This window comes from Erinaceus europaeus, chromosome 22, assembly GCF_950295315.1.
Source record: "Erinaceus europaeus chromosome 22, mEriEur2.1, whole genome shotgun sequence".
Taxonomy (NCBI): Eukaryota; Metazoa; Chordata; class Mammalia; order Eulipotyphla; family Erinaceidae; genus Erinaceus; species Erinaceus europaeus.
Window position 1 is genome coordinate 13,488,716 of NC_080183.1, and position 144,179 is coordinate 13,632,894.

At 41.9% G+C, this 144,179-nt stretch overlaps 1 long non-coding RNA gene and 1 other non-coding gene across 2 annotated transcripts; both read right to left on the reverse strand.

The window, feature by feature from the left end:
* Positions 1–3,890: 3,890 nt before the first annotated feature.
* Positions 3,891–110,264, reverse strand: LOC132535404 (uncharacterized). The gene is made up of 4 exons (XR_009547182.1): positions 110,091–110,264; positions 42,672–42,801; positions 23,226–23,331; positions 3,891–4,081 (listed from the first exon to the last, which is right to left on the reverse strand). It is a non-coding gene; the product is annotated as an uncharacterized LOC132535404 (long non-coding RNA).
* LOC132535472 (U6 spliceosomal RNA) lies at positions 32,739–32,845 on the reverse strand. Its single transcript, XR_009547276.1, has one exon. It is a non-coding gene; the product is annotated as a U6 spliceosomal RNA (small nuclear RNA).
* Positions 110,265–144,179: the final 33,915 nt, after the last annotated feature.

The following is a 144,179-nucleotide window of genomic DNA, read 5'->3' on the forward strand; positions in this document are numbered from 1 at the left end:
CAAGGAACAATACTGGGGGAGGGGCATGACAAGAGGTTGATCCAAGCAACCAGGAACACAGTTCTTAAAATTTATGGATGTTGCTACAGACAGACATGTGGTAGGTTAAGGTCAATAAAAGTAACAGTGCAATACTTTAAGGGAAAAAAAAAGAAAAGAAAACGGCATTAATTTAATCAAATCACCCCTTCCTCTCAATCCAGATAAACTCTCGTATGAAGTTGTGCTAAGTATCCATTAAGCCCATTTTGTTTATTCAAGGTCAAAAGTTCACAAGGCCTCAAGGAACAGTCACCGGTTTTCCTGTTGACTTGCAGAGCCATCTCAGTCACAATGGATCCTCCTGGAACCCAACACTGGTCTAACCCCACTCCACTCACTACACTGCCTGCCTTCAGCACTCCAACACGTTTTCTACCAGAGAGGAGGTGATGTAACGCATTCTCCCCACACTTCATCAAGGCTTAAACATTTTCTGTTCTTTCTTATTAAGAAACCAAAGCTGTTCATCATACAACATTTAGAAATGATTATTGAGCGAAGGGGAGAAAATTACACTCATCCGTAATCCCAGCAGACCCAGCCAAACTATTAACTGCAAAGTATATGCTTCTCAGGCTTTTCTTCTATGCCCATATATTAGTACGCAAATGAGACTATATGCTCCCTATTACAGCCAGTCCCTTCTCTCTTGTGTTGAAATATATGACATTTCTATAATTATTCATTTATCTTTCAAAAGCTCAGACCTCCCTCCTCTCCTTTTAAAAGGAAAAAATGAGTTGTCACATTTCTAAATGACAAGAGTTACACACAGATTCATTTTCTGCTCTGACGCCCAAGAGGCTCCCTTTGTACTTGTGGATTTTTTCCTTATATACTAGCAGGTAACTTTTTTTTTTTTTAACATCGCTTGCTGCATCTTTAATTGCCTTAGAAAGGACACGATCTGGGGCCAAGTGGTGGCCCACGCACCTGGTTAAGCACACACATTACAGTGCACAAAGATGCAGGTTCAAGCCCCCGGGCCCCACCTGTAGTGGGGAAACTGGAGGAGTGGTGAAGCAGGGCTGTAGGTGTTTGCCTCTTTCCCTCTCCATTTTCCTGCACCCCTCTCAATTTCTCTGACTGTATCCAATAAATAAATAAATGAAATAGACTAAAATAAACGGATTTAAGTAATTGAAAAATAAATCACACAATCCAACCACTTGTCCCCCTCAAACATACACCAACAACGTGCACGTGTACACGTCACGGTCAGAAAACTCTCCTGCTTCACATTTAAAATACTTAAAATACTTCAGTAGAGTTGCAAAGGCAGAAAGAACCTCTACCTCACTGTAAAATCATTTAAAGAGCATAGCAGGGGGCTGGGCAACAGGTTAAGTGTTTATGGCGCAAAGCGCAAGGACCGGCGTAAGGATCCCAGTTCGAGCCCCCGGCTCCCCACCTGCAGGGGGGGGTCGCTTCACAGGTGGTGAAGCAGGTTTGCAGGTGTCTTTCTCTCCCTCTCTGTCTTCCCCTCCTCACTCCATCTCTCTGTCCTACCTAACAACAACCACCACCACCACCAACATAACTAGGGCAACAAAATGGGGAAAATGGCCTCCAGGAGCAGTGGATTCATACTGCAGCCAACAAAAAGTAAATAGGAAGCTGTTAAAAGAGACAGCTCAGGACAGGAGCCGTGTGGCCTGGAAAAACAGGAGCACAGGCGTGTAATTGGTACTTAACCACACAGAATCACTCTTAGAGAAACAAAATCATAAGGTTGGAAATTTATAATTTTGTGAATTGATATTATGTTCCAAAATATTTTGCATGAACTCACCCGGGAAGATTATTACTGCGAAGACTGTGGCAGCTCTGCTAAGGTCACCAGGCCAAGGAGAAGCACAGGGTCCTCTTATCTAAATGACACTAATGAGTTTACAGCCCCTGTGTTAGGGCCAACCAGAGGACTTGGGCGTGTTCCCAAAGGAAGCTCACTGACTTGTGTTACCTCAGTGGGATTTCTCCAGCTTGAGTCTAGCAGCTAGACTGCTAGCAAAGGCTTGGGAGTCATTACTGAATCATTTTCTCTTCCTTTAAAAGATCAACATCTAGCTCCTTCCATGTCCCCTCAGCTCAATGCTGTGATTGGTCCAGAGAAGTTTAGTCAAGTGGAACAAACCCTGGCTTATACATCATGGCTGGTATGAAAAAAAGACAAGAGAGCACGCTGGGATATCATCTCTTCCATACAGGACCAAAGTTCTCATCTCCTGGCCCTAAATGCAGGACACATTGATTTCAAAAGTATCCTTAGTGGACTAGGGAGATAACCTAAAGTCATGCAAAAAGATTTTCATGCCTGAGGCTCCTAGGTCCAATCCCCAGCTCCTGGCCATGAGCCAGAGCTGAGCAGTGCTCTGGTCTTTGTGTCTCTATCACTCTCTTCCTCCTCCCCTCCGTCTCTCTGTCTCTCTCTCTCTCATTGGGCTGGTTAGTGGTGCACCTGGTTGAGTACACATTAATATGCAAGAACCTGGGTTCAAGCCCACAGACCTCACCCATAGGGAGCAAGCTTTGCCAGTGTTGTGAAGCAGGGCTGCCAGTGTCTCTCCCTAGCTCCCTTTCCCCTCTTGATTTCTGGTTCTCTTTTTACAATACATAAATGCAGATAACTAAAAAAGTAAAATGTCAGGGACCAGGTGGTAGAGCACTGAGTTCAACAGACATTTCTGCAGGTAAGAACCGGGGTTCCAGCCCTGCTCCCCACCTGGAGCAGGGATGTCGTACTAACAGCGAAGGAGGTCTGTAGCTGCCTTTTCTAAATATTTTTTTATTATTGGAGAGAGAGAAAGAAATCGAATGGGCAAGAGGACATGAGGGAGAGCGCGCGACACCTGCAGCCCTACTTAACCACTTTTGAAGCGCCCCCGGCTTGAACACGGGTCCTTCGGGGCATTGTAATGTGAGCTCACTTAGCCAGGTGTGCGACCTCCTCCCTGCTCGCAATTTCTCTCAATCCCATCAAATAACAAGTTAAAAAACAGGAGGGGGGCAGGCGATGGCACACCTGGCTGAGCGCACAGGTTGCAATGTTCAAGGACCCAGGTTTGAGCCCCAGGTCCCCACCTGCAGAGGGAAAGCTTTGCGAGTGGTGAAGCAGGGCTACAGGTGTCTCTCTGTCTCTCGCCCTCTCTATCTCCCCCTTCCTTCTCAATCTCTGGCTGTCTCTATCCAATAAATAAATAAATTTAAAAAAAAGAAAAAATGGCCACTAGCAGTGAATTTAGTGTCAGCACCAAGTCTCAGTGATAAGCCTGTAGGTAAATAAATAATAAGATATTTTAAAAAGAAAAGCCGGTGGTCTCTAACCTATTATCCTAGTCTTCAATACTTTTATTTTTAATGTATGGAAGCTATTAAATATTTTACAGCTCTGAGTTGCAGATACATTATTTAATTTATTTATTGGATAGAGACAGCCAGAAATCAAGAGGCAAGGGGGTGATAGGGAGAGAGAGAGACAGATACTTATAGCACCGCTTCATCACTTGCAAAGCTTTCCCCCTGCAGGTGGAGACTGAGGGCTCAAACCTGGATCCTTGCATGTTGTAAAATGTGCCCTTAACCAGGTGTGCCACCACCCATCCCCGAGAGAACTGATTTATGGGTGGGGGGGAATAGCTATGGAAAAGGTGGCCTTGGCACTTGGGTGAAAAGGATTCCACAGGCTGCCACGGCCCAAGCCCCAAGAGAATTTACGAACACTCAGGTGAGCTGCGTTCATCCACCATTGCTGGGCAAATCAGGTGCAGCTCCATTCTGATGGGGGACACCTGGAAGCACATACCTGCTTTCTTAGGCGCCACGGGCCTTTTCCTTCTGTGGCTGTTCGGAGTTTCTCTGTTGTCACCCACGGCCCCAAGAGGAAGGACTGAAGGCCAGTGAATCTTCTGGCAAGTCACTGAGTTTGAGTGCAATTCAGAAACTCAGCATTGCCTTTCGTTTCCACAGGCTTCTCAAAGATCCTTCAGAAGCATGCCTGTTCTCTGGAACCGCCATCGCTTCTAATTTCCTAGTAAGTGAACTGAATGAGGAAAAAATAGCCTATTTTAAATCTACAACATGGTTTTTACCTTAAAAAAAAAAGTCAGGTGTGTGGAGGCTGCAGAATTGTTATGTAAGACTTTCATGCTTGAAGCCACACAGTCCCACGTTCAATCCCCAGCACTAACAGGAAGCAGGGCTGAGCAGCGCTCTGGTACTTATCAGGCACTCTCCTTAGAATTAAATAAATTTAGGGGGCCAGGTGGTGGCACACCTGGTTGAGCGCACATCTTATAATGCACAAGGACCCAGGTTCAAACCCCTGGTCCCCACCTGCAGGGGGAAGCTTTGTGAGTGGAGAAGTGGGGCTGCAGGAGTCTTTCTCCCTCTCTATCTTCCCCTACCTTCTCAATTTCTGGCTGCCTCTATCTAATAAAGAATACATTTTTTTAAATTTTTTTAAAAAAAATAAAGTACATTTAAAGAATTTTCACAAATACTCATGAAATCTGGTAATTTTCTAAATTACTAATTTACTTCACACTGCTAATACCCAAATAAATTCTTAAGGTAAATTTCCTATGGAAAATAAAACCACAGTGTTATGAAGAATAGAGCCAACTTGGAACGCCCGTCCTCATTTCATTTCCATTAAGTATGTCTTGTTTTCCTTATCCATTTATTAAACAAGTATTTCTCAACCATCACTCAAAAGCATCTACTATTATGAATAGAATGGTGGTAAGGTGTGTGATTTACAGATGATTAAGGAGTGGCCTCTTCAAATGGTAAAGGGAGAAAATTAACTTGACCATCTTCACACGATATCCTTACACAGCTGTAGTTCCCCCCCACTCTCCTATCTCCTTAAAAATATAAGATTTGATGTATACATATGCTGACATTTTTACACTAGCCTTAAACTCAAGAAGGAACTCGAGACTTAATTTTATTTTATTCATATGCACTTTCATTTCTGGGGCTTAACCACTCACACCTGACTTTTTTTAGGGATAGTGAAAAACAGACAGATGAAAAGAAGGAGACAACAAAGCTTCCTTCAGTATGCTGGTTCAAACCTGAGTCATGGGACTTTTTTAAATGTAAGTGTATAAAGTTGTCCATTATGAGTATCCCCAGCAATGTTTTGAAAGTCATCTTTATGTACTAAAAAATCAATCTCAAAGATACCCCCTAAACAAACAGCACAGTTCTCATTCGAAGTATATTTTAAAACTGTTAGTCTTGAGAAGTACTCGAATTGAGGAGTCAGCCATGAAGAGGTACCAGTAATACACAGGAGAAGCCAAAAGACCACTGAACATACCTAGAGAGTTCATCGGATATCCCTGCGCTGAGAGTAAGGCAGGGGTAGGGAATATTCCTTCCTGGGGGAGAATGCACTGCCTTGAATTCCAGTTTGTCTTATTTCCTTCACAGTCTCCACAGACATGCATCCTCCTACTTCACTAACTTTTCTTCTGCCTCCTTGTACTTTTAAAACTCACCTTAAGTAAAATAGATCCACCTGGCTAACCCAAGCTTTCTTTCATTAGCTCGGAGTTTACTGATTGGAATGATTCCACCTGAGGCTTGTTTTTTTTTTAAATTTATTAATGAGAAAGATATGGGAGAGAGAGACAGAGACATCACTCTGGCTCATGTGCTGCCTGGGATTGAACTCATGTTTGCAATATACAAAACTTCTTTGAAGAAACTGAATTCTAAACTACAAAGGAAACCTCAAAGTTTAATGAATACTTCTTTGGATTGAATGAAAGACAATCAGACAGACGGGCAGAGGTGCAGGTGTCTTTCTCTCTACCTATCTCCACCTCCCTTCTCAATTTCTCTCAGTCCTATCAAATAAAAACAAATAGAAGACTTTTAAAAAGAAACCACTGAAATTTAAATTTAAAAAAATTAGCGAGCAAATTGAAATTAGTGGTCAGTCAGTAAGCTGAAGAAAACACAGACTACCAGTTTTGGGATGTGTGAGATGGTTATTATACAGAATATTAGCTGACCCTTCAATTTATGTAAAAAGTGCAAGTAAGCTCTTTGAAGGCAGGAATTCCCTGATAGGCATTACACATTAAAAGCTTTTCTACACCGTAAATCCTAATGCATTAATAAACACAGGGGTTTTAAGTCAGTTAACTTTCAATTAACCTTTCACACATGAATGACTAGAAATGAAATGAGAATGAACTGGAAATGTTATCTTTGTCAGTCAGACACAGTTTGGAAAGACACCACACCTGTCCTAGCAGCATGGAAACAACATACCAACAAATCAATTCATTATTAAAAAAAAAAAAAATCTTGCTCCTGATAGACATGACCGGTAACAATGGAGAGAGAGATTTATTTGAGGTCTAGGCCCATCATATCTGTTTGGGAATCTCAGGACTCCCCAACTAGGATTCCAGCTGATGGGGCAGATTTCAGGTTCAGGGGGAAAAAAAAAACTAGTATAGCCACAGGCCCTTTGAAATGTAACTAAAATATGCCTACTAGCTAGCTACAAAACGGAGACCCCTGACCCCACTCTTCATCTGCACTATTCCAGCCTTTAGGTTCATGACTAGTTAACAATTAGTTTGGCTTTATATGTTAACTCTCTTTTCAGCCACCAGGTTCCAGATACTAGTATGATGCCAACCAGACTTCTCTGGACAGACAACCTAACCAGTGTATCCTGGAGCTCTGATTCCCCAGAATCCTGCCCCACTAGGGAAAGAGAGAGACAGGCTGGGAGTATGGATCCACCTGTCAATGCCCATGTTCAGTGGGGAAGCAATTACAGAAGCCAGACCTTCCACCTTCTGCACCCCATAATGACCCTGGGTCCATGCTCGCAGAGGGTTAAAGAATAGGAAAAACTATTATAATATAGCCTGTGGCTACAGTAGTTTTCTTCTTTTTTTTTCTTTTTTCCCCCAGAGCCTGAAATCTGCCCCATCAGCTGGAGTCCTAGTCAGGGGAGGGGATGGGATACGGAGTTCTGGTGGTGGGAATTGTGTGGAATTGTACCCCTCTTATCCTATGGTTTTTTCCAGTTTCCTTTTTATAAATAAATTTTAAAAAAACAGTGAGGAGAGTAAAGGTTAATAGTAAGCTTTCTAAGTTATATAGCATAAAGGAATCGAAAGAGCTTAACAGTGACACGGGATATTAGAATCCAATCTGAGTCTGAATAAAACTAAAAAAGAATAAAACCACCAAGCTGGATAAATAATGATATCAAGAGAATGAACAGTGCTTTATTTCCTGAAGATCCTTGTATTTTTTAATGGACAATAAAGAGTTTTCTTCTTATAGTAACTTCCTGTAGTCTATGGTGGAAGGCTTATATATATATATATATATATATATATATATATATATATATATACTTACAGATGCAGATATTATGCTTTTGACAATTCAGCTTCAACTGGCCTTGTGGTAAGATCTACTGTCATTAAAAAAGTGACTGGTTGTGAATATAAGTCTTCATTTCAATGGGAGAATTTATTGCTCCAATAAATGGAAAGGCCCCCAAGGTTCACCAGCTCCCCTTTGCTGGAGAAAGAAAGTAAAGCTTCGGGATTTTTCTGTATTATATGGCTAAGTCATTGCAGCAAATGTGAGCAGAGGTGGTGAACAGATATTAAAGGAAGTTCAGCCTAAGGGGAAAAATAGGAGATGGGCATTTGGGTTGTTGAAATAAAAATGAACCTTGTTTGATAAGGTGCAAGCCAAGTAATTTAAGTCTATTTTACACCATAGAATCTAAGCTGAATCTTTATTTTGCTCCAGTAAATCACTTATGAAACTGCCTCTTCAGGCACTATGTTAGTTTCCTGTTGCTGCTGAAACAAATTACCACAAACTTAAGGGCTTAAAACAATACAGATTTATCTTATAGTCCCAGATGTCAGTAGCCCCAACAGGGTTTTATGGGGCTGAAATCCAGGGACTAGCCAGGGCACGTTACTTCTGAGACAGAAAGGGACAGCCCCATGCTCTGTCCTTGCTAGTTTTTAGAGAATTCCATAGCACAAGACTCCGTTCTTCCTCCTTTCAAGTCAGCAGCATCTTTTTCCACAGCAATAACACCACTGCCCCGGACTCCCTAGTTCCTAGTTTTTTTAATGCGCTGTGATGAGACCCCAGGAGGTGGCATCCAGGTGAAAGCCTTGGCAGGGGTCTCAATTTCAAGGTCCAGAAAATTCAATCGCCAGCATCCAGAGTGAGGCTCCAGTTCTCCCTTCTCAATCCCTTCACATCTCATCTCAGCTCATCTCTCTCTCAAACAAATAAATGTGATTTTTAAAAATCATTTTGATCACGATAGACTAGCCTAGGTAACGTGGGACCACCACAAGATCCTTAACTTACTGGCATCCGCAGGTCCCTTTGGTCATTCAAGGTGACCTGAGTTAGAGCACAGGCAAGTTTGAAGGGCACTGCTGTGATACTACAGAAAGGCATCTTTATTTATTCATTCATTCATTCATTCATTCATTCATTCCCTTGTTGTTTTATTGTTGTAGCTATTATTATTGTAGTTACTGATGTCATTGTTGTTGGATAGGACAGAGAGAAATGGAGAGAGGAGGGGAAGACAGAGAGGGGGAGAGAAAGACAGACACCTGCAGACCTGCTTCACAGCTTGTGAAGTGACTCCACCTGCAGGTGGGAAGCCAGGGGGCTCGAACCAGTATCCTTACTCAGGTCCTTGCGCTTTGCTCCACCTGTGCTTAAATGCTGAGCTACAGCCTGCCCCCAGAGAGGTATCTTAATATGAGAAAAGGAACAAGAGAAGCATTCTGACACACATCATGCTGGGAACTGAATACAAATGCAAAGTTCTAACCGGAGCCACCTCCTTGGCGTCCACAGAAGTATTATTATTAGTAGTAGTAGCAGTATTACTATTATTAGGATTTGAATATGTTCCATAGTACACAGGTTCATAAGGAGTTAGGCATGAGATATTGCAGGTAAGAATGTTGGTATTCTTTCTGGTGTTTCATCACCAGTAATAAAAATGGCCATTAGAATTTAGGTTATTGATATTTTATTTTCACTTATTCAAAGGGCAAGAGACATATCATTATCATATCTGCTTCAAGACTATTGACGAGTCATCAAGATTAAGACCTTATTAAGTCCAGATATATGGTGTAAATATGTACAAAGAGAAACACAGGGGAAAGCAACATTTCATCTGAGATGATTTTTTACTCTCATTGTTCTGTGTGATGAGAAGGGGACAAACCCCAGAGAAAAAGAACTACAACTGTCAAAAGAGAGACAGAAGGAACCCGCCCACCGCGCTGAGAGGTGAGGGAAGACTGGCGAGATCCTGGAAGCATCGTCAGCATGGAGAGAGGAGCTGGGGACAATGATTTAATGAGTGGCAGGGTGCACGGCCTACTGCAACAAGTGTCCAAGGGGTAAACTGGGTGAGGAGATAGCAGAGAGTTGCCTTCCTGGGGAAGAGACTGACAGGAGGGGACACTGAAATAGGAGAGAGAGAGAATTGTGAGTAGGACACACACAACAGAATGCCAAGCACAGTGTCAGTCCCTCAGCAGTTGTTAAATTAACAGATAAAAACTATTGAATATGTGCTGATCAGGTTTTTTTTTTTCCTACCATAGTACCTGCAAAATGAATCCATCACTCCTAGTGGAATTTTTTCTTCTCCCCCCCTTTTCTTTGATAGAGAGAGAGAGAAATGAAGAGGGGAGGGGGAGATTAGAGAGAAAGAGAGACGCCTGCAGCAACACTGCTTCACTGCTTGCAAAGCTTTCCTCCTGCAGATGGAGACCCAAGGCTTAAAACCAGATCCGTGCACACCGTAACATGTGCACTCTACTCGTGCCCAGTCCCTGATCACTGAAAATGTTTAGGCTCCTGACTTGCAGAGCACACCCACAGAATCAGAGGAGAATCAGATGGCCTCATGACAGGGACAGACATAGTGAGAAAGGGGGAAAGGGACTCAAAATAAGGGCAGCGTCCACTCTGTAAATCTGGGACCTGAGAGAACAGACTCAGCACAAAGGAAACACAATTACAAGATGAAAAGAATGGTTAATAATGTCTTGAAGGAAAATCACAGCAGACGCGTTAGTGTTGCAAGAGGCACCCGGAAAAGGAGGCCTCAGGTCTTCACACAGAGGGCTGCTGCTAGTGCAGAAGGTTCAGCTGGTAATCCCACTGCAGCATCAGAGTGGGCCACAGAAGGAAGAGCAAAGAAAGGCGAGGGAAATGGAGATAATAGAAGCATTATCTGACAAAAGACAAAACAAAAGAAAAAAAAAAAAGTCTTATCTAATCAAAGCTCTATTAGCAGCCGAGGAAAGTGGAATAACGGGGGAGAATATCGTTGTGTGTCTGTAATTGCAGAGACTTTCATCTGAGAAGCCATGTTAGTGGAGTAACCGAAATGTGACCCATCTTACCTTTCACAAAGCCAACCAAGGAGGAAATACAGGCAACCCAGTCGGAATCAAAACGGTGTGAAGCAGAAGGAACAAATTCTAGATTTGGGAAGTGCTCACGATAAAGTGGGTCAGATTTCAATTTATACTGGTGTAAACCTGAAAAGTCTATACTGGTATGAACCAATGTTACTTCAGTAAGAAGTTAAAGCAAGCAAGCAAACAACAACAACCAAAAACAAACAAACAAACCAGCAATAACCCTAGGAGCTGAATCAATCGGGAATCAGAGTTGCATTTCATCACTGTAACCAGTGGTGTTTCAGCTGAATTGCATACTCTTTTTGGGTTTTAGTTTCTGTGTGCTTAATTCTGTAAGCTGCTAGACTTAAAACTTCTGCAATAAATATTTCTATGTAAGCTCATCCAAACAAAATTTTATATAATACAAAAAAAAAAAAAAAAGGCTTTAGTGCACAAGGATCCACTAAGGCACGCGGTGTTATAATCAGGAGCATGGAAAGCTTTATAGGAAGTCATGAAGCTACCCTAACCACTGCTATCCTACTCTCCTTCCTACTCTCAGATGACAACCTGATTCTCTTTACATAGTCCCTGCTGCAACCCGGATACTGAAATATCTGCTATCAATTTATATTTCACAGTCCCAAGAACATGAAATGCTACCGAATCTTCCCACGAAATGCAACATAAACATTTTATAGACTGAAGTAATCCAATTAAGGTTCCTGTAATTTTGTCCATAAAATTACAATGAGGAGAATTCCTACCCACGTTTCCCTTAGTCCAAATGCCATTTCCTTGTTATTATGCACTCACATGGCAGAGAACATAGGTAAGATATACACTTCTATATTCTAGGTGTTTTAAGTATCTTCTCAAATAAAAAATTAAAAACAAAACAGGATTCTATTTACTGAGATTTTGTTTAACCAAAAAATTAATTGCATGAAAATGGGTTAAAATATTATTTGAGTAGAAACTCAAGCAAAAGAATAGGGGAATTATAATGATAATGATTGTTGCTACTAATGCAAGACTGAAATTATCTATAGAATTGATTATCTCATTAAAAAAAAATGTGACAAGAACTTTGAGGCTTTCTTGACATTACCAGGAACTTTATAGAACTTTAACACATATATTACCACCACCTCAGTGATCATGCTTATGCAGTAAGAATTGTGTTTTGTAAGGGAGTTTAGGTGAATATTTTATCTAAGAAGGCAAGACAATAGCCACATTTCTAAACACTGGTATGAAATCCTAAAGATTTAATGCCTTCAGAACAGCTACAACTTCGTTTCGCAAAGCTTTTTTTCATACATAGTCTAAAAGCTCTGAACAATAACAATACATTTTCAAGCAAGACAAGTACAATAAAACCTTAAAAAAAAAAAAAAAAGAAGAAGCTGCAGTAAGCAAGACTGGTTTCAGATGTGACTCAAGGATGACTTGCATTGCTCGCAAAAGGTGTGCGTGTGGGGGTATATTTGATGCTCAGACCAAAGGCAGGGCAAACTACAAACAGCTTGTATTGGTGACTATCCAGTTTAGACAACCTGGTGTCGCCACAGCTTTTAATGGCCAGGTGTGGAATTTTCCAATCCTGTGTCCTGTCCCCTATCCCCACAGGCCTTCACAGGTGTAAAAGGGCACACGGAGAAGAGGTGTATCTATGAGACACATCTGCTGAGAGTCTAAAGTGAGAGACCATCAAAGTAGAAGCAATCTGCAGATGGAAGTAATTAAAAACTAATGTCCCTTTGCACTGACAGCCACAGAGAGAAGCAACCAATATAACAGCTTCTACTTTTTAACTAGAGTGAAGTTTGCCGACAGGAGAACTGCTAAAACATTTATATCTTTTAAGTGAATGTAGACATTTCTTCTTCTTCTTTTGCAACCTAGAGGAAAGAAAGGAAGAAAAGGAAGGAAGGAAGGAAGGAAGGAAGGAAGGAAGGAAGGAAGAAAAGAATATTCTGGAAGCATGCAAGTATAGAGGATCTTAATTTCCAAAGGTTATTCTAGAACAGCATGGTGGGATGAGACGATTAAGTCATTCCTCCCTCCTCCACCTTAAAAAAGAGATTTTTCTGTGGTTCTTGACAGAGAAAGCTTTATTTGCCTGCTTTATTTTATCCTGCTAATGTCATCAGAAAGTATCTCATAAATAAGGCTATTTTGCCATTCTCTGGCACTAAAAATATGATTTAGTTGGTCTTCTGAGCTTCAAATTAAATTGCAAATGCATATTGCTTTTTTAACAGAGTTCAAGACGATAAGACTGTCCATCAAAGCATTTTACTAATATGTTGATTAGCCACTGTTTTAAGTAGAATAACTTAAGTGCCTGTTTTTAGAGTTATAGCACATGTGAATTTCATTTTTCTAAAACATTACTGTTTTTTTCCACATCCCTAGAAGAAAAAAATATTAATTTCTCAACCAGAAGACCTATAAGGAGAGTTTTGTCCCACTGCTCCAGAATACTGATGGTGTGTACATGAGAGAAAGAGGATCCTGTAGGAAAAACTAAAATCGGATTCAAGTCCAGTTGCCAGGCTCTTCTCCACATTAACAAGTCTTTCTGTTGAAGCCACCTGCAGACAAGCAGCTATTTCTAGTACAGCAAGTTTCCAGCTTAATTTAACAAGCCCAGAGGAGGCAGAACAGGGCCACTAAAGGTTCATGGGTAGGTAGAGTACCATTTACTTGTGCTGTATTTCAAAGGCTTAGCAAAGTCAACTATGCACTCTTTTTCTTTTAGATATTTTTTATTGAATTATTATTGGGTAGACACGGAGGGCAATTGAGAGGGAAGGGAGATAGAGAGGATAGAGGGAGACAGACAGAGAGAAACCTGCAGCTCTGCTTCATCATTTGTGAATGCAAGTGGGGACTAGGGGCTTGAACCTGGGTCCTTGTGCTCTACAATTTGAGCACTTAACCAGGTGAGTCACTGCCTGGCCCCCAGCCTTGCATTCTTATGATAAGTGGTTCCTTGTCCCTATTTGCTATTGTCTAATGATTTTTTTTTTTCCTGATAATCTTTCCCTAATTCCAAGAAATCCCACAGATGGATTTTTCTAATGGTGACCCACCCACTTCTTTTGTTCTTTTTAAATATCCTCTTAATAAGAAAGAGAGAGAGACGAGACAAAGAGAGAACAGATCTCATCTCTGACTTGTAGTGCTGGGGATTGAACCTGGGGCCTCAGAGCTTCAGACACAAGAGCTTTTGCATAGACATTATGTACCCCCAATTCTCCTTCGTCCTTGAACGTTGTAAAAAGCATGTGGCTGAGAATAGGTATTATGTAGCTGTTCTGGTTTCTCTTTTTTTTTTAAGTACTAGACATCAGTTATGTCTTTTTTTTAAGAAAAAAAACTTTAAAAATTAATTTATTTATTCCCTTTTGTTGCCCTTGTTGTTGTAGCCTCGTTGTGGTTACTATTATTGCCATTGTTGATGTTGTTTGTTGTTGGATAGGACAGAGAGAAATGGAGAAAGGAGGGGAAGACAGAGGGGGAGAGAAAGACAGACACCTGCAGACCTGCTTCACCGCCTGTGTCCCCCCCCCCCATAGGTGGGGAGCCGGGGCTCAAACCGGGATCCTTATGTCAGAGGTCTTTTGGTTACTATACACTCAGATTGCATTTTCATGTTTTGTTTTGCAGTTTTCACACTCATATTAAATTCTTTTAATTATTTATTTATTAGAGACAGTGAAATTGAGGAGGGGGAGATAGGCTCAGAGACAGGGGACACCTGCAGCCCTGCCTCACCACCCGAGAAACTTCCCCCTGCAGGTGGGGACCGGGGGCCTGAACCTGGGTCCTTGTGCACTGTGATGTGTGCACTTACCACATGTGCCACCACCTGGCCCCTTAAATTCTCTATAATGAATAATCCCTGAATTTCCAGTCTCTTTGTATCTGTTCTTTTCCCCTTCCCTGCATCAGTGCTTTGTCTACTCACATTGACTGGTTTAAGCAGATGCATAAACCTTTACTGGAGGCTTAGGAAACCAGAGTTTTTAAAGACTTTTAAGAAGAAGCTAAGAAGTCCTTGAAAATAGAAGAAACTACGAAGTTCTTGAAAATAGAGGAGACATTACGTCCACTTAGAAATGATGGGGGAGTCGGGCTGTAGCGCAGCAGGTTAAGCGCAGGTGGCACAAAGCACAAAGACCGGCATAAGGATCCCGGTTCGAGCCCTGGCTCCCCACCTGCAGGGGAGTCGCTTCACAGGCGGTGAAGCAGGTCTGCAGGTGTCTGTCTTTCTCTCCCCCTCTCTGTCTTCCCCTCCTCTCTCCATTTCTCTCTGTCCTATCCAACAACGACAACAACAATAATAACTACAACAATAAAACAAGGGCAACAAAAGGGAATAAATAAATAAAATAAATATTTAAAAAAAAAAGAAAAAGAAATGATGGGATAGCTCTCACTCCACGCCACTGTTCAAACTAAAAACTTGTAACATGAGAATGAAAACCCATACCAGAGCCTCCAGCTTGGTTAAGGAGGGGCAGGATCCTAAGGGTGTGAGGCAGGCTAACTAGATAAATCTGGGAGCAGAAGGAGAGAAGGGTCACAGTATTATTAAAAGATGAAGGAACAAGTTGATACTCAAGAGAATCTTTTACAGAGTATCTTTTCAAAGCTTCGCTTTGCATTGCTCTTGGGTATGCAGCGTGTATAAACAGATTTTTTTTTTTCCCTTTAACCAGAGCACTACTCAGCACTGGTTTATGGTGATGCTGGGGATTGAAAATGGGAATGTGGAGCCTCAGGCATGAGAGTCTCTTTGCATAACCATTATGCTATCTACCAAAAGATTACTTCTCTAGGCTAAAGAAATGTAAAGAGGAATTAGTGAAGTAGCTCCCTTAGAAGCTGTGGTGCTTGGTCCTAGGCAAGACCCCTAGTTCAAGCTCCGCCCACACCACTATGAAGGAAGCCAGTGCTGTGCTGTGCTCTCTTTAATTCTCTGCCTTCTCTGGGGGGGAGGGGAGGGGGACAGGTGTAAACAAGTTAGGAATCACCTCTCTTCACCTTCCTCAAATTTATCCATGCCCAGAGGCAGCAGTCTGAATTCATTGTCTTGTGTGTTTATCCCACAACATACAAAATAGCAGAGATCATGAGCTTTTGCAGTGAATCAGTATGAGGAGAAACCATGGCTGTATGCCAGACCACTGTTAGAACCGGGCCATGGAGGCCAGGCCGGGTGGTGGCTGCACCTGGGTGAGTGCACATGTTAGAATGCACAAGGACCTGGGTTTAAGCCCTCAGCCCCCAACTGTAAGAGGAAAGCTTCATAAGTGGTGAAGCAGTGCTGCAGGTATCTCTCTTTCTCCCTCTCTATATCCCCCTACCCTCTCAATTCCTGGTTGTCTCTAGCCAATAAATCAAGATTAAAATAATAATAATAATAATAATAATAATAATAATAATAATAATAAAAACTGAACCATCTGTCAAAACAAAGAAGCTTACAGGTGAGCTATCAGTCAGTAAGGCCTGTCACATTTTACAAAAGGCTATCCGCACCCATCAAAAATTCAGCACCTTGGCCACATGGATGCATAGTCTATGATGTTCTTGATCCCTAATGCAAATCTGAAAACTGCCTCATGTCTGCCTCTCATGGATAGTTTTGAGTTCACAATCTTAACCTGGTCGACTAGACGATGAAGTGAAAGGTGGCAAGTGTGTGTGTGTCAGGGGTGGGGCGCTACACTTCAACATGTACAGGGAGACAGGTAGGGAGTTCTGCATTCTTGTTCTGAGAGTAAGTGCCCGTCACTGTGGTTCATATGAAGAGACCTCAAGGGGTTACTATTTGATAGGATATCACGAGCAAGGAATTAGAGCAAGGACTCACTCGGAGAGTGTGTCGGGGTTAAGCAGTAATTATATATATATATATATTTCCCTTTTGTTGCCCTTGTTGTTTTTCATTGTTGTTGTAGTTATTATTGTTGTTGTTATTGATGTTGTCATTGTTGGATAGGACAGAGAGAAATGGAGACAGGAGGGAAAGACAGAGGGGGAGAGAAAGACAGACACCTGCAGACCTGCTTCACCGCCTGTGAAGCGACTCCCCTGCAGGTGGGGAGCTGGGGGCTCGAACAGGATCATTATGCTGGTCCTTGGGCTTTGTGTCACATGTGCTTAACCCGCTGCATTGGATCGACCTTCCCGTGGTGCATCCCGTGAGCACCCATTCATTGGGGAAACTGACGATCCTTCCTAGCCGACTGAATCCACATGGATCCCAGTCACTTTCAAAGCCAGCAACAAGCAGCTCCTGATAGCTTTCAAGCTATTGTCCTGCTCTTCGAGTCCTCCAACTTAATGTTGAGGGGCTGGCCTTCGCCAAATGTGTCATCTTTGCCCACCCTGTTCAGCGCTTGACGTCTCGTCATCCAATCTGGTCTTCTGCGCCTGCACTGAACTTCTCTGTTCCAGACTCTTGGAAACAGAGCTGGCAGTCAGCTGAGGTCAAGAACAAACACCTCATCACAGACCCCTGCAAGCGTCAACCCGGCTTTGACCTTGCACGTTATGATCGGGCCCTCCTCAATCGCTATGGAACAGGCCATGGCCGGTGCGCCGCTATGTTCCATCGCTGGGGAGCCAGAGACGACCGAACTGCCCCTGCGGCTACAGACAGACTATGACCCACATAGTCAACGACTGCCACCTCTCCAGATTCAAAGGAGGTCTCGAAACTTTACATCAGGCGCAACCTGACACTGTTGACTGGCTATGGAAGAAGGGCAAATGCTAGAAGAAGAACTGCCCAACTCCCAATAATTTATTATTATTTTTTTACTTATTTTAGATGCCAGGGAAAGGTCACACAATTCACACAACACACAGTCAACCTGATACCTTCTCCTTACTTAATAGCTGTTCACAGGTAAGGCTCAGGAAGTAGTCACCACCCACTGTGTTGCCTGACTGGGGGTCCTTTGTCTGCTGGTGCAACTAGATGAGGGAGGGTCCCTGGAAGCTAGGGAAATGGCTACTTAGCCTACTGCCTGTGCTTTAAGTTTTTAGCAGCACTAGCAGCATCCTGTTCAGCAAAGGTGGCAGTGCTTCATGCAGCTGGTTTCTGAGCCTTTACTTCTACTAGCTTGCCTCTGGTTTTATTATTACGATTCCATTGGCCAATCAGGTTCGGGCTGACGTCTTATCCTATGTATATACATATGTCTCTGTCTTTCTCACACTATGCAGGTGCACGGTGGTTACTATAGTTACTAGAGTCACCTGCTCACTACATAGGGATAATGACGTGACTATCCCTCACAACTATCTGTAACCCAGTGCAGTCCTACACAATGCAAACTCACCTTTGTCTGCACAAAGCACAAGGGCTGAGCTAGTCAATGCAAATAGATCAGAAACGAAGGATTTTTTTCACAGATGAAGTAGGTGCAAGATGGTCAGGGACTGAGAGTCCCACTGGTGCAGACATGAGAACAAGCTGTGTGTCAAATCATGATTGATTAAAATCCCAATCTCTAGCAATTCCAAATGGGAGTTTTCAAGCACTGAGTCTAGCTTTTTATTTTTTTAATTACTTATCAATCCAGAAAGTGAGGAGTAAATTTAGACTCAGTGTCTTTCAGGAGGCAGACTGGATATTCCTAAAGTTTGATTCTCAACAGTTTCCATATTATATCTTAGTTGCCCTTTTTCTTTTTTTAAAAAAAAATTTCTATTATTGATTGACAAAAATTACAAAATAACAGGGATCCAACTCTGCACTGTCCCCCCCCCCCCCAACGTTCCTCCATTGTGAGCTATAGCAGTTCTCTTAAGGTTGCAGATATTGGTTAACGATATTGCTACAACTATCCATCTAAATTGGTATATATTTGCCCCCCCCCCTTTATCCTATGGTTCCATCTCTCTTTCCAAGTTACATATACACCTATTACCACATCCAAATGTCCCTCCCTTTCTCCTCTTCTCTCTCCGGGTCCTGATGGAGTTGGATTTCAGAGCCCTCTGGTCATCTTCTTCTGATCACTTCTCCTCCGTGGGGAGTATGGATCAAGATTATTTGGCGGTACAGAAGGTGGGGAGTCCTGGTTTCAGTAACTGCCTCTTCACTGGACATGAGTTGCCCTTATTCCAATGATTTTACTTATTTATCTACTGCCAATCCCTTAAAAAAAATTTAAATGTTTAAATTTCTTCATTCATAGGACTATTTCCAAACTAGAACAGTAGTAAAATGCACAGATCACTCAGCTATGTAAAACTGTTATTATGAAATAATAAATCAAGCGGAAAAAAAAAGTGCTATTTGCAGAAGCTTCTGTGTGATAATTATGTATACAAACAATCTCTTCTTTGTGAGTTGCTTTTAGACAATTCTCGGTAAGTTTATTCGGGTAGGAAAACAACGGAAATGATTCTGTCTCCAATTTGGTCATCATCCCATTTTCTGACATGAAAAAAGGGGGGGGGCTTAAAGTCAAACAAGAGTCCTGAGTCACAGACTGTTCAGGAGAAAAACAACTGTTATGGGTGGGGATTGTTCTGTTTACATTATGCAAATGAGGTATCATGGAACAACCAATTTCTATTGGCAGAGCACAGGGCCCAATAGCAGAAGGGCCTGGCCTGCTCCCATTAAGATCAACAACAGGGAGTCCCGTGGTAGCACAGTGGGTTAAGCACAGGCTGCACAAAGCACAAGGAAGGACCAGCCATAAGAATCCCGGTTTGAGCCCCCTGCTTGCCACCTACAAGGGAGTTGCTTCACAGGCAGTGAAGCAGGTCTGCAGGTGTCTATCTTTCTCTCCCCCTCTCTGTCTTCCCCTCCTCTCTCCATTTCTCTCTTTCCTATTCAACAAGGACGACATCAATAACAACAACAATAATAACTACAACAACAATAAAAACAAGGGCATCAAAAAGGAAATAAATAAATATTAAAAAAAGATTCAACAACAACCTATAAAGTCCTTTGACTGTGAAGCCAGGATCACTCGCGGTTGTGTTCTGGATAGCTGTGCATTCTCCCCTGCTTTTTGTTTTTCTTCTGAGAATGAAGATCATCAAGTCTAACTCACAGGATTCCATTGATTCTTTGTGGTGGAACCAGCTTGGAGAAGCCTACTGGGAGTTTTGCCAACACTGGCATATTATTCTGAATGAATTCTATCAGCGACTCCTACCCTAGTTTTCTGGACAATAAAGTGTGCATCCGCGCAGCAGGACACAATGAGGGTCGCCTGCCTCAGAGAGTGCTCAGACTCTGACACAATTAGGGCTGTCGGGCTCAGATTCTGGCTCCATGATCCACTGCATGGTTGTGGTTTTAGGCCAGGCATCTCCTCTGAGCGCCACGTAACTCTTCTGCAAAGCTGTAGCAGCAGTACACGCAGTGGCGTTTTGCAGATTTGGAAAAGTTAAATGAGAGAAAAAGATGATAAAGCATCAAGAAAAAAAGCACTACATATGGTAGTTATTTAATAATAGTTTTAATTTTTGCTCACTGATGCATAATCATAATGTTTTTATTTTATTTATTTTTGCCCTCAGGGTTATTACTGGGGCTCGGTGCCTGATTGATAATCCACTGCTTCTGTGGCCATTTATTAATTTATGTTTTGATAGGAAAGAGATAAATTAAAAGGGGAGGGGGAATACAGAGAGAGAGAGCAAGACAGACACACCTACAGAACTGCTTCACCGCTTGTGAAGTGAAAAGCGCAGGTGGGGAGCCATGGACTTGATCTGGGATCTTTGCGTGCGTGAGTACTTGTGCTTTGTACTATGTGAGCTTAAGCCCGTATGCTACTGCCAGCTGCGGAATTGCTTTATTTCGTACAGGCACAGCAGTGCTGCTGGCCAGATTAAGTTAAAGTGTGTACTAACACATAGCTTTAAAGTCAAAGGACGAGGCCCCAGGTGGTAGTGCACTGGGTTAAGTGCACATAGTACAAAGCACAAGGACTGGCAGGCCAGAATCCGGGTTCCAGCCCTGGGCTCCTCACCTGCAGAGGGGTCGCTTCACAGGCAGTGAGGCATGTCCTCATGTGTCTTATCTTTCTCTCCACCACTTTGTCTCCTCTGTTCCCTAAACTTCTCTCTGCCCTATCCAAAATAAATAAATAAAATAAATAAATAAATAAATAAAAGAGTCATAGGAGCAGTGGATTCATAGTGCAGGCACGATCCCCAGCGATAAATCTGGAGGCAAAAAAAAAAGACAAAAAAAAAATCAAAGGACAAATCTATTTTGCAAATGTAAAAATCATGAAAGAAGGCATCAGTAATAAAAGTGTTTATAAAATCAATTAAAATATCACTTCATAAAGCAAGCATCCGATGTACATGTGAACTATTATGATCGACTTTATGAAATTGTATATTGACTACTCTGATAATTAAAGAGACCTTACATAAACAAAAGGATTTATTTGTGATATATATATATATATATATATATATATATATATATATGTATATGTAAGTATGCATTCTCAAAAATAATTCATTCAAAATCATTTGCTCTGTGCTGCTGAAACGTTGACCGGGAATGGTACTCTTCTTTGCTAGCCCAGATTCATATCCAGCCATCACTCCTTTGGAGAAAACTTTGGTGTTGGGGTGTCTTTCTCTATCTGTCCCTGTCTTTGACTGTGAAAAAGTTAGCCCTGAGTGATGAAGCTCTTGCAGAGATTAGTAATAATAACATATTCGGCTTCCACTGACTTCAATTTCTATTGCATAGAAGTAGAAAATAGGGAGTCGGGCCGTAGCGCAGCGGGTTAAGCGCAGGTGGCGCAGAGCACAAGGACCGGCATAAGGATCCCGGTTCGAACCCCGGCTCCCCACCTGCAGGGGAGTCGCTTCACAGGCGGTGAAGCAGGTCTGCAGGTGTCTGTCTTTCTCTCCTCCTCTCTGTCTGCCCCTCCTCTCTCCATTTCTCTCTGTCCTATCCAACAACGACAACAACAGTAATAACTACAATAAAACAACAAGGGCAACAAAAGGGAATAAATAAATAAAATAAATATTAAAAAAATACTTTATAAAAAAAAAGATTTCATTTTAAAAAAAAAAGAAGTAGAAAATATAGTTTACATCCTTACCACCTTGAATGTATATGATTTCGTCCAAAGTAGAAAGGAAAAAAGAAAAATTATATATATATATATATATATATATATATATATATGAAATAGAACATCTGCTTCTTTAGATCATTAAAAAAATAAATATCTTCATTTCATAGTCAAGACACAAGATGTAATTAACTCCCTGATTTGAAGTTAGCAATGAGCTCATTGTAAGGTGCCACTAGTAAGAAGAATTCTAGATGATCAATTCTTTTTGTGCAACCATGTAGTAAAGACAAATGAAACAAAGGGGGTGGGGGGGGGGCTTGGGAGGGAACTGCAATCAATCAGAACACTTTACAAATGCAAGCTGGTGGTGCTCTGAAGAACGCACTTACCCACTTCAGAGCAGTAACAACAGACAGTCGACGCAAAGAAGACCCTCTGACCGCCTGCTCTTTTTCCTGTCTACTTTCCAGGTGCTGCTGTTTAACTGTCCCCACGACTAGGCAATTATACCCAGTGAATAGTGTGGTTAGTCAGCTAACCATCTGCTTGCCAAGAGTAGTCATATGCCATGTTCATAATGTTCTTGACTGAAACCGTGAGGACAACTCAGGTGCGAGGTTTAAGGCAATTTCTTATTCTAGAAAAACAAGACAAAGATTCCGGTTCATCTCCCTTGCTTTGCTTGTGACGTTCACAGGAGAACGAGGTAGGGAAGGCAAGGAGAGAGAAGATAAGGACTCCATAATATGTGGATAAATAAATATATGGCTGTTCTAATTTTTTATTGATTGTACCTTTCCCTCACACCCCAAATTATGAACAGGCTGCATATGCCTGCTTCCAGACACCCAGACAAAAGCAGCAATCTTAATTAGCCAAATTAAAACAGTAAGACACATCCGATGATTCCCTTTTTAGCCTAAACCAGCTTCTAAAATGACAACTGATGTGAAAATAATTAAAACAAGACAGACTGGAAAAAGAGGAGAAATAATGTATTTAGATCTTGAAGAGAAGTAATTAGTTTTGGCAGGTTATTTATTTATGTAAATTGAAAAATTAGCTCTAGTAGGCAGAGGCGATGCATTCAAGTGTCTGCATTTCTGGCACAACACAAGAAAAGAAAAAGTTATAATGAAGAGCAACAAGATGCATTTCAAGGAAGGAAACACTCTTTAAACTGTTACTAAAAAAAAAAAGTAATAATAATAATAATAATAATAATAATAGAGTTTCCCCAAGAAAGCAAAATCCATAAACTCAGCCTCCACAGTTCAGCATTGCTGTGCAGAGAACAACAATCTTGCTAATTTTAATTGTCAAAGCTTGCTTTTCCCCAATACAGATAATTGATTTTCTTTTGATGTAAACAGCTGTCTTGGCTTTTGTCATCCCCTTCCACACCCATAAATTAGCCTTCTTGCAGTTGTCACTTTTTTCTAGAGCTGAGCTTCTCCATTTCAATGGTTTCATCTCCACTAGAACTCAAGGCCAGTTTGCACTCTACTCTGAACCTGCTCTACGGGCTCTGTGGGTTTATCTCTGACCTGATTTCAGCCTTCACTATTCAATGACTCCAAGACCAGTAAGTCAGGCAATGTGCCCGGACACTCACCTCTTCCTGCCTGCTCTAATTCCTCCTTTGCTCTTGCAGAGACTAAGCAGTTTCTCTTGACAGACGGTTATCTCCCATCTTCCTGTGCTTCAAGGACCCCACCTACCTTATGGGAAAAGGAAATTATTTTAGACAAATGAGAATAGATATTTTCTTTCTTTTTTTCAAATATTTATTTATTTATTCCCTTTTTGTTGCCCTTGCTGTTTTATTGTTGTAGTTGATGTCGTTGTTGTTGGATAGGACAGAGAGAAAATGGAGAGAGGAGGGGAAGACAGAGGGGGGAGAGAAAGATAGACACCTGCAGACCTGCTTCACCGCCTGTGAAGCGACTCCCCTGCAGGTGGGGAGACGGGGGCTCAAACCCGGATCCTGATGACAGCCCTTGCGCTTAACTCGCTGTGCTACTGCCCCACTCCCATGAGAATAGATTTTCTTTTTTTTTTTAAATTATCTTTATTTTTTATTTACTGGATAGAGACAGCCAGAAATTGAGAGGGAAGGGGGTGATAGAGAAGGAGAGACAGAGAGTCACTTACAGAGAGACTACTTCACCTCTTGCAAAGCATTCCCCCTGCAGGCGGGGACTGGGGGCTTGAACCTGGGTCCTTGTGCACTGTAACATGTAAGCTCAACCAGGTGTTCCACTACCCGGTCCCGGAGAATAGATATTTTCATTGCCAGTTTCAACTAATCACATTATCAAGACAACATACATAAAGTAAGTAAGTAAAAAAAAAAAAAAAACCTTAAATTTGTTTTATTTTACATATTATGAGAGAGAGAGAGAGAGAGATGAGAGACACAGACACAGGAAGAGAAATTAGGTCATCACTGTGGTCTATGTTTTGTCTGGGATTGAACTGAGGACCCTGAAGCATGAAAGGCCCACAGGCTAGTGCTACTAGTTGAACCATTCCCCTGAGTGGCAAATAGTTCTCTCTCTTAACTATTTGCTTAGTTAAGAGAGAGAAGGAGGAGAAAGAGCAATGCTTCAGCATATGCGGTGCCAGTTACTGGTGTGGAAAGTCAAAGTAGAAGCCGCCCACAGGCAAACCCCATATGCTCTCCCACTAGACTCGCCTTCCCGGCTGTAAGAGACACACACACACACCTGCATGCGCATATGCACACACACTTATTTAGTTAATTAATTCATGTCAAAGACATGCACAGGCATTTCCATAGAGCTGATATTACTGAGAATCCTCGGCTTTCTATTACTTACATACACCAGTTGGTATGGTTGAGACAGAGGTCAAGAAATCCAGGGGGTCTGGGGCCAGGTGGCGGTGCACCTGGTTAAGCACACATGTTACCACACACAAGGACCCAGATTCAAGCCCGCGGGGGGAAGCATTCACTAGTGGTAAAGCAGTGCTGTGGGTGGATGTCTCCCTTTCTCTCTCTCTCTCAAATGTTTTAAAAATTATCTTTATGAATAGAGACCACCAGAAATTGAGGGTGAAGAGGGTGATAGGGAGAGAGACAGAGAGACACCTGCAGCACTAATTCACCACTCACAAAGCTTTACCCTTGATGGTGGGAACTGGGGGTTCAAACCTGGGCCCTTGTGCATTGTAACATGTGCGCTCAACCAGGTATGCCACCACCAGCCTCATCCCTATCTAGCCATCTATCTATCTACCTCACTCTTTCCTCCCCATTTCTCTCTGTTTATGAAAAAGAAGAAGGAGAAGGATTAGGAGGAAGAGGAGGAGGAGAAGGAGAAGGAGAAGGAGAAGGAGAAGGAGAAGAAGAAATAAAAATAAAATAAAGGAATGGCCAGGATTAGATCTGTCAAACAGGCACCAAGCCCCAGCAATAATGCTGGTTATAAGAGCAAATCGAGTCAGGTAAGTGAAAATAGAAAGTGTGCCCTTATCTTGAATACTGCTATTATGAATATAAAGAAGGCAGAGAGTCATGTTTACGAACTAGGGCTTCAAGGGCATAGGGCTGTGTACAAACTCATATTGGGAGGATAATCCTGATCTCTGTGTGTCTCAGTACCCTCACCTCTAAAATCAGGCTGGCATCACAATCCACTTCATATCCCATCACACATTCTCAGCGAAACAACCCATTCAAAGAACCTATCAGGGGCAGGGCAGTGGTGCAGTGGGTTAAGCACACATAGTAGGAAGTTCAAAGACCTGCACAAGGATCCCAGCTGAAGCCCCCAGCTCCCCACCTGCAGGGGAGTCACTTCACAGGCAGTGGAGCAGGTCTGCAGGTGTCTATCTCTCTTTCCTTCTCTCTATCTTCCCCTCCCCTTTCTCAATTCCACTTTGTTTCTATTTAAATTTTATTGTCTTTACTTATTGATAGAGAGAGCCAGAAACTGAGAGGAAGGGGGAGATAGAGAGAGACAGAGAGACACTGGCAGCACTGCTTCACCACTTGTGAAGCTTTATCTCTGCAGGTGGGGACTGAGGGCTTGAACCTAGGTCCTTAGACATTCAATGTGTGTGCTCATCCAGATGCACTGCTACCCGGCCCTCTCTCAATTTCTCTTTGTCCTATCCAAAGGAAAAAAAAAAGATGAAGGAGAAGGAGAAGGAGGAAGAGGAGGAGGAGGAGGAGGAGGAGGAGGAGAAGGAAGAGGAGGAGGAGAAAGAGGAGGAGAAGGAGAAGGAGAAGAAGAAGAAGAAGAAGAAGAAGAAGAAGAAGAAGAAGAAGAAGAAGAAGAAGAAGAAGAAGGGGAAAAAGTGGCCTCCAGGAGCAGTGGATTTGTAGTGCAGGCACTGAGTGCCAGTGATAACACTGGAGGCAAAACAAAAGGACCTATCATAGTCCCTAGCACATCCTAACCCCCTGTCCTTGTCCTATCTACATTTAGATAGGCCACTTACACAGTTCTGAAGGATCATGCCTTTCAAAAGTAAATTACTATAAATATAATCACCTCAGGTATTTTGTTTCCTTCACTACAGTTTCTATGCAGGTTAACTATGATGTTGAGTTGAGTCCTGTGACAAGAGAGGGCTGTTTCTTTTCCTGAGTCCTGAATCTTCTTGACATCAGCCCAATGACGCAGCTGCTGAGACCTTAGCTGGGCAGTCATGCAGTGCTCGAGATAAACGGTGAGACCTCTCAGCTGCCAGAGAGGGTTTATGGACAGAGGCAATGTCTATTTACAACCTCAGTAAACCAGTTTACAATTCTGCCGCTGCTTCTTAATTTGTGCATTTGTGTCAATGGAATAGCTCCCAATGACAGGGAAGGGCAAAAAGAAGCAATTTAAGTTGCCACAAGGCTAATCTAATAAGAGCTTATGAATAGAACGTGTTTTGAGTTCTATGCTGCCTTGCATGTAATTACGCTCATATGCAAAAGAGATGGAGCTTGACTTCGAGCAGGATCACTGAGCGAGTTTATACAAATAATTGCACCTATGTACTAAAAAAGAGTTAGATAGTCAAATCTCTGGATTTGCAGATAACAGTTATCAAGCACTTCATCATATATCTAAGATACTATGCACAAGTACCTAGGTCCAAAGCCCCACACCCCATCTGCAAGGGAGGAAGTTTCAGGAGCAGTGCTGCAGGTGTCTCTCCTTCTCTCCCTCTGTGTCTACCCATGCCTTCTCAGTTTATCTCTTTCTATGTAAAAAGAGAGGGGGAAAAAGGGTTGAGAAGGAAGCAGATTGACTGCCGGGAGCAGTGTACACACTTTACAGGCATCACGTCCCAGTGCGAACACTGGTAGCAAAATAAATAAATAAATAAGTAAACTGCTGGCAAGAGAATCAAGTCCAGGGATACTAGGTCTTACCTTAGCAGAAAGAAACATTTAATTACTTTATTAGTGATTTAATAATGATCGACCAGATTGTGGGTTAAGGGGTACGAGTCCATAAAAGTCCCACCACTAGAGTCCCATACCCCATGCCATTCACTGGAAGCTTCCCTATTCTTTATCGTTCTGGGAGTCTGGACCAAAGATCTTTATGGGGAGTGGAAGGTCTGGCTTCTGTAATTGCTTCTCTGCTGGAAATGGATGTTGGCAGGTCAATCCATACCCCCAGACTGTTTCTATCTATCCTTAGTGAGGCAGGGCTCTGGGGAGGTGAAGTTCTAGGACACATTGGTGAGGTTGTTAAATTTCCTTTTAGGCAAGCTGAACTGACTTTCCTATTTTTTAAAATATTTATTCATTTATTTATTCTCTTTTGTTTCTCTTGTTGCTATTATTGTTGTTGTTATAGCTTTTATTGTTGGATAGGACCGAGAGAAATGGAGAAAAGAGGAGGGGAAGACAGAAAGGGGGAGAGAAAGACAGACACCTGCAGACCTGCTTCACCGCCTGTGAAGCGACTCCCCTGCAGGTGGGGAGCCGGGGGCTCAAACCCGGATCCTTATGCAGGTCCTTGCGCTTTGCGCCACCTGAGCTTAAGTCACCGGGCTACTGCCCACCTCCCTTCGTATTTGTTTTTATTTGTACCTGGATACCCTCCCCATAATACAGCAGTGCTAACCCTGGAAGGAAAACAAAATGATCTCAAGGAGAGCGTTCACCCTCTGGTGGCGTGAACACTTCACCATGAGCAAGAACCTGGTTCGAGACCCTGGCCACCACACAGGCTCACCTGTATCAGAGGCTTTTGAAATACTGTTATTATCTTTTATTTATTTGATAGAGACAGCCAGATGTCAAGAGGGAATGGGGAGAGAGACAGAGACAGACAGAGAGACACCTGCAGACCTGTTTTACCCACATCGTGACATGTGTGCTCAGTCAGGTGTGCCACCCTCCAGCCTCTGTATCAGAAACTCTTTACAAATACTTCAGAGTGCTACGGTAACCTTCCTCTTTCTCTGCATTTCTCTATCTTTAAAAAAAAAAATGTCCACATGGGAGTGGAGGAATCATGTGATACTGGAGGCCCCAGTGGTAACACAAGTGGCAAAAACAAATAAACTAAAATTTAAACTAATACTGAAACAAAAAAATAGCATTCAATAATAAAACAAAATCTTTTTCCTGTACCACCTATCCCCAGATACTATTAGATGGTGGGGCAATGAAGTCGACATAAGCATGCAATAGTTTTTTAGAAATGAATAGCGAGCTAGTCTTCTTTATCTGTGAAAATTAAGTTGGAATATTGGCTCTTAAAACTGGTTACATCAAGACTATTGAGTCTAAGAAATCAGGTTCTAGAGAAGTGAGATCTTTTAATAACTACAGTGGCTCTCAGTTCACCCCCATGGATACTGTAATGACGGTCACTGGACTACAGCTTCCATTCAAAGTCCTCTGACACTAGTGGCCCATGGGTGTTGGGTTCACAATGGGTTTCATGGTATTATAAGGAAAGAGGAAGGGAGACTTGAAGGATCCTTATAAGTCACTTAGCAGTGTTGCTATAAAGTCCCTCTTGCTTGATGAAAAATGTCTGGCATTTCATTGTTGGAGACAAGAATTTTGTGTTTTAATATTCTTTTGTATTTCTGGTATGATATACTTATCTTTTCTTTCGTTTTTCTTTTTTTCTTTTTTTGCCTCCAGGGTTATTGCTGGGGCTTGGTGACCACTATGAATCCACTGCTCCTGGGACCATTTTTTTTCCTGTTTTGTGGCCCTTGTTGTTGTTGTTGTTATTATTGTTGTTGCCATTGATGTTGTTGTTGGGCAGGACAGAAAGAAATCGAGAGAGAAGGGGGAGACAGAGAGGTGGAGAGAAAGATAGACACCAGCAGACCTGCTTCACTGTTTGTGAAGCAACTCCCCTGCAGGTGGGGAGCTGGGGGCTTGAACCCGTATCCTTAACTCCGGTCCTTGCGCTTTGCGTCATGTGTGCTCAACCCACCACACTACCGCCCAACCCCTACACTTACCTTTTAAAACCCAGTGCCTTTTTATTTATTAAGTGCTAAGCTACACCCATACCCTTCCTCTATCATGATAGTGTTTAACAATGCTGATTAAGGATGTATCAGGGGAGGGAGTCGGGCGGTGGCGCAGTGGGTTAAGCGCAGGTGGCGCAAAGCACAAGGACCGGCATAAGGATCCCGGTTCGAACCCCGGCTCCCCACCTGCAGGGGAGTCGCTTCACAAGCGGTAAAGCAGGTCTGCAGGTGTCTGTCTTTCTCTCCTCCTCTCTGTCTTCCCCTCCTCTCTCCATTTCTCTCTGTCCTATCCAACAACAACAACAACAACAACAATAATAACTACAACAATAAAACAACAAGGGCAACAAAAGGGAATAAATAAATAAAATAAAAAAATAAAATAAAAAAAATAAAAGGATGTATCAGAATAGCAAGGGTGCATGAACACGGATAATCATGTCAGCCCGGCAAGAACAGCATACACACTTGCGCACATGCGCACACACCCCTCATTACGACTTCCACAACCTCACTGCCAGCTGTGCCACTTGACTGTACTTGATTGTCAGAATAATAATTCCACACCTCCTCTTACCAACATGGATCATTACCCATAAAACCGGGATAAATTTCACTCCATTATCATTGACCTGTACATGATTGAGCACAGTAATGCACAGGAAAGTGTTTTGTGAAGGAAAGGCATCGCAGAACATACGTTGCTCTTTTCTTTAATTAATATGCATTAAAAATTTATGGCTTGAGCATAGCTTTATAATTTTGAAGCTTTAATGCTCTGGGGGAAACAATCATAAAGGTTCTTGTATAGAGGAGAACTGTGTTTTTCAGAATACTTGTAGAGTAGGCAGTATTGAAAGATATACCCATCCAGTGTAAAAATATAGATGTTTTCTCTTTCTTTCTTTCTTTTAAATAAATGTTCTTTCTTTTTTAAATTTATATATATATATATATATATTTTATATATATAGGTAGATGTCTTTTCTCTCTCTCTCCTGGGGAAAACAAAAAAGCAGATGTACTTGCAGTATCTCAGAAAACTTTTGTTTCATGAAGCTGAAGATTTTTCACCTGGTGACCTGCATGAAAGCCATGACTCAGGACCCTGGAGTGGCCAGGACACATCACCCACATTACAGGGAGGACACACTATCTGACGCACCACAGGAAAGAAACCCTTTTCTCTCTGGCCTAGGAATCGGTGCTTCCCATCAGCTTCCATGAAACTGACAGAAAAAACTCGTAGTTTGGATATGAAATATACAAACTAATCTTTTCTTCTCTTTTGGATAGAGATAGCTTGAAATTGAGAAGGAAGGGGAGAGGTAAACATGGAGAGAGAAAGAGAGACACCTGTAGCAGTGTTTCACAGTCCATCAGGTGCGCCCTGGCCCTGCAAGAGGGACCCAGGGCTTGAACCAGCGTCCGTGTGTGTTGTAAATGTACAACACAGTTCCCAAATATATAATCCAGTTCCCAAATATATAATCGTTAACACTTTCTGATGTCTTTGAATATAGATCATTCTTACAGGCCAGGTATGGGTATCAGGCAGAAATAAAACTCACACAATTAGTCATAAAGGTTGACTTCCTAAAACTATCATTCAAAACATAAGTATGAAAAAAATTTTCTTTTTCTTTATTTATTTGCCTACAGGATTATTGCTGGGGCTCGGTGTCTGCACTATGAATCCATTGCTCCTGGAGGCCATTTTCCCCCCATATTTTTACTGGATAGGACAAAGAGAATTTGAGAGAAGGGGAAGAGAGAGAGGGGGAAAGAAAGGTAGATACCTGCAGACCTGCTTCACTGCTTGTGAAATAACACTCCCTCCACCCCTGGAGGGGAGCCGGGGGCTTGAATCAGGATCTTTGCGCCGGTCTTTGCTTTGTACTATGTGCTATTATCCTGGTGCACTACCACCCAGCCCTCTGAACATGTTTCTCTCTCATTTTCCCTCTTCTTCTCCTCCTCCTCCCCCTCCTTTGCCTTCTATTTCCATCTGATAGGCCACAGAGAAATTGAGAAGGACAAGGAAGACAGAGAGGGAGAAAGAGACGCCTGCAACACCACGTCACCACTAGTGAAGCTTCTCCCCTTCAGATGGGGACCAGGGGCTTGGGCCTGGGTACTTGCACAGTATACAGCCAACCAGGAAAGCTACTGCCGGGTCTCCTCACCTTTCATCTCAACCTTCTCCCTTGCTTTCCTTTCCTTTCTCTCTCCTCCTCTCCATTTGGTCCCCCCTCCCCACCCCTCCCCCTCCCCCTCCCCCAGGGTGCACTATGTAGTCTATGCTATTTAAAGTTTGTTCTAAAGTTCTGATACCTGTCTGCATTAGCATGTCCGCTGTTCCGGGAACAGAATGTCCCTGAAAGTATCTGCTGGATATAAAACTTCCAGGCATAACTAATATGACAGCGAAATGAATTTCAGTGAAATGAGCACTACATTTCTTGGCCATCATGGTTCAAGGTTACGTGGGAGGGAGGGAACTGCCTTTGTTTATAATCATCTGTCATCCAGCCACAAGAACCTAGTTAGTTAACCTGAAATCCCTGTGCATACACAGGATGACTTTTTCTTTCACAAGACACTGTGTTCAGAAAACAAACCAGAAAATTGCAAAGGGATAACAACGTATAGTTCAGATCTACTGTCTCAGTTTATTACTATAAACAGAAATCACAGTGAAGTGACAACTAATCATTTTTTAAAGTTTTTTAAAAATATTTATTTCTTTTAATTTTCCCCTTTGTTGCCCTTTTTTACTGTTGTTATAGTTATTGTTGCTGTTACTGCTGTCGTCGTTGTTGAATAGGACAGAGAGAAATGGAGAGAGGAGGGGAAGACAGAGAAGGGGAGAGAAAGATAGACACCTGCAGACCTGCTTCACCGCTTGTGAAGCGACTCCCCTGCAGGTGGGGAGCCAGGGGTTCAAACCGGGATCCTTATGCCAATCCTTGCATTTTGCGCCATGTGTGCTTAATCCACTGTGCTGCCACCCGACTCCCCACAATCTACATTTTATATTATGTATTCATTAAAAACTTTGTAGGAGGGGCAGAGTGGGCAGGAATATGGGAGAGGTAGAGAGAGAGAGACAGACAGACACCTGCAGTCCTATTTCGCCACTCAGAAAGCTTTCCCCCTGCAGGTGGGACTGGGGGCTAGAACCTAGATTCTTGAGCATTGTAGCATGTCCACTCAACCAGGTGCACCACCACCCAGCCCCTGTGGACATATTTTTACAAGAGTAAAAATGTTCATGGACACTAGAGAGAACAGAATGGATAAGTCTTCATACCCTAATGGAAGAAACTGGAACTTAATTTGAAAGCAACTGGAAATTAATAAGTTTTCTGTTCCATGAGCCTGTTTATTTATTAGAAAAAATTTCTAGAGACAGGACTGGAGTTTGGGGAGAAATCAGAAAGACATCAGTGCAGATACCCCAAAGGTGGGCCAGCAGCAATGGGAATGCCGCATCTGAGCGGTGCTGTGAGGGAGGTAGGATGCTGTGAGGGAGGTAGGATGCTTGACGTTTAGTCTGCAGCAGGAGAACAGAGACTCAGAATTGCCCTCTTGTGTGTCGAGAAGCATGTGCATGCATGACTTCTGATTTTGTTTTTGTTTTTGTTTTTGTTTTAAAAAATAGGAACGCTTCACGAATTTGCGTGTCATCCTTGCGCAGGGGCCATGCTAATCTACTCTGTATCGTTCCAATTTTAGTATATGTGCTGCCGAAGCGAGCACCTGATTTTTAAAATTATTTTTTTATCTTTACTTATTGGATAGAGACAGCTAGAGATCAAGAGGGGAAGGAGGGAGAGAGAGGGAGAGAGACAGAGACAGAGACACCTGCAGCACTGCTTCACCACTCACAAAGCTTTCCTCCTGCAGGTGGGGACTGGGGGCTTGAACCTGAGTCCTTGCGCATTGTAACATGTGTGTTTAACCAGGTGCACCATTGACCAGCCCCGACTTCTAGTTTTGTGTGCATCTGTTAGTCAAACATTTACTAAGTTTGCAATATTCCAGGGGAGGAAAAAAAAAAAACTCAGTAGACACAGCTAGTTGCATATATAATTCCAGAGATCAGGAGAAAACTGGACTTGGGTGATGTCAGTTAGACTGGTGTATTGTGTGAAGGTGTGGTACCCACTCGTCAGGGCATAAACAAAGATAAACAGGGAAGAATATGAGATCGTGGTTATGTGAAGTAAACTGATGCTGAAGGGGTGGGGGAGGGCTAGCATCCTGGTTATGCAAACAAACTCCCATATTATAAGCAGAGATGAATAGTATTCTGGTAAGAAAACATGGGCTCTTTGGATCGTAACTAAAATAGGCCTACTAGCTAGCTACAAAACAGAGACTCCCAAATCTTCATCTGCACTATTCAGCCTTTAGGTTCATTATTAGTTAACCATTTGCTTGGCTTTATATGTTAACTCTTCTGTCAGCCACCAGGTTCCAGATGCTACCATGATGCCAACCGGACTTCCCTGGGCAGATGACACCACCAATGTGTCCTGGAGCTCCGCTCCCCCAGATCCCTTCCCCACTAGGGAAAGAGAGAGGCAGACTGGGAGTATGGATCAACCTGTCAACACCCATCTTCAGCAGGGAAGCAATTATAGAAGCCAGACCGTCCACCTTCTGCAACCCACAATGACCCTGGGTCCATACTCCCAGAGAGATAGAGAATGGGAAAGCTGTCAGGGGAGGGGGTGGGATACGGAGCTCTTGTGGTGAGAACTGGGTGGAGTTATACCCCTCTTATCCTATGGTTTTTGTCAAGTGTCTCCTTTTTATAAATAATTTTAAATGTAATTAATTAGTTAGATGGGGAATTCTTTCACAATGTATATTTAGAACAAAGCACTATTATGCATTATAATAATATAGCAAATAACTATTATGCATTATAGAAACCTCACAATTTTAAATATGCTGGCTACATTTTTGATCATCTGAAGTAAGAGAAGTAACGATGGGTCTGTCACCTTGGCTTTAAGTCATGTACCTTAAGGAAATAGAGATTTGGAATAATGTGGGGTCCAGTATGAATGAGAGGATTTTCAATGAGAGGAATGTAGGGGCTTCGAGAAAGAGCATAGGAGAAGAGAAAACACTTGAGATAGTTCAGTGTGCATGAGTACAGAAGGGCATGCAGGAAGTTGGGGGGGGCAGGAAAATGCAGAATTAAATGCTCAAGCAGTATATGCTACTGATTTGCCCACTAAAGGGTCACTCGTGATTTCAATGAAAAGAGTTTCAGGAGTGCAGTGGGGTAGGAGTCAGTGCTAGATGGAAAAGAAAATAGGAGGCCAGGGAGAGGAGATATTAAACACTCAATATATCACAGGGAACCAGATGTGAGACATGAGACGGAACAGGCTGACGTTGCTCCTGGATGAAATTAATGCACTGTGTCCATGACTTGAGTTTACTCTCACATCTGCTATGGCACCAGAGTCCAGACCCACGTCTGTGAGTCTGTGTTGGGAGGGGGGGATAGAGATAGACAGACAGACAGACAGACAGAGAGGAAGGAGGTCCATTCCGTGTGTGTTTTATGGTTATAAGGGGCTTCCAAGATGGACTTTTGATGTTATCTATAAATGAAGAGACATTAGAGTCAGAGAGAGGCACTTAGGTGGGACTTAAGGAATGTCAGACTTTGGGACTGCTTTCCAGACTACATCTCCAATTGTCGTTGTAAACGATTAATTTGTATGAAATTCAGTACTACCCTGCATACAAATTACACTGTGGATACCAGAGTTGTATTACAGTATTATTCACTGGTTAAAATATTATTTGCGATCTCTGACTTTTGAAACTGCTTTGGCATTCAAAGAATTTTGTGGATGACTAAGAATCACAAAGAGAACTTCTGAGAGGTTCTGACCCCAATTTTCTGGCAATTTCCTCCTTACTGGGCGTGTCTGTGCACCTTCTGGGGCTGTTCTCACTGCTTGTGCTTTTTCTCTCCTTCAGTGAGGTTCCTTGGGCATTTTCGCCACTTCTTCTGAACAACGGCAATCACCACTTCCACTGAAACGTCTACCAGATACACAGCTGCAATTTGTTGCAGCCCATTTTCTCCCTGGGAGCCACAGTGTGGCTCAGAAGTGTTGGGAGTATAGGGTGGAAGTGAATGTCTATCTTTTGTCTGATGGGTTTCAGGTTTAAAACCACTGTTATTGACATCTGGGTTATCTCTGGGGTTCAGTGCCAACACTAGGAATCCACTAGGTTATTTGATAGGATAGAAATAAATTGAGGGCCAGGCGGCAGTGCAGCGGGTTAAGTGCACATGGTATCAAGTGCAAAGACCCGTGTAGGGTTTCAGGTTCGAACCACCTGTTCCCCACTTGCAGGGGTGGGGGGCTCGGGGGGTTGCCTCGTATGTGGTGAAGCAGGTCTGCAGGTGTTTATCTTTCTCCCCCTCTCTGTCTTCCCCTCCTCTCTCAATTTCTCTCTGTCCTATCCAACAACAATGGCAGCAATAACAACAATAATAACAACAATGATAAACAACAAGGGCAACAAAAGGGAAAATGTAACGGAGTCGGCCGGTAGTGCAGCGGGTTAAGCACACGTAGAGCGAAGTGCAAGGATCCTGGTTCTAGCCTTCAGTTTGAGCCCCTGGCTCCCCAACTCTGGGGGGGGGTCACTTCACAAGCGGTGAAGCAGGTCTGCAGGTGTCTTTCTGTCCCCCTCTGTCTTCCCCTCCTTTCTCCATTTCTTTCTGTCCTATCCAACAAGGGCATCAATAAGAACTACAATAATAACTACAACAATAAAAACAACAAGGGCAACAAAAGGGAAAAATAAATAAATAAATATTAGAAAAAAATAACTTTAAAAAAAAAAAGGAAAAATGGCCTCCAGGAGCAGTGGATTCATTGTGCAGGCACCCAGCCCCAGCAGTAACCCTGGAGGTGGAAAAGAAAAGAAAAGAAAAGAATAGAAAAGAAAGAAAGAAAGAAAGAAAGTAGCTGAGAGGGGAGGCAGACAGGAAGATAGACATCAATAGACTTGCTTCAAAGTTCATGAATCCTGAGAGATAGAGAATGGGAAGGCTATCAGAGGAGGGGGTGGGATGTGGAGATCGGGTTATGGGAATTGTGCGGAATTGTACCCCTCTTATCCTATGGCTTTGTTAATGTCTCCTTTCTTAAGTAAAAAATAAAAAAAGGTGAAAGCTATGAATGTCACAGGGCTTGAATTAAAACTTTCAGGAATTGTCTTCTTGCTTAGCGACTGTAGATTATTACTAGATCAGTTCACTTGGCTTAATATTCCCACTAGAAACAAAAAAATACAAATGCAAAAAAAAAACATTTATTCTCATGTTTACCTCATTAAAGAGAAAGAAGTAAAAAAAAAAAAAACCAAAGTTCATGAATCCTTATCCCTCTGAAGACGGGGTGTGGGTGTTTGAACCTAGGACCCTATGCACAATAATGTGTGGAGTCAACCGGGTGTGCTACTACCCCCACCATGAGTTTCCTTCTAATTAAGACCTTGAAAGCATCCTTCCTCCATATTCTTTCAACCGCAGGCAACATAGGACTCACACACAGGGCTGAGAAGGCTGGGCTGACAGGCAAACCCCAGGGAAGAAGACGCCGTCCTAGTCAAGACCACCTTGCACTCTGACACTCCGAAGCGTTCTCGTTGGGTCAAGAAGTCTTGCATGTCACTTCAGCTGCTACCGGCTCTCTTCAGTGGACTTCTCAGACTTGAAATTACTCCACCCTGAGGCCGGCGTCACTCTACCAGCATCACCAGGGTCCTTGTCTGTCTCTCCCTCTCCCTCTAGAGCTTATTCTAGCAGCCATGCCCGTGGATATTTATTGATCTCTTGCTGTGTACCTAGCGATGTCAGAAATGGTTCATTTGGCTTGTTTCCTTTAATTCTCATCAAAAATTATAAAATAAGCCTGTTTCCACTTTTACACATGAGAAAGCTACATTTTAAAAAGTTACATAATTTGACATCATTGCCCCAGACCAGGCAGATCTTCCTCCAAGACCCACATATGTGACAGACACTCTGAAGTCCGCACCCTTAACACCCCACCACCCTTTGAGGGCCTTCAAAGCAAAAGCTCCGCCCACAGCATTCTGCACTGTGCTGGCAACTCCCCAGTGAGAAGCAGCACAGAGCAGGCAGCAGGCGGGGGTGTCAATTAAGAGTTGTTGAAGGAATGAATAATGATGAGAAATAAATCTTTCCCTGCAGCACCATTTTTAACTGACTTTGGAATTTGCTTTGGGGTGCAGACTATCTATGTACCACTAGCCAATCAGTTATTCAGTACTTGTACTCCCTGGTCCATATACATAAATAGAGAGAGAGAGAGGTCAGACTCCTAGGACACAGAGCAAGACATGGGTTTGCTGGAATGAGTCTGGGGAGGCAGAGAGGGGAAGGATCTCCAAAAGCAAGGAGGAAACTACCATGAAAGAACATTCGGGTCAATGACCAAAGAACTGGAGTTCAAATTCTTAGCTCTTCTTTACTTTTTTGGTCACCACAGGGTCTCCATCACGCCAGATAATTTTTTTTCATATAGAAAGAGATAAATCGGGAGTCGGGCTGTAGCACAGCGGGTTAAGCACAGGTAGAGCAAAGCGCAAGGACCGGAGTAAGGATCCCGGTTCGAGCCCCCGGCTCCCCCCCCCCTGCAGGGGAGTCGCTTCACAGGCAGTGAAGCAGGTCTGTAGGTGTCTGTCTTTTTCTCCCCCTCTCTGTCTTCCCCTCCTCTCTCCATTTCTCTCTGTCCTATCCAAGAACAACGACATCAATAACAACAACGATAAAACAACAAGGGCAACAAAAGGAAATAAATAAATAAAATAAAGATATATTTTTTAAAAAGAGAGATAAATGGATAGACAGAAAGATACCAGGGGCCTGAGCAGCAGTGCACCTGTGTGAGGATCTGGGTTCGAGCCCCCTCCCCACCTGTGAGGGGCACTTCATCAGTGATGAAACAGATCTATAAGAGTCAGTCTTTCTCCTCTCTATCTCCTCCTCTCCTCTCAACTTCTCTCTGTCCTATCAAATAAACTAGAAAGAAAAAAACAAAAATGAGAAATGGCAATCAGGACCAGTGGATTCTTAGGGCCAGCACCAAGCCCCCAAAATAACCTTAGTGTCAGTTGAAAGGGAGGGAGGGAGAGGGGAGGGGGAGAGAGAGAGAGAGAGAGAAAGAAAGAGAGAGAGAGAGATTAAGACAGCACCGAAGCTCTCCTCAGTAAGCTGGGAGTCAGGCTAAGCCTGGGTTGTGCCCATGAGGAAGCAAATATACCATCCAGTGACATCTTGCCAATCCTGAACTCTTGCCTTTTCTTTCTGACTTTAGAGATCAGTCTACCCATGTCAGATCATCAACTTTGGGAGTACCGGTGGTTGCGCGATGAGCTGGTAATAATGATCTTCTGCTTGCTTACAAGACTGTCTTGATATCTATGGGCTGTGGAGAGCCAAACACACTCACCCAGTGCATTAGGATGCCTTCAGCTGAGCCCTTCCGTGCTGCTCTCTGCACTTCCTCTTGCTCTCTCCTGGGAAGAGGGTCCTCGTGGGCCACATACCTGGCGCACTAGCCTCTGACTGATTCGGCTGAGAGGCAGCTCCTGTAGGAGTTGGAGGGTGAAAGGGTGGACAGTAAATTCTGGACACACATTGCCCTGGCTTCTCCCTTTCTGACATTTTCTTTTTTATATATAGATTTCTTTATTTATTTTCCCTTTTGTTGCCCCTTTTTTTTTGTTTTGTTATTGATGTCCTCGTTGTTAGATAGGACAGAGAGAGAAATGGAGAGAGGAGGGGAAGACAGAGGGGGGAGAGACAGACAGACACCTGCAGACCTGCTTCACCGCCTGTGAAGCGACCCCCCTGCGGATGGGGAGTCGGGGGCTCGAACCGGGATCCTCACGCGGGTCCTTGAGCTTTGCGCCACGGCACTTATCCCGCTGCGCCACCGCCCGACTCCCCCTTTCTGAAAATTTCTTAACCTGAATCTCTTTCCTTTGCAGAAAGTGCTATTTCCTTCTTCCTTCTCTCTTTCCCTCACTTCCTCCCTTTCTTGTAGCTGGCAGCTACGTTCCAGGTTGGTCAGCAGTGTGTTCACTGCCCTATCCCACATTACTTTCCCAAACTCTGCTCACATTTTTCTTTTCTTTCTTGGTAAATAAACTGCCTTAGTAAACATTCAGCAAAGACACAATTTAGGATCGATTATCCTGACACAGCTCTACCTCGATGCCAAGTCAGAGCTCCAGAGTCAGGCTTCACTGAGATAAGGGGAAACACTTAGCCCACAGGAGAAGAATCGGGCTTGTCGAGTCCCATGGAGGCGTTATTTCGGAAGCTACAGAATCTGCCTATACTCTAAAGTCCTAGGAAGGGTTGGGCTGCAGATAAGTCTTCCTGAGTAGGTTGTATCACGTGCGGAACTGAGACAAAGTTCTCAGGCATCCTGTTCTTCCTTCTAAGTTTCTGAAACGGGGGTAGAGGGTGAGCCTTTACTCTGGTGTCCCCACAATCATGCAGTGAAAGGACTAATCAAAGTTTATGTGTGTGCTGATGGACGATCTCCTAAGACTATTTAATGGAAATCACATGCTGTTCGTTTCAGGAAGGCGCTCTCGTAAGAGCACTCCGGAGAGTTAGTCAGAGGAATGCTGTGGCCAGAAAGTGAAGCTTACAACAGCTCATTGAGGTGCAGGTTGGAATGTGTAAGATGTGCAATCTAGGGGGAGCAAAAATATGGGAACTAGGGGATTGCCCTAGTAAATCATCGAGAAGTCAAGGAAATTCTATAAAAATGATGCCTGCAACAAGGGCTATTCACTATCCTCCAGGGTGAAGGCTTTACATTTTGCTCTGCAAATTCAGCAGTTCTAAATGTACTCCTTGATACGATTATGATTATAATTATTTCTCTATTACACAACCCATACATTGGACCAGATGTTTCCCCTTGCAGACAGACCACTATCTTCTTCCTCACCCGTTGTTTCCCTCCTATGACTCAGTGGAATCCAGCCTAGTGAGCAAGGAAACATTTGTACTCTCACCCATACAGGGTCATGCTCCCCACACCATAATCAAGAGCTTAGACACTCACTAACCTGCTGTTTCCGCATCATCACTGAAGCAGCTCTGTCTGGAGAATTTTAAAGAAAAATGCACCACAGGCGACAGGTGTGTAAACACAGACTGCTTTGGGTGACCAGCGATCTTCACGAGTGGTGGGCCTGGGTGGGAAGGGGGCAGAGAGGATGTCTGGGGATGTTTTGTTTGAACCGGCATACACGCAATTTACGGATTGCAATCTGTGTTGATAATGAGCTCTGGGCTAAGCTATCTCTGGAGAGTTTCCGAAAGCATTTTAACAGTTCAAAGCTCTTTTTTTTAATGTAAATAAATCATCTTGGGCTGATGGGTGGGAAATGAGTGTCTCCTGAATTTCATTATGATTGTTTTATCAACAATTCTTTATTACGTTGTTACCGAAACCAAGACAAGGTTCTCATGGACTACAGTCATTTAATACCTTGTGTCACTCAGAATATGTCACACGGTTAGGGAAACGCAACAAATAAGTGTTGGAGACAAAAAAAATCTCCATCAAGCATTTCAGATCTGAATTGTGCTCCATTTTTACTATTTAAGAAATGATTTTTTTTCTGTCAAAAATGCTTAACTTCTTAATCTGCACTTTGAAGAAGTCATGTCAAGAATCCAATGAAGTTTTACACAGTTATAGGCAGAGAAGAACTTCTAGAATGCAGCTCAAATGGGTTGTTTAAGAGTGAAATCCAACAGGAAAGAACTGTCCTTTCATTCTTGGGTTTCCTCTGCTCATTTTTTTTCCCACTCAAGTCAAAGTTATTTTGGCCTCCGCCTAACTCTATTATGTGAAACACACATCTGTTCTGCAATGTAATCATGGGTGGTATAATAACATAAGAATTTGGAATATAAAGTTCCGATGCAGGGACGTCAAGGGCTTCAAATATTCAGCTGGTCCTTAGCTCCTGGCCTTAACAGACTGAAACACCTTCTTAGAGATACACGGCTGGTCCTGAAGGGACCCATTAGCTGCTCTGGCTTATCACTCTAATTCCCCTGGATAAAATGCGTTCTCCAAGTGCGCTTTCCCTGCAACTTCTGCCTAGCAAATGTGTAGGTAGGTAGTTTTATCTGTCCGCTTCATGCTAGAGTATGTCTACATTCGACAACCTCAAGGTACATGGAGAATACAGAAGTCCTAACATTGAAGCAGGCATTATGCCAGGATTGGAAAAAAAAAAAAAAGGTAGTTGAGATATGTACGGAATGAGACCTGGCAGGAAGAAGCTTGGTAACGTTCAATTGATATCCAGGCCTCCGGTGTTCCAATAGGGGGGGGTGTTTGCTTACTGGTTTTAAATAAGAATTTTCTTTTTCAATTTGAATTTTATGTATTTGATAGGGCAAAGAGAAACTGAGAGTGGGAGGGGAGACAGAGAGGGAGTTTCACTTTTAGTTTCATTCTTAGTGAACGGGGGGCGGGGTAGGTGCTGGGCTATGGTGCACATAGTACCAAGCACAAGGACCCAGTCGAGGACCCGGTTGGAGCCCCGGGACCCCCAGCTGCGGGGGGGGGGGGGTTCACTTCACACACAGTGAAGCAGGTCTGCAAATGTCTGTCTTTCTCTCTACTTCTGTATCTTCTCCTCCCCTCTCAATTTCTCTCTGTCCTATCCAATAAAAATAAAAAATGGCCACTAGGAAAAGTGGATTCATAGTGCAGGCACCAGTAATAATTCTAGAGGAAAACAAACAAACAACAACAAACATTTTTAGTGAACTCCCACGACTCCTGCAGATGGAGACCGGGGCTTGAACCGGGGTCCTCATGCATGGCGACGTGTACATTCAATCAGGTGTACCGCTACTCAGCCCCTTATAATAGGGACTACACTTAGTGTACAACAGTCCTTCCTCTGGCCACTTTCCAGAAATGAGAAATAAACAAGGGGGGGGTTGGGTCTCTTATAATGAAAGGAAAATGATAATAACAGTTGAAAACAAATTGTAGGGAGAATATGATTATTACGATCCAGTTAGCTGCTCAATCTTTAAGTTTTTAGTAACTCAAATTTGAAGCAGTCTCAAGAGAAAGAATTACTTAGCGATAAGATCACAATGAGGGAAAAGGATAAACAAAAGTCAGATATAGATTTCTTTTTTTTTTAATTTTCTTAAAATTATCTGTATTGGATAGAGACAGCCAGAAATTGAGAGGAGGAGGGGAGATAGATAGATAGAGACCTGCAGCACTGCTTCACCACTTGCAAAGCTTCCCCCCTGTAGGTGGGGACCGGGGGCTCGAACCTGGGTCCTTGTGCACTGTAATATGTGCGCTCAACCAGGTGCACCACCACCCGACCCCCACAGATAGATTTCTAACAAAGACCAAGACTCTCAAACTCTCTAATGAAGATACAGGTGCACAAATAAGCAGTGAAAAGGACACTCAGGGAACCCTATAGCACAGAAACTTACCTCAGTCAGCTGTTGGATTTTTTTTTTCTTCCTGCCTGAAGTTATGTTTGGACAGCAAGCAATGCGCTTTCACCTCCAGTGCGAAGAGTTCTTATTAATTCTCAGGGCTTTGGAAAATGAACAATTCAACCTAAATGCAAGGAAGATGGAAAAGTGACATAAAGTTTAAAATGCTTTAGGACATCATTGACAAGTCACACTTCAAATATACACATGCATTTATATTTGCTCTAAATACTGACGGGCACCGAAACTGGCATCAGACTTGCAGGTCTGCGTACATATGTAGACGGAGTGCTGACATGAAAAGTGAAAAATAAATCAATGTGGATACTGTCCAAGAAACCTTGTGAGTCTCGTCTCTTCTGGCGGTTTTCCCTGCGTCCGAAGCATTTCTGAAACTTTGAAAATTACGAGTCAAGAAGCACAAAGGGCTACTACTGACTCCTATTCTCACATTTAGTTTGTGTCAGTGGGCCATCACAATAAACAGAACCCTTTCTCGACTTCAGTGTCTTTCTGATTACAGTAAGGTTTGGCGGTTGCTTTTTAGGTGAATATAATTTAGGATGTGCAATCCAAGTGTAGAGATCCAAGGGGACGAAAAAAAAAAAAACACACCATACCTCTATCTGAAACAGAATCCACATATATAATATAGTCATAGAGCTCTATTTTTCCAGCTGATAGGACTATCAAAGTCAGCTCAAAGGGAAAATGTTTTATGACTGCTTCCTGAGACACTTGCAACTGTTCTTTATGGAACACTTACTATACTTGTACTATACTTTTTCCTGTTTTAAAAGTAATTCATGTTTACTTCCTAATGGAAAATCCTATAGAATCTAAAAATCAAAACAAAACTATTTCATCTATAATTATATAATTTGTTGACTATGACTATGGATGTCTGCTATGCTTCCTTCTAGTATGTTTCACAACACACACACACACACACACACACACACACACACACACACACAGCCTCCAGTATACAGTGCTTTGCCAGCTTGAAAGTTCACAACTGTCCTTATGCAGCACCAGGAATGAACTCAGGGCATCACGTATACACAGCTGCATTTTAACACCAGTGATCAGTCTGCTGGACCCGCTTATTTCTTTGGAGAGAGGAGGAAGACGAAAATGACAGAAAGGCATGGACTGATCCGTCAGTCATCACACTGAGACGAGACGAACTCCCAGATGCTTACATGTGAAAAGTGTGTGTTCTACCGGGTGAGCTATGTGCTAATCAGGGTCACACACACACTGTATATATATAATTTAATATATATAATATATATATTAAACATGATGACATCATCCAACCAACAAAACTAGAGATTGGAAACTCATACTGGTTTCCTCAACTCTTTTTCAGACATCTCACATTTAATGTCATGAAACAGTGGGCCGATTCTACCTTTGTGCTAGTCACTTGCTTTATAACATGTCACCAGTGGACCGAAGAGACAGCGCAGTGACCTTTGTACCAGGTTTCCATAGATCATGTGCCAGATGCTTTAGATTCAATCTCTACAACTACCATAATCTAGAGCCAAGCCATGCTGTGGTGTCCCTCCCTTTTTCCTCTCTCCTGTCCTCCCTCCCTCCCTCCTCCCCTCTTTCTGTCTCATTAAAATTAATTTAAAAAATTCTTAAAAAAACATTTCGGGGGTCGGGCGGTAGCGCAGTGGGTTCAGCACACATGGCGCAAAGTGCAAGGATCAGCATAAGGATCCTGATTCGAGCCCCCCGGCTCCCCACTTGCAGGGGGAGTCATTTCACAGATGCTGAAGCAAGTCTGCAGGTGTCTGTCTTCCCCTCTCTGTCTTTCCCTCCTCTCTCCATTTCTCTCTGTTCTATCAAAAACAACAATAATAATCACAACAAGGCTACAATAACAAGGGCAACTAAAGGGAAAAAAAATGGCCTCCAGGAGCAGTGGATTCACGGTGCAGGCACTGAGCCCAGCAATAACCCTGGAGGCAAAAACAAAACAAAAAAATGTTTCAACGGTTTTCTATTTTCCTCTGAAATATGAAACTTCAGAAAATATTTATTATATATAGAAAGGGTAACAGAATAGGATGTGTAGTTCTAATACAGCAGTGATGTATGGGAGTTGAACCCATGTCCTTGGAAGCCTCAGGATAACAGTTTTGTGCTCTAGCATACTGAGCTCTCTCTCTGTTGCTCTCAAGCTTCTTTTTTAAAAAAATCAATATTTTAAAATTTCTTTTATTATCTTTATTTATTGGATAGAATAACCAGAGATGGAGAGGAACAGGGAGAGCAGAGAAGGAAAGAAACGGAGAGACGCCTGCAACATTGCTTCACCACTCACGAAATTTTCCCTCTGCAGGTGGGGACTGGAGACTTGAACCTGGGCCCTTGTGCATTATAACATGTGTGTTCAAGCAGGTGCACCACCACCTACCTGGCCCCGAATCACCTGTTTCTAGTGTGACTGCTGTTCCTTCAGTTTCTCTTCCTCTTATGACCTGATTTTTTTTGAGCTGCCCCCTTTTCCTCAAACCAGCACCGTCTCCACCTCACTGAGCACTCCTCTGGAGTCCATCCTTCTCTCAGAAATACCCTCCCTGGCATTATTTTCTGTAAACTACTATTGCTCTCCCTATCACTTGCTTTTTTCTTTTTCTTTCTTCCTTTTTTTTTTTTTTTGCCTCAGGGTTGTTGTTGCTGGTGCTGGGTGCCAGTGCCTGCATTACAAATCCATTTCCCCCATTTTGTAGCTCTTGCTGCTATTGTTGTTGTTGTTATTGGATGGGACAGAGAGAAATGGAGAGAGGAGGGGAAGACAGAGGGGGAGAGAAAGACAGACACCTGCAGAGCTGCTTCACTGCCTGTGAAGCCGCCCCCCTACAGGTGGGGAGCCGGGGGCTCGAACTGGGATCCTTGCACTGGTCCTTGTGTGCTTAACCCACTGTGCTACCACCTGCCCCCCTCTTCCTATCACATTTAAGGGAACTAGTCCCCACCACAGCTGTGCTCCACATGCCTTGGAACTTCCTAGTCTATTTACTCTGCTTTTGCCTTTTAGATGTTCCTCACCTCCTAAAACTACTCTCTGTGAAAGGCTTTGTTTCTACATTTTAAACCTGAATACAAAAGAAATGCCCTCAACATTCTGAAAATCAACGAACGACCCGGGTAAGTTGTGCTGTTTTGTTTGTTTTGATGAATGCGCCCAAAATCTATTAAATAGCATTTGAATGAGCAAACACACTCTTCCTGTTCTTACACATCTCCTACTCGACATTTATCTAGTTTTGACTTTGATGAGCAACTACAAAGGAAGGGCGAATTTAGCCTATTTAAAACCCCTACGGAATTGCGATTCATAAAATGCAACAAAGAGATGAAACTCAGCAAACACAACAAAGTCATTAGGAGAAAACTGTCTTGCACTAAATCTGCTCACGACTGTAGGGCGCTTAACAGAGAGTCACACTTGTTTGGGGGATGTTTGCCTAGAAATGTCCTTTTAATAGATGTACTAAATAAGATAAATATTTCAGCTCCTTTTCTGTAGGCTGCTGGCCAGCTGCCATCTCTGAATCACTGTTCCACCTTTCTTTTCACTCCTCCCTTCATCTCTCATCATCTCTTTCTTGGGTTTGACTCAGCACTGAGGTTACCTGCTGGTCTAGTTCAAACAATCTCATTAAAAAGTCATCACAGTAGTGTCTAAGGACTTCATTTCTTCTCCCACAGCTCAATGAATGTCTTCCATTCTAACACACAGATAGGAAGTTTTTTTCCAAGATCACTGACCAGCTTGCTACAGGCACACTGGCAGATAATAAAAAGAAAGGAAGAGAAAGAGAAGAAAGAAAGAAAGAAAGAAAGAAAGAAAAAGAAAGAGAGGAAGAAAGAAGGGAAGAGAGTGCTTGTTTTAATAGGTAAATGGTGGAAGAAAACTTCTCACAGACTTCCTCTCCCTATCACCATGAGGCTTGTAAGAGTTCAATTTACGGGAGTCAGGCGGTGGCGCAGCGGGTTAAGTGCACATGGCACAAAGCGCAAGGCCCGTGGAAGGATCCTGGTTCAATCCCCCGGCTCCCCACCTGTAGGGGAGTCGCTTCACAGGCGGTGAAGCAGATCTGTAGGTGTCTGTCTTTCTCTCCCCCCTTTGTCTTCCCCTCCTCTCGCCATTTCTCTCTGTCCTATCCAACAATGACATCAATAACAACAACAATAAGAACTACAACAATAAAACAACAAGGGCAACAAAAGGGAATAACCAACTAAATAAAAAAGAGTTCAATTTACTTTGCTTTGGTCAGTGTCCACGCCTGGTGTCCTGCTTCTACGCAGGCCCTAATAAAACTCACTAAGTTGAGAATTTGAAGCTCTGAACCTGGATCCTTGTGCATTGTAACATGCGTGCTCTACCAGGGGTGTCACCACTTGGCCCCGATAATTTACTTCTTTCAACCATTTCATGAAGAAAACTATTGCTTCCTTCATCTGGCAGTTGATGAGACTAAGTCAGAGTTTCTGTGGGACCTTCATTGACCATGTTCATTTTCATCTTCAACTTTTAGACCAAAGGCCCAAACCTATATATGTCTACCTGAAAATATCTCCTCTTAACCCCAGTCGCTTCTTTTTATCGAAATCTAAGCTGCATCTGGCTTTCATAAGCAAGACTCTAAGGATTAAGAGATATGTCTTCATAGGAAATTGGCATGAAGTAGACAAGATCAATTCAGTAGATCACTTTACTTGTCTCCCCACGACTGTGAAGGTTCACATCCACCTCTCTCCACTGCACTGAGATACAGTCTCAGCTCGCATGGTTTCTCTGTCGACAGCTGGGCGCACTGTGGCACTGCACACACTGGCTGTCCCACGGAGAGGTGACTCTGCATGGCACCTGACACAATGCAGGTCATTTCTCTGAGAATCATTATTTTACCCCGTCAGTTAAATTCACAGGCTGCAGGCTGCAGTTCCTCCCACTGGGCTGCTAAGAGGGGCTGCAGTGCGTGAGGAGATATTTTAGAAGCCAAAATACTGTGCTTAGATATCCCATGTTGAGAAGGGCATGTCAGTACATCTCAAGAGGGCCTCGCGAAGCAGGGGTTTTGTAAGCACACTCCAGTCACCAGTGTACCCTGATTTAAAATAGTTCTGTGTTATGCCAGGCACTTAACTTTTTTGTCTCTCCACCAATTCCCTAGTTTGAGTCACTAGAGAAAACACACAGCCATTATTATTATTTTTCTTGAATATCACTCTCAATCTTAGTAGCTTGCCAAAGTAAAGACTAGGGCATACACTAATTTTCCAAACAGTGTTTGTTTCCATTAATATGGTTTTGTCACTCAGTGACACTATGTATGTCCTCTAAATGTCCATGAGTAGTAAGCTTAGAGCAACTGTTTTGTCCATTGTTGCTATTTTTTAAAAGACAGTGTGAAGGATTAGTATTATTTATTTCTCCTTTAACCTCTTTGTGATTTTGGTTACTTGGGAGTACTTTTTAATTTTCAAGTACATGTGAATTTTCCAAATGAATTTCCATTTTCAATATCCAGTCCCAGCCCAATGTGGTTAGGAAACACATTTTTTCTATGTTTTTAATCCCTTTAATTCTATTCTAGCTCCTTTTATGGCATATTATGTGGTCCACCTTGGGGGATTTTCCATATAAACATGAGAATGTGTAGTCTGTTGCAGAATGGTGTGTTTCTTGACTGTTAGAACTAGTGAGCTTATGAGCATGTTTACATGATTTATTTCCGGGTTATTGTAACCATCTTTGAAAATGGACTACTGCCTTCTAGAGTTATTTTTTGTGGGATAATTTCCACTTCTGTTTTGGCAGTTTTGCATCATATGCTCTCAGGCTGCAATAACAGAGTCCTATGAATCTGTCTCTTACTTATGCATCCCTTCTTTTGCCATTAAAACGTCATTCTTTATTGCCATTGATAAATTATCCTTAAAGTCATTTTTATCTGACTTACTAGTGTGTCCAATTTTGTTCTCTTGTATTTAACATTTTCATAGTATATACCCTTTATATTTAATCTCTTTATGTTTTTGAATCTAAAATTTACATTTTAATGCTGGCCAAGCATTACTCCTATTGGTTTTAACACATGTCTCAAATCTCTGCCTTTTGTTTTAATACGTTTTTTTAAATTTCCGACTATATTTTAAGTAATGTTTATTAGGGTAAAGTTTTATCATCTCTGACATTTTGCTATTGTTTTCTTTTTGATCTTTATTCACCCATTACTGTTTTCTTGTATTGGGGAGATTTATCTTATTTATTTTACAAGCTATAGACAGGAAAGGTGATGGTTAGTACAGCATCCTGGCATATTCTTGGTATCTGGGATTCAGCTTGGGATCTCACACTTGCTTAAGTCCGTAGCTCTAACACTGTGCCAAGTCCTGAACCACAATCACTCTTCCCTTGCAGGTGTGGGAGACATTCTAGTATACATTTTAATTCTCTTTTTTATTTCATTTACTATATTGTAATTCCCATAAAAACTATAACTAATACCTTAATTCTTATTAGGATTGATGCCAACTCCATGTTATAGTAATTATATAAAACTTGTGCTTCATAACAATTTCATCCATATGCTGTTAATGTCACAGACAGCTACATCTAATCACAGCACCTGGACAGTGAGGACAGCAAGGTGGATAGAGACAGAGAGAAATTGAGGGGGGAGGAGGACGTAGAGAAAGGGGAAGAGACAGAGAGACACCTGCAGCTCTGCTTCACCACTTGTGAAGTTTTTCCCCTGCAGGGTCTTGAACCCAGGTCCTTGCGCTTAACCAGGTGCGCCAGCCACCACCTGGCCTCTGTACAATACTTTTTATCTTCTTTTTTTTCAAAAATAATTTTTAATATTTATTTAGTTATTTCCTTTTTGTTGCACTTGTTGCTTTATTGTTGTAATTATTATTGATGTTGTTGTTGGATAGGGCAGAGAGAAATGGAGAGAGGAGGGGAAGACAGAGAGGGGGACAGAAAGATAGACACCTGCAGACCTGCTTCACCGCCTGTGAAGCGACTCCCCTGCAGGTGGGGAGCCGGGGGCTCAAACCGGGATCCTTAGGCAGGTCCTTGCACTTTGCGCCATGTGTGCTTAACCTGCTGTGCTACCGCCTGACTCCCCTTTTTGTCTTCTTGTAGGTCTTAATTCCCTGCTGGAATCTGACACTTAAAATCGCGTAATGTAGAAACTGGAGATCCGATTTTTCCACCTTCAAGAGTTTGTTGTGACTACTTGTCACTGTTCTGGAGTTTTCTCAATGAATTCTGAAAAGTCTTTATTCTCCCTGTGGTGCACCCACTAAAGTTACTCTTCAGTCAGCTATTGAAACAACTTGTAAATATTTTTCAAGTAAACTAAAGCAAACCATTACATTTCCCACATTTTACTCAGCTGGACACACATTCAGTTATCTAGTGCTTTTAAAAGACTTCCATAGATTTCATAAGTTGCTTTAAAAAAGTGATGTATTGAGGATGGTAACATCTACCTTGCCCAGGTATGTCCTCACCCTGCTATTTGCTGTGACTGTCTAGCTCTTTGGAAATATATCGTCACATGTCAAGAGCCCTTATGGACACTGAGCTCCCCAGACATTTCATTTCATATTTTTGGTCAGCTTCTTGATGGCCACAACAGCAGTCACCTCTGACAGCTGTGCTATTACATAACTGTCACTTTGGGCTATGTGCTTTCACATGCCTTAGGGAGAAGGCTTTCCTCAATTAGTGATCTCTGACTAGGTCAGAGAAAGACTACAGATAAAACCAAGGTCGGGAAATGGCCACACAGGCAAAGAGATTATGATTCTCTGAGGAGGACGAAACTTTCTGAAGACTTTCCGATTCATCCTGTTCCTTCTAGTGATTTCTAAAATGTTGATTAAAAAAAATTATGAATCTGGAGCTTCTACTTTTCAAGGTCATCATGGGCTAAGGTTTTTATTTTCATTCTTCTTATTTCCTTTTTCTTTTCTTTTCTTTTTTTTCCACCAGGGTTATTGCTGGGGCTCAGTGCCTGCACTATGACTCCAATACTTCTGGAGGCCATTTCCTCCCTATTTTTGTTGTCCTTGTTGTTTTATCTTTGTTGTGGTTATTATTGTTGTTATTGATGTCATTGTTGCTGGATAGGACAGAGAGAAATGGAGAGAGGGGGAAAGACAGAGAGGTGGAGAGAAAGACAGACACCTGCAGACCTGCTTCACCGCTTGTGAAGCGACTCGCCTGCAGGTGGGGAGCCAGGAGCTTGAACCTGGATCCTTACGCTGGTCCCTGCGCTTCGTGCCATGTGAGCTTAATTAGCCCACTGTGTTAGCACCCAGCCCCCCATTCTTATGATTTTCTAAGGACCACCTGAGTACGGTTCATTTAAATAGCTACTCAACAGCACACAGCATTTCTTTCTTTCTTTCTTCCTTTCATTCTTCCTTCCTTCCTTTCTTTTTCCTTCTTTCTTTCTCTCTTTCTCTCTCTCTCTCTTTCTTCTTTCTTTCTTTCTTGCTTGCTTGCTTTCTTTCTTTCCTTCTTTCTCTCTTTCTTTCTTCCCACCAGGGTTCTCCTTGGGAGTCAGTGCCTGGACAACTCTCCTGCTCCTGGTATCCACTGATTTCTTGTATTTCCTCTAAACAGAAGGCAAGAGATATAGAGAAAAAAGAGAGAGAGACCGAAAATGGGAGAAGCCACAACACTGCTACACCACAAATGAAGCCTCATCCCTTCAGATGCTCCTATGTGGCGGCCCAAGACCCAAACCCAGGACCTCCGGGTGTGTGTGTGTGTGTGTGTGTGTGTGTGTGTGTGTGTGTGTGTGTGTGTGTGTGTGTGTGTGTGTGTGTGTGTGTGTGTGTGTGTGTGTGTGTGTGTGTGTGTCAGTGTCAGTCACGGGGTGTGCCACCTGCTGGTGATCTACACACTTTCCTCACTCAAGTCAAATATGAAATCATTCCCTGCAAATGCTCATATATTTTGTTCACTGAAGCCCATACAGAAGAGTCTATCAATGTCAGGTTAGACTGCTAGATTCCTTTTTATAAGCAGTATTACCTTAAAATTCTTGTCTACAGAGGCTAATAACAAAATATAAAAGGAGTTCACCAACTCAGCAACAAAAAAGCAAATGGCCCTATCCAAAAATGGGGAGAGGATATGAACAGAATATTCATAACAGAAGAGATCCAAAAGGCCAACAACATAAGAAAATGCTCCTTGTCATTGATTGTCAGAGAAATGCAGATAAAGACCGTCAGAAGCAGAAGGATAAATACAGATGATCTCACTCATAGACGGAAGTTTAAAAAAACAAGAACAGAAGAGATAACACTAAGCAGAGCTTTGACTGGAGTTGATATATTGCACTAGAGTAAAAGACTTTGGGGGGGGGGTCAAGCTTAGGTCCTGGAACACAATGGCAGAGGAGGATCTAGTGGGGGTTGAATTGTTATGTGGAAAGCAGAAATATCATGCATATACAAATGACTGTATTTTACTGTAAACTATTAATCCCCCAATAAAGAAATAAAAAATTCTTGTCTATAGTCTTAATCTCACTCACTCTGTTATGTGAATAATATGTTATTTGTGTTGTCATTTCTGGGGGCTTTAGCAATCCAGGTGGAATTGCCCAGATACAGAGAAATAGACAGAGACAGAGAGAGAGAGGGATGGAGGCATTGAAGTCCTGAAGCTGCCCACAGTTTGTGGGGAACCAGGCTTGAACCTGGGGGGCATGCATGACAAAGCAGATGCCCTCCCAGGTAAAACATAAAATAGCTTTTTATGAAAAAAGTTTTGTTTAAAAGTGAAGGAGTAAGACTATCACTCAGAAGAGTCTTTGTTCTGCCCGCCTTTAAAAAATAAATGAGCATCATTTTGTCTTCCTGTAACTATCGTCCTTAGTGCAGCTATGCCTCCTTTCTCTTTATCAAATGATCGATTATCCCCTGAAGTGAAGAACTTTGAGAAAGTGTTTCATTCATGTCTTAAATCACTATTATGATGTCAAAACAAAACAAAACAAAACAAAAAAAAAACCCTTGAGTTTTCTTTATGTAAACCTAAAACTTAAAGAAAATTGTATGGTACTTTTAGTTGATGCCTGAGAGGCATATAGCTTTTAGAGTATATACAGTTATAAAATCTGAAACTGTGTGTGGCCACCTGAAATAAAACTACATTCTCTGGCCTTCTTTATGTCTATATATGATTCTGTGTTATGAGGTCTGATAAATAACTGATAGATACAAGGGCAGAGCTAGAGGGTGGTGCAGCTGTTTGAGCACACATGCTGCCAGGTCCGAGGGCCTGGGTTCGAGCCCCTGGTCCCCACCTGCAGGGGTGAGGTTTCACAGGGAATCTGCGCTGTAGGTGTGTCTCTTTCTCCCTCCCTCCCTTCTCAATTTCTGTCTCTTTTTTTTGTTTGTCTCCAGGGTTATCACTGGGAGTCGGTGTCTGCACTAAGAATCCACTGCTCCTGGAGGCCATTTGTTTCAACTGTTTTATAGGACAGGACAGAGAGAAATGGATAGAGGGAGGGAAGACTGACAGGGGGAGAGAAAGACAGACACCTGCAGACCTGCTTCACCGCTCGTGAGATAATACCCCACTGCAAACGGGGAGCCGGGGGCTTGAACCAGGATCCTTGTACAGGTCCCTGTGCTTGGTACCACGTGTGCTTAACCCGCTGGGCTAATGCCCAACCCCCCTCTGTCTCCACTAAGCAAAACCAGAAGTGATATGTAAAACTTCTGGGTTGCACTTTTCCAGCAATGCAAACTGGGGTTTTCCAGAATCATATGCTGAAGAGAAAGTGTTGAGATGAAAGAGCGTAGTGTTCCTGGACTGCCTACATGTAGACAGAAAAAAAAAAATCCATCTAATGAGATAAAATGCTTACTGTGTTTTCTTAGCATAGAGAGATGTAAAATGTGGGGGGTTGTCTTTTTATTAGCATATTATTATTATTATTATTTTATTAGCATACTGTTCAGTGTTGGCTTTTTGTGGTGCTACGGATTAAATTTGGGTCCTTTGGTTCCTCAGAAATGTAAATCTGTTTGCATAATAATCATGATGGGGGGTCAAGTGGTGGCTGACCTGATTGAGCACACCTATTATAAAGCGCAAGGACCAGGGTTCAAGCCACCAGTCCCCACCAGCAGGGGGAAAGCTTCATGAGTAGTGAAGCTGTGCTGCTGGTCTCTCTCTCTCCCTCTCTCTTCTTTCCTTCCTCTCTCCCCCTTCCATCTTTATTTCTCACTGTCTCTATCCCATAAAAAATAAAAATAATGAAAGGTGTTAATGTTTTGAATCTTGTATTACTTCTTAATCCCATAGGACCATATAAGCTCATGGGTGCAATTTCAATATTTCTCAAGGACCTTTGGTTTTGGGGCCTGGTGGTGGGGCACCTGGCTGAGCACATGTCACAGTGTGCAAGGGCCCGGTCCCCAACTGCAGGGGGAAAGCTTTACGACTAGTGAAGCAATGTTGCGGATGTCTCTCTGTCTCTCTGTCTCCCCATTCCCTCTCAATTTCTGGCTGTCTCTATCCAATAAATAAATAAATAAATATAATAATGAAAATTAAACTGAAAAAAATAGAACTTTGCATTTTAGGTGGAATACCACTCACTGCTAATGAGATAAATATGAAAGGAAAAAATGAAGTGACACCCCACTCTCTCAACTTGACAGATCATCCAGGCAAAAAATCAATAAAGACATGAGGGAGCTAAATGAAGAGATAGATACACTAGAACTACTGGACATTTTCAGAGTCATTCATCCCAAGAAACTGGAATACACATTCGACTCAAATCCACATGGGTCATTCTCAAGGATGGACCATATGTTAGGCCACAAAGACAGCATCAGCCAATTCAAGAGCACTGACTTCATCCCAAGACCACATTCTCAGACCACAGTGGAATGAAACTAACACTTAACAATCAACAAAAGATTAGTAACAGTCCCAAAATGTGGAAGCTCAACAGTACACTTCTTAACAACTTCTGGGTCAAAGAGGAAATCAAGGAAGAAATTTTAAAATAAGAAGTCCTTTGGAAACGTTTGGGAAAACAACCATAAATAAATAAATAAATGAAGTGACAAAGATAAAGATATAGGACTTCTTTTTTATTTTATTTTATTATATTTATTTATTTATTTTCTCTTTTGTTGCCCTTTTTTAATTGTTATTGTAGTTATTGTTATTGATGTCATTGTTGTTGGATAGGACAGAGAGAAATGGAGAGAGGAGGAGAAGACAGAGAGGGGGAGAGAAAGACAGACACCAGCAGACCTGTGAAGCAAGTCTGTGAAGCAAGTCCCCCCCCCAGTAGGTGGGGAGCCAGGGGCTCAAACCTGGATCTTTACGCTGGTCCTTGCACTTCGCACCGCCTGCACTTAACCCGCTGTGCTACCACCTGACTCCCCAGGACACAGGACTTCTAAACGCTTCTGCTAGGACAATGGATACTTGGCACAAACAAGCCAAACAAGGAGCAGATCTAAACTTTCTAGGACAAATGAGACTTCCTCCACACACCTTCTGTGCCTGACTACAGAAAGCAAACAGCCGGTCGCTTTCTTCATGAGCAACACACGAACAAAGGATCTCCCTTCCTCTCTCTCTTTCTTTGTCTCTCCCTGATTCTCCTGACTGGGCCTCCTGGATGTGCTCCAGTTTCTGACATTCTCAGGTGTGAAAATGGCTTCATTTTAATAACCATTATCCTCCAGCTCAAGACACGGGGCACCATAGCATTTAAATTCAAATCTGCCTCTAAAGCAAAGTTCTTCTAGTCAACATGAATTGCTCCCTGGGGGATCAGTTACAAGTGGAAGAACCTACCCATGCCATCACCTCCACTCCTGCTTCTGCAGGACCTGTCTCCTGTGTCTACATGGTGGATGCAGGGAATTGAACCTGAGGCTTTGGAGCCTCAGTCATGAGGGTCTCTTTGCATAATCATTATGCTGCCTACCCCGACTATTCTTTCTCATTTTCTGCCATCAGTTCTTGGATGCCTGTGTTGCAATCAGCTAAATTTGCCACTTTTCAAGACTTCATGAGCCTTGCCATCGTAAGCTACAGTTTGACCAGCTTTAATAATGTTTGCCGATTCCATGGGAGGGAGAGTGATGGGTTTGAGGCATCATAGTCACCTCCATTTCCACTTTTTTCCTGGACTGATCAAAAATCACTACGATTCCCAGGACCAGACAGTGGCACACCTAGTTAAGAGCACACACACTACAGTGTGCAAGGACCTGGGTCCAAGCCCCTGCTCCCCACTGCAGGGGGAAGCTTCACAAATGGTGAAGCAGAGATGTGGGTGCCTCTCTGTTTCCTTTTCTATCATCCCTGCCCCTCTCAATTTCTCTGTCTCTATCCAATGAAGATGTTCATGTAGTAGCTTCATCACTGCACACACAGGACATGAGCCAGTGTGTTAAAGGCAAGCACGATCCCCTTTCATACGCCTATCCACAGTTGGCATTATAGTGGTTTTTGTTGTTGTTGCTGTTTTTGTCTTGTTTTCTTGCCTCCAGGGTTATCACTGGGGCTCAGTGGCTGCACACAAATCCACTGCTCCTGGAGGCCATTTTTTCCCCCATTTTTGTTGGATAGGACAGAGAGAAGCTGAGAGAGGGAAGGAAGACAGAGAGGGGAAGAGAAAGACTTGCTTCACCCCCAGGCTTAACCAGGTGCGCTACCGCCTGACCCCCAGCATATGGGCTTTAATGACTCAAAGTACAGAGTAAAGTGTTCACGGTCTGAGCCAGCACTTGCCTCGCACCTGGATGGAGACTTGCTTCTCATAATCTTTTTCCCCAGGGCTCCCTCATTTCCCACTGAATACTATAACTCGGATACCTGGCTGATGTTCCACATATTTTTAACTCGTCCCATTAATTGCTACATTTTAGACCTTTTTAGGTCACGCTCTAAAATTTTACAGTTTAATATTTTTAGTATATTTGAAGTATATAGAGTTAGCTTGCTCTCCTGAAACATAAAAGCATACACATCTGTACACATCTGTAAGATTTTCAGCAGGTCTGTTTAAGACATGTTGTATTTTCATGTGTGAAAGAGTCTTACTGTAAGTTCATAAAAGTTATCAACATTTTATTCCCACATTCCAAATATATCTCTACTGTGTAGTCGTTAGATTCTAATTTACCTTTGAGAACAGGGAAAAGCTGGACAAAGTAAGTAAATTCCCCTCTGATCCTTACTCATCTGTGAAAGAGCTGAACTGAACCATGTAACTGTTATGGATTCCTCCACTATCAAAACATAATATTCAGATTTTATATGAGAAATATTAAGCATTCTTTTCTATTTTAATTATTGATTGATTTATTGCCTCCAGTGTTACTACTGGGGCTCGGTGCCTGCACCAGGAATCCACTGCTCCTGGAGGCTATTTTCATCCTTTTTGTTGCCCTTGTTGTTTATTGTTGTTGTTGTTCTTATTGTTGTTGCCATTGCTGTCACTGTTGTTCAATAGAGAATAGAGAAATGTAGAGAGGAGGGGAAGACAGAGTGGGAGAGAAAGACAGACACCTGCAGACCTGCTTCACTGCCTGTGAAGCGACTCCCCTGCAGGTGGGGAGCCTGGTCTGGAACCAGGATCCTTATGCTGGTCCTTCTCCTTCTTGCCATGTGCACTTAACCTGCTGCGCTGCTGCCCCCCCCCCAAATATTAAACATTTTACAGAGACTTTTAAAGTTATCTCAAGGGAGTTAGGCGGTAGCACCGTGGGTTAAGCACAGGTGGTGCAAAGCGTAAGAGCCGCATAAAGGGGACCGGCATAAGGATCCCGGTTGGAGCCCTTGGCTCCCCACCTGCAGGGGAGTCGCTTCACAAGCGGTGCAGCAGGTCTGCAGGTGTCTCTCTTTCTCTCCCCCTCTGTCTTTGCCTCCTCTCTCCATTTCTCTCTGTCCTATCTAACAACGACGAATGACATCAGTAACTACAACAATAAAACAAGGGCAACAAAAGGAAATAAATAAATAAATATTTTTAAAAATTTTAAAAATAAGTTATCTCAGGTATGGAAACTTTGTTAAGACATTGTGTTGAGGGCCTGGCAGGAGGTTCACCCAGGAGATCACCTATGTTACCATGCACAAGGGCCTGGGTTCTGGGTTCTGGGTTTTGGGTTTGAGCATTAGGCCACCATATGGGAGCACCTGCAGTGGAGTGGTTCTGCAGTGTTTCTCCTCCCTCCTCTTCCACTTCCTCTCCCTTTCCCTCTCTATCTGTCTCTAGCCCTCAGTCTAGAGGAAAGAAAGAAAAAAAAAATGGCCATCAGGAGAAGAACAGTTCTGTCGACACTGAGCCCAGTAATAACTCTGGTGCCAAAAGCAAAGGCAGACATTGTGTTAGCCAGCTCTAAAAAGAGCTCTGCATCCTCTCAAGTGGAAACACAGACTGGTGATGACGAAGTCCCAGGGGACAGCCAACTCCCTTCCCGTTGACCTCTGAACCTCAGACTATTCTCAGTAGCAAAGCGCTGGTGGGATCACTGCTATGTCCCTTAGGACATGTTAGAGGTCCAGTAAGTAGTTTTCCTGTGACTGGGCAGGTCTGAAAAATTTGAGTTATTGATTACCACAAGTCTACTTCATGAAGTAGACAAGATGAGGCAATACTGAAGAAATATAGCTAAAATAAATAAATAACCAAGGGGCCTATTTTCCTGCACTTTTGTTGTATGGCTAACGGTCTTTGAAGAACTCTGTACTTTCTTGTTTCCAGATAGGGAAAAACAGACGTCTGCCCACACTTCGTTAAAGAACACTCACCTGCTCTGTAATCGCAGGAGGCCACGGCCCTGCATACGGCAACACTGATGGATGCATTTTTCATATGAACTTGAAGCCCGAGATGTATGTACCTGAGCCTGAGATTAATCAGCTCTTGAACATGGGTGGCTGTGTCTTGCTGATTAATTATGCTGAATGATGGATGCAGGTTTAATCACTTTACCTGACAGATGGAGGGTTGCTTACAAATGACAGGCACCGTGTCATTTCTAAATACACTGCTTTCTAACTAGCTTATTGCAAAAACTTTAAGAAGTTGATGTTTGGGGGTGGGGTGGGGAGGGGGAAAGGGCACACTTTCTCATGCGTCACTTTCATTGCTGCTGAATTATCTCAAAGTGTGTCCTCTGATCAAAATAATTGTATTTGTGGAAGTACAATAATTACCTGGGAATTTCGTTGTCTGGAAATCTGTCTGTCTCATCAGCAAGGTTAATGGAATTCATAATCAGGTTTATGATGTTAAGAAAATTACTCTTTCCTTAACAGCTGAGAAATCATCAACTTATGGTTAAAATTACATGTCTAAAATAAAAAGGAAGGAGCATAAATAGGGCCTGGGCAGTGGAGCACCCAGTTAAGTACACAAGTACTGGTGCAAAGATCCCAGTTGGAGTATCCAGCTCTCCACCTGGGGAGGGGAAGCTTCACAAGCCAGTCTGCACATGTCTACCTTTCTCTCTCCCTCTCTATCTCTGCCTCCTCTCTCAATTTATCTCTGTCCTATCCATTAAAATGGGAAAAAAAATGGCCTCCAGGAGCAGTGGACTCATAGTGTAGTCACAGAGCCCCAGCAATAAACCTGGAGGCAAAAACAAAACAAAACAAACAAACAAACAAACAAAACCAAAAAGCATAACTACAAATAAACTCTTAAGAGGAAAATACTACATTGGTTCATATATTAAAAAAGTAGAGATTATATATCAGTTTCTAACTGTATATGTGTGTGTTACATAATTCACATTTTTACTTCTAAGACATTTCAGTAGATAATTCCTGAGGGAAAATAAACATCTGATCCAACAAGATGCAATAAATTGGTAGCAACCTGCCCCATCAGCACCACAGTTTATTTTCTTCTCCCATTCACTATTCATTGCAATGTGTAATCTACCTCTGCATTTTTCATACCCTGATAACTTACTACTTATATGAACACACTGCTCTCCCCTACATTAGAGGTAGAGTTGCTTAGGAAAACAGTGGGCATCTTCTCTTCTTCTCTTATTGACTCTACCCATCACCATGCTCAAACATCCTCACAGTCTGTAGGTGGTCAAGAAAATATTAGTGAAGGGGGCTGGTTGGTGGCGGACCTGGTTGAGCGCACAAGGAAACCAGGTTCGAACTCCCGGGCCCCACCTGTGGGGGCGGGGAAGCTTTCCAAGTGGTGAAGCAGGGCTGCAGGCGTCTCTCTATCCCTCTCCCACTCTATCACCCCCTTCCTTCTCGATTTCTGGCTGTCTCTATCAAAAAATATATAAGTAAAGGCAATTTTAAAAAAAGAAAAAGAAAATATCAGTAATACATATGTACAGATGACACAGAAGAGGTTACTTTGTCCCTCCCTGGAGTCCTGGGCTTCTTTCAACTCCAGTGTTAGGTAAATAGCCTTTCAGCTCGATCTCTCCCAGCTTCTGAGACAATCTCTGAAGGTGGTGAGGCCTCCTGAGGGATCTCTGGCCCTTGTTCTCTATGTAGATGGCCATTCTCTTCTGCTAAGTCCGTGACCCAGTTGTGTAAATTGAGGGCACACTGCTCTAAGGCTGGCTTGTACCAACGCTTCAGCTGTTGGCAACAGAGCTTCTGTTCATCTCAGAACTTACAAGTCAGCCATTAGTTATTCTGAAGCTATTCATGATGATGTTTCCCATAGTCATGTGCACTAGACTCCTTCAGGAAGCTTAGCCAAAGCATTGAGACCAAGGGCAGTGGATTGGTAGTGTATGATTTTAAGAGAATTTTTTGTGTCAGATGCCTGAGGTTCAGTGGGTAGGGTGTAGGCTTTGCATGCCAGAGACTCCTCTTTCAATCCCCAGCACCGTGTATGTCAGAGCAGAATGGTGCTCTTATCTCTCTATCTCCTCCTTTCCTCTCTTCCTCCCTCCTTCTCTCCATCTCCCTCTCATAAATATGCCCATACAATAAATACATAAATCTTTTCCAAATTTTCTGGCTCCTTTTGGAATTTAGAAATGTTGTAGTAGAGCTTCAAGTTGAAAAGATCTTTTGTGACCATCAGCAAAGCCAGTAGGATGACAGCTAATGTTGAAAGCCAAAGAGCCTTGGTTTCCTAAATCTATTTCTCCTTAGCCAGGCCTATCCTTGACTTATTAGAGCTTAAGATATACTAGGGCATTTTATTTTCTCTTTGTATGTAAGAGCAAACTGTTCTTAACTCAACAATAACAGCACAAATAGGCACAATCCCAGAAGTGAGCATTGGCGTGGATATTTAATGAAAGCTTTTTTTAAAGAAAAAAAAAGGCCAGGACTCAGGTCATGGGATTTAAAGAGACAAAGGGCCTTCCTCCTGGCAGGGCTAATGCCCCCAATACTTTGAGAGTTGGATCTCTGGCGTTTGCTTCTCCTAGTGCCACAAGTTAAAGGCAGAGGTTACAATAACAGCAAAACAAGAACCCAACCTTAACATCGACAGGGCTCAGACAAGAGAGTCCTAGCTTTTTTTTTTTAACCTAAAGCTTTCATGAAAGGTCCACGCCAATTCTCACTTCCAGGACTGTGCCTACTTGTGCTGTTATTGTTGAGTTAATAACAGTATTCTCTTATATAGGGAGAGGGGCATCCAGGCATATTCTAGCTAAATATTTAAAAGGTATAAATCAGTGGGAGATACCAGACACTAAATAGCTGTACTTTATCCTCTGACCTTATAACTACAACCGAGAAAGTCAGATCTGAGCTGAGTTTCCTTGAACCCTTGTTTCCAGTCAGAACTCGCTGGGGTAAGGAGATCTGTCTTAGAGGCTGGGCTGCTGTAGTTTAGGTCTTCTTGGTGAGGGCCTTGTTGTACTTCACTGTTTTGCAGAAGGAAGTTCTTGGGCATGAGAGTCACAGATGATGGATCTGGTGTATTTTCAAAAGGGATCACCCCAGTAGTCGGCTTACACAGGCCCTGTGGTCATATGGCATGTGCAGAATGTTAAGCACTAAGGATATGATGTAGAAAGGGGAGATACTGTCACCAGTGAAGATATCTTTTTGAACTTTTCAATTAACTAATGAGTTAATTAATTATTTAACCAGAGCATTGATAAGCTCTGGTTTGTTGAGGTGCAGAGGATTGAACCTGGGACTTCAGAACCTCAGGCACGAGAGTCTCTTTGCACAACCATTATGCTACCTACCTCTGACCACCAGTGAAGATCTTTTTGAACTTAGGTTCTTCTGGTTCAAGTCCTATAGGAAGGGCCACTCTAGATCCCATGGCCCGAGAAAAGAATCCTTCTTGTCTAAGTCTCTGGGCAAGATTTCCCACTTAATTGTTTTGGTCACAGAGAGGAAGATCATATTCTGCATTTAGGCCCATCACTCCCAGAACACAGTGAAGATTTAGTTACACTTGGATATAGTATCTGACCCAATAGCCCCTGATTTCTGGTGGCAGTAGCTCACAGCAATGGCGCATTTGGGAATTGAAAAAAATCATTTTTCTTTTGTGTTTTACCATACCATTTTGGCTTTCTTTTATCCCCCTGGTTAGTATGGTAGTGTTATTATATGGAGTGCAGTGTTATTATATGGAGCTAGCTGTTTTTTTTTTTCCAATTAGCAAAATATGAATGTGGCCTTTGTGTCATTTTAAAAAGATATTTATTTACTTATTTTCCCTTTTCTTACCCTTGTTTTTATTGTTGTAGTTACTGATGTTGGATAGGACAGAAAGAAATGGAGAGAGGAGGGGAAGACAGAGAGGGGGAGAGAAAGACCGACACCTACAGACCTGCTTTACCACCTGTGAAGCGACTCCCCTGCAGGTGGGGAGCCGGGGGCTCAAACCGGGATCCTTACGCTGGTCCTTGTGCTTTATGCCATGTGCACTTAACCCACTACACTACTGCCCGATTCCCCTTATGTGTCATTTTAACAGGAAAATATACAGACAACTTTTATTGGACTAACCAATCGATATCTTTATGTGAATAGTCTTGAATTGTTCCTGCAAATAATACAACCCTCCTAAGACACACTATCTACAAATGACAATAAAAGATTATATAGCTTTGAAATAAAGATTTAAAATTTCTAACACCATAGATATTTTTTCTGTTTTTCTAAGGGGGGGAGCTCTCCAAACCAAGAATGTTAAATTATCTATCCAGAATCACTACATTTGGGAAATAATTATGAATGATAGGCAGTTACTTAAAAACCAAGGTTTTCATTATTCAGACTATTAAGCCTTAAAGATTATGATGATAGTTCACTGTGATAAGTATAATCATAGCAATTTAAAGTTGGTGCGGACTTCTAAAAATTATCAGAATCAAAGGAGAATATGAAACGGACAAAAACTTCAAATGGGTCAGTGAATTTTTCAAGGTCATAGGAGTACACTGACTTGAAATTCAAGTTTCATTTCTCAGTAGAAATGAAACTATATGCTTGAATGCCTACAACAAATTAACATCGAGTGGATGATCCAAAAAACCAGAAAAACTGTTTTTGTTTGTTTGTTTTCTTGCCTCCAGAGTTATAACTGGGGCTCGGTGCCTGCACTGCTGCTGGAGGCCATTTTCCCATTTTGTTGCCCTTGTTGTTGTTATTGTTGTCATAGCTGTTGTTGTTGTTGTTGTTGGAGAGGACAGAGAGAAATCAAGAGATGAAGGGAAGAGAGAGACAAGGAGACAGATACCTGCAGACTGCTTGTGAAGTGACCCCCCCCCCCGCAGGTGGGGAGCGGGGGCTCCAACCCCCATCCTTAAGAAGGCCCTTGTGCTTAACCCACCCTGTGTGCTTAACCCAGTGCGCTACCACTGCCCCCGCCCCAAAAAAAAAACCATTTTCTACAGTTCTGAAACCTGGGTGACGTTCAGGCCTGGGTGATGGGTGGCACACTCGTTTGCACACAGACATGTTACGATACACAAGGACCTGGGTTTGAGCCCTTAGTCTCCACCAGCAGAGGGATCGCTTCACAAGCGGTGAAGCATATCTGCAGGTGTCTATCTTTTTCACCGCCTCTCTGTCGCCCCCTTGCTTCTTGTTTTCTGGCTGTCTCTATCAAATAAATGACAATAACACAATTTTCTTAAAAAATATATTCTTTAAAAAAGCAAGCAAGCTAGGAGTTCTAAGACCAATGCACAGTCAGACTGTGTGTGGGGAAGATCCTCTTCCTGGTTTGCAGATGGCAGCTTCCTGTTGTGTTTCCATATGACAGAGAGGAATAAGTATCTCAGTTCCAGCCCCTGGATCCCCACCTGCAGGGGGATTGCTTCACAAGTGGTGAAGCATGTCTGCAGGTGTCTATCTTTCTCTCCTCCTCGGTCTTCCCCTCCTCTCTCCATTTCTCTCTGTCCTATCCACCAACAACAATGAAATCAATAATAACAACAACAATAATAGCAACAGTGATAAACAACAAGGGCAACAAAGGGGAAAAGATGGCCTCAAGTCTGTTCTTTTATAGACACTAGCCTCACTCACAAGAGCTTTCACAAATCCCCGCTTTCCAAAATTACCTCCCCATAGTCTCAACTTCCGAGGCCATCACACTGGGAAGTTACAGAATCAATGTGTGGATTTCAGAAGGAAACAGCTTTAGTCCATCATAATGTCTTTTCCTCTGTACTGCTTATGAATCCAAATGTCTTTCTTGATTATCTTGAAAGATATACAATGTAGGTAAGAAATGGTGGTGGTACACATTGGGGAAGGGGGTTGATAGAGGAATGCATGTCCATTAGTCCATTAGTCCTGCATGTCCATTAGTCCATTAGGTGTGCAGAGAGAATACTCGGGTCAGAAAAGTGACCATCTTGGGGGCTGGGGTTAGCGCAGCGGGTTAAGCGCACGTGGCGCAAAGCACAAGGACCAGCTTAAGGATCCAGGTTCGAGCCCCTGGCTTGAGCTCCCGGCTCCCCACCTGCAAGGGGGCTTGAACCAGAATCCTTAAGCAGGTCCTTATGCTTTGCGCCATGTGCACTTAACCTGCTGCGCTACTGCACACCCCCCAGTATGAGGATATTATTTCCTTAAAGTAACCAGCTGAGCTAGAGAAAAAGAAAAAGCACAAAATCACAACAAACAGACAGCATCCAGTCATTTGAAATATTATGCACTGAATCTAGTTTGGCTTTAAACATTTTCCCCATTTACAAATTGCCATGGTGGACAACACTCACAAACTAAAGGAAGATGAGCCACAGTCTTGCTGTCTATAGAAATCACTTTTTTAAAAAATATTTTTTTAAATATCAATTTATTTATTTTCCCTTTTGTTGCCCTTGTTGTTTTATTGTTGTAGTTATTATTGTTGTTTTTGATGCCGTCATTGTTGGATAAGACAGAGAGAAATAGAGAGAGGAGGGGAAGACAGAGAGGAGGAGAGAAAGACAGACACCTGCAGACCTGCTTCACCACCTGTTAGCGACTCCCCTGCAGGTGGGGAGCTGGGGGCTAGAAACGGGATCCTTATGCCGGTCCTTGAGCTTTAAGCCACGTGCGCTTAACCTGCTGTGCTACAGCTCGACCCCCCAGAAATCACTTTCTGAGTTGTTCTTTGGGGAAAGGAGCTGGGTTAAATGAGACCAAATGCTTTGTATGTTTGATTGGAAGTGAATGTGACAATGACACACCAAGGAGGCATCGGTACTGGCAGTCAGAATCCAGTCTCCTGAACAGCAAACTGGATGCGTGAAATCTACAACTAGAGAGAATCTGTCCAAATAGGCTGACTTTATAAGTGCCTGTCACTTGTGACTCTTGGGCCAGGAGTGTAAGGAGGACCGGTGCCTAGAACTCCGAAGTGGTCTTGAAGTTGTCTTCGTTGTAACCAGCTGTCTATGAACTTGCTTCCAAATTTAGCACAAAAGAGGATGAAGGATTGAAAGAGAGTTGGTGTGGAACGTTAGCAGATTTGCCATGATGGTGACTTCTTTCTTACATAAGCAAGTCCCAAAAGCATATATTCCAAAGAATATGCGAGCTACATTAACTCACTTAAGAATGGGAGTGTCCATTTTTAGGGTGAGTTGGTTGTATATTGATACCATTGATAATTTGACATCCTCTCAAAAGCCACTTAGGTATCATATTTGAAAATGATAATTGTACCAGTATTTGACAATTAACAATAAAAGAACCCCTGGATACTATTAGATTTCAGAGAAAGCAGGTCTGCAGGTGTCTTTCTCTCCCCCTCTGTCTTCCCCTCCTCTCTCCATTTCTCTCTGTCCTATCCAACAATGATGACATCAATAACAACAATAATGACTACAACATGGACGCCAAAAGGGAATAAATAAATAAATAAATATTTTTAAAAAGGAGACTTGTGGTATCTCTTCCTCTATCTGTATTCTCTCTCTCTCTCTCTCTCTCTATATATATATATATATATATATATATATATATATATATGACTTTTTTAAAAAAAATGAGAATATAAGCTAGGATACCCAGCACTCACACATGCACAAGGTCATGATGCTTAAAAATATTTTTTAAAAAATCAAGTCAAAAGATGAATAAAGAAAACAGATGAAGCAGAAGTGAAATAATAGGGGACCACCAGGTGGTAGTGCAATGGGTTAAGCCCACATAGTATAAAGCACAAGGGAATCCAAAAACTACATGACCATTTCAGTAGATGCAGAGAAAGCCTTGGATAGATCTAGTATGATTTCAGGATGAAAGCATTATAAATGAATGTGATTCCCATCAAGGTGCCACAAAGTCTCTTTAAGAGAATAGAACAAAAGTTTATCTGAAATTAGAAAAAATACCTGGGTTAACAAAATAGTCTTCATTAAAGAAAACAAGACTGCTAGAAACCATTATCAAACAGATCGACATTAAATCCATAAATCAACTGAAAAGTGTGAGCAAGCATTTTCCAGGAATCTGAAACACTGAAGTACTATTTCCTCTTACAAATATCGCACAAAGTAGAGATCAAAATCCTCAAGAAATAAATGTTGATGGAAGTGAAAGAGATGAGACAAAAACTATGAGATCTCAAGAAAGATGTGGAGCAAAAGTCAAATTATTAAAGTGATACAAATAAAATGGATAACACAGCTCAGTTAAAAGGAAACACTGATGAAAACCTAGGGGCAGAGAGGACAGAAATAAATTTACAAACAAATGAAAGAATAAGGGACGTGGTTGACCACACACACCTTAGTGTGCACGGACAGGGGTTAAATAAAGGCCCCAGTCCCGGACCTGCAGGGTGGGGAGCTTCACCATCAGCAAAACAATGTTGCGGGTGTGTGTGTGTGTGTGTGTGTGTGTGTGTGTGTGTGTGTGTGTATGTGTGTGTGTGTGTGTGTGCCTCAAACCTTGTCTCTACCCCCCTCAATTTCTCCATGTCTCTATCCAAAATAAATAAATATTTTAAAACAAATGAAAGAGTAAAAAACAAATGGCGAAGGAAGTGATACAGAAGACAGGCAAATCAACATTCAACACACACAAAAGTCTACAGAGAGAAATACATATATGGGGAAATAGCATGGGGCTCTAATTCAAGATTTATTTTCTTTTTTTACTGAAGTCAATGTAGCTTTTAATCTGCATGCTGAACATTATAGTGATGCCTGGGAAATTGACCCTGAATAGTGAATATGAAAATGTATAAACTTCAAAGTCCGGAAATACCTCTAGCATCCATGTGAACAGATTAATACTTGAATGATGACAGCATCTACAAGAACACTCACACCTGTAAAATTGTTGACTGACTTATCAATTCATGAAAATATAGTCAAAGGATATTATATAAAGTTCATAACTCCTTAGCTATAAAAATACCTTGAATGAATAAGACTCAAGTAAAAAAAATCCCATGAGTCTTTCTGGGGACACTATTAGAAGACAAATGTCAGCCTCCAGGAGTAACATGAGGAAACTATAATAACAAGACAGCGGGGAGTCTTGAATGGTTAATAGCAGGAAGTCAACGGCTATCATTTAAATAAATAAAATTCATGACAAATCAAATAACTCAAGAAGAGCATCTAATTCTACAACTATAATAATCAAGAAGACTCAAATTGGCTAAAATTGAAGGGTAGAAGTGAAGAAAAGGGGAAGGAAGCTGAAATATGCTAATTGTATCATTTCTCAAAGAACAGATGGCCATTAAAGAAAAGATTAGCATACTCTACAACCTTATTTAAAAAGAATGCTGTCTTCTCTAAGTACCAGAACTCCACACATACACACACATATCAAAATATATATATAATATAGAGAGTAAAACAGCACTATTAGTACAAAAATTTCATGAGTTGTTTCCACAGAACTAATAAAAATATAGAATATTTCTTTATCTTAAAAAAATGTCATACTTGGGGCCCTAATTGGGGAATCCTGAGATTCCCAAATAGACTTGATGGGCCTAGACCTCGAAGAAACCCCTCTCTCCACTGTTACCAGTCATTTCTGTCAGGAACAACAAAATAGACCCCTCTGTGGGCCCCCATTGGACCTTGCCCTCAACTTGGATCAACAATGGTAGAGAAGGGAGGCTGGACAACATACTCTATGCTGCACCTGAGGAAGATGGGTCAATACTGGGGCAGCTTGGAATGTTGCTACTCATGACCACAGAATGAGCTCAGATCTACAGGGATGCAGAGGTCACACAGGCTCCTAAGCTGTTTTGATGTGGGTCCCAGATCACATCAAATGGATGGGGTTTACAGTCAACAATATTTATACCCCTTTCCCATATTAGGGAGCTACTCTCTTCCCTGATCCAGCTTTTTGGTCATTTTCCCAGCCATGACACCATCTCCCCAGACAATAACTTGGAGCCACCTGCATATCAGATTTCAGGCTTAGGCAAAAACAAATAAACAAACAAACAAAAACAACCAAAAACACTAGTATAACTACAGACCCTTTGAAATATAACTAAAATATGCCTACTAGATACCAACAAAATGGAGGATCCCCCCAACACTTCATCTGCACTATTCCAGCCTTTAGGTCCATGATTGTTCAACAATTTGTTTGGCTTTGTATGTTAACTCTTTTTTCAGCCACCAGGTTCCAGATGCTAACAGGATGTGACCAGACTTCCCTGGACAGACAACCTCACCAATATTTCCTGGAGCTTCTCTTCCCCAGAGCCCTTCCCCACTAGGGAAAGAGAGAGGCAGGCTGGGAGTATGGATCGAACTGTCAACACCCATGTTCAGCGGGGAAGCAATTACAGAAGCCAGACCTTCCACCTTCTGCATCCCACAGTGACCTTGGGTCCATGCTCCCAGAGGGTTAAAGAAAAGGAAAGCTATCAGGGGAGGGATGGGATACGGAGATCTGATGGTGGGAATTGTGCGAAGTTGTACCCCTCTCATGGTTTTGTCAATGTGTCCTTTTTATAAATAAAAAATTGTAAAAATGTCATACTATAGAAAAAAATACCTCCCTTGCTTAACAAAAAATGCACTAAGATTCTGTTAATGATAATAGATACATTGATCTAACTTAATTTTTATTACTTTTTCTTCATTTACCTCATTTTCTTCATTGATTCCCACTCTATTTCACTAAGTTTCTCTCACTCTTCCTTAAATTAGCCCTAGAGGGGTGGAATTGTGTGTATGTGTAAGATTTGGTGCTGCATTGGTGTACTGCACCAAAGTAAAGGTCTCTGGGGTGTATGGGGTGGGGGGTTCTGATCCTGGAACACGAAGGCAAAGGACGTAGTGGGGGCTGAATTGTTATGTGGAAAAGTGGAAAATATTTTTTTTGCCTCCAGGGTTATTACTGGGGCTCAGTGCCTGCACTATGAATCCACTACTCTGGGAGGCCATTTTCTCCCATTTTTTTGCCTTTGTTGTTGTCATTATTATTGTTGTCATTGCTGTTGTTGTTGTTGGATAGAACAGAGAGAAATGGAGAGAGGAAGGGAGACAGAGCGGGGGATAGAAAGACAGACACCTGCAGACCTGCTTCACCACCCATGAAGTGACACCCCTGCAGGTGGGAAGCCTGAGGCTCAAACTGGGTTTCTTATGTAGGTCCTTGCACTTCGCACACTTAACCCACTGCACTACCGCCAAACTCCCCCCGCCCTTTTTTAAAATTTATTTATTTATTTGGATAGACACAGCCAGAAATTGAGAGGGAAGGGGGTGATAGAGAGGGAGAGAGACAGAGAGACACCTGCAGCCCTGCTTCACCAGTTGTGAAGGTTTCCCCTGCAGGTGGGGGCCAGGGGCTCGAGCCTGGGTCCTTGCACACTGTAACATGTGCGCTCAACCAGGTGTGCCACCACCCGGCCCCCCCAACTCCCCTTTTTAAATATTCTTCCTTCTTCAAAGTCAGTGTTGGCTGGTGGAATTTTTTTCACCCAGCATCACACCAAGTACTCGACTGCCTCTGTCTCCCATCATTCAGAGACCGGTGTGATTACTGAGCGCCCACCCGGGGAAGAGAGCTAGAGATAATCTCTCCAGCTGAAGGTCTGGTGGTTACTAAGCATCAATTCACCCACAAGGTAATTCCCTCTTTTCCTATAGCATGCTATATTCAAAAGTGGGCACCTGAAGCTTTATTAGACTCTGATTCATAGCACTTCACTACACTCAGTAAAGGCCCAAGGTAACCTTCTTAGGGGTCCATAATTGAATTAAGGACATGGTCAGACAGAATCAAAATAGTACCCTAGATGTGAGCAGTTCACACTGAACAGCACCAAGGAGACTGACTGAAGCACCGAAGACCCTCTTTCCTGAGTTTTTATGCAATGGGAGTCCAATTGCTAAAATAAAGTGGGCAAAGAAAATCAATGCTTGCTGCTGATTTTCCGGGATCCTGACACTCTGAGATGATTTGGAGCATTGCTGTTCTGTCAGACTGACCACGAATAAATGCCTGGGCACTCCTTTCCATTTAGCATGTCTGTTTAAATACTGACTTGACCTCTGAGTGTATTGGGGGGTGGTGGTTAGTAATATATGGAAAACGGTCCTTAAGAATGCATGTGAACCACAAGTTAAACTGACGCTACTGCATCTTGCTGGCTGGTTTTCTGCTCTGCAATCCTGAGAGGACAAAAAGCCCTGCCAATGGACTATCAATAAGAGAAGACAGAACATGAAAATTTTAATGTTCATTATAAAAACGCCTGAGTCTCTCAATCTGGGGGAGTTTGTACATAGCCATGTCCCACTCGCCACTCCCACTTCCCACTCCTTAAAGCATTTGATGGAATTGTAAAAAGATATGCGAGAAAACAATTCTCTTCAAACAGGAGACCACTGAGTAGCACTGTGTTTGTTTTTATACCCGAAATTAAGGGTGTGAAGAAAATAATAAGCGTCTTCAGAGGTCCATGAGAAACAGCCGTGAGAATCTTTTCAATTTTTTTGGTGGTTTACCTCTCACCCCGAGGGGTTGAAACACCTCAAGCACAGGAAGCAGTTACTGATTTACTGGCTTCTGGTACAAGACATCAAATGGAAAACAGAGAGCCTTTTTTTTTTTCTTTTAATAAATGGTGTTGGGGAAATGGGGCTGAAACATGTAGAAGAATGAAAGTGGACCATCAAATTTCCTCATATGCAAAGGGTAACTTCACATGGATCAAATATTAATAAATCAGACTAGAAACCATCAAATACTCAGAAGAAAACATAGGTAGAATTCGCTTCCATTTAAGGTTTTGCAACATCTTCACTGATCTGAATCCAGTTGCAAAGAAAGCAAAAATAGGCTAATGAGACTACATCACATTGAAGAGCTTCTATACAGCAAAAGGAATCACCGCCATAGCACAGAGGTCTTATGTGTCCTATCATCAGACACAGGGCTGATAATCATGATTCACAATGAACTTCACCAAACTCAATAATACTACTAATAATATTGAAAAAAACGTGGTGGAATACAGGGGAAGAATTTCCCCAAAGAAGAGATCCAAAGGGCCAACAGACATATGCCAACAGACATATGAATAACTGCTCAACGTCACTGATGATCAAGGAAATGCAAATAAAAACCATGAGACACCAGTTTACATGTAGATGGATGATGCCCATTTGAAAGACAGAAACACCACCTGGGAGAGGGGCTGTGAGGAAACAGGCTCTCCCAATTGGCTGGTAGAAATGTAAGTTGGTCCACCTCCTATGGAAAACAGTTTGGAGATCCATCATAACTCTAAAAAAAAAAAGATCTACTCTACAACGCAGCAATCCCTCTCCAAGGAATTTAGCTAGGGAAAACAAAATCACCTATCTGAAAAGACGTATGCATATTAATGTTCACAGCAGCACAGTTTGTAATAGCCCAGACTTGGAAGCAACTCAGATGCTTAACCACAGATGAATGTCTAAGGAAGTTGTGGTACAGCTATCAAAAAGGATGAGGTCAACTCCTTTGCAATAGCATGGTCAGAACTTGAAGGCATCATGCTGAGCGAGACAAGGCAGAAAGAGAAAGACCAATACATGTTGGTCTGCTTCTAAGACCCCTTCTCTTTCACTGGTTTAATCTCCCCTGCTTAACACTGTATTCTGTTTACATAACCACTGTTAACGAAGCACCGCCCTGCCTCCAGGGCATTGGTTTAATCCTCACTCTTTTGCACGCTTTTTCCTGTTCCCTACCCCCTATCCTACTACATCCTCTTAGGACCTGACACTTCCATCTCAAGACACATAAGGACAGGATTGTGATTAGAGATAGCTTAGATTGCGCTGCGTTCCACATGAATAAAGACTGAACTGTGTACCACTCAGCCACGAGTCCATGGTCGTCTCTCTCTCCCGCCCGCGAAGCCAGCCTGGCATAGTGGCGCCTGAACAGGGACTGGCAAATACGGAATGATCTCACTTAGATGTGGGACTTAACAACAAAGAGGAGGAAACATGGTGAAACTTGGACTGGGTGTGGTGTGCTTCTTTCCCTTTACTGAGGGATTCTGCTACTCCACTGCAGAATACTGGGCCCAGGATGGTTCTGTAGCCCCCATGTCCACTTGGTCGATTCCAAATTATATTCCTCCATGAGGATCATTTCTGGAACCATCCGTTCTACCCCGGTTCCATGGCTGCCAGTTCTCAGCAACGTCGCCCCGCCAGATATTCGTCGGGATGCGGCATCATCTAAGTTCATTTCCCACGTCTGCGCTCGACCGGACCTGCCCATCTACGCGGAGATCTTCGCCCACCCTGTCCGATGCTTGACGTCTCGTCACCCAATCTGGTCCCCTACGCCTACACTGAACTTCTCTGTTCCAGTCTCTTGGAAACAGAGTTGGCAGTCAGCTGAGGTAAAGAACAAACACCTCATCACAGACCCCTGCAAGTGTCAACCCGGCTTTGACCTGGCACGTTATGATCGGGCCCTCGTCAATCGCTATCGAACAGGCCATGGCCGGTGCGCCGCTATGCTCCATCGCTGGGGAGCCAGAGACGACCCGAACTGCCCCTGCGGCTACAGACAGACTATGACCCACATAGTCAACGACTGCCACCTCTCCAGATTCAAAGGAGGTCTCGAAACTTTACATCAGGCTCAACCTGATGCTGTTGACTGGCTACGGAAAAAGGGCAAACGCTAGAAGAAGAAAGGGATTAATGTCTTACATTCGACAGTAAATACAATAGTTTGTAGATGCATAACATTTCTCAGTTTTCCCCATCCACATAACAATACAACCCCACTAGATCCTCTGTCATTCTGTCCCTCTTATCCTATGGTCTTGCCAGTGTTTCTATTTTTTTTAATTTATTTATTTTCCCTTTTGCTGCCCTTGTTGTTTAACATTGTTGTGATTATTGATGTCGTTGTTGTTGGATAGGACAGAGAGAAATGGAGAGAGGAGGGGAAGACAGACGGGGGAGAGAAGACAGACACCTGCAGACCTGCTTCACTGCCTGTGAAGCGACTCCCCTGCAGGTGGGGAGCCAGTGGCTCTAACTGGGATAATCAAGCTGGTCCTTGTGCTTTGCACCATGTGCACTTAACCTGCTGTGCCACCGCCCAGTGTTTCTGTTTTATAAATAAAATTAAAAAATAAAAAAAATAAAAACTAGATAGAATACCTGACAGCAGGTATTACAGCCTAACAGAAAACTGTGACCTTCCCCCCCCATGATTTCTTATCACATATGATTATGATTTCTTGCTTTTTTAATTTCTATTTGTTTATTATTAAATAGAGACAGGAAGATATAGAGAGGGGTGGAGAAGGTAGAGAGGGAAAGAGACAGACAGAGACCTGAAGCCCTGCTTCACTGCTTCTGAAGCTTTCCCCCTGCAGGTGGGGACCAGAGGCTTGAACCCCGGTCCTTGTGCGCTTAACCAGGTACACCACCATCTGGGCCCTAATTATGGTTTCTACTTAGCTACCACAAAGGGACTTCTTTTTTTTTAATTTAGAAAGAAAATTATTTTAAAAAGGCAAAGATTCCTGATACCTGATGGTGACAGAGGACATAGTTAGTGGTATGAGTATCTTACAAACACCTATTGGGGAAAATAAGAATTTTTATCCATGTTTCAATAAGTTGACTGTAAACCCTTAACTTCCAATAAAATAAGAAAAAATGAAAGCAAAGTATAAGATGGAGTCTTTTTTTTTATTTTGCTTCCAGGGCTATTGCTGGGGTTCAGTACTTCCACTACAAAGCCACTGCTCCTGGTGGCCATCTTATTACATACGACTGAGAGAAATTAAGAACAGAGCAGAGATACGGAGAGAGACACCTGCAGACCTGCTTCACCACGATGAAGCGCCCCGCCCCCCGCAGGTGGGGTGCACGTCAGGGTTCGAACTAGGGTCCTTGTGTATGTCCTGGTGGTTTGTACTGTGTGAGCTTGGCTGGGTGCACCACCACCCAGCTCCATTCTTCACTAAGAAATGGACCTGCATGATCACAGTGCCACAGACTGGGTAGCAGGAAAACCAGCCCTTAGTTTTTACAGTTTGGGATGAAAACACCAGCATATTCAGTAACGAGGTATTCAGGCATTTCCCCCAATTTACCAGGCTGCCATATTGGTAAGTAGGAGATGGTGTGCTCCCTCTTCACCTCTCCTCTCCCCCCAACCCTTCTGACAAGGGAAGGCACAATTCCCATGGTGACAGCTCCATTTTCATGATCAGATAACTTCCTCAAGCCCCCAATCTCCTAACGTCATCCCTTAAAGGTTTGGATTTCAACATGCACAAACACGCACTCTATGGTATCTTGAAATTTGACAATTGGCTGAAAAAGAAGTTAGACAAAGTGATGTTTCACTAATCTTGGTGAAAGGTGATAGTTAAGTATTAACTGTTATGTGACATACCTATACCACATGATCACCACATATGCCACATAATAATTAACTGTGCCACACAACAATTATCTTAACTCCTTAACTAGATTTTGTTCTCTGGAGAATCGGGAGTATCTGTTATACTTTCACTGCTAATACCTGTATCATATGACTGTGAGAATATCAGGCACACAATAAATTGCCTTGAGAGCACAATCAAGTTGATTTGGAGGTTGCTCATTTCAGTGGACTGAGCTTTTAAAGTCTAGTCAAAAGAGTCGGGCTGTAGTGCAGTGGGTTAAGTGCAGGTGGCGCAAAGCACAAGGACCAGCGTAAGGATCCCGGTTCAAGCCTCTGGCTCCCCATCTGTAGAGAAGTCGCTTCACAAGCGGTGAAGCAGGTCTGCAGGTGTCTATCTTTCTCTCCCCCTCTCTGCCTTCCCCTCCTCTCTCCATTTCCCTCTGTCCTATCTAACAATGACAGCATCAACAACAATGATAACTACAATAACAATCAAAACAAAAAGGAAATAAATATTTATTTTTTAAAGTCTAGTCAAAAGGAGATCAGACTTCTCTTATTCTATTCCCATACTTTTTTTTTCCATTCCCCAAGAATGCATTTTCTCCTGGGGTACTGATTCTTTTCATATGAAAGGTGCTTTTGGTGTCCAAATGCATTATCAAAGATGTCTGGGCACAAAAATCAAAAAGTCAGCCTAGAAAGGGGTCTGGTTTCATCTCTCTCTCTTTCAATAACTTGACTGCTGTGTTTATTTTTAAAGCTTCGCTTTTCATACAGGGTAGAGCCAAACTATGGAACTGCTTTATAACTTCATGGATCCGTTCCTACAAATCGAATTTCTAAGATTGACACTTCTCATTCTAAGTGTTGCAGTCATGCTTTCTTTTAATTAATTAGAAAAAGAAACGTTAGTTATAGGAGAATGCCTAAAGCAGAGTCTGATTCCAGGTACTGATGTGAAGGAGAAGCAAAGTGCATGATGCCCACTGTGGAAACTAGCCCTCTCCCATGCCTAGTGCCAGCGATACATTTTTGCTGCTGTTTTGCTTTTAGATTAAACACATTTTTTTAGTATAAGCGTATCATTTTTTTAGTATAAGCATCAGGGATGCATTGGATCGACATTCCCCGGTGCATCCCGTGAGTACCCATTCATTGGAGAAACTGACGATCCTTCCTAGCCGACTGAATCCACATGGATCCCAGTCACTTTCAAAGCCAGCAACAAGCAGCTCCTGAAAGCTTTCAACCTGACGCTGTTGACTGGCTACAGAAGAAGGGCAAACGCTAGAAGAAGAAGAAGAAGAAGAAGAAGAAGAAGAAGAAGAAGGAGAAGGAGGAGAAGGAGAAGGAGAAGGAGAAGGAGAAGGAGAAGGAGAAGGAGAAGAAGCATATCACAGCATCTCTTATTTAAGTTTAAAAGTTAACCTTTGCTAAATGACAACAGAAATAGCTAGCAAAATTATCTTAGTCAATTTAGTTAATTAAGTTCATGCTGCATTGCTGTGATTCCCCCTTGATTCCTGCAAAGATTTTGTTACTTCCAGAGAAAGAAGGAATATTCATAGAGAGGACACAGAAAAGTTGAAGTAAAAGGATGAATAGCATCACATTTTAAAATAAAAAATTAGTGGGGAGTTGGGCAGTAGCGCAGCGGGTTAAGCACACGTGGTGCAAAGTGCAAGGACTGGCATAAGGATCCCGGTTCGAGCCCCCAGCTCCCCACCTGCAGGGGAGTCACTTCACAGGCAGTGAAGCAGGTCTGCAGGTGTCTGTCTTTCACTCCCCCCTCTGTCTTCCCCTCCTCTCTCCATTTCTGTCTGTCCTATCTAACAATGATGACATCAATAACAACAATAATAACTACAATAAAACAAGAGTGACAAAAGGGAATAAATAAATGTTTTAAAAATAGTGGTATTATTCAAGAAATATATGTGATTTGTTTATTTACTGGATAGACAGGAAGACGATGAGATAGGGAGGGAAGAGAGCCAAGGAGAAAGACACCTGTAGCTCTGCTCTGCTCTGTGAAGCTTCCCTGCATGCCCTGCAGGTGAGGGCTGGGGGCTTAGTCCCAGGTCCTTGCTCATGGTAATATGTGTACTCAGACAGGTGGGCTACCATCCAGCCCCCACCTCCACAATTGTAAGAATGCAATACACTCCACTTTACTGAACTGATACCCAGGTAAGTGCTTTCTGTTTTCCTGGTGACTTGTCCTATTTAGAATCAACTCATCGATGAGCGGTAAATAGCTTAGTAGGGCAGTGTTCCTTTGTCATTCATTCACACAGCTCAGGTTCCAGGCCGGCACCCACTGAACTGACAGAAGCTTCAGTCCTGGGGTCTCTCTGGCCCTCCGTTTCTCGGACTCTCTGTGTCTGTCAAACAACAACACTAGACTTAATTGATCAAATTCTAGTTCTCATTTTGCTTTTTCTCATTAACTTAGTAATGTCTTTCTGTCCTCATTGGGGCTTCACTGAAGAGTGTCACCGAGACAGAGAGACAGGAGAGTGAGAGAGGCCTGTGTCATGAGGACCGGGCTCAAATCTCTGCTATACCCAGAGCAAAGCCAGTGCTCTGCCCTGGTGAGCTATCTTCCATGTCCAGCAGCTCACGGTGTGAAGATTTCCCTCCTCTACCTGACGGGACAAGGCTTTAGTAATTTCTTGGAGCTGTGTTTACACTGCTCATTGTGGCTTCCCACAGTGAGTGCAGCAGGGCAAAGACAGAAGTATTCCAAACCAGGCCCTTACTGACAATGTCTTGTCTGTGTGTCCTCTATTGGAAAGTTCCAAATGAACACCTTAACATTCTGGGTAACTTTCCCGTATGCATCTCCCAATCCAAACCAAATAATATTGCATCCGCCGATCACAACCTAACCAAAGCAACGATTGCCACCTCAACATGCTTCACCTCAGACTGTATCCAGAGACTTCACGTGTGGAATGACAACCCTTCAGCTTCATTACTCGGGTGAGACCTTTCCTTTTATAGTACACTCTAATTTCATTTCAGGTAGTTCACTTTCTAACAAAGTCCCATAATCTAGATATACACCAGTTTCTGTGAGAGAGAGCTTATGTGCACATGTATCCATAGACTACTGCAAAATATATACCTGAAAGCAGAAGTACACTAGAGTTTGCAGTGAGTACCTCCCTAACACTTCCTCTCCACTATTCCAAGCTTGGGATCCACGATTGCTCAACAAATTGTTTGGCTTCATATGTTAACTCTCTTTTCAATCACCAGGTTCCAGATGCCACCAGGATGCTGGCTAGGCTTCCCTGGATTGAAGACCCCACCAATGTGTCCTGGAGCTCAGCTTCCCCAGAGAAACACCCTACTAGGGAAAGAGAGAGGCAGACTGGGAGTATGGATGCTAGCATGATGCTGATCAGAATTCCCTGGACAGACAATTTCACCAATATTTCCTGGAACTACTCTTCCCCAGAGCCCTTCCCAACTAGGGAAAGAGAGACAGGATGGGAGTATGGTTCAACCTATCAACACCCATGTTCAGCGGGGAAGCAATTACAGAAGCCAGACCTTCCACCTTCTGTAACCCTCAACGACCCTGGGTCCATGCTCCCAGAGGGCTAGAGAATGGGAAAGCTACCATGGGAGGGGGTGGGTTATGGGGATTGGGTGGTGGGAATTGTGTGGAGTTGTACCCCTCCTACCTTATGTTTTTGTTCACTAATCCTTTCTTAAATAAAAAATTTTTAAAAAAGTGGTTGTTTATGTTACCAGGCTCTTGTCCAAATAGATGACTGTGTCTGTATAATTTTTATACAAGTAAAAAGCAATAAGATCTTCTACAGCTGAATGCATTTGTACAGAGAGCATATATATTGTGATTTCATAGTGCCGTCTTCTCTCCACATCAATTTCTTGTTCTAAATTCTGAAGCCTTCTGCTTCATTCTGAAAATATCGCCTTTCTTCCGTCTTCCCTGAGGAGAATGAGTCGAGGCAGAATGAAAGCATGTCCTCCTCAGCATGAAACACTCCCCATTGTCAACAGGATTCCGCGCCCCTGCATTGTCACAAACACCGCTGTGCACGATTTATGAGGTTTACGGAAAGGTTACGTGGAATGAATCACCAGCCTTATCTTTGCTTGGTATCCTCTTTGCATTATTTATGCGTGAAGAACAATGCATCATGCCGGGTTCCACGTTAGACTGCAATAATTCACCTGGCAAAACATCACTTTCCTGGAGAGTCTGACGTTGGCGTCAAGCGGCAACTCCCTCTTTTTGAGATGAGCCATGCAGCCTGTTTCGATAATACATCAGGAAGACGCTGACGGCACCTGTTATTAACGATCACTCTTAAGATGCAGCACAACCCCTCGGAGGAGTAAACTTTCTTAAACCTGCCCTCTGCGTGATGTTGTGTATGTACAGCAAATCCTAACAAAGGGGTTTTTCAAAGTTAACCCAATTGCCAAATAATGTGATTATAGCAATAACTATCTACTGCCTTCTTAAACCCTAAAACAGCAGCAACCTCCCGCTTCCTCTTTAGAGCCTATATTTCCCCCAGTCCTGGAACCTCTAGGGTGGGGCTCACTTTACTGCATGCTTCTCTCAATTCATAACAAATAATATTCCATCCACCAGTACCAACCTGATAAACACAAGGAGTACCACCTCAGCATGCTTCACTTCAGACTGTGTCCAGAGACATCAGGCATGGAATGTCAACCCTTCACCCTCATTATTCGGGTGAGACCTTTGCTTTCATAATATTCTCAAATTCCATTCCAGGAGGCTCACTTCCTAACAAAGTCCCAAAACCCAGATATAGACTAGGTCCTGTAAGATAGAGCATATGTTCACATGTATCCAAAAATTAGGGCAAAATACATACCTGAAAGCAAAAATACACAAGAGTCTGTAGTGAGTCAGTATAAGTTCATAATGAAATAGTGTCTACTTAGACTTGCTTCCTCACCTACTTCCTATTGCAGTTCTCTCACTCACTCCAAAGCTGACCTCATCAAAGCAAGGACTTCAAAAGCTGAATAAGGGCAAGAGACTGGCATACTTGAACGATGACTGTTTAGTCACTATCAGACCACCCGATCAGCTGGGGCCCTAATCAGGGAATCTTGAGATTCCCAAACAGACTTGATGGGCCTAGACCTCAAATAAATCCCTCTCTTCATTGTTATCAGTCCTTCCTCTCAGGAAAACCACAATAGACCCCTTTGTGGGCCCCCATAGGACCTTGCCCTCAACTTGGATCAACAATGGTAGAGAATGTTCCATCCTCTGAAGGGAGGCTGGACAACATGCTCTATGCTACACCTGAGGAAGATGGGTCCTGATATTGGGGCAACTTGGAATGTTCCTACTCATGATCATAGAATGTGAGCTCAGATCTAGAGGGATGCAGAGGTCACATAGGCTCCTGAGCTGAATATGGGCCCCAGATCACCATCAAATCGGGGATTATAGTCAACAATATTTATACACCTTTCCCATATTTGGAAGCTACTCTCTTCCCTGATCCAGTTTTCTGGTCATTTTCTCAGCCATGACATCACCTCCCCAGACAATAATTAGGATCCACCTGCATATCAAATTTCAGGCTCAGGCAAAACAAACAAACAATAACAACAACAACAAACACTAGTATAGCCACAGGCCCTTTGGAATATAACTAAAATATGCCTATTATCTATCTACAAAATGGAGGGGGCCCCAACTCTTCATCTGCACTATTCCAGCATGAATAGGTCCATGACTGGTCAACAATTTGTTTGGCTCTGTATGGTAACTCTATTTTCAAACACCAGGTTCCAGATGCTAGCATGATGCTGATCAGAATTCCCTGGACAGACAATTTCACCAATATTTCCTGGAACTACTCTTCCCCAGAGCCCTTCCCAACTAGGGAAAGAGAGACAGGATGGGAGTATGGTTCAACCTGTCAACACCCATGTTCAGCGGGGAAGCAATTACAGAAGCCAGACCTTCCACCTTCTGCAACCCACAATGACCTTGGGTCCCTACTCTCAGAGGGTTAAAGAATAGGAAAGCTATGGGGGAGGGGATAGGATACAGAGATCTGGTGGTGAGAATTGTGTGAAGTTGTACCCCTCTTATCCTATGGTTTAGGCAATGTTTCCTTTTTATAAATAAAAAATTAAATTAAATTTTAAAAAAACCCGTTCAGGCCCCCAGCTCTCCACTGACGATCCTTCCTAGCCGACTGAATCCACATGGATCCCAGTCACTTTCAAAGCCAGCAACAAGCAGACATCAGGCTCAATCTGACGCTGTTGACTGGCTACGGAAGAAGGGCAAACGCTAGAAGAAGAAGAATTGCCTTACTAACTCCTGAATGCAATTTTACAGATGAGATAGAGATCATTAGAGTGTGTGTCTCTCTCAACTTTAATATTATCATGTAGATCCTTACAGCCTCTTATCACTTTGCTTTCTTCTTGTGTTTTCTCTTATGTGTTTTAAGTCATTTTACAGACTTTTAGAATTAAAATCTTGGTGGCTAATGTTCTGAGCATTTACTCATAGCATCTGGATGTATGGTCCTTGTATTCAATTACAGCTAAGTTAAAATAAAATTTTAGGGGAAAAAAATGATGACATAAAAAGAATTAGACAATTGCATTTTTTCCCTTTGGTCATCATTTTAGAAGTATAAAATTGCTTTTCCAGAACATTCCCAGGAGTATGGGGAAGAGAAGGAAAATCCTTTGCAGTATCTTACTAAGCTTCTCAACAGGGATGGGGATGTATGTTAATGACGGTAAATCTGACATACAGAACATAACACTTTTCCTTCTATTGAACCAGCAACTCCCAGGACAACTATAAATATCAATTATCACAACAGGACTCAACATGGAGCATTACTATGCCTTAGGTCCCCTGGTAAACACACTGTATATTTGAAGTCACTTAATCTCTACAGTGGTCCTACAGTGTTACATAACCTGTCAGTAGTGTCTTGCTATTGACATAATTAATAAAATGGAAAGAGCACAAGCAAAACCGGCTAGTTACAGAGTGAAGATAAAACAAGCTTTGAACCCACGTCCAGCAGATCTCGTATCTTCTCCAACAAAATCTTCCTCAGGCTGGTGAAACAGCTCTGTTGGGCAGTGTGCTGTTCTTTTAAAATTATTATCAAAATATTTTATTTATTTATTATTAGAAAGAGACAGAGAGAAATTGAGAGGGGGGAGATAAAGAGGGAGAGAGAGACAGACACTTGCAGCCCTGTTTCACCACTTGGAAAGCTTTCCCCTTGCAGGTGGGGACCATGGGCTAGAACCTGGTCTGTGAGCATTTAAACAGGAGTCCCCCCACCCCCACCCCATTCGCCTGGCCCCAAGCATAATGTGCTGTTTTGTCACCTGTAGGACCCAGGGTTGAGCCAGGCTCCCACCACATTAAAGGAAACTTCAGTGCTGTGTTCTCCTCCACACTCTCTCCTTTTCTATCACTATCAAAACAACAACAAACAAACAAACAAACCAACAAACAAAGCAATAGTTTCATATACTTCCAGTATAAGACTTTATTTCAAGTCTTTTACACTTTAGCTGTTAGTGGACGAATCATCACTTTTTGTTTTTTAACTGAAGAAATGCTTTGCTGTTATAATAACTGTCACAGGTGGGTTGTGGAGACAGCATCCTGGTTATGTAAAAAGACTTCCATGCTTGAGGCATAAAAGACCCAGTTTCTATCCCCAACACCACCATAAGCCAGAGCTGAACAGAGCTCTGCTAGCTCTCTGTTTTTGTATTTCTCTCTGTCATTAAAAAAACAACCCATAGGGGTGCTAGCATAATTCACCCACTGCCAAATGCCATCTCGTTCCACCACTGCACACTAGGCCCTTAGGGGCCGACCTTCAATCCCATCTCACGCCCCCCTTTTGAGCCCTTGCATCTGCTGAAATAGACCACAGTGCATTAGTGGGCCACCATATACTTTGCTTTGTCACTTAATCTGCTACAAATACTGCTGCAGCAACAATGTGTAAATATGTAAAACTGACTAGATCCATGTGGGACAGCCTGCTAAGGCAACTTCTCACCAAAAAAAAAAAAAAAAAAAAAAAAAAAAGAAGAAGAAGAAGAAGAAAAAAAAAAAAAAAAGAAAGAAAGAAAATCCTTGACCTCCTGTCCTGGGCTTTAGTGTTGGTGCAGAGTTACAGAGAGTTGCTGGAAAGGGGCACCGAGTGGATGTCCTCTAGGGATGCTTTGGACACGTGGGACATGGAAGCCCATTTACAAATTCTTCGCCATCTAGCCAAAACTCAGCCTTAGAAGGCCACTACAAATCCTCCCAGAGGCTGACGAAGTGAGATCTGTGAAGTGAAACACTTAAAGAGGAGTTTAAAGAAGAGACTGCGAGACTTGGATATTGGAAGAACTCCAATTAAAGGAAGAAAATAGTCACTAGTGATCGCTCTCACACACCACAGTCTGAGATCTCGCTCTGCCTCTCCAATTTCTGTATTCCCTTTCAAATGAATCAAACAGAATATATATTTTTTTCAAAGAAAACATTTTAAAAAAGAAAATAAAATCAATTAAAGTCCAGATAAATTTTTGATTTGAAATGTTAAATTAGAGATTGATATCAGAGAAGCTCTAAGAAAGTAGAATGAGGAGTAACACAGAAAGAAAGAAAGAAAGAAAGAAAGAAAGAAAGAAAGAAAGAGAGGAAGGAAGGAAGGAAGAGGAAAGGAAAAGAAAGAAATCAAAGTAGATAAGTGGATATTTTTTTCTGGCCATTTTCATGAAGTAGAAAATGCCAGTGAAGTCACAGCAACAATAAAACTTAAAATGTAAAAAAAAATGTAAAGCTACATCAGTAACTGTTTTAAATATGGAAACATGATAAATGACTGTATGCTTATAACTTGTAAATGTAGAGAAAATAAATTTCTAGGAAGATATTGCGTACCAGAGCCAACTCTAGAGAAAAGAAGCAAGCAGAAGTCCTGCACCATGTGAACATTCCCAAGAAATGAATTCATAGTCTGACTCCATCCCTCACAGAACACAGCAGGGCCAGCTGAACGTACTGAAATTTCATTCCAATTATACACAAAGTCTCTCAGATAAAAGAAGCCAAGTAAACATCACCCCAGTTTCCATGGCATTGTGTTTTTCCAGGTGAGCATTGCTTCAATTTGCTCCTTCAGTCTCCACCCACTCTCACTTGGTTTACACTGTGAACTTGCTGATTTTATCCGTATGAATAATGTGTAGTACTTAACTGTATGCCATCTTAGAGATACTGGAAGAGTGTGACAAAACACAAGGAATTCTAACAAACAGAGCTGGGATTACAATAAAAATAACTAACTTGGCGTTGATGGTACAGATGACTGGAAGGTTCCTGGGATTTAGAAAGTCTGATATCTTAGAATTCCTACCTTCTGCTCTTCCCAAAGCAACCTTGAACCATACCCCCACTGGGGGAAAAGTGGTAGGATGAAGATAAGAGGACTCTGAACTCCATCAGCACCCAGAGAGACAGAAGGAACCTTAAGGAGAGGGACATATGGAGGTAGCTATGTTGTCATGAGTGGGTTGGAGGGGAAGAGAGGATTGAATCAGAAAAAAAAAGAGGGGAGACAACTATGTATGAATGTGAATAGATAGTTGCAGAGATGATAGCTGGCCCATGTCTACAACTGTAGGGGAACTGTGGTGGATTGCAGTGGGGAGAGTGAAGATTCAGAACTCGGGTGATGGGAATGGTGTGGATTCAAACCCCTGCTGACATAAAATTCTATAATATAAAAATATATACATAAAAAAGAAAATAAGGCAGGACTATAGGAAAGAATGCATGAATATATACAAATATAGATAGCTATAGAAATAATAGTCAACATATGTTGGTCATTACGCCAGGTCCCCTGCATTGCTTGATGCTGTGGTCTATTGACATAATCCTTGTTTTGCCTGAGACCCGCCCTGCCTGCAGGGCACTGGTTTATCCCGTTGGTTAGAACCTTCGCAACAGCTGCTATGGAAGCTTTCTACCTTCACGCTCTTTTCTTTTCTCCACCCCCTCCCCTAGCCATTTCCTTTTCCGACCTGCCACTTCCCTTTCAAAAGATATAAAGGCGTTTTCTCTGATCAGTAAAGGCATCGCATTGCGTTCCTGCTTAGCCGCGAGTTCCTGGGCTCTTCTCTCTCCCCCGTGATGCAACCTGACAAACATTTATCTGTGATCTTGGAGAGAACTACTACAGTTTACAGTGTAGGGAATGGGGACACAGAACTCTGTAAATCAGTATTAAAGCACAAATAAAAAAACTAAAAAACAAAAAAAAGAAAGTCTCACATCTTCATTGAGAGTCTATATTTTTTGTCAGAGCCCAAACTCACCAAACATTATGTACTCCTCCCTTCCGTTTCTATTTTCTTTCCTCCTGGGTTTTCTCTTTACTTCTTTATTTCACTGTATCTAAATACTTATATTATGAAAACCTTTAAAGTAAGTTGAGGATATATTTCACTCCTAGATGGTTCAGTTTTTTTTAATTATTATTATCTTTATTTGATAGAGACAGCCAGAAATTGCGGGAGAATGTGTGTGTGTGTGAGAGAGAGAGAGAGAGAGAGAGAGAGAGAGAGGGAGGGAGAGGGAGAGGGAGAGAGAGAACTGCAATACTGCTTTACCACTCATGAAGCTTTCCTCCTACAGGAGGGGATGGGGGCTCAAACTTAGGTCCTTGTGCATTATAACATGTGGACTCAATCAGGTGTGCCACCCACATGGCCCTTTTACAGTATTTTCTTAAAAACAAGATTATTATTCTCAAGAATCACAATAACCTGTCACATTTAAAGAGTACTGTATGGTTATATAATAGTATATAAAGTATCAGCAGTGGACTCATTGCCCTGACATTCCCTTGAATGTCTTCCAGCTTCTTCTTTTTCTTTTAAATCCAGAATTCAAGCACAAGGCATGCAATAGCATCAAGTTGCTGTTTCTCAAGTCAGCTTTGACCTAGAACACTTCTTAAGACTCTCTACTGAATAACGCTAATAATCTTGAAAGATTCAGGCCTATTTCTTCCACACAATCTAGTTTTTCCTTATAGTTTTCATATCAAGATATTGAAGTGAAATATTCTGAGAGAGAATAATTCAAAAGCATATCTAATCATGACATACTTATCTAGTGTGGGCTTACAGATTGAGGCTGAGGTTTTATCAATTAAGTTAAGGCAGTTTTGCAGAAGCCTATTTATAAAGTAGCCACTTTCCCTTCTTCTTCTCCTTCTCCTTCTCCTTCTCCTTCTCCTTCTCCTTCTCCTTCTCCTTCTCCTTCTTCGGATGCATTGGATCGACCTTCCCGTGGTGCATCCCGTGAGTACCCATTCATCATTGGGGAAACTGACGATCCTTCCTAGCCGACTGAATCCACATGGATCCCAGTCACTTTCAAAGCCAGCAACAAGCAGTTCCTGACAGCTTTCAAGCTGTTGGTCCTGCTCTTCGAGTCCTCCAACTTAATGTTGAGGGGCTGTCCTTTGCCAAACGCATTATCTTTGCCCACCCTATTCAATGCTTGATGTCTCGTCATCCAATCTGGTCCCCTATGCCTACACTGAACTTCTCTGTTCCAGTCTCTTGGAAACAGAGTTGGCAGTCAGCTGAGGTCAAGAACAAACACCTCATCACAGACCCCTGCAAGCGTCAACCCGGCTTTGACCTAGCATGTTATGATCGGGCCCTCCTCAATCAGGCCATGGCTGGTGCGCCGCTATGTTCCATCGCTGGGGAGCCAGAGACGACCCGAACTGCCCCTGCGGCTACAGACAGACTATGACCCACATCGTCAATGACTGCCACCTCTCCAGATTCAAAGGAGGTCTCGAAACTTTACATCAGGCTCAACCTGACGCTGTTGACTGGCTACGGCAGAAGGGCAAACGCTAGAAGAAGAAGAAGAAGACTTTCCCTTTATAATTAACTACAAACCCCTGGTTTGATACAATCAGACTATATATTCTATTTAATTTCTTTATTGAGGGATTAATGGTTTACAGTCAACAGCTCAAACCCGGATCCTTACGCCGGTCCTTATGCTTTGCTTTGCGCTACCTGCACTTAACCCACTGCACTACTGCCCGAATCCCCAGAGAATTCTAAACCCCAGTTTCATTGGACATGGAACTTCTGTGACTAAGAAACTTTATTTTTGTCCCATGACTGAGACAGAATAGAATCTTGAGAACACCTGAGGAAATAAGGTCTGTTTCTTTTATCTGAAAGGGAAGAGAAAAAAGGAAGCACCTGGAAGTTTTAGTCGGTGTAGGTGTGGCTTAGAAAGAAAGTGAAGACAGGCTCTTAGAAGTAAATAAATACTGGCTTCCATCATTATCCAAATGGTCTATGTGCTTCACTAGCGTGTGCCTTTTCATTTTCCTGATTAAAATTTTTAAATATTTGGGAAAAAAATAACCTATAAAATACTTAGGGCTGGTAGGAGGGGGGCCTTTACCAGTGGAATAAAAATCACTAATTTGAATTTTATGAATATGAAAAAAGTCATGCGATATAATCTCAATGGAGAACTGCTCAACAGTTAAAAAATACTATTCTGTGTTCTTTTGGGACAAAATGGATGGAACTGGCAGTGATTGTGATTAATGAAGTAAGTAAGAAAGTGAAATGATTTCAGTCATGTGGAATACAGAGAATTGAGACACATGAACTTGAAACACACACACACACACACACATTCAACTCATTTCTGTGGCCTTGGGAAGACTATGGTTGTTACTTTTGGAGGGTGGGGGGGTACAGAAAGTCGGTGGCTGAAGTGGTGAGCAACTACTAATAAAATAAAAATAAAGAAGTCAGATACGGTTACTTGATTTAGAGTCAATACTACTTGAAAATGAGAATGTCTTGATTTTTCTTTTCTTTTTTAAAAAGTATTTATTTATTCATGCCCTTTTGTTGCCCATGTTGATTTATTGTTGTAATTATTATTGTTGTTGTTGTTGTTAGATAGGACAGAGAGAAATGGAGAGATGAAGACAGAGAGGGGGAGAGAAAGACAGACCCCTGCAGACCTGCTTCACCGCCTGTGTGCTACCACCTGACTCCCTAAATTTTTCTTTCCTTCCATCCCAGTTCAACTCACTGTGAGGGTCATTTCCAGTGACTCTTCTTTTAATCTTCTTAAGTATTTTTTTTCTAAGCAATTTAGTGCCTCACCATTTATATGCAAAAGATTGCATAAATATTTTAAGATTGGTTTTCTAGAATTTAACAATGTACCTGAGAAATTGAAATTACTTCATTTTAATTTATAAAAACTTTGGAATATTTTCAGCAACAGAGTTCTCCATTCTCTGACTATGCACAAACTTTTCAAAAGACACTTCTGATACTTTCAAATATTGCCCAGTGAATAATACTTTTCTGCAGACTTCAATTCCTAGACTTGCAATTAAAAATTAAAAGATGAATCAATTTGTAACTTTGATAGACACAATGAAATTCTCTCCCACTAATGGATCATTCTGCGTTCTTTGAAGCAACACACTGATACAGATTCTTTCTCTCCTTTGTTCAGTCTTTCTCTCTCACCAGAACACTGCTCAGCTCTGGTTTATAGTGGTGCAGGGGACTGAACTTGGAACAGTAGAGCCTCAGGCATGAGAGTCTCTTTGTAGAAACATTATTTTATCTACTCTGCCCTCAATGCTAATTCTTCACAGCCTCACCTTTAGAATATATTGTCAGTTTTTTTTCCACCTGTTATCACTGGAGCTGAGGTAGCACCAGGACTCCATTGCTTCCAGTGGATAATTTCCCCCTTTCCTTTGATAGAGTTTGATACACGGAGAGGAACAGAAAGGAAGAGAGGAGAGACCCCGTAACACTGCTACATCTCAATGAAGCTTCCCAACAGCAGGTGGGGGGGGGAGCAAAGGCTTGCTTGCACCAAGGTCCTTGTGCCTACAGAGTGTGCCACCAGGCTGCACTTATTGTTGAATGTCAGTGGGTGACATTTAAATAGCTGCCAGTTACATGGGAAATAGTCACTTCAGCATATACTTAATTTGTATTTCATAGATTATGACTGCAGGTAAGCATAATCTCACACTGTTCAAAGGCTGTTTTCCTTCCTTTGTGTGTGTTCCCTAAAATACCTTAACCTTGAAGCTCTTGAATGTGACTAAAATGTACATCTTTTTAAAAAAGATATTTATTTATTTATTCCCTTTTGTTGCCCTTGTTATTTTATTGTTGTAGTTATTGTTGTTGTCCTCGTTGTTGGATAAGGACAGAGAGAAATGGAGAGGGGGAGACAGAGAGGGGGAGAGAAAGAGAGACACCTGCAGACCTGCTTCACCACCTGTGAAGCGACTCCCCTGCAGGTGGGGAGCCAGGGGCTTGAACGGGGATCCTTACCCTGGTCCTTGCCCATTGCGCCACGTGAGCTTAACCCGCTGTGCTACCGCCCGACTCTCTAAACTGTACATCTTTATCATGTCTGCTCTGGAGTTTGTAATCTCTCTTCAGAGAAACATTAATATCCCTGCTATGAGAGGATTGCTGTTGCATGGTTTCTGGATTTTCTCATGCTGCCTCAAAGAACAGGAAGCACAACAACGCTGAGAGTCATATAAGTGGAAGACACTGGTCTTCTTCCCCCCGACACCAAATCATTTGTCCATTTAGAAGCCACTCTTTCAAGATCCCAGGGAAAGGGTGGTGCAGCAAGTGTCAGAAGTCCTGGAGAGATGCAGACAGGATATATTGGGATCCTTTTTCCAGCTGACACCTTTGAAGCCAACAGTAGGCTACCACTGCCAACTTCATAATAATGACCCTCTTTCTATATGATCACAGGAAAAATTACAGTTACATTAACCTCAAGCCATTCTTTTGCTGACTCAAAGAGAAACTAAACATTTATAGAATGCAGGCTATACTACCCTTCCTGACAAGACAATTATGACATATTCCATATTGCCAGTGTCTATACTGGAGATTTCTCTCTCCAAATTTCCTGTCTTTGTGAAGAGTGAGCACTGAAGTCAGCAAAACAGAAGACCATTAGGGTGGCAATTTCTACTCCACTATTTTCCTCACCTCTATGGTTTAATGGTTGAAAGGTCGTTGGATTATATATAAATATTTTAATTTCTTTATTGGGAGATTAATGTTTTACATTCGACAGTAAATACAATAGTTTGTACATGCATAACATGTAGATGCTAGTGAGGGTCTTCTCTTTTTCTGCTTATACCAAAACCACCAACAAACTAGAGGTCTGAGATTTTTTTTTTCTGCCAGAGTGAACTGGATTCAATTATTACAGTATTCCGCAGTCTCTACAGCCATTTTCTTAAATCAAGGTGAGAGGTTGAGAGGAAAGGAAAGAGAGAGAGAGACGGAGAGACACCCGCAGTGCTGCTTCATTGCTCTTGATCACCCTGCCTAAGGAGAGACAGGGAGTTTGAACTCAGTTCCACACACACAAGATAATGTGGGAATGTTACAGGATGAGCTGCCATCCACATCTAGACTTTTTCTTTGGATGGAAGTGACACAGCTGGGCATTAGGAACCAGAACAACTCAGGAGGTAACTTGCAATGACTTAGAGCTCAATGACAAGTGATAAGGTAGCATCTTTGAGCTATTTTTCAAAGAAAATGTAAAGGGGGTGGGTGTTTATCCACACAACTGAGCACTTATTTCCATCCTAAAGGACCTGGGTATAAACCCAAAGTCTTTATTTGTAGGGGAAAACTTCACAAGAGGTGAAATAGTGCTAAACATGTCTCACTCTTTCTCTCCTATCCCTCTCAATTTCTCTGTCTCTATCAAAGAAAGGAGGAGGAGGAGAATGAAAAGAAAGAGGAGGAAGATGAGGAGGAGGAGGAAGAAGAGGAAGAGGATGGTGTGATGGGCATCTTATTTATCTGAGGTTTTCCTCAATCAAACTGAACGCTTTGACCACTGAAATGCTTTTCTTTTTTCCAGATGGAAAAGCGGCTATGTTGCTGTGTTACTACTCGGGCCATCAGCTCCCATTTCCAGCCTGAGACATCTCTTCAGGGTTCACTATCTCACCCTTGGCCTTTCCTTCACAGAGGACCTTGGCTGAAATCATCAAATGCAGGCGATTAAGAGAAGCAAGGGATAAAGAAGTTGGGATGCTGGTTCTTCTGACACCCTTACTTATGAGTCTTGTGGGCCCAAACCAAATGACATGACTTTGGCAGGGAAGTCCCCCCCCCCATCCCCAGCTGCTGTTGCCTGATACTCAAGTCTTTCTACGTAGGAGTGTTAATCGTGGCTGTTATCACTCCATCATGAGTTCATCACTGCTATCGGTTTCCTACCTGCTGAATTCACTGCGAATATTCACTGTGAATATTCTGTGCATTAAACTCTGAAAAGTACACAGTAGGAGAATGCCATCTGTCTTCTCCAGGGACCCTAACTGACACTGTTATCTGTGCCACAGAAAGGAGTATTATCCTAAGACCTCACTAACTAGACCGAGATAGGCATCAGTACATTTCACACCCTCCATCCACCAAACTCTCATATAGCTCTACCGTGATATATGCATCCAGGGTGGTGGACCTGCCACAGATATGTTCCCAGATAGACAGATATGCTCTTCATGACCTGTGCAAGGGTACAGGTATGTGTGTGGTCTGTGGTGAGACTTCTTTCTGTCCTGCTTAGAGAGCTGGGCTAAACATGATGAATTATTCTTCGAAGAGCAGCCATTAGTCTTACTCAGCACTGATTTTGCTATTCTTTGGACTCATTAAGAAGTCTAACGCTCACCCGTCAGACTAGCAAAAAAAAAAAAAGAAATTCACAGCATATTGTTGAATCTTAATGCAGTGATGATCTCTTTAATGCCCCGTTCATTATCTCAGATCACTGTCATTCTGAATGAAAATGCCAGAAAGACATAAGAAAAGAAATAACTTGCCATCCTGGGTATTGTAAGTCTTGTCTCCCTCACATCCTGACAGCCAAAGGGCAACAGGAAAAGCCAGACTTTGAATAAGACCAATATAAAGATGCACCTAGAAAAAAGTTCTAATGAGTCAAGTTGTCAAGTTTCATCAATGTCACCTCTGCTCATCACTCCAATGGCCAACTAGACTGGCACAGGCCAACTTCTTGAAGCAATACTCAAAGCAATTCCTTCTGCTTCTTCAATTTTACACATGTAGCCTGTAATCTGTTATTATTCTCAGTTTTACGTCTTAAACAGTTCCTTTGCTAGTGTATTTTTGGAATTACTTATCTTCTCACAGGTGGATACTTTAACAGTGAGAATAACATTAATTTATTCTTTTCTACCACTGTGAGGTCCTTCTAATGAATAGCCATCCTGTTACTCACGCTGGATATCACACACTTCTGCAGTTATGGGTACAAGGTTGGATACATACAGCTGTTATTGTATGAGCCAGTGGGGTGTTTGCCATTGCTTGACTGAGACAATGGGGAAAAAAAAACTCTACTTTCTTTGCTGTGATCTCAGGAAATGTTTGCACATACAGGACAGTGGAGCTGCCCTCCCATAGAATCTGAGAGTATAGCCTCTTCAAATTATGTAGCAGGAATGCAAAGTAAATCTCTGTGCTCATAAGCATCTAAGATATGGAGTTCATTTCCTCAGTGCAAGAATAGACCATACAACCATATGTATGCTAAATAGTTACCACTTTTATATATCTAATTGTTTAATGAAATCATCCTTAATTGATATTACTTGGAAATATCTTAAATAGAAACATACTCAGTCAGGGGGCCAGGCGGTGGTGCACCTGGTTAAATGGACATGTTACAGTGCACAAGGGCCCAGGTTCAAATCCCTGGTGCACACAAGCAGTGAAGCAGGGCTGCAGGTGTCGCTCTGTTTTTCTCCCTATCTCTATCCCCTTCCTCTCTCAATTTCTGTCTCTATTCAATACTATATAAATAAAAAGATTTTAAAAAGAAAAGACTTTATTTTTTAAAAGAAAGAAACCCAGTCAGTCAGTACTTTCCCCCTTCTCTGCCATGTGGGCACTGTCATCTGTCCCAGGTAAAGGGAGTCTTTAAAAAGGTCCATGACAGGTTCTTAAATCAGGATCCAGTAGTATTTCAGACCTCTCAAAATCTAAAACTGTTAGCTTCTCTATGACTCTGTAGCTCCTTATTCTCACAGTATAGCTAGCTCCCAATACTGTTCTACCAGGATTACCGTTGGGGCTTGCTGTCTTCATGAATCCACTGGTCTCAAGAATCATTATTATTTTTATAGAAAGCAAGAGAGAAACAGAGAAGGAAAGAGAGGCATAGGGGCCAGGTGGTGGTGCACCTGGTTGAGCACACATGTTACAATGCACAAGACCTAGAAATGTCAAGAAGGGATCAGGACTGGCTATCAGCATTTCTAGGTCTCCAGAATCACAAAGAGGTGAGAACTTCTAGATTAGGTAGAGCTTACAATCTCTTTAAAGTAAGTGCACGTGGCCCTATACTTGACAGCTGGTAAAGCAGTGGAATCATTCAAGATAATGTGGGAACGTTCCAGGATGAGCTGCCATCCACATCTAGACTTTTTCTTTGGATGGAAGTGACACAGCTGGGCATTAGGAACCAGAACAACTCAGGAGGTAACTTGCAATGACTTAGAGCTCAGTGACAAGTGATAAGGTAGCATCTTTGAGCTATTTTTCAAAGAAAATGTAAAGGGGGTGGGTGTTTATCCACACAACTGAGCACTTATTTCCATCCTAAAGGACCTGGGTACAAACCCAAAGTCTTTATTTGTAGGGGAAAACTTCACAAGAGGTGAAATCATGCTAAACATGTCTCACTCTTTCTCTCCTATCCCTCTCAATTTCTCTGTCTCTATCAAAGAAAGGAGGAGGAGGAGAATGAAAAGAAAGAGGAGGAAGACGAGGAGGAGGAGATGATGATGGTGTGATAGGCATCTTATTTATCTGAGGTTTTCCTCAATCAAACTGAATGCTTTGACCACTGAAAGCTATCAAGGGAGGGGATGGGATACGGATTCCGGTGGTAGGAATTGTGTGGAGTTGAACCCCTCTTATCCTATGGTTTTGTCAGTGTTTCCTTTTTATAAATAAAATAATAACAAAAAACTGGCCCTTGCCCATGAATGCTCAGAGTAGAAGCATTTCCTATAAGTACCCTACCTGGTGTGTCTTGCCCAGGATCTTACTAGTTTTCAGTGTCCCCTATCTCTAGACTCCCTAGACTAGATGAGTAATTACCTAGTCACAAAAGCAAATGCTTTATTTTCTTCTCCTGTCCATTAATTTGACTGTTAACCCACTTAAAGCATTAATAGGTAGAGACTTGTAATATAAACATACGTGCCTGTGTCTTGGATCATGTAAATTTGCCACATTATTAAGACTAAAGACAGTGACACATTTACACCTGTGCCTCTCACAAGCTCTAATATATTACCTTACACAGCATGTGCTTAATAAACATAGCTTGAATTATAGTTAGATCTGGTGGGTGAATTGATAGATAAATAAATACTACCAAATCAGTGCATGTGAAACCAGAAACAGGTGTGTAAACATTGAACAGACATTTGAACCTAGGAAATGAACTCAAGATTTGCCACTGACTAGCATTAAATAACGTAGGAATCTAAGATAAATTAGTGATTCTTCTAGATCCAGATTCACCATCTGCAAATTCAGAGTGTTTAGATCACTTGATCTTTTTGTCACCTCTTTAATATTGAAAGTTTTGACCAATTCTTGTCCAGCCAGTATAGTACTGTAATATTTCAAGTCTCTCTCACTTTCTTTTCATGAGTTGTCTTAAATATCTTTAAGTAACTGTCCATCTTTCTTCCACAAAAAACAAAACAAAACAAAAAAAAAACACACCTCACACAGGCTAAAACAAGAATCCTGCAGAGGAAGATGAAGGAATAGTCTGTAACTTTGATCTTTAGTCTCTAAGTATAAAACAGCCCAAGGATAAGAAGCAAAGAAAGGCAATGTCAGACTAGAGAGCAGGGGGGCTATTTGGAGTAAACTATTTTGCCCAGAGTTTCTGAACAAAAAGTCTTTGAAAGTGAAGGGAGTTGTGAGGAAGAGGAAGCAGAGGATTCACCAAATTACAGAGAGAATTGTGAGGATGGAAAAATACCAGAGGGTCTGTATGGTGGGGAGACTTGTAGGTGCAGACTCAAGTCTGAATCTTGATTCTGTCTCCTAAACATTTGAGTGACTGTCTAGCAAGTATCTGTCGGGCCTCCTTTTACGTAAAGGTGTTCAGTGGTCATTCTGTCTACCTAGGAGAGTTGTGATGAAGGTTGAGTGAGGTAAGACTGTGGCAGTAAGGATGCCAGAGTTACATAAGGTTGCAAGCTCCCAGCTGACATAATTAGTCACCTGAAAGCTGTGACCTAAGATCTGTGATCTGTAGGCAGAACTGCCATTTCCTTTATCTAAACACAACCAGAAAACTACAGTGACAAAGTGAGATTCCACAGATATAAAATGCCAAATCATGGGGGGGGGGGGGCGTGCACCTGGCTGATTGTACATGCTACAATGTGCAAGGACCTGGGTTCAAGCTCCTGGCACCCACCTACAAGGAAAAGCTTTACAAGTGTCTATGCAGTACTTAGATGTCTTTATCTCTTCTCTACCTCACACTTCCTTCTCAATTTCTCTCTGTCTCTATCCTAAAGAAACAAATTCTGTGGTCCAGGAGGTGGCACAGTGGATGAAGAATCAGACTCTCAAGCATGAGATCCCTTGTTCAAACCCGGGAAGCACATGTACCAGAGTGATGTCTGGCTCTTTCTCTCTCCTCCTATGTTTCTCATTAATAAATAAATAAATCTTTAAAGAAAAAAAAGAAACAAATTCTTTTCAAAATATGACAAGTCATGGATAATGGGAGGGGAAGGACTAGGAAAAAAAAATATAACCAGAAACCACATGACCTCAATGCATTTCTTTTCTCTAAAGACTTCCCATCTTTTCTCTTATTTCCTTAACTTCTTAATAAACGATGCTCACATCTCTGCACAAGACCTGCTGGTGGAGTGTGTGTCTTGCATATCTATGTTGTGATGTGAGCAAGAACCTTCTCAGTGTTTTAGAAAGGGGATGGGAGGTCCTCTTTGGCAAAGATTCTGTGGTTCTTAACAATGCCTGACACCAGTGCTTGATCATTACCAACTGCTATTAAACAAAAGGGAAAATTCTGATCATATTCATTGTTACAGAACCTGATGCTCCTGGACTTCCCACTATAACTTACAGAATTGTCAATAGGAGCAAGTGTGCAGAATTTTCCTCAGCTCATTTTTCTCAAGACCACTTTTCTCAATGACTGTTGGTTTTTATAGGCTAAGCATTACATTGGTTCTCCCTATAAGCTTATATAGGATCGAGAGAGAGGGGGGTGGTCATTGCAGATTTTTAAGTCTTTTTCAGACAGCTAGTAACTAAGACACAAATTTAATTGATGACTTTAATTATGCTAACCCAAAACAAAAGAAAAATGTGCATTGAAAAATGTTTCATTAGCTGGTATTCTAATTAAGGCAGTGATTTGCATGTTAATGACCAGGTGGGTACCAGAAATCTAAAAACCTGTGTGTGGTAAGTTTTCATTATTTAAAGCTCTATATAGTCAATCTTCCAACACTAAGCAGACTCATTTTGATTCCATTTAGAACGCAGTAAAGAAACAAAGTAAATATGTAAGTAATAAACATTTCAATAAGTATCTTTTCTCTACGAGAGAAAAATTTTGACATAGATATTAGATTTGAAGATGCTCCCTAATGTGTACATGTGAGAAAAATTACACATTTTCAAGATTTGTATAAGAGCCCATAGAGTGATTTTGTTTCTGAAGTATATTTATATGTCATTTACTTATAGTCTCCAATAGTCTTACATCTCAAAAAGCATATTTTTTGAGTCTTAATTGTGTAATTCACAAAATATCAGATTAAAGTGAGAACATTCTGTGTAAAAGATAAAAGAAAGAGACACAGTGGTACTATCTGAAATCTTGAAGAGAAATATCCTGACTTAGTTTTTATGCTTCTAAATACTGAGTTCCTTGGAGAACATGCTAAAAAAAAAAAAGGAACAAAAAAGAAAATTTCATCTGAAAGCTATCTTTGCTAATTGGTTAAATCATATATTTGTAAGCACATGATATTATATAACAGGTACTTATAAGAAAAGTATACCCATGTTAAAAATAGATATTAACATTTATCATGTTGATGAATCATTCCATTTTCCTAAAACTAATTTTGTTTTCATTTCAAACATTAATCTCTTAACAAATATGCCAAAACAGAATGGAAGACCATTTTTTTAACTTTCAAAACTGCTCGTGGGCCAAATAAATAATACTGTAAATGAAAGGGGAAATATCACAAAAAACATCCTAGAAATCAAAGTATAATGCAGCTTTTTAGGACTAACTATAGGGTGCCAAACTACAGACCCTGGAAGAGCTGGATATGTTCTTACATTCATACCACTGTCCAAAACTGAAGCAGGAAGAACTATAAAACATAAACTGAGCACAAGGATCCCAGTTCGAGCCCCGGCTCCCCACCTGCAGGGGAGCCGCTTCACAAGTGGTGAAGCAGGTCTGTAGGTGTCTGTCTTTCTCTCCCCCCTCTATCTTCCTCTCCTCTCTCCATTTCTCTCTGTCCTATCCAGCAAAGATGACATCAAGAACAACAACAATAACTACCACAATAAAACAACAAGGGCAACAAAAGGGAATAAATAAATCTAAAAAATACATGAGACAGGGCTGCCCACTGTCACCATTACTATCCAATATAGTCTTGAACAGCAATTAGGCAAGACAAAGGAACTAAGGGGATACACAGTGGAAGCAAAGAAGTGAAAATGCCACTATTTTCCCATGATAAGGTAGCATACACCTGGCTGGGAAACAGTGCAGTGGTTCTGCAAATGACTTTCATGCCTGAGGCTCTGAGGTCCCACATTCACTCCCCAGTACCCCCGTCAGCCAGAGCTGTGCTTGGCTCTGCTCTATCTCTCAGTATCTCTTTATCTGTATCCCTTTCTCTCACTAAAATAAAAATTAAAGAAATAGATTAAACACAGAAAATTTAAGTGAGTCCAGTAGAAAATTCCTTGAAATTACAAAACAACATACTGAAGATGCCTAGAGTATGACATTTAGTCTCTAAACAATAGTTGGAAATGCTGCTATATAGTTAAGAGCTATCTTGTTTACTCCTTAAAAATCAGGAGATTTCTCTGCTTCCAACTATATATCTAAGAAGAATTTACCTACTTAGCAAGTACTGCTAATTCTGATACGAAGTATATTTATCATTGACATCAGAGTATAACCTGGAGAAAACTCAAGTCTTTTATAGATGTTAGATATTTCCTGAAAGTTTTAGAACTATAATTTCTTTCCACATGATTATGATTCAGCAAGGGAGATGGCTTTGTGGAAAGTACAAGTCAGGAGATAGTCACTTCTAGAAATCAATCTCAGAGAACAGCTAAGTAAAACATTGTGAATTATCAAAGGTCCACAACTATTAGGACTTCTCACTGGTCCTCCTGTAAAGTCTCCATAGAAGGTCTTTTCGTAATTTATATGTATTTATTGGATAGAGACAGCCAGGAATTGAGAGGAAGGGGGAGATAAAGAGGGAGAGACACCTGCAGCACTGCTTCACCACTTGCAAAGCTTGCCTCCTGCCGGTGGGGACCAGGGGCTTGAAATTGGGTCCTTCTGCATGGTAACATGTGCGCTCAGCCAGGTGAGGGCGCCCCTCCATGAAAGCTCTTCACCTGATAAGGGGAAGCACTCCAGACCCAAAACCTCTCAGCAAACCACTCTAGTAGCCCGAACCATTCACATAATATAGTGCTTTAAAACACTAGTTTAAGAGCCACCTGCTATAAGTCTCCTTTAAACATACCATCGTGGTTGACTCCTGTATAGGAATCATTTTATTTTAAAGCACTGCCAAGGCTTCCCCATTCTAAGCTGACTTTTTTTAGATAGAGAGAGAAGGAGAGAGGGAAAGACACCACAAAACCAACATTTCTTCTAGAGTAAGGGGATTGGGGGGTGAAGCCAGGTTCTATCAGGGTCATACCTATGACAGAAAAGGTGCGTTATCCAGGGGAGCTGGGCTGTGTGCCCTTGTATCAGGATGTCAGAAAAACAATTCTATTTCTAGTCATATTCAACTATCTTGAACAATGGGAGTAGGAAAGGTAGGAAGCAACCCAAAGCAAAAGGCAAGGGGTATAAGAAAAAGGCATTAATATGACTTCCTTGAATTTAGATATTTCTATTCCCAGAGAGAAAAGATGTTAAGAGGGAAAAAAAAGGTCTGTAATTCATAAATTCACACAAAGAAATAAAATAATGTCTGCACTCACTTACACAAAGCGGCTAGTTCTTCCTCTCATTATCTTACACTCTATAGCATTGTTCTAACTTCCCATTGAGTTTCCCTTCACTCATTTCTTTTTCAGCTTATTTGAACGTGTGTTCTCAGCTAATAATCAGTTTCTCTAGATACCATGTGACCTCAAATCTACCGTGAGTGGAGAGAGGGCTATGCATGGGACCAGACTGACTCATCTCGAGAGCACAGTTTCCCCATTCAGTTAGTTTTCAGACTGAGTCAAGCAGTTACTAATTCCTCAGATCACTTCAGTTCCAGAAGCTTCCATCTGGCCTGAAATATGCTGTCATATTTCATGTAAGCCATTCTTTTCTATTTTGCAAATATTCCAATAAAGGTGTCAGAGTTAGTTAGGGAAATCAAGTATAAGCATATATCATCAATGCAAATATAAAATCAAATCAATGTTAGGTCTTCAATACATTAAACTCCTGTCAAGTCTAATAACAGCCCCTTCAAACATCCGTTCACTGGAGAACACTTTGCATTGCTGGAAAGGTAGAGGATATTTCCTGCACACGCTGCGATTCACAAGGACAAAGAGTGGCCATTTTTGTTCATGTGTTCTGAGACGCTGGCATCTGCTTCATAAGTAATTCCATTTTAATCTATAAAACTTCCCTGGGGACTGAGCGGTAGTGCAGCGGTTAAGTCCACACGGTTCAAAGCACACAGACGGGCAAAAGGATCCTGGTTCGAGCCCCCAGCTCCCCACCTGCAGGGGGTTTGGCTTCACAAGCGGTGAAGCAGGTCTGCAGGTGTCTATCTTTCCTTCCCCCTCTCTGTCTTCCCCTCCTCTCTCAATTTCTCTCTGCCCTATTCCAGCAACAACAACAGTAATGACAGCAATAAAAATAACAATAACAAGGGCAACAAAATGAGAAAAAATAGCCTCCATGAGCAGTGGATTCCTAGTGCAGGAACCGGGCCCCAAGGATAACTCTAGAGGCACACACACACACACACACACACACACAACAAACCCTTAATTTAGTCACACTAAACTAATAGAAAATTGCATCTTCAAGTGAGCTAAGTAGACTATCCAGAATTACTAGTTTGCTGCTAATCTTCTACACTTCAAATACATGGGGAAAAAAAAAAGATCAAGAACTAAAAATTACTGAACTGTACTGAAAGGCCTGCACAATCCCATCCTGGGTCTCCAGGAGGCTCCTAATTTCTTCTAGTTGGTCTGACTTATTTCCATGTTGCCCTGAGTGATCTTACATCTTTTAAGCCTATTTACTGGGTTAGCACATCTCCTCATATTGTTGTAGAGTTGAATTAGGAACTCCTGGTTCACAACAGCCTGTTGTAAAGTTGTTGTTTTTTTTTTTTATAAGAATTTCCATGCCAACACTGTAGGTGAATTCAGTAGAAGCTGTCAAGACTGAGAGTTTGGAAACTGGCAAACGCTACAAATTAAAATACTTATATTTATTTATTTATTTATTTATTTATTTATTACCTCTAGGGTTACAGCTGGGGCTCGGTGCCTGCACCACGAATCCACTGCTCCTGGAAGCTACTTTTTTACCTTTTTGTTGCCCCTGCTGTTTATAGTTGTTATTATTGTTGTTGTCATTGCTGTCGTTGTTGTTGGATAGGACAGAGAGAAATGGAGAGAGGAGGGGAAGACAGAGAGGGAGAGAAAGACAGACACCTGCAGACCTACTTCACCGCTTGTGAAGCGACTCCCCTGCAGGTGGGGATCCGGGGGCAGGAACTGGGATCCTTTTGTGCAGGTCCTTGCTGCTTTGCACCAGGTGCACTTAACCGCCACGCTACTGCCAGGCCCCCCAAATACTTAATTTTGATCCAGGAAGCTGGTTTCCTAGCACATTAACAACGGTGACGACAGCCACAACCACATCATCCTCTAATATTCAGAAAGCAATCCCATTCATAATTTCAGCTGAGTGACATCTTTTCAAGCAGAATCTCTGCCAGTGTGCTATCACTCTGGCTCTGGTAAGCTTCTCTTCAAACTTGTAGGCCAAATTCTGTTTTCTATGATCGTTTCTCCTCTTCAGTGTTTCAAATATTCCTACCATCACAGCTGCTACATAACTTAAGAATTGTTAATATATAAACAGCACGGAGGTCGGGCAGTGGTGCACTGGTTAAGCGCAAATACCGTGAAGCATAAGGACCCGCGCAAGGATCTTGGTTTGGACTCCAGGTCCCCATCTGCATGAGGGGGTCATTTCACTAGTGGTGAAGTAGGTCTGTAGGTGTTTCTCTCCTCTGACCCCTCTCGATTTCTGTTGGTCCTATCCAGAAAATCGAAAAAATGGCCACAGGAGCAGTGGATTCATAGTGCAGACACTGAACCCCAGCAATAACCCCAGAGGCAAAGTAAGTAAGTAAATAAGTAAATAAATAAACAGCATAACAACTTACCTGGAAGTCTAATATAGAACTATTCAGTATATAGGGTTATTAAATCTAGGTAAATCAAAATCCTTGTTATATTACATTAGCAGAAAGAAGAGAATTATCCAGACAAAAAATAAGTAAGAGACACAATGATAAATCATTGTGTTCTATCATTATAACAATGAGGAAAAAAAGTTTCATTTTAAAGAGGGGTACTATATACTGGACCTCAGCTGACTTGGATTATAACCAGTTTCTTTCCCCCCCCCCCTCAATCTTACATTTCCATCTTTATTAATATACACACACTATTATTCATTCCAGTGGTCTGAGAGGTGATGCAATTTATTAATTATTAGACTCTCAAGCATGAGGTCCTTATTTCACTCCCCCACAGCACAGCACAGCACATGTACCACAGTGATGTCTGGTTCTTTCTCTGTTTTTCCTCCTATCTTTCTCACTAATAAATAAGTAAAATCTTGGGGGCTGGACCGTAGCGCAGCGGATTAAGTGCACGTGGCACAAAGTGCAAGGACTGGCTTAAGGATCCCGGTTCAAGCCACCAGCTCACCACCTGCAGGGGAGTCGCTTCCCAGGCGGTGAAGCAGGTCTGCAGGTGTCTGTCTTCCTCTCCCCTTCTCTGTCTTCCCCTCCTCTCTTGATTCTCGGCCCTATCCAACAACACCAACAGCAATGACAACAACAATAAGAAGAACAACAAAGGCAACAAAAACTGGGGGGAAATAGAATAGTTCCTCATTTCAGTGTATCAGGCAGAGACATGGTGACTATGCCATTATGGTTACTATCTGAAGGTATAATTATTCTGGGGATGAGAGTGAAATGAATGATGTTGCACAAACCTTGCAGAATCACAAATATAAGTGGCACACATATTTACATACTAAGATGTCTTACATGTTAGTTGAGCATACTGAAGTGAACATTAGATCCTGTAATCCATGTGACATATACTCTGGCAACATTTTAAAATCTAATTGAGGCCAAAAGGAAAAAAAAAATAAAATAAACAGCAGTTGTAACCCTGCACTTTTAAACATGTGACATATTAGACTTCTCACAAATTCAGACTGACCGCCTTCCAGTTCAAGTCTAAACAACAAGTTGAATCGAAACATTTCTCTACCATGTGGCAGAATTTTACTTAAAAAAATTTTGAGATACATCTTATTGGACCATTAACAAGGTTCATTCAATACAATCAAGATTAGCCTCACCTTTGTATAATTACTCTAGATATCAGAATAATGAAAAAAAGATCATACAATCTAAATTACTTCAGGTGGAAATGATGGTCAGAAGTCAAGAAATAAATTGCCAAAAAAGTTAGAATTGTAGTGTAGTGTTGTTGATTTTAGCCCTTATTTAAGCACCAGATACTGAATGATTTCAAACTCTTGGCATTTATTATGGAGTAGACACTTGACTGTGAATTGTGCTATTTTCATTGTAAACTAAGATAATGTTGACCATCAGAAGGGTCTGACAGGAAAGAGCTAGTATTTGATTAAGTTAATTAAGTATCTGATTAAAAATTAAGTATTTGTTTCCATTAATTATTTGATTAATTAGCACAAAGGCAACTGGTTTATCCTACAGACATTTTTCTTATTCAACTTATCATATACTTTGATTCAATTATCCAAAAGAGAATAGGAAATCCTATCTTTTTTATTATTGTTATTTATTTATTGGATAGAGACAGCTAGAAATCCAGAGGAAAGGGGGTGATAGAGAGGAAGAGAGACAGAGAGATGCCTGCTACACTGCTTTACCACTCGCAAAGCTTCCCCCCTGCACTTAGGGACCAATCCTTGAGCACTGTGGCATGCATGCACTGAGCCTGGTGCACCACCACTTGGCCCTGGAAATCCTATCTTACCTTCCATTTTCTTTTCATTTTTAGGGGAACCAGAGAGGGGAAAGACCATACTATGGTTCATTTCTCTGGATTCAAATACCCCCTAGCAACTCAGCAGGACCTAAGGTCTGAAAGTTTCCTTCAGGGTAAAAGCTGGCATTACTCGTAAATCTAGCCTTTTAGGTTGCAAGAGAATTAGCACAAATACCATCTATATTCATTAGCTGCCCGCAATATGAGCACACACGATGCGACTTTAAGGCAATCTCACCACAGAAAGTCAGAAAATGGGAGGAAAAGAGAAAAAATAATAATGAGAGTGAGTTCAAAAGGTTCTCTTTAATGTGCATCAAGCAGTTTTGCATAATGCGAGTGACTGCAGGGTTTTGCTACTCAGCAGTGATGGGTCATGCTCGACTTGGGCTTCTCCCGCTCCCCTGTTGGGCTGGCAGCATGTACTCAGTGCCAGTTTCTGCCAACATGTGAAAGATGCTAAGAGATTTCACTCTAATGAGATCGCTGGACTGCAGCACTAGTTAAAAGAAAAGGTCAAAGATGCATGTTTGTTTAGCTTCTCTCAACATGTCTGTTTCTTCCTCAGATGTGAAAGAAGGTGGCTTGATCTTTCTACCAGTGTTTCAAAGGGATCAAGGTAAATCGGTCATAGAGGCCTGATAAATACAAAGCAGGATGAATAAGTTACTGAGAATGCTATCCCTTACATATCTTAGGACAAGTCGTCATTTAAAAATTTTTGCTGAAGTGAGGATGGGTCTCACAGAAGGATATTATGCTGTGCAAGCCCAGTATTATATTAAAAATAAAACCTTCCCCAAAGGCATAACTCTCTTGTTCAGCCTACAAGCACACCATGCCCGTGAGTATATCATCATTCTTCAGCAGTAAATAAATGTGAGGTGAGCACATGAATTTTTCCAAACCGGTAATTTTTTTTGTTGAACTAAAAAGGAATTCAGTCAAGGTGCAAAGAAAAAAAAAAGACACAGTGGTAAATAACTGAATGAATAGGACATATATATTAGGCTAAAAAAAGCATATTAGGCTAAATTCTGCTATGTCTCCAACATACTTATTCCAATGTTCAGTTATTAGTGTCTGCCTCAACTAACTTTTCTATACAGTGCTGACCCATCCGCTGAACAGATCAGGCATAAAATAATATCCTTTCAAAAAAGGTTAGCACAGAATTCCCCTCCTGCTATGCTTCCATTTTGTTCCCATGTTGCATATGGTCTCTCTTAAAAAAATAGCGTCTTGGCCTCATAGAAGCCAAGAGATCGAAAGGCTTAACAGCATGCCTATAAATAGGTAGGAAGGCTACTAAAACCAAACCAGAAGGGAGTATTAACAAGCCAGTGCCTAGGAATGGTGAGCCATTCTAGTACTCACAGACAGGAAACAGCAGGGTAAAGGGAAGTACTGTCACAGTGAGAACTGAAGCAACTGAGAAGGAAGGGGTTATCCTACAAGAACTGTGGTTATGACCCCACCCAAAAGTGGGGAGAGGATATGAACAGAGTATTCACCACAGAAGAGACCTGAAAGGTCAACAAACAATGCAAGCATACTTCAGCTCATTGATGGTCAGAGAAATACAAATAAAGACAACAATGAGATACCACGTCACTCCTGTGAAAATGTCAGACATCAGAAAAGATAGCAGCAACAAATGCTGGAGAGGGTGTGAGGACAAATGAACCCTCCTGCATTGCTGGTGGGAATGTCAATTGGTCCAAACCCCAGCTGGAAAACTCTCAGAAGGCTAGAAATGGACCCTCCCTATGATCCTGCAATTCCTTCCCTGTGAATATATCCTAAAGAACCAAACATACCCATCCAAAAAGAGCTGTGTATATACCTATTTTCATAGCAGCACAATTTGTAATAGCCAAACCCTGGAAGCAACCTAAGTGTCCAACAACAGATGAGTAGCTGAGCAAGTTGAGGTATATCTACATGATGGAATACTACTCAGCTATTAAAAATGGTGACTTCATCTTCTTTCTTCACCCTGTCTTGGATGGAGCTTGAAAAAATCATGTTAAGTGAGATAAGTCAGAAGCAGAAGGATGAATATGGGATGATCTCACCTTTTTCAACAGAAGTTGAAAAACAAGATCAGAAGGGAAAACACAAAACAGAACTTGGATTGGAGTTGGTGTATTGCACCAAAGTAAAAGACTCTGGGGTGGAGGGTGGGGAGGGTTCAGGTCTTGGAACCTGATGGCAGAGGAGGACCTTGTGGGGATTGTATTGTTATGTATAAAACTGGGAAATAATATGCATGTACAAACAATTGTATTTTACTATCAACTGTAAACCATTAACCCCCCAATAAAGAAATTAATGGAGGGAACACAGCACCAGAAAGCATAGTATATTATCAAGAAGGAGGAAAACAAAATGCCCTGGCCAGTTCTTCTCTCTTTGTGCTTTCCTATTGCCTACTACTCTTGAACCAAATGTCAAAGTCAAAATGATGCAGAGTCCAGGGTCCAAGCCTCCCAGTGAGAAAGGAAGAACAGGCAAGGGAGAAGACAGTGAGGGAATGTGGGAAGGAGAACAGCAAATGAAATAATGCTGTGGGCTACTTTTGTGGTGGGGTCCTTGAGGTCAGAGACTATGTTTTCTTGGCTTTTGATGCTCAGCATGTTGCCATATCTAATGTAGTCTTCGCTCAAAGAACCAACTGAGTGTGACAAGATAAACCTTTTGGTTTCAGTGTCAACACTGTTTTCCACCTGTACCATTATGGCCCAAGTAATGTCTTCAAGTATGGATAGAGCTGATCTCAGACCTTAAGCTCATGCCACCTTTTGACTCTGACCTGAGCTGATACGTTCTCTCTCAATGGTTGTTTCCCTGTTTTAGTATGAAAGTCTTCCACAGCCCTCACATGGAAGACGAAGCTAGTTTTACATACTTCTCAGCATTCTGTAGTGCTGTCAGGAATACAGAGAATGGAGTAGCCGTGAATCATCATTGCTCACTGAAAACTAGTCTCTAGATAGCATGTCACAATGCTTTTCTAACAGAATCAGCCATCTAGTTCTCATTCTTTTTGCCTCATTCACATTTTTATCTATTTAATAATGATCAACAAGACCATAGGATAAGAGGGTTACAATTCCACACAATTCCCACCACCAGAGAGTTCCATTTCCCAGCCTAGAATGTTCCTAGCTATGACTAAGGAATGCAAACTCAGACCTACAGGGATGCAGAGGTTACACAGGCTCCTGTGCTGAATTTGGGTCCCAGATCAAATCGGTGGGGTTTACAGCTAACAATATTTATATACTTTTCTCATGTTTGGGAGCTACCCTCTTCCCTGATGCACCTTTCTAATCCTATTTCCAACTCTAACACCATCTCCCAGACAATACCTTTAGTCCACCTGCATGTTAGCTGTTGGGCTCAGGCAAACATTAGTGAAGTCTTGTTCTTGTTCTAAACAAAGACCTTAGAGTTACTCTCAAACTCCATAGTGTTAGGTTACAAATATTTCTTCTTGAAATCTATCCTCTTCTCACTGCTATTGTGCTTCTTGTAATTGAATGGATTTTCTTTTCTGAAGACCAATTCTGATATTCTTTTCTGAATACTAATTCAATCATGCAAAGACAATATATGTGAGTCACTAGAAAGTGGTGAAATCAATTAAGCCAACCACAACCAACTTTCTCTAATGAGATAGAATACAGATGAAAAATAAAAATAAAATAAGCAAGGGTGTTGAAGATAACAAAGCAGAGATTGTCATTATCAATGAAAATGTGTTTATTTATGTATGGAAGTGTATTTGTGATTTATAATGTGGTCAGAAAACATTTAATACTCCATGGTATTTTATTTTATTATTATTTGCCTCCAGGGTTATTGCTGGGGCTCAGTGCCTGCACCATGAATCCACTGCTCCTAGAGGCCATTTTTCCACCCTTTTTGTTGCCCTTGTTGTTGTAGCCTTGTTGTGGTTATTACTGTTATTGTTGATATTGTTCTTTGTTGGATAGGACAGAGAAAAATGGAGAGAGGAGGGGAAGACAGAGAGGGGGAGAGAAAGATAGACACCTGCAGACCTGCTTCACCACTTGTGATGGGACTCCCCTGCAGGTGGGGAGCCAGGGGCTTAAACCGGGATCCTCACGCCCGCCGGTCCTTGTGCTTTGTGCCACGTGCGCTTAACCCGTTGCGCTACTGCCCAACCCCCATTTTATTTTATTACTTATTATTTTATTTATATTTTATTTTATTTTGCCAGACAGAGCACTGTTCAGCTTGAGTTAATGATGTTACTGGGGATTGAACCTGGGATCTTTGAACCTCAGGCATGAAAACCTCTCTGCATAACCATTATGGCGTCTCCCCATTCCTACACACTACCTTTTTTAAAGCTATGCTGAGGCCACTGCACTACACAGGTGTTCTTGATGAAAGCATCTGACCACAAAAGGGTGACTGTGGGCTCATTCTTCTGAAACAGTTCATTAATTCACCCTGTTTATATCGGGTTTTTCTGCATATCCACATTTTTTTCTTTTTGCATACCCAGAGTTTATACAGCTTCATAGTAATGGTGAAAAGGAGTTATCTCTTAATATAACCTGACTGCTATAAACAAAGTCATTTCTTATTGCATCTTTACTCATAGACAAGAATTTTTCATATAATTCCCCTGAAGGTTATTTGTAACATAGTTTAAGTCTTTGGCTACATTTTCAAAATCTTTTTAAAAGGAGAACATTTTTTTCCCCATAATGTCAGTTTTGTGTTCTGTTTTCTTCTCCCTCAAGTCGTTTTGGAAAACGAGGTAGATAGCAATAGAGAAGACTTCTTTTCAACTAGGGAAGAAGACAGTGTCAGGAAGAGAAATCTGAGTTTGGGATTCCTGTCTACACTCCAGCTTTCCTTCTCTGGAAGTACTACCAGCTCAAGATGACTTTTTTTGGTGTTGATGTATATGCAGAAATACATAAATATACATATATATATATATATATATATATATATATATATATATATATATAAAGTATGAGAGCCTTACATATCACATTTGTGTTTTTAACTATGAAATGTTTGGTTGTTGAAAAAGTCAGGATATATTGTTGCATATAAAAACAGAACATGACTTTTCTGACAAACCCAATGGAATGTCCTAACGTTCCATGTAGAATTAATCTGAATTGTTTAGTACTATACCTAGTCCAGAATACGGACTAACAAGTCAGTAGCAAAAACTGAGCGGGCACATATTAACGTGAATTCGTTTCTGAGTTTATTTGGGGGTCTTACTCACTTAAGTCATTAGCTGCACAGTGTTATATGCAAATATTTGATAATTATCTTGTAAAAATCACCTCTCTAATCCCATCACTTTTCCTTAAAGTTTTAGTAGATTCACCCTGGAGTCCCTGAGGAAAAGGGGAGATGGGCACCTGACTCTCTGACCTCGATATGCAGGAAGTGTACTTGTCTTGTGGACTCTGGTAAGGAAGTCCACTGACCAGTAACTCCCAGCTGGCCTTCGTAAACACTCTGTAAAGCAGAGAGTCCAAGATGGTGTTGCCCAGTCTTCCTTTCTTGCCTCTGCCCTTCACCTCACTTTTCTTCTCATAATTCCCCTAAATCTTCGCCAGTCCCTTCCACCTTTTGGTCTAGAAACTTCACCCTACTAATTTCTTTTTTTTCTTAGCATCTCCCATGGAAGAGTAGAGATCTACCAACATAATAACCCATAATTTGCTTACAAAAATTTGCATATGTGTTTTGTTTTTTATAGTGGAAATATTGCTTTGAAATGAATTTATTAAAAACCATCATCCTCTCTAAGTTCTGTTTGTGTATTAATTTTGGCAATACCACTTCTACTGTCCAGAGTTAGAAAAAAGTTTTTAAGAACTTTTGGAATGTTTAATATGCCAAAGTACCCTTTCGGCCACATTTTGATGCTCCTATATTCTATTCTTCGTAGGGATAAAAGATTATATGGAAGGTTGTTTAAAATGCTATTGGTACGTTATTGCTTTGTTCTTCAAATTAGAACATTTTATTGCCTTTTATGTCTTACTAATCAATAATCGTTTGAATTCTACCTTCCTTCTCCAAGTTAACAATTTTGCATCTTAAGAAAGCCATGATTTTGGAATTTACACTCAGATTTTTTTCATGTCATAAAGGGAGAACTTAGAAAGCATATTCTTTCATTAAGAAAAACTAGAACTTACTTGTCACAGTTCTCTTCATCTTTTTTTTTTTCAAGTGCAGTTCTGTAGTTTAGGCCACATCTTTTTCTTTCCTTTTTCTCCTTTCTCTTTTCTTCTTGTCTTTCTCCTCCTCCTTTTTTTCATTAGAGAAAGAGAGACACCAAAGCAAGAGAGATTGTCCACATGGTACAGTGCCTGAACCTAAGAAGCAAGCATAATATATCATGAGCCCTGATGTGCAGTCTCTCCAACCCTAGAATTCTCTTAATTTTTGAAAGTATTAAAGATGATTGAGATTCATTGAAAAAATATTAAAATTTGAAAACAATGAAAATTACCTTTTTATTATAAATTGAAGGATAAAAAAGGAATTGTAAACTCAGAATTGTAGAGAATTTAAGGATTTGAATACAGTTATACTAAATCTTCTGTTCTCCATCAAATGCTAAAACACAGCCTTTGATCTTACATTGCTTATTTATTTATTACCAGAGCCCTGCTCTGCTCTGGCTGATGATGGTGCTGGGGACTGAACACAGAACTTCAGAGCCTCAGCACGGGATTCTCTTTTGCATAGCCATTGTGCTACCTACCCCCTGATCTTCCCTTTAAAATCAAACAAGTGGCTGTTCATCTCTTCCCTACCCTCTCTACTTAAGTACAGTCTGCGCTCTGTGACTGCTTGTAAACTAAATCAATATCTGGCTCTTTAACATTCTATGATCAAAGCTTGATGTACTATGTAAACCTCTTTTATCTAGAAACATCTTGTCTCTCTAATTGCTTAGATATCTGTATTACAACTTGGCATTATATCTTCCATCCAGCTTGGTCTGAGGCTACCTCTCTCCCAGATTTAATCCTATGGCTGTCAACTGGGTTGACCTGACACAATTGTTCTTTTCTTTAAAAGACACATCTTGCTTTGGCCACATAATATGGGATAAATTTCTAACTTGGAAATAAAGGTCATGACTCCAAGATTTTCTTAAAAATCTATTTCAATCTCTTAGTGCACACAGAATCCTGGAGGTGATCTTCCTCCAAAATCACTCTCCAGTGATTATAAAATTTGTAGAAAAGAGAGGTTAGAAATGATCTTTCAGCACAAGTAAGTTGCCAAAGCAACAGGAAGTAAATTCTCCTCCTGATAGCAGTGGTAAGCCTACTAATTCCTTCCTTAGTCCTGGCCTCTTTGACGGAATAACAGGGGTGGGTGGAAAACAGTCTTCTATATTCTTCTTAGTTTATCCTTTTAAAATTAAATAGCACAGTGTAGTGAGTTATTACCAGTGAATACCTAAAGGGTGAAAAGAGTAGTGGAGAAAACTCAGTGTTATTGTAGGCAATGGCGAGCTCAAGTATGATTAAAAACAATAACAGAAAAGAAATTCGGTTCTTACAATTTCCCAAGGAAAAGAACTCCCAGCAGTGGCAACCACCAAATGACAGAATGACTGGTTTCAGCTACAAATCATAGTAACAGGGGACATAAACGTTTAGGGAAACTGGTTTACTTCCTAATGGGCCACACTTCATCCCCACCCTCCCAGACATAACCAGCATAGTCCTCACGAGTCTTGCTAGCAGTTTCTTTTTGCAAGTCCATGAGCATCAGTCCTCTAGATTCCACATATGTCCACATATGTCCAAGTCCCTGGTCCCCAAGTGCAGGGGGAAATCTTTGTGACTGGTGAAGCAGTGCTGCATGTGTCTCTCTGTCTCTCTCCCTCTCTATCATTCCTTTCCTTCTTGATTTCTGGCTGTCTCCAGCCAATAAATAAAGATAATTATTTTTTAAAAAAATATTTACTTATTTATTCCCTTGTGTTGTCCTTGGGATTTTATTGTTGTAGTTATTATTGATGTCGTTGTTGTTGGATAGGACAGAGAGAAATGGAGAGAGGAGGATAAGACAGAGAAGGGGAGAGAAAGACAGACACCTGCAGACCTGCTTCACCACTTGTGAAGTGACTCCCCTGCAGGTGGGGAGCCGGGGGCTCGAACCGGGATTCTTACGCCGGTCTTGCGCTTTGAGCCACATGCACTTAACCGGCTGTGCTACTGCCCAACTCCCCAATTAAAAAAATTTTAAAAAAGAAAAATAGCACTACAAATATATCAATAAGTGATAGAGGTCATGAATCACAGGGTCTCCAACAGATGGGAAAGCCGTGCTGTGTGTCTCCCCCTCTCGCCCTTTTATCTTAAAAATAGAGAAGAAAAATCAGGCTGGGGTTATAAATCAAGATGAAATCAAATTTTATTCAAGAATTTAAAAATTATCAAAAATTAAAGGAATAAAATAGATGGACTCACGCGGTATGCACAAGATGCTGAATCATTTTTTCAACAGTGGGGGGAGAAAAGGAAATAGTTGACGTATTTTCCTTTCATTGATGTGAATACAGATAAGATAATTCTAACAATCTCATGACCCAGCTTGGCCATGAACTAAATTGAGAGAAGCAGTTATAGAAGAGACAAAGTATCCGGGCTACTGCTATGGCTCCATGTTTAAAAAAGACTAGAGAAGTCACAGATGGCTAACGTCTCTTTCCCATTCTAGTCCTTCTTCATGTTACTCTTTCCCGAAGTTAGAAATGCCTTAGTCAGCTCCATTCAACTTTATCTAATTAATTTCAGATCTAACTGTTATCCTTGCCTCTGGATCTGAATTCTCTTGGAACATTAATCAAGCTACTTTGATTATTTCCTGAGACTGGTGAAATCACACTATCTTAGTCCCCCACCCCCATTTTCAAAGCCAAAATAAATCTGTAGGTTCCAGGAGAATGTTATTTCTCCAAGGGGCAGCACCGATAACTAAAACGGTTAATGAAACAATGCAAACACAGACTATCAATGAGCATGGCAGCAGCGAAAAGAGGCATTAAATTCAGGAGTCAGGCTCCCTAAGAACAAATCCCAGGCTCATTACTCTCTATCTGTGTGATCCTGAAAAGCTACTTAAAAGTAGAACTAGCTCTGGGCTGCAGTGAAACCTGGTCACGATCGACAAATATTAGCTAACTGTTGCTAGAGAAAGACACCTGGATTGAAGCTTGTCCAAATGACAACAGAAATCAAATCACCCAAATGAAAATCCTCCTAAAAATCCAAGGAGAAACCACAAGTCATAAACACTCTTCTAACAGGCTTCACCGGAAAAAAGCAGTTTCTCCTTAAGAAAGGGATCTGGATGCCTCTGAATTAAAGAAAACAACACAAACAAACAAAGCAAAGCAAAAAAAAAAATCAAAGCAAGTGCAAAACAGTCCAGTCCTGACAGGACCCTCCCCTCACCGTAGAGGCAGCATCTACTGCAACAACCACACTGCAATCAAAAAGGCTAAAGGAGCAGTATTGTTGGCAGGAATGAGAAGAAACGAGAATTCACTAAGGGAAACTCCCACTATGCTCTTGAAAATTCATCTCTCAGAAAAGGCAGTCCAAAACAATAAAAAGTGCCGAGTCTTTTTAATTGATGAATAATTTATGGATCATCAGGAACCCCCCATCGAGGCAGCTGATGAAATGCGAACTATTTTGATAAGCAGAAAGTTCCTGGCACAGGTACCTTAGGGGAAGGAAACCGTGATTTGCCATGGACGCTGGTCCATGCCCTGGGAAGGAGGGACGCTACTCAGTTTCTTTCAGCATCGATTTGCCTATCCGCCCGCCCCCTGCATCAGTGGTGGAAATCGCCTCCTCTTGTCAGTTTCTTTCCCCTGCCAGTATGGTAGAGGTTCAACATGGATAAGAAAGGCGATTAAAACAGCTCTGTCCCAAGTGGGCTCTCCCAGTGTGCCATCCTGTCCTCCTTCTCTGGTGTCAACTGTCACTGAAGAGTGGTAATTGAAATTTGTCAGTGTTGACAGCCGATGACTAATATAGAGATATTCATTACATATCCCTCCTGGAACGGGAAGGAGATGAGTGCATATTATATTAAACTCCAGATGGAGGCAGCCATGGGACAAGGAAATGCAGGCACGACTCAAGCCAGCAGTGCAGCGGGAAGAAGGGGAGAAATCCCGGGCTCTCTGAAATTAATTTGTACAGAAAGAGACGGTGGCAATTTTGTTCACTCGTATTCAGTGTAGCTTCATCTTTCCCAGCTTAATACTTTTCTTGTTATAGGTTGATGTTAGTATCCACTAATCTTGGACAGAGTCCATTTGAAAAGATATATTAGTGGCCGGGGGGTGGTGCATTTGGTTGAGCATCTAAGTTACCAAGCACAAGAAGCCAGATTCAAGCCCCTGGTCCCCACTTGCAGGGAGAAAAGCTTCACTAACAGGGAAGTCGGGCTGCACGTGTGTCTGTTTCATTCTCCCTCTCTGTTGCCTTGCTGTCTCGCAACTTCTCTATGTCTCTATGCAAAACATGTAAATATTTTTAAAACGATATATTAGTTCCACTTTTTCAAATGTGAAAGTGCCAAGGTTTTATTAGAACTTAGGTGTCACTTCTGCTTTTCATTCTCATGATTTTATCGTCTATATGTAGTTCACCGCTAATCAGAATCTCTAAAGATATGAATATTGATATTACCCAAATCCATTTTTGAGAAATTTAAAAAAAAGAAAACTCTAGTTGAAATCTTTGCTGAGTTTTGGCTTTAGTCAATAATGAATATAAATCGATTGGTTTCTATACATATATAGAAAGTGAATCGACTGTAAAGCTGTGGTCTAAGGTCCCAGTTGAATAATAATTTGTTGAATAGCAAATTAGCTTAAACTTGGTGGATGGAAATGACAACTTGCTTATCATATCACACAGATCTCTGTGGGGCAGACTTGGTAGGACTCCGCGCGCTGATTCTTCAGTTCCGCAGGGCCACTGATGGAATTATTTCAATAGCATCCACTGACAGATGACCTGGGGTTAAGGTGACTGCAATCACACATTTGGCGGCATTATCTACATTTTCTTAGTTTCTGTCATCTGGATTTCTGGCATCTGGGAGGCTGCTAACTCCAGGGCTAGTCGATTGCTAAAGGAAGTAAGGGCACCTTTCACCTGTACATCAGCCAGTCTAAACCCCTCACCCATCACCTGTACTGGGTCCTTCCAGAGCATTTGTGCTATGGGTCAATGCTCCCTCCCTTTTTTTGTCAATGTTCCCTTTTTGTCAATGCTCCCTACCTTTATGCCCCCAAAGACAGGTACTAGGCTACAGGGTCAGTCCCTACACCTCAAATGTCCCTGCAACTATTCAGGCAGGTCCATTTCCTTGTCTCCCCCATTGTATCCTGCAGAAACCATAACTTAAGGCCTTCAATCTCTGATTCCCCTCACCCCACCACAGCTTCACGAACTCTGTGGTCCTGGGTGGTTGGCAAGTCTCTTTCCCTGGAGAACAGCAAGTGATGAGCGGGGGTAGATAGCATAATGGTTATGCAAAGAGACTGTCATGCTGGAGGCTCTGAAGTCTCAGGTTCAATCCCCTGCACCACCATAAACAGAGTTGAGCAGTGCTCTGGTTAAAAGATAAATAAAGAATAATTTTTTTAAAAAAGGAGAACTGGGGAGTTGGGCGGTAGCACAGCGAGTTAAGCGCACATGGCACCAAGCACAATAACCAGCGAAAGGATCCCGGTTCGAGCCCCCAGCTCCCCACCTGCAGGGGAGTCACTTCACAGGTTGTGAAGCAGGTCTGCAGGTGTCTGTCTTTCTCTCCCCCTCTCTGTCTTCCCCTCCTCTCTCCATTTCTGTCTGTCCTATCCAACAATGACAACATCAACAACAACAACAATAAAAAATAAACAAGGGCAACAAAAGGGAAAATAAATATATAATTTTTTTTTAAAAAAGGAGAACTGTAAGTAACCAGCTGTCTCCTGATTCGTTGACCTCATTCCCTGGCAGGAAGACTGGGTTCTGCCGCAGCCGCATGTGGAAGAGCTTCATGATCTTAGAGCAGTCAGGTCACTTACATGGCGCTCACGTTTCCCAGAAGTATTTATTTATTTATTTAGTCTCCAGGGTTACTGCTGGGGCTCCATGCCTGCACTACAAATCCACTGTTCCTGGAGGCTATTTTTTCCTTTTTGTTGCCCTTGTTGTTTATCGTTGTTGTTATTATTGTTGTTATTGATGTCATCGTTGTTGGATAGGACAGAGAGAAATGGAGGGAGGAGGGGAAGACAGAGATGGGGAGAAAAAGACAGACACCTGCAGACCTGCTTTACCGCCTGTGAAGCAACCCCCCTGCAGGTGGGGAGCCGGGCGCTCAAACCGGGATCCTCAAATCGATCCTTGCGATTTGACCTGAGCTTAACCCGCTGTGCTACTGCCCAACTCCCTTGTTATTGCTGTCGTTGTTGTTGGATAGGACAGGGAGAAATCGAGAGAAGAGGAGAAGACAGAGAGGGGGAGAGAAAGATAGACACCTGCAGACCTACTTCACTGCTTGTTAAGCCCCCCCCCCCCAGGTGATGAGCAGGGGGCTCGAAACGTGATCCTTAGGCACGTCCCTGTGCTTTGTACCATGTGCGCTTAACCAGCTGAGCCAACACCCAACCCCCAGTACTGAAGAATGTGAAAGAAATCGATGTCCTAATTTGGGATCTCTTGGACGTTAAGGCAGCTTTTTCCAGGAATGTTGCTAGAATTTCTGCAACTTTTCAGGCCCTGTTTGTTATAGCTGATTCCTCACATCACTGATGCAAGAAGGATTAAATTTTAAAACGGAGATGAGACAGTTCTAGTGGAGGAGTTCTGCTTGGCCGCATGACAGTGATGAGAATAACAGAAATCAGTGCACCTCCCAACTTTGGGACACAAGGCATAAAGTTATTATGATTGTACGGACGTGTTAGATAAGAGGGCACAAATGTCCCCTCATGTGGCTTTGAAGTTAGGGTTGTATTCCATTTGTTGTCTTAACCACATGCTTTCTAAACTTGAATTTTCACTTGGATATAATGAGTGCAATCTGCTCTCGCTGACCGAAATTACTTTAAATGTGAAAATGATGAAGTTTAAAAGTGAGTAAATAGCTGATCAATCATGGCAGGCTCATTTACCCAGAAGTGCCCTCCCCTGGCAGGCGACAAGCTAGCTAAGAGCTAGGTCCCAAGCCAAGAGCTACTTAGTGTCCTTGGGCTGGCCTAGTCTCGGAAGCAAATGTCACACCAAAGAAAGGGGCAGGGGAAGGAAACACTGTTTTCCTCTTGAGTTCTAGCTGTGACAGAGGACATCTATAAGTGTGCCACGGAGCTTTTTATAAAAGCATGATTGCTTGTTTATTGTCTATCAACATGTGGTCAAATATGAATTCACTCTGAATCTAATTACATGAAGAGTATTGCAAAAGACAAAAAAAAAAAAAAAAAAAATAACAGCTTCCTTACATTTCTCCGAAATGAAAAAGGCAATCATCTTACTGGACTGCATTCAAGACGCCATTGCTTTCCCTGTCACCAGACAATTGTGCTATTTTACATAATCAGTATTCAGGGGCTGGCATTTTGCTAATAGGCAAAATCCTACAGTGACAATTTAAATAGTTTGAAACACGCACGAGATAATCTGGAGTCACAGCTCTGCCACTTGCTGAACAAGTACAGGAGGAGCAGAGGTGCTCTGGGCATCAAGAGTGCTGTCAGGGGAACAAGCCTGTCCTGTTCCATCAAGAAAACTTTGCTCACATCCAGTCTGGAGCTCAAGCCAGCTCATGTCCTCCCTGCAGATCTTGCTAAGGCAGCTGGAGATCTATAACTCTATCCCTTGCTGGGGAGGGAGCAGAGAACAGGCAGATGGTGTTCCTTGGTGAAGGTTGAAAATGGAAGACAAGGGAGTCAGGCGGTAGCGCTGTGGGGTTAAACTCAGGTGGCGCAAAGCACAAGGACCAGTGTAAGGATCCCGGTTACAGCCCCCGGCTCCCCACCTGCGGGGGAGCTGCTTCGCAAGCAGTGAAGCAGGTCTGCAGGTGTCTATCTTTCTCCCTCTCTGTCTTCCCCTCCTCTCTCCATTTCTCTCTGTCCTATCCAATAATGACGACATGAGTAACAACAACAATAAAACAACAAGGGCAACAAAAGGAAATAAAAAAATTAAAAAAAAGAAAGAAAATGGAAAACAGTGGAGCGTCCCGTAGAAGGTATATGTTACAATGTGCAAGTACACAAGTCCAAACCCCTGCTCCCCACCTGCAGGGGGAGAACTTCATGAGCTGTCAAGTAGTGCTGTAGGTGTTTCTCTTTCTCCCATTTTATCTAGCCTCACCTCCATCTCAACTTTTCTTTGTCTCTGTCCAAAACAAGTTAATTTAAATTTGAAAAGTACTGCAAGTGCAAGCTACAAGAATGATCATGATAATTTTTTTTTAAAGTCTACATTTGAGTTCCAGCTCGGTGGCTAATTAGCTCTCTGAGCTTGAGTAAGTAAGTTAGTCTTTTCTATACTGATTCTTCATCTATTTGGAAAATAAAAATCAGGACTTATCTCTGGGAGCCCTTAGGATTCATTGAAAAATCACACACGAAATAGCTCAAAGCCTGAAAACTATAAGTGCTCAACAGAAGTTAACATCTGCTGTTTAAAATAGGGAATCAGCTTAATTTGGAAAGGAGGAGCCCCATATAAATGGGCTAAGGGAGTCAATGAATCTCCAGAAAATGGGGCAAGGTTTTGAAGTTCTCCAGAAGGAGGCTTCATGGCTTTCATTAAAGTCTCACATTGGTTCCAAATAAGCAGTAATCACCAGCTTCTATGTTAATATATATATATATATATATATTTGATGATATTTGGAGCTGGAACATAGCTCACTCAGCTAATGACCGGAATGCTGCTTTGTCCTTTGTGTGGCCGAGGCTCGAGCCTACCTACCACCGCACCGAAGGCATCTTAGGTGCTGCTATCCCTCCTCCTCATTTCTCTGTTTTATTCTTTTTATGTGGAAAAGGCAACCATGAGTGATAAAGTAAAGAGAGAGAGAGAGAAGAAGAAGAAGAAGAAGAAGAAGAAGAAGAAGAAGAAGAAGAAGAAGAAGAAGAAGAAGAAGAAGAAGAAGAAGAAGAAGAATGAGGAAGAGGAGGAAGAGAAGGAGGAGGAGCAGGAGGAGGAGGAGAAGAAAGGAGAAGAAGGAAGAGAAGAAGAGGAGGGGGAAGAAAAGAGGAGGGGAGGGCTACGCAAAAGACTTCCAACCAAGTACCCCTGAAGTTTTGCTAAGTAGCAGACACTGGATTCTGATTATACAACAACTGAGTCTCCCTGCTTTTCCTTAGATCAGTGAGTGTGGCAGGAGGGTGATTAGACATCAGTGACAATTTATTTTAATGATATCCTGGTTGGCATTTAGAACTCAACGTTCTGTTCTTTACTTTTAAGAGTAGGAGAGACAAAGAAGAGAAAGAGAGAGAGAGAGAGAGACCAGTCCACCATCCAGAGGACAAACCACTACTTTCCCTGGTGGTCCCATGTGGTGCTCAGGCTGGAACCCACACCCCATGTGTGTGGCAAAGGTGCCCACACTGAGTGAGTGATCTCTCAGCACCTAGATCACTTCTTAGACTGGGGTACTTAGCCAACCACTTGGGTAGAGCTGTATCCCTACCTGGTAGGAGTGGAGTGGGGCTCATCTCCTCACACATGGAGAGGCAGGAGGAGCTTGGCAAGTAGCAGCCCTGCGTTCTCAGTGTGCAGCCAGGGCCCCTTCCAGTCCTCTCCAAAGTGATCCTGCGTGGCCTGGCTGGCAGGCTACACCACTGGCCCTTTCTTCCTCTTTCAGAACCGATTCGCCATAAAGCCTCAATATTCTACGGACATAATGCATGTTGAGCTTTTCCGACTAAACCACATCTCACGCAGTACATCCAACCCCTTTTCCTTCTTGGAAGCCATTCCCTAGAGAATATTTTGCTTCTGTAAAATGTGTGTGTGTGTGTGTGTGTGTGTGTGTGTGTGTGTGTGTGTGTGTGTGTGTGTTTTAATATCTCTAAGGACAAATTAGTGCTGGTGCACTGGTAGATGAATAGTGCAATAGTGCATTTGCCTTTGCTTGGGCGGTCTTTGAATTTCTTTTGCTTTATCCACTTCTGTCTCAGTGCACTTCGTTCCTCACCCCATATCACTGCCCTGACTATTCAGCTGAGATACGAAACATATCTATAGGAAAATGTGTGATTTCCCCATGCTCACATATATGTACTTGTGTGTAGACTTCTAGCTGCACCTACATATATGAATATATAAACAACATATAGACAGAAGTATTAATGATTACAGAAATAGTATTATCTGACATTTTATGCATCTTAACTATCTTAGTTAATTCTCACGGGTATTTCTTCAAGTCAAGCATTATAACTCTATTCCATTTGTCCTATTTTTATAAAACTACAATTACAGTTCTATTTAACATAGATATACCATTATTGTTTAAATCATTTAAATATTGGAGGTTTACTTTTTCAAGTGTTATACCAAGAATAACTTCACATTAAATATAAAGTTTGTGTATGTATGTGTATTCACACTAGTATTTCTCAGAAGCAAGTGCTCACTGAAGATTCATATATTGCTTAGTCAACAACTGTTCTGCTTTATATGTTAACTCTTTTTCAGCCACTAGGCTTCACATGCTACCATGACACCAACCTGACTTCCCTGGACAGACAACCCCACCAATGTGTCTTAGAGCCCCGCTTCCCCAGTGTCCTGCCCCACTAGGGAAAGAGAGAGACAGGCTGGGAGTATGGATCTACCTGTCAACGCCCATGTTCAGCGGGGAAGCAATTACAGAAGCCAGACCTCCGACCTTCTGCAACCCACAATGACCCTGGGTCCATACACCCAGAGGGATAAAGAGTTGGGAAGCTATCAAGGGAGGGGAGGGGATACAGAGTTCTGGTATATAGGTGGGCATTGTGTGGAATTGTACCCCGCTTATACTATGGTCTTGTCAATATTTCCATTTTATAAATAAAAAATTTTAAATAATATATTGCTATAATTTTGACATCTAGAGGTTTATTGTTTTCACAATGACTGCACCTCATATTCTGTTTCCAGTCATCCGCATGTGTGGAGTAAACACTGTTAATTGCTTTGCCTTGCTCACAAGTCCTGTAACAACCTGAAGGACTTTATCTGAACAGGAGTCACATAAATCCCAAGCAGGCCAGCCTGGCCAACCCTTTTGATCCTTTGCTGTGTGCGCCAACTGATTCTTTTCCAAACACTCATGGAACTCCCCTACTATGCGCCAGTTACCGTACTGGATATAAAGGCAGACAAAAGCGTCCCCAAAGCAAATGCAGAGTGCTCTGAGGTACGTCTTAGGTGAAAGTCATCGAGTCTTAGGAGACTCTGCTGCAGGATGAAATATTAAATGACTTTTTTTTCATTCTATACTGATGCCATCAGTCCCCATGCCTACTACAACAAATGACCACACATTTAGAGACCTAAAGCAACACACGTGTGTTCACTCACAATCGTGTGGGTCACAGGGTCCAAACCAGTTCAATGGGGCTGTGATAAACGTATTAACTGGTGGCACTCACTCCAGGGGCCCTACTTTAACCTGACTCAGTTAAAGCTTCTCCCGGTTTCTGGTGGCTACTGGCAACATTCCGTGGCTCGAGGCTACACATCCTGCCTCTGGCTTCTCGACTTGTGTCTCAAGACAGTTCCCCTTTTATTTCTGTATCATAATATACGAGATTGCACTTAGGAGCAAGTAAAATAATCCAGGAACTCAAAAATTCTTAATAAAATCCCATCTGTAGAGTTTTTTTTTTCTTTGTTCATTTTTCTTTTCTTTCCCCCAAAAGGTAACATTCTCAGATTCCAAGGGGCAGGATATGGATATCGTTTGGGGATGGGGAGGGTTATCATTCAATTTACCTGACATGTTCATTTTTTTTTCCTTTTACATGGAGTCGATAATCATATTTTCCTATTCTGGGTGAGGAAAAATAAAGCTAGTAAATATTTTAACACTTTTACTCCATTTAGCTCTCATCAAGATGACACATGCAAAATAATCAAAAAAAATAAAAGAAAATAAATAAAAATAAAATAATAACACACATAAAATAATCAAAACCAGTATTAGAAATCATTAGCATTTAAGAAAGAACTGCATAGTCAAGTTTGCATTTTGCCTGGGCAAGCAGGCGACATTGTGTGAGTGTTGGGAACTGAACGTGATGAGCAGACAGCTGATGTCAGCCTGCTGAAGATGTGATAGGCTCACACAAACCCACAAGGGACTCTGGTGTCTAGAAAGTTGTTTAAGCCAGTGTCTGGCAGAAATAGCTCTTACTACTTTCCTCCCAGGGACCCGCCATGCCACCGCTTCCCCGGGGCCTGAAACGTGTAGTGGAGCACTGGTATTAGCTTAGGGACTCCAGGCTCACGCCGTCATGACTAGCCCATCTTTGATCCCTAGGCTATGTTTCTATATCTTAATAACCGTGATGCAACAAACCTCCTATCTGTTTAAACCCCAGACAAAGCCACGTGAAGCCTTTTGGTTACTTTTTTTTTAATTACTATGTATGAACACACTGTTCAGTAATTTGCTCATCTGTTCATCAAATGTCATAGAATCTCCACAAATCATCGATAAATCAATGATAGCCCTAAGATGATAAGAATTTATTGCCCTAGATTTAATATTAAAGAGAAAGAGAAAGTCTTCTCAAACTAATTCTTATCAGGTATGTAGTGTAAAAATAAAGTCTGAAATAATTATTATTAACATTATGTCTATGCCTTTGCGTTGGCACCAAGATTTTCAATTTCTTGTAATACCCAGTTTCTAGCTGGCAGTTATATCTGACAAGTAACAATCTGTCATTGAACTGACAGGTAGTGCTTGTCAATCACTGATGCATTCTTCTTGATTTTTTTTTATCTTTGTCTTTCTTCCTGAACAAAATAGTAATAGGCATTGTTTAAAATAATATGTAGGTAGGACTGGGGAGATGGCATAAAGGTTATGCAAAAAGATTTCAAATCCTGAGGCTCCAAAAGTCCCAGACTCTAACCCCAGCACCACAATGAGCCAGAGCTCAGGTAAAAATTCATAAAATATAAATATATATATACACATGTGGTATTTAATTTATTGTAGGGGCCAGGTGGTAGTGTACTGGGTTGAGTGCACATGTTACAATGTGCAAGGACCCAGGTTCGAGTCCCCAGTCCCCACCTGCAGGGGGAAAGCTTTGCGAGTGGGGAAGCAGTTGCAGGGGACAACTCTCTTTCCCTCTCTGTCACCTCTTTCCCTCTCAAATTCTGACTCTATCAAATAAGTAAATAGAATACAAAAATATTTTTAAATAAATAATAAATAATCTGCACAATTTAACTGAGATATTCTAAGTCTGAATAAGACGTTGAAAAATGTTTTGGACAATCAGGGAAGTAGATAGACTGCAGGGCTCATATGCCTGAGGTTCCCCAATGATCCTGCCTCCAGCACCCCATGTACTACTGGAATAGTTCTCTCTCTCTCTCTCTCTCTCTCTCTCTCCCTCTCCCTCTCCCTCTCCCTCTCCCTCTCCCTCTCCCTCTCCCTCTCCCTCTCTCCCTCCTTTCTTCTGTCCTTCCCTCCCTCTGTTTCTCAGTCCTTCTCCCTTTCATTCATATGAAACACTCTATCTGGGGCTGGGGAGATAACATAAAGCAAACAGATTCTCTTGCCTGACGCTCTTAGGTCCCAGGTTCAAACCTCTGCAACACCATAAGTCAGAACTGAGAAGTGCTCTGGAAAAAATAGTTAAATTAAATTAAATTAAAAAAAATATATATATATAAAAGAAATTATCTTATAGGAAGTAAGTAAAACAAATTGTATGTGTGTGTGTGTGAAAAAAGAAATATATGTGAGAGCTTTATAGCCATGAATTTTAATGACTTTATCTGTATCATCATTTCGATAAGTACAATAAATCTGATGAGAAAGTTGGAGACTGACAGTTCAGAGGAATATAGGAAATTAAAGCCTTCACAGGCAAAATCGACAACGTTTTTTAAAAAACGTGGGCTGCAGGAGTTGGGCCATAGCGCAGCGGGTTAAGCGCAGGTGGCGCCTAGTGTAATGACCCCAGTTCAAGCCCCCGGCTCCCCACCTGCAGGGGAGTCGCTTCACAGGCGATGAAGCAGGTCTGCAGGTGTCTGTCTTTCTCTCCCCCTCTCTGTCTTCTCCTCCTCTCTCCATTTCTCTCTGTCCTATCCAACAACGACAACAACATCAATAACTACAACAATAAAAAATGACAAGGGCAACAAAAGGGAATAAAAATAAATTAAAAAATAATAATAATAATAATAAACATGGGCTGTTTAAGACTTGCTCTCCAGATATCATCACAGAGAAATGAAGCTGGGTGAAATTTTAGGTTTTCTCTTCTGAGAACTGAATCACTGGGCAGAGTTCTTCACATGAGAAAATTGCTGAGGTGAGTATCATTGTCCCACAAAGAAAAGTGGATCTAACAGATCCCTGCCTCCTCAGTTTCTCTGGATCCTGTTCAGCAACAACAACAGTAGCAACAACAGCAATGGGGAAAAATGGCCTCTAGGAGCAGTGAATTTCTAGTACAGGCACTGAGCCCCAGTGTTAACCCTGGAGGCAAAAAGAAAAAGGAAAAGGAAAAAAAGAGATGATGATGATGATGAGACTATCCTCATCCTTATATGCTAGAAGCACCTGTTTCCTAGAAAAATAGCCAATGTATTTCCCAATCTCTATTTCTCTCTGTATGCTCCGTTCCAATCTCCCTCCTCCCTTCCGAACAACCCCTCCCCCCCACCAGCTCTTCAACACCATTTTTAAGTCAGAAGAGTCACGTTTGTATTTTTAAACGCAGCTCAGTTGCGGGTGCTACAAGAGGTGATGTGCAAGAGAGTGATTTAAATCACTGAGTCTTTCTGCCCCCACAAACTAGAGAGCCCAACTTTGATTCCCACATGCTAGGAATGGATCTTGACAAGTAATCTCTCTGGGCCTCAGTTTCCTCACCTGCAAGATATTGATAATAATAATGCTCTCGTGGGAGTGTGTGGAAATTTAAGGCTTGCTATCACTAAAGCATTACAAGGAGTCTCTAACACAGGGTGAACTCCTGAGATGTGGCTACTCTTGTTACTCCTGAGCCTCAACTGTCTGTGAGAGCCAACCCAGGAATTAGGATATTTAATCTAGGAGGTGTGGCGGTGTCCCACTGGAACTCAGTGGCCAAGAATCTGTTTCTATGTTGGACAAAAGAGCAGGGAAATGACTCCCATTAAAATGTAGTAATGAGGGTGGTGGCTTCAAGGTAGAGCATAGGGCTTGCATGCGAAGTCACCAACTTGCTTCCCAGCACTACAGAGTCAAAGTCACGCTTGGTTCTTTTAAACCTTCTCTCCATGCACAGCCTTGTCTTAATGCAGTTCCTAACCTGTAGGCTGCACAGCAGGTCAGCAACAAAGGGCCACCACTTTCCTATAGCTTTCCTATTCTTTATTCCTCTGGGAGCATGGACCCAGGATCATTATGAGGTGCGGAATGTGGAAAGTCTGGCTTCTGGAATTGCTTCTCCACTGGACATGGGAGTTGGCAGGTCGATCCATACCCTAGCCTGTTTCTTTCTTGATCTACATTTTAACAAATTTTAAAATGCAATGTTTTTTTTTTTTTTTGGCTTTTGTTGCTGTTGTTTTCCAAAGAAAGAATAAGAAGGCAATGAGTAAACAAATGAAGAGAATAACAATTGAATCCCCAAAATGCATATAGATGTCCTCAACGCTGAAGATCAAGTCCAAATAGTCTGTCTTCAAACATAGTTAAGTGTTTAGCTGCTCGGTGATGATTTTCTTCCATTCAGTCCAACCAACACTGATTGAGACTTCGCTCCGGGTAAAATTAATAATAAAAATAATAAAATGATATTTAAGTCACACATAGCATTAGGGGAAATGGTGACACTTGTGTTGCTGATAGATACTAAAGAATTAACAAAATTAAAAGGGAAACCTAAAAAAATTGTTCTGGTGGTATAAGAATAAGACTGGTTATAGTAATTCATGGGGCTGCTTAGCACTAATGCCTAGGCAGCACAATCACGGTTATGCATGTCATTTAGTGTGTATATGAAGGGCTTCAGTGTGTTTATATTGGATGAGATTAAAGCAATGAAATATAAACATGCATCCCCAGCCCTCATCATATTTTACTCATGCAGTCATTTGTCATCTGCTCGCCAACTCTTAAAAATTAGAGGCATATACACAGCCTGTAAAGAAGCCAGCTTCATCCATTTCTACCAAGGAAGCGATAAATTGATCAGTGCACTTGATTTTCTAAATGAGTTCCTTATCGTGGCCATCAAGAATTGTAGCATTTTCTTCCCCTTGCAGGCTCCTTATAAATAACTTTAATTTCTTTTCCCACATTCTAGTCTAAAACAAATGCCACTAAAAGAGGCTCGTTTTCAAGATAGACTGGAGAGGGTATGATACCTTCAGAATGAAGCTGGCTCGTTCTCTGTGGTGAAACCAATTCAGATTACTTACCAATTTGCAAAAAGGATCAGAATCCAGTCAAAACGATGAAGCAAAACAGTATTAATATCAACCCAATGAAAAACTGTCAAAGTGACATTCTTGTTATGCCTGCACAATCCAATGACAGCTTCTGTTACGAAAGGACTTAGAAATAAATAATAGTTCCCAGTATGACACTACTGCATTGTGACTCAATTTATTCATTCTTTCTACTATGTGTGGGGCACTGTGTTATGCATTGGGAAAACAGTTTCTTTTTTCTTTTTCTTTTTCTTTTTTGGTCTCCAGGGTTATCTCTGAGGCTCAGCACCCGCACCACAAATCCACTGCTCCTGGAAACTATTTTTCCCTTTTGTTATTGTTATTATTGTTGTTGTTGCTGTTAGATAGGACAGAGAGAAATGAAGAGAGGAGGGGAAGATACAGGGGGGAGAGAAAGATAAGACACCTACAGACCTGCTTCACTGCTTGTGAAGTGACCCCCCCATGCAGGGGGGGCTCGAACCAGGATCCCTACACCATGGGGGCTCGAACCAGGATCCCTACACCAGTCTTTGCACTTTGCATCATGTGCACTTAACCCACTGCACTCCCACCTGGACCCCAGCAGAGTTTCTTATGACTGAGACCCTTTAAGGAAAATCACCCGTCAAGAGGAGCCGGGTGGTGGTGTACCTGGTTGAGCATACTTGTTACAATGTGCTAGGACCCTGGTTCAAGCCCCCGGTCCCCAAGAGCAGGGGAAAAGCTTTGCAAGTGGTGAACAAGGCTGCAGCTGTCTGTCTCCCTGTCTTCCCCCCTCTCTGCCTCCCTCTTTCCACTTGATTTATGCCTGTCTCTATCCAACAAATAAAGATAACAAAATAAAAAAAGGAAGACAATCACATCTAATGGTGGGAGTTTCAATGAGGTTTGCACAAACTCAGTAACAGCACTGCATGGAACACCTTAAAGGTGCATGACCCAAGCGGCATAAATGAGCAAATGTGTATGAATCAATGACTTGTAAAGGCTCTAAAAGAAACTGAAACGGAATATGTTAAAACCAGATAAATACATTTATCTGATCATATTTCGGTGGCAGCTCCATTATTTCAAACCTGTGCCAAACTTCTGGAGCCAGAAGTGGACCAGCTTATGCCACCACAAGTTCTTTGCATATGTTCAATGAACGTACTGCAGCATTTAACATCACACAAAATCACTGGTAAAAAAAAAAAAGTACATAAAATCATGTATATTCTTTTGGACTCCTAGGACAGTTGTTCTAGGAAAGCACAAAATTGTTCCCACTTATCCTCTATCCTTTGCCCTTCTAATGCCATTGCTAATTGAAAAGCAACCCTCCCATCCATTTCTGCTTTTAATTTGGTTTTTAAAAATATTTTATTTAGGGGAGTCGGACAGTAGCGCACCGGGTTAAGCACTCACTAAGTAAATAAAGATAATACAAATTAAAAAAAAAGGTTTATTTATTTATTTTGGATAGAGACAAGAGATAAATTGAGGGGGGAAGGGGAGACAGAGACGGAGACGGAGACAGAGACAGAGACGCCAGTGGCGCACCTGGTTGAGTGCACCCCTTATAATGTGCAAGGGTCTGCACGCAGGGTGGAGACCTGCTCTGTCTCTCTCCCTCTTAGTCTCCCCCTCCCTCTCAATTTCTTTCTGTCTCTATCCAAAATAAATAAATGAATAAAGATTCAGAAGAGAGGGCAGGGTCAGGTGGCGGTGCAAGCAGTTGAGCACATACAGTACAAAACTCAAGGACTTGGCGAGGAGCTTGGTTCGAGACCCCCAGCTCCCCACCTGCAGGGGGGTCACTTCACAAGAGGTGAAGCAGGTCTGCAGGTGTCTTTCTCCCATTTTTTTTTAATGGAAACACCGACAAGTCCATAGGATAAGAGGGATACAATTTCACCCAATTCCCACCACCAGAACTCCGTGTACCCTCCCCTCCCCTGATAGCTTTCCTATTCTTTATCCCTCTGGGAGCATGGACCCAGGGTCATTATGGAGTGCAGAAGGTGGAAGGTCAGGCTTCTGGAATTGCTTCTTTTCTGAACATGGGTGTTGACAGGTTCTTTATTTCCCTCCCGTCTCAATTTCTCTGCCCTATCTAAATAAATCAATAAGTAAGTAAATAAGTAAATAAATAAATAAATAAATAAAATGGACACAGAAGCAGTGGATTTGTAGTACAGGCACTGAGCCCCAGTGATAACCCTGGAGAGGGGGGGAGAGAGAGAGAGGGAAAGAGAGAAAGAGGGGAGACAGAGAGGGAGGAGAGGGAGGGGAGAGGGAGGGGGAAAGAGAGAGAGAGACAGAGAGAGAGACAGAGAGGGAACAGAGAGGGAGGAGGGGGGAGAGGCAGAGGGGAGAGGGAGGGGGAAAGAGAGAGGGAGAGGGAGAGGAGAGACAGAGAGGGACAGAGAGGGAGGAGAGGGAGGGGAGAAGCAGAAGGGAGAGGGAGGGGGAGAGACAGAGAGAGAGAGAGAGAAAGCTGCAGCACTGCTTCAACGATTATACCTGGTCCTTTGCACACTGTGGCATGTGCATACTACCAGTTGCAGGGCTGCTCAGTCCGTCAAAGTGTTAATGAAAATTATCCTTCCTTAGCTCACAACCCTGCCCCGCTGCGATTTCACAGTGGAATTTCAGCCTTGAAACTCCACTTCCTCCTGCGTTACACTACACAGGTCTTTCTGCCACATGCAGCCATTGCGATTTTAAAACATAAACTTTATCTTCTTCAACCACTGTTCTAATTCCCAAATCCTAAAAGAATCCTGGAGTTCACATTTGGATTAGAGAATGGGTGTTTCATGGAAAGCCATTTAGCCTTTTCTTCCACTGCACTCGGTACCCAGGATAAGCAGATTAGGTCGGGTTGATGAATCCCTGATTTTGCCTGCATTTGTGATCTTAGGATAATTACAAAGTCTGCAGATCATGGATATACATGATCTGACCTTATCATTCTTTTCAATTGTGTGTTAGTTACTTTTTCCTTTCTTTTAAAAGAAAATGTATTGCTTACCAAAGCCCTTGGGAGGATCTTACATTCTTCACTGTATCACACATGAATATATCTCTGTTACTTGCCACTGAATGAGATTTTGTTTTGTTTTGTGGTTGTTTTGTTTTGCCTCCAGGGTTATTGCCGGGGCTCAGTGCCTGCACCACAAATCACTGCTCCTGGAGGCCATTTTTTTTCCCTTTTGTTACCCTGGTTGTTTTTACCATTGTTGTGATTATTATTATCATTATTATTGGGTAGGACAGAGAGAAATGGAGAGAGGAGGGGAAGACAGAAAGGGGGGGAAAAAGACAGACACCTGCAGACCTGCTTCACTGCCTGTGAAGCGACTCCCCTGAAGGTGGGCAGCCGGGGGCTCAAACTGGGATCCTTACGCCAGACCTTGTGCTTGGCACCACTTGCGCTTAACCCACTTCGTAACTGCCCAATCCACACTGAATGAGATTTCTACAGACTTTGTGACTACTGGAAAATTCTTCAACTTGAACTCCTCTTTCAGAACCTCAGTCCTTGTAACTTTATTTTTTCCCATCTCTGTTACATCTTCCTATGTTACATCTTTTCCTACCGATTTTTCACCAACATATAATGTTTCATTCTTAAGTATCAAGCAATCTTTCAGTAATGAGTTGCAACCTGAAAACAAGCTTCTCTGTCATATATATATATTTCACTTACAAATGTATATTAATGACTCCTTCCCCTGAAATATTAATGCAACCTCTCTAACACTTCTGCATGGCTGGTCAAACACGCATAACCACAAAAGAGTAAATACCATGAAGAGTACAGTAGAGACTATGTTCCTCTTGGAAATCCCTATAGAGAAAGCCAGGGGCAAGATGGCCAAACAAGGAAGACTTGTGTTTACCTCCTCCTGCTATCCCAGCACAATTACACCACTTGCACAATGTGAAATCCATATGCTCAAAGTTCTTTAGGAACAAAGGGAGAGCTCACTCAAGTTTGCAGACTTGAAATAAATCTTATCAGGTCAGAAAGGAAGGAACATTTTCAACAAATAAGAACTTCCTCCTCTCAGGTATCAGGAACTGAGCTAAGAAATAATAGCACCTTGGGAGTCGGGCGGTAGCGCAGAAGGTTAAGCGCAGGTGGCGCCAAGCGCAAGGACTGGCTTAAGGATCCCAGTTCGAGCCCCTGGCTCCCCACCTGCAGGGGAGTCACTTCACAAGCGGTGAAGCAGGTCTGCAGGTGTCTGTCTTTCTCTCCCCCTCTCTGTCTTCCTCTCCTCTCTCCATTTCTCTGTCCTATCCAACAATGACGAAGACATCATCATCATCAACAATAATAACTAAAGAAAACAACAAGGGCAACAAAAGGGAATAAACTTTAAAAAAAAAGAAAGAATAGCACCTCTTATATATATGATGCAAAGAGAAAGGGAGAGACGAGACCAGAGAACACCTCAGCTCTGGCATACGGTGGTATTAGGAATTGAACCCACAACCTCAGGCATTAGTCTTTTACATACCATTATGCTGTTTTCCCACCCTGCTAAAATTCTCTTTTCAAGGTGTTAATGCAATACTGAATTCTCCTTGTTAAAAAATCCATTTATTGGTTGCTTTATCCCTGGCCACTATTCTTCCTTTTTCCATTTTGATTAACATTTCAGATATGGGAAAAGATGGTAGCCTTTTACCACACTGCAAACAGCACTATGCATTCAGAAGTTCCGTCACCACAGCTGCCTCTTAATTTTATTTTTATTTATTTGATTCTGAGGAGCTGGAGCCACGTGCATGGATGATTTCACCACTCTCAGGATGCTTTGTCATTCAGAGAGAATGATAGAGAAAATCAGAGGGAGACAGAGAGGGAGTTTCCATAGCACCTTCCATGTGGTAAAAGGACTCTGACCTAGTCCAGGCACACAGCAAGTAAGGCAGGCACCTTACCTGATGAACTATTGAGCTAGCCTCCATTCTCTTAATTTTATTTATTTATTTAATTTTTAAAAATATTTATTTATTCCCTTTTGTTGCCCATGTTGTTTTATTGTAGTTCTTATTGTTGTTGTTACTGATGTTGTTGTTGGATAGGACAGAGAGAAATGGAGAGAGGAGGGGAAGACAAAGAGGGAGAGAGAAAGATAGACACCTGCAGATCTGCTTCACCATCTGTGAAGAGACTCTCCTGCAGGTGGGGAGCCGGGGGCTCGAACTGGGATCCTTATGCCAGTCCTTGCACTTTGTGCCACATGCGCTTAACCCGCTGCTGCGCCACCGCCCGACTGCCAATTCTCTTATTTTAAATAAGCAGTTCAAAGAGCCAGAGGTGAGACCAGTATCAAGCACATTTGAAAGGCGTGCTTATGTTGGTCTCAGATTGTTGAACAGGACAGAGCCAGGATGGGAAGGATATTTTCAAGGTTATGACCCTGCATTTGAAAGTTTCAAAAATCAGAACTATATTTAATTGAGCAATTAACTGTCATGGTCATAACTCCTCTCAAGCCTGTTCATAAATCGACAAGGAAATTATAAACCTACGTGTTGATCCTCAGAAACTAAACTCTCTATGCTCTGACTACTTTTATCTATCAACTAACTCCCTGCACTTGAAAACTAAAAATTCTTAACATTCCCTCAACTTTTAATCTATCTCTTGGGCAAAGTTAAACCTGACAAGTATCAAATATATGCATTTTTCAATTTGTTTTCATTTTTTTAAGGAGAGAAACATTTAAACATCACAAAGTTTAATAGCTTTGTGCGTAAGGGAAATAAATGTCAGCCAGAAAAATATCGGCTCTTCTGTAACATCTCTGATAAGCTTCCATGCCTATGAATCTCATGGGTAGTTGAGTGACTTTAGGTTTTACTGAAAATCAAGGACTCAAGCTGATAATGATGGGATACTATTCACACTGAGATAGGAAAATACAAGAAAAGCAGGAATGACCTTCATATGCTGAAGAGGGAGGAGGGTTATAAGCAAAAGACAAATTGTACAGTAAATCCTAATTGTAACTATAATCTCAAAATTTAAACCCTGATCAAGACCATACCCAGATATGACTCTACAAAGAATCCAAAGAAAATAATTATGTTTTCTTTAAGTCAGAGAATTCAAATGATGGAAGTATATTTGTACTTAGAATTCCAGAATATATAAATGAACAAAGGTTTGGGGGAGTATTCTTCTATGAATTCAGGGGAGTTTCAAATCCCATAGCCTTTGAATGCAAACACTTATATACTCATACTCTTCAAAGTCTAATAAAAATAAACACAAGATTATTGAAAGTAAAGTGAAAGGATTGAAAATTAGGAACAAATGTCACTTTGATCTTTTTTTTCTTTTTCCTTTGGTTGTCAGTGAGGGTTCACCACTCCAGACAGATTTTCAGATAGAAAGATAGAGGCAGAGATTAAGACACCACAGCACCAAAACTTCCTTCAGTGCGTTAGAGGCTAGATTCAAACCTGACCAAACAAGCACACACCAGGTGAATTCTCCTGCTGGCCCAGATTAATAATCTGAAGAAAAATACCTCCAGAGCTCCCTAGTTTCCTTCCAGTAAGAGAGATTACAGAAGGAAGATGAATATTTTTGAAGCAGGAAACCAGTGCTCATCAGATGCAGAATCTTACCATGTGAATATCCTGACCTCCGTCTCCTGCTCTCAGAGAAACAGATCTCTGTGATCTGCAAGTCACCCGGGGTCTGTGGTATTTTGTAAAAACAGCCCGGACAGACTGAGGCAGGGCCAGTCTGATAGCTCATGCCACAAACACCCTGTGGCAGAAGCTTCCTAAGCTGGCAAGTGGTAGCAAAAGAAAGAATCTAGACAAAAGCATTCTAGTTATCTGCAGCCCAGGATGAGTGGGACAGAAATCAGTGAATTCTCCAAACACATAGAAAAAACTCTGGAGATGAAGTTAGTTTGTGGATAACCTAGGTTTCCTTACTGTTTTCCCAAAGAGGCTGCTGATTCAGAGGGCAGTACTACAAGGTTAAAATCTCAGTGACGGGGAGTCAGGTGGTAGCACGGCAGGTGAAGCGCACGTGGCACAAAGCGCAAGGACCAGTGTAGGGATCCCGGTTCAAGCCCCCGGCTCCCCACCTGCAGGGGAGTCGCTTCACAGGCAGTGAAGCAGGTCTGCAGGTGTCTACCTTTCTCTCCCCCTCTCTGTCTTCCCCTCCTCTCTCCATTTCTCTCTGTCCTACCCAAAAATGACAACATGAACAACAATAATGATAATAACTACAACAATAAAACAACAAGGGCAACAAAAGGGAATAAAAAATCCCAGTGATGGCATTCTCAAGTAAAGATTAATGGATGAAAAATAAGTAAGCAGAGAGGCAAGTATTCTTATAGTCTAGCATCTTTCCCAGCACCACCACACAATAGCCACTGGATTGGCTTTGCTCTTTTTTTAAAATTTTATTTATAAAAAGGAAACACTGACAAAAACCACAGGATAAGAGGGGTACGACTCCACACACTTCCCACCACCAATGCTCCATATCCCATCCCCTCCCCTGATAGCTTTCCCATTCTTTATCGCTCGGGGAGTATGGACCGAGGGTCATTGTGGGATGCAGAAGGTGGAAGGTCTGGCTTCTGTAATTGCTTCCCCGCTGAAGATGGGTGTTGACAGGTTAATCCATACTCCCAGCCTGCCTCTCTCTGTCCCTGGTGGTGCAGGGCTCAGGGAAAGCTTCACAAATGGTGAAGTAGGGCTGCAGGGGTCTCTCTCTCTCCCTCTCTCTCTCTCTCTCTCTCTCTTCCTCACTATCTCCCCTTCCCTCTCAATTTCTCTTCGTCTCAATAAAAATAATAAACATGATAAAATATTCAAAATGGTAAAAATCAATAAAGAACACTATGCTAGGAGTGTGTGTTTTCAGTAGCTCAAACCTCTAGTCACCTGCATGATTACAGTCAACTCTGTAACTTTATAAGCTGTTTTTATCTTAAAACGAAAGTCCACAGGAAGATCATCTCTGGACTGACTTTACTCTCAAAATTAAATGTAAAGGAAATCCACAATTCTTACAGTGCCAGCGCCTCAACTGTGCGTCATAAATAATAATAATAGTGTTTCACACAGTGAATGTCTGAAAGTAAGGACTGTTTGCAAGATGCAATTTAAACAGATGGCATTTTACGACAAGCGGTTCACCTTAGTAGTAAATAGTGAATAGGCGCTTGTGCCTGTGTGTGTTTGCTGATCTGTCAGACACTGGAAATAAGACACAGCGCATTAGACCTTTAGAAGCCAAGACGTGCATTCATTCTCTGGGAGAGGAATTAAGTTTCTATTGAAAACTACAAACCACAGAGGGGCTCCTGTTACCACCACTGAACATATTTACCTACCTTCTCCAGTTAGACTGGGGGATTCTCTTAGCCTTGTTCTGCGCTGTGTTGGAATCAGCATTCCTATCTCCTTTAATGATGTTAAAGACTATAATGTGCTTATGACATCTGATCTGCCCATGCTGGGGCTCTAACTCAGTTTCATTCACCAGCTCTAATTATGTGGCTTTCTTACTTCTAATTCTTTCTTTTTTAAAATTTATTTATTCATTCCCTTTTGTTGCCCTTGGTGTTTTATTGTTGTTGTTATTGATGTCGTCGTTGTTGGATAGGACAGAGAGAAATGGAGAGAGGAAGGGAAGACAGAGAGGGGGAGAGAAAGACAGACACCTGCAGACCTGCTTCACCAACCCAGATCCTTACGCCAGTCCTCGTGCTTTACGCCATGTGCGCTTAACCCGCTGTGCTACCACCCGACTCCCTTACCCCTCATTCTTTGCACCAGTCATACTGCATTTCCCAAATCATCTGATTCTGCAGCTTCCTCAACATTCTTTCCAAGCCACAGGTGGCTATTACTTCCCAGCTGAAATCCGCTAATGCTTTTAAGATAATGTCCTTCCCCCTTGGAAATGAAGAAAGAATAGTGATGATCACTGGCTCTCACTATGAAATCTCGAAGCACTGCAAGTTTCCTTTAAGTGTCTTACATCATTTAAAGTGAAGCGAAAACAGCTGTGGTCTTTTAGGATTAGCTCTCTTCTACATAGATGAAACAATCGGATTCATATGCAATTTGAGTAGCTACAGGCATATGAGTTGAAAGAATATTTACTGTCTCTCCATTGGTATCATTCTTGTAAAGAGTTTACACATGGCACAATACTGTAGCTCAATTTCTTTTCTTTTATTTATTTATTATTTTTTCCCTTTTGTTGCCCTTGTTGTTTTATTGTTGTAGTTATGATTAATGTTGTTGTTGTTGAATAGGACAGAGAGAAATGGAGACAGGAGGGGAAGACAGAGAGGAGAGAAAGATGTCTATGCCTGTGAAGCGACTCCCCTACAGGTGGGTAGCTGGGGGTTCAAACCGGAATCTTTATGCCAGTCCTTGAGCTTTGCAACACCTGCGCTACCGCCCGACTCCCTGTAGCTCAATTTCTTTATTACACTTTGTCCGAGTTCTGGAAACACTGCTCTAAACTGCTTCAGTCTCCTCAGAGAGACTAAAATTTTAAAATAAAATGAATAAATAAAGAGTATGATGGTACAGCATTTGTACAATGTATAGGCAGCTGAACTGCTTGCTGATATTGACTTCTGTACCTTGTCGGCACCAATTCCAAAGGAGGTAACTGGTCAGTTGTGTTCAGCAACTTCCCAGAAGACTGTAAAGCTTAATGAAGTGTGTATATATACCAGAATGACTTAGATAAAAAGTATTGGAAGCAGATAGTGGTGAAGGTGTGAAGGAAAATTTTCTGGAACTCTTGTTGGGAATGGAAATGGGCACATCTTCAGTGGAGAGTCGCTTAAAGACCTGGAACGTCTGAAAATACTCTGTGATCTAGCAGCACAACTCTGAGTGTCCGCAAGTCAGACCACCCCAGGTCTCTCAGAGCTGTCTCCCTCTTTTTTATTTTTATTTTCCCCCTTTATTGGGGGATTAATGTTTTAGTAATGTTTTTATTTCTCAGTTTTCCCCAAAACAATACAACCCCCACTAGGTCCTCTGCCATCCTGTTCCAGGACCTGAACCCTCCCACCACCCCAGAGTTTGTTACTTTGGTGCAATACACCAATTCCAGTTCAGGTTCTGCTTAGTGTTTGCTCTTCTGATCTTGTTTTTCAACTTCGGCCTGAGAGTGAGATCATCCCATATTCATCCTTTTGTTCCTGACTTATTTCACTTAACATGAATTTTTCAAGATCCATCAAGATCGGCTGAAAACGGTGAAGTCACCATTTTTTATAGCTGAGTAGTATTCCACTGTGTATACATACCACAGCTTGCTCAGCCACTCATCTGTTGTTGGACACCTGGGTTGCTTCCAGGTTTTGGCTATTATAAATTGTGCTGCCAAGAACATATGTGTACACAGACCTTTTTGGATGGGTGTTTTGGGTTCCTTAGGATACATCCCCAGGAGAGGAACTGCAGGATCATAGGGTAGGTCCATTGCTGGCCTTCTGAGAGTTCTCCAGACTGTTCCCCACAGGGGTTGGACCAATTGGCATTCCCACCAGCAGTGCAGGAGGGTTCCTTTATGCCCACAAATTCTCCAGCATTTACTGCTGCTACCTTTTCTGATGTCTGACATTCTCACAGGAATGAAGTGGTATCTCATTGTTGTCTTGATTTGCATTTCTCTGACAAGCTTCCCCTCTCTTTTGCATGAAGATTTATTTCAAATTGGGCGCAATGAAGCTCTAGTTGATTAAAGGAAAGACATTGTTTCCCTACCTTCTTTATCAATGCAAATAACTCTCCTTTGCCTTAACCCAAAGAGTAGGGATTTCTACTTCCAGAAGGACCCTGCCACTCTCCCCAACTCAGGGAGGATGCCTTCATTTTTCATGCAAAATCTCTTCCCTAAACAAAGCAGGACCCAAGCAATCACTGTAAACTTCCCCACACAGGCCATTAACTTGATTTTTCCTTTGCCAATCTGCTAATGCTTCTCTAACTTCTCTCCAGTTGAAGAGAAACAACAAAGAGAGTAAAGGAAATATCCCCTTGCATCTGGTAACTCCTAGTATTAATTCAAAGAATATGAAGTTATTGATTCCAAGAGATCTGCACGGCCTTATATACACAGTGTCACAGGTCTGAGGCCAAAAGACTGCGGACTCGATCCAGAACTAATTCCACAGTCCCTGGGAAGAATTCTCACCAGAAAATTTTAAATTTGCAAATCCAGCCAAGGATATATATATATATTGAATTTAGGGAGAATTGAGCTTCTCTCTCTGCACAGTGGGCAGGTTCACATTTGATAGGTAATATAGTACATTATTCAGGAAAGAAAGGGGTGAGGTGACGCTTGGCCCATAGGGCAAGCAGCAGTGACTCTGATTTCAGGTGTCCCCTGTCTTAATGGATGGAGTCTTCTGGTCGATGGCTGCTCAGTTCCCAGTCTTGTACAGGCTGGTACTTGCAGTGATCGTGACACCACCGTCTGAATCTGGTCAGCTGAAGATGTCTTTGTGAGCAACTCAATTTGACAGATGATCTATCAGCTGACTATATTCCCATCACGAGTCAGTTTACTGATCTAACTATTTTGTTACCATTCTGTCCCTTAAGCCTCTTGCATGGAGGCCCCACCCATTGAGTGGATGCCTGGAAAGATTCCTGGGCATGGCGAGGGACAGAGAGGGCCTTGTATTAAAGTTAAATGAGGAGATAGCTCTGAATTCTCTATGTGTTTACTTCTACGACTGATCATTGTGGGCTCTCTCTCCTTTTCTCCTTCATACGTGTGGAGCAAAAGCTCTCCACACAGGGGTTAGGGAATGGAGATTTAGTTCAGAAACGCTGGCTGCATCTCAGCTGGGAAGTGGGAGTGGAGAGGCAAAGGTTATGACACACTCAGAAGACTGTTCTAAAGATAAGTTCTTCTGGGAGTAGCGCTATAGCACAGTGGGTTAAGCACATGTGGCACAAAGCACAGGACCGGCGTAAGGATCCTGGTTCAAGCCCCCAGCTCCCCACCTGCAGGGGAAGAGTCACTTCACAGGCGGTAAAGCAGGTCTGCAGGTGTCTGTCTTTTTCTCCCCTCTCTGTCTTCCCCTCCTCTCTCCATTTCTTTCTGTCCTATACAACAACAACAATAATAACTATAACAATAAAAGAACAAGGGCAACAAAAGGAAATAAATAAATAAATAATAAGCAAATAAATAAAAATACATTCTTGTATGGATAATTTTGGTTCCCTTGTTTGCTTATCTCCATAGTAGCACTACTCATGATAATCAAAGCATGCAACCAACTTAAATGTACATCAACAGATGACAGAATAAAGACACCATGGCATATATATATTTTTTTTTTCCAGAGGAATACCAGTCTGCCATGACAAGAGAAAAGCAAGCCTTCTGCTATATAATGGACGAGTCTTGAGGTGATAAAGCTAAATGAATTAAGTAAAGAAGTAAAAGGCAATTATTAGATGGCTTCCTGTAAGGTGTGAAACTAAAACAAATGGTCAGGGAAAAAAACATGATGGTTATTTAGAAGAGAGGGAAGTGGAGTGGGAGGAAAGCGTGGAGAAACCCTTCTTCTAGTGACATGGCACTAGAGACTTGGAGATAGGCATGCCAAGGCTTTACACATGCAGAACTATCATGTTGTATTCTGGAAACGCCATATTGGTATAAGGAAAATAATAAATCACTAAGAAAAATAAAATAGACAAACTTATTGACGTTGTCCTTGTTTTTCCACTAGGTTATCTAACGTACAGAATTATTTCAAATATAATAGCGTAGATTTTTCAATAACTAACCATGCAAACTCATTTCATATATTTTCTTTTTTTAATCAAGATTTCCTTTTAATGATATTATCTCTACTTATTATCGGATAGAGACAACCAGAAATTGAGAGGGAAGGGGAGACAGAGAGGGAGAGAGACAGGGGCCTGGTGGTGGTGCACCTGGTTAAGCACACCTGCTACAGTGCACAAGGGCCTGAGTTCGAGTTTACAGTCCTCACCCTCAGGGGGAAAACTTTGCCAGTGGTGATGCAGAGTTGTAGGTTTTTGTCTGCCTCTCTCCCTATCACCACCTTCTCTGACTGAATCTGTCCAATAAATAGATAATTTTAAAAATTATTTTATTTTTAAAAAGAGGGACAGAGATAGCTGAAGCACTGCTTCAACAATTGCAAAGGCTCCCGCTTACAGAGGGGGACCACAGGTGTGACCCCGGGCCCTTGTGTACTGTAATATTTGTCTTGGTACTAGGAATCTGGGGATGGGTACTAAGAACTGCAGGGGATCCTTTAGGAGATCAGTCATGAATCACATAGCTTCTTCTCTCAATCTGTGTCCTTCCTTCTCGCCCATCTACTTGTAAGTGTATGAAATATACTAACAAATACTAACTGTATTGGGAGGGGAACATCTGGTATCTAATCCACTGCTCCTGGAGGCTATTTTTCCCCATTTTGTTGCCCTTGTTGTTATGCTTGTTGTAGTTGTTAGTCTTGTCATAGCTGTTGTCCTTGTTGGACAGGACAGAAAGAAATGGAGAGAGGAGGGGAAGCCAGAGAGGAGGAAAGAAAGATAGACACCTGCAGACCTGCTTCACTGCTTGTGAAGCGACCGACCTCCTGCAGGTGGGGAGCCGGGGGCTCGAACCGGGATCATTATGCTGGCCCTTGCGCTTCGCGCCATTTGCGCTTAACCTGCTGTGCTACCGCCCAACTCCCAATAATGTTAATTCTTCCAACCCATGAACATGGAATATCTTTCCACTTCTTTGTGTCTTTTTCAATTTCTTTGAGTAGTAACTCATAATTTTCAGTATACAAGTCTTTCACTTCTTTGGTTAGGTTTATTCCTGGATATTTTCTTTTTTGTTGTTGTTGTTGCTATAGTAAAAGGAATTGATTTCTGGATTTCAACTTCTTCTAACTAAGTGTTTGCATACAGGAATGCCGCTGACTTTTGAATGTTAATTTTGTAGCCTGACACCTTACTGTATTGCCTGATGATTTCCAAAAGCTTCTTGCTGGATTCCTTAGGTTTTCCTATCTATGCTATCATGTCATCTGCACATAGGGAGAGTTTGACTTCTTCTCTTCCAATTTGTATCCCTTTAATTACTTGCTCCTGCCTGATTGCTATGGCAAGAACTTGCAACAATATGTTGAACAGTAATGGTGATAGTGTGCAGCCCTGTCTAGTGCCTGATCTGAGGGGAAATGCTTCCAGTTTTTCACCATTGAGTATGGTGTTGGCTGTAGGTTTGCTATATATAGACTCCACTATCTTGAAGAATTTTTCATCTATTCACATTTTTGTAGTGTTTTGATCATAAAGGCATAAAGGGATGTTGCATTTTGTCAAAGGCTTTTTCTGCATCTATAGATATGACCATGTGGTTTTTGGTCTTGCTTTTGTTGATGTGGTGGATCACGCTGATTGATTTACGTATATTAAACCAACCTTGCATGCCTGGGATAAACCCCATTTGTTCATGATGAACAATCTTTTTAATATACTGCTGTATCCGGTTGGCTAGAATCTTGTTCAATATTTTAGCATCTATGTTCATCAGAGATATTGGTCTGTAGTTTTCCTTTTTGGTTGTGTCCCTGTCTGCTTTTGGTATCAAAGTGATGTTGGCTTCATAGAAGCTGGAAGGGAGTATTCCAGTGTCTTCAATCTTCTGGAAGACTTTTAAAAGTAGAGGTATTAGTTCTTCTTTGAAGGTTTTGTAGAATTCATTTGTAAAACTATCTGATCCAGGACTTTTATTCTTGGGAAGGTTTTTGATAACTGTTTCAATTTCATTAGCTGTGATGGGCGTGTTCATTTTATCTAGTTCCTCTTTACTTAATTTTGGAAGTTCTTAGGTATCTAGGAAATCGTCCATTTCTTCCAGGTTCTCTAGCTCAGTGGCATAGAGCTGTTCATAGAAGCTTTGCATGATATGCTGAATTTCTGCAGTGTGATATCTCTTCTTTCATTTACTATCTGATTTATTTGGGTCTTCTCCCTTTTTTGTTTTGTGAATCTGGCTAAAGGTTTGTCAATTTTCTTCACTCTTTTGAAGAACCAACATTTATGTTTGCTGATCTTTTGTATGGTTTTCTTATTTTCAATGTTATTTATTTCTGCCCTAACTTTAGTGATTTCTGTCCTTCTGGTTGCTTTAGGGTTCCTTTGTTCTTCTTCTTCTAGGTCTTTAAGATGTGCAGTCAGGCTATTAATTTGTGCTTTTTCTTGTTTCCGAATGTATGCTTGTATGGCTATGAAATTCCCTCTCAGTACAACCTTAGCTGTGTCCCAAATATTTTGATAGCTGTATCTTCATTTTCATTGAACACTTGAAGCATTTTGATTTTTTTCCTTTATTTCCTCTTTGACCCAGTAGTTGTTAAGTAGTGTAATGTTGAGCTTCCACATTTTGGGACTATTACTAATCTTTTGTTAATTGTTAATTTAATTCAACTGTGGTCTGAGAAGATGCCTGGGATTATTTCAATACTCTTGAATTTGCTGATGCTGCCTTTGTGAACTAACATATGGTCTATCCTTGAGAATGACCCATGTGGACTTGAGTAAAATATGTATTCCGGTTTCTTGGGATGAATGACTCTGAAAATGTCCGATAATTCTAGTTCATCTATCTCCTCATTTAGCTTCCTCATGTCTTTATTGATTTTCTGTTCGGATGATCTGTCAAGTTGAGAGAGTGGGGTGTTGGAGTCCCCTAATATGACTGTGTTGCTGTTAATATATTGCTGAAGCTCTTTCAGTAGATGTCTGATGTATTTAGATGGCTTCTCATTGGGTTCATAGATGTTAATATTTGTTAAGTCCTCTTGATTGACTGATCCTCTGAGCATTAAGTAGTGTCCATCCCTATCTTTTTAAATTTTATTTATTTTAAAGTCTATCATGTCAGATATGAGAATAGCTGTCCCTGCCCTTTTTTGTGGGCCATTGGTTTGTATTGTTGGAAGCAGCGTTCAGGGTAAACCCCTCAGGCCCCCCGAGAAGGGGGACAGCCAAGGGGACTTACATGGGAACACCATGACCCTTGGCTGCACTCTGCCGCTCCCCTGTTATAGATTATGCTTGGCTGTTTGGTGTGTGCTTGAAGGTGTGTAGCCACTTTCTTGTTTAGGCTCTGCTGAGTTTAGTAGAGCAGAGTGACCTTAGGCAAGTCCAGTAAGACAAAATAAAGTCTGTAACCTCTTCCCTGTATTATTGTTTCTGTAACTATCCACAATCACTGTATGACCTTTCTCTGTATGAATAATGCTGATGTGCAAGACTCTGCAACTGCCTGCTTTTAATAAAAAATATCAGAAGCTCAGAAATAAACTTGCTTGTGTCTCTGGCACAAGACCTCCCTACCCCACCCATCTCTCATCCCTTCTCTCAGGATTATCATTGAACATTACTCCACGTTGGACGCAGAGGCAACATTGTATGATAGTTTTCCATCCTTTCACTTTGAGTCTGTGTTTGTCTTGTTGAGTTAGGTGGGTTTCCTGTAGACAGCATATTGTTGTGTTGTGTTTTCTGATCCATCTTGGAATTGGCATATTGCACCAAAGTAATAGACTCTGGGGTGGGTGGCGGGGAGAGTACAGGTCCAAAAAGGATGACTGAGGACCTAGTGGGGGGTTGTATTGTTATATAGAAAACTGAGAAATGTTATGCATGTACAAACTATTGTATTTACTGTTGAATATAAAACATTAATTCCCCAATAAATAAATTTTTAAAAAGATCATTAATTATCACTTGCATCTCAATTTAACAATTTCTATACACTTATTGTTTAGCCTCATTTTCCAAGAACTGTGTTCGATTTTAGGTTTCTCTGATTCCATGCTGTTTAGCTTTTATTTTTTATCATAATTGAATTAAATTTAATGGATTGAAAATTCCACTTTATATGCTTAACAATTTCATCTATTTCATAACTTTTCTACTTACCCTACTCATTTCAGAAGGCAAGAATTTCTACCATCATTGTTTTTTTATCTAAATTTTAAACTAGATTCCAAAACTCTCACTGAGCTTATTTGTATTCTTTCCTAGAAACAGAATAGTAAACTTCAAGCTTATTTTGGGAAGAAGTGTTAGATAGCTTATTTGTTTTATCTGACTGGAAGGCCACTGCACTTGTTGTCTTGGATGTGGTGTTTGAACGTTGAGTTGGTCTCACCTGCAAGCGTCCTTTTTCCTAACTGCCCATGACAGAGCTTCTAGATCTCATCACTGATTCAAGTGGAAAAACGAACGCTTGTGCTCACATTCTGACTTGCTTTCTCACTTGGTTTGTAATCCTGGCCTTTCTATTTTCAGGGCCAAGGATGTTAGTGTAGACTTGAGATATGAACAATGAGGCTGTTTGTTATTATTTTCCTTCTTCCAAAGGACAGATGAAGCAAGAGTTAGAAGCACCTAGTTTTGTAAATAGACATAGGAAGCCTGATTCCTCATTCAAAATGTTCAGTTTGATCACTGTAGATATTAAATCTGTTAATTTCTATCAATCAAATCTTTGGA